This window comes from Notechis scutatus, chromosome 3, assembly GCF_049901735.1.
Source record: "Notechis scutatus isolate UNSWTSFEM ecotype Mainland chromosome 3, rNotScu1.2, whole genome shotgun sequence".
Taxonomy (NCBI): domain Eukaryota; kingdom Metazoa; phylum Chordata; class Lepidosauria; order Squamata; family Elapidae; genus Notechis; species Notechis scutatus.
Window position 1 is genome coordinate 66,043,777 of NC_142011.1, and position 144,179 is coordinate 66,187,955.

General features: G+C 38.8%; 3 protein-coding genes across 16 annotated transcripts in view; 1 reads left to right on the forward strand and 2 right to left on the reverse strand.

Annotated features, from left to right (window-relative positions):
• The first annotated feature begins 9,092 nt into the window (after positions 1–9,092).
• On the forward strand, positions 9,093–52,547 carry C8A (complement C8 alpha chain). The gene is made up of 11 exons (XM_087960332.1): positions 9,093–9,336; positions 14,475–14,568; positions 15,927–16,071; positions 17,295–17,433; positions 19,518–19,707; positions 22,468–22,668; positions 24,091–24,331; positions 34,188–34,319; positions 35,019–35,176; positions 48,973–49,195; positions 51,453–52,547. The coding sequence occupies exons 1-11, from the start codon at positions 9,221–9,223 to the stop codon at positions 51,602–51,604; spliced, it is 1,791 nt and encodes a 596-aa protein (XP_087816458.1). The 5' UTR covers positions 9,093–9,220; the 3' UTR covers positions 51,605–52,547.
• A 15,143-nt stretch (positions 52,548–67,690) lies between these two features.
• Positions 67,691–113,593, reverse strand: C8B (complement C8 beta chain). The gene is made up of 12 exons (XM_026665943.2): positions 113,441–113,593; positions 106,405–106,561; positions 95,922–96,057; positions 92,010–92,151; positions 91,158–91,290; positions 90,011–90,208; positions 88,593–88,833; positions 80,381–80,509; positions 79,157–79,320; positions 74,541–74,694; positions 70,332–70,400; positions 67,691–68,431 (listed from the first exon to the last, which is right to left on the reverse strand). Exons 1-12 carry the CDS (start codon positions 113,512–113,514, stop codon positions 68,286–68,288), a joined length of 1,743 nt encoding a protein of 580 aa, XP_026521728.2. The 5' UTR covers positions 113,515–113,593; the 3' UTR covers positions 67,691–68,285.
• Positions 113,594–121,093: 7,500 nt separating this feature from the next.
• Positions 121,094–144,179, reverse strand: part of DAB1 (DAB adaptor protein 1) — a 754,595-nt gene continuing 731,509 nt past the window's right edge. For 5 of the 14 annotated variants that reach the window (XM_087960346.1, XM_087960338.1, XM_087960343.1 and 2 more), the window contains 3 exons: positions 142,064–142,612; positions 134,700–134,827; positions 121,094–124,438 (listed from right to left, as the gene is read on the reverse strand). In XM_087960346.1, coding sequence (XP_087816472.1) covers positions 124,394–124,438; positions 134,700–134,827; positions 142,064–142,612 — 722 coding nt within the window. In that variant the 3' untranslated portion in view covers positions 121,094–124,393. Of the gene's footprint in view, positions 124,439–126,201; positions 126,253–132,451; positions 132,551–133,218; positions 134,048–134,699; positions 134,828–142,063; positions 142,613–144,179 lie in introns of those variants that run through there. The other 9 variants (XM_087960344.1, XM_087960340.1, XM_087960349.1 and 6 more) reach the window with 4 other exon arrangements.

Genomic DNA, 144,179 nt, shown 5'->3' on the forward strand with positions numbered 1-144,179 from the left:
GACACCTGAGGGATGGGGCTGAGGGAGGCAGGACCAAGGCGCTCCCTGAACTTGGTGGTTTGCTGGCAGACGTTTATTACCCGACTAGGTAACAACATCAGATGTTACCTAGTCAGGTAATGAAACGTCTGCAAGCAAACTACCAAAGTCGGATTCTCCCCCGGTCCTTGAAAAATGTTTCTGCTTGAAACCGGTCCCTGGTACAAAAAGGTTGGGGACCACTGTGTTAGATTATTTGAGCTACCTCAGAAATATGATTAAACTTCTACCTAAGGTAACTGGTAAAATGATGCAGTAGTCAATTTCTTTTTTAACAAAAAGCACATGGGGAACTAAAAAGCCTGGAAAAGAAAAATAGCATTTAAAAATAAATCTATCAGGCTTCAAACCAGGAAACCTCTATTTGCAAGGCAAGAATTAGAGCCATTGCCCTGATAGAGTACTCTTGATAAAAAAAAAAAACATCAATTAGTTGAAAAGAAGCCACTCCCTCTGCAAAGCAGCTAATGAGCTGATATGATTGAATTGCAATAAAATGAAGTGTGCTATTGGTAATAAATGGGAACTTTGAGCTAATAACTTGAACAGCATACTTCAGAGGTAGAGCTGAAAAATTCACCCTAAGCTTATTCCAGCAGTGAGTGGAGGCAACAGAGTCTGCTTTTTCCCTTCAAAAAAATTGTTGCTTAGCTATTCTGATGATACAACCGGGTAATAAGGATAAACCTTTTTTTTTTTTTGCTTCCTTCCTCTCTGACTTGTGCTGTTCAGATATTTATCTGACTTATCCTCTCCCTATAAAGAAAGAGAGAATACTTACGTCCCAAATAAAACTTATCTCTGTTTTTCTTTCATGCAAGTACCAGCCTCAAAAATACTGTTTTTATAGAAGGTGCACTCCTATCTTCAGAGTTTTGTTCCATGCATTCTTTTCATTGTATAAAGCTATCGGTTATCCAACCTGGTACAGCTGTGATATAACTGTAAACTACTTTCCTTTTATCCTTTCCCTGACCTTTGATGGAAGGTTGTCTTTTTAAAGGCCATTCTTTTCCTCTGTACCAGCAAGAAACCTATTCTACCACAGTTGTCATATTTTCTGTTAGAAATCTTCCCAAACAATAGTATCTCCCAAAGCAAATACATGGAAATATGTAAAAGTAAACATTTTCTCTGAGCAAAAGAAATTTGTTTTTATTACTTGATAACAGATACGATCATCTATTTCATAGATTAATAGTGTGAGTGAAATGTAATCTGAATAAGGAAGGGAGTCCCAATTTCAGGTTTTCAATAGGCTAGAAGCTCATTTGAAGGCACAATCTAACATAAGTCAAAGTTTTCATAAAGGTAAATGTTTATAATTATGAATTAGGTCTACATATCACATCTAATTGGCTTAGTTACAGATTTAAGTAACTCCATGAAAGCAATGTATTAAGCTTGGATAGGTTTAACACTGGTTAGAATATTAACTTTTAAAACCATCCCTTTAACCCACCTACCCCCAGTCAATGGAAAAAATGTCTTTTCTGGAAATCAGGCACTGGTGCCAAAATGGTTGGGGATCACTGCTGCACAACATTCTTCAAAGAATGATCCATAGGAGCTAAGCAGTGTGAACCACATCATTTTGACACACTGCTCACCAATTCCACCTTGTCAGGTTGCATGTGGATAACTGTCACGTCTCTTTTTTAAATCTTTAGAGGAAATGGAGTAGAGCAACCTTTGGTCTAGAGCAGGGGTGTCATGGCAGCTTCACGTGACGTAGCGTGACTTTTTCCCCCTTCGCTAAGCTGGGTGTGGGCATGGCCAGCACAGGAAGCATCCGGCTTGCGGGCTGTGAGTTTGACAGCCCTGGTCTAGAGCAAAATTCATACTGAAGATGGTGAGTTAATATCAGTTGCCACCTGTTTTCTCCATGGGTTTTAGGTATTTGCAAGTGTAAGATACCTGCTTTAGTAATTAATCAAGACAAAGAGTTTGCAGGATTGAAACCCTGTGCTTCAAAGTGATACCACTAATTTAAGGTTAACATTGAGTTGCTTCTGAGTTTTTCTAGTCACTTCTTATGCCTCAAGTGGGAAGCTCTGCTCTGTTCTCATGCTCTCAGAGATTTTTCTATACTTTGCTGTTCTTATGACTGGAACATGATGATCTGAATCACTGACTTTTTGACTATTACTTCTGCTTTTGTGTCATGGTACCTATTGTCCTTTCTCTCCAGTGCTGTGCCTATGAGCAATTTATGACCAATGTAGATAATTCTCAGCACCCCTTAGGAGCGTATTCAGAGTACAGTGTAGATTTCCCAGTTTGTGCTAAAATTATCTATCCTGGAAATACTTCAGCCAGGAATGGGGAAGAGAGACAAGCCTTCTTCTACTGAACTGGCTTGAAATGATTTCAGGCCATAGTTTGTTTGGTTAAGTCAGATAAATTCTGTAGCAAAATAAAATCAAATTGCCTTCATGATATAAATCACTTCATTAAAGTGAATTTTAGTTGTTTTCCATACTCTAATATTTTCCATGTGCTAATTCTAGTTAGAGCAGCATCTAATTCACACAATTTTTTGATAGACTGCTATCATCTACCATTTTAACCTTTTCTTCCCCAGGCTAATAATTTCCAGATGTATCACAGACCTTTCACATGGATTCAAACTGTTTCCCATATTAGTTTCTGTTGCAAATATGTGCTAGATACATATATTGTGTTTTCTCTAGAGCACCCAGAGACAAAAGCCTACAAGATCAGTTGGATAGAAAGAGAATGATTGACTCAAAATTACCCAGTAAACTTCTACGATTGAAGGGATCCAGAACTGGGACTTTCCTTGTCACATCTGCTGCAAGCCGGAAGTTGTGGGATATCTTTCAGTTTTTCAGTATCATCTTAAAATGGCTTCAGTACTTCAGATGGTGCTGCAGCATCAGCCCTGTAACTTGAAATTCTTGCTTACATTAATGCACTCTAAAAAAGCCCCCTAGCTCTACAAAACAAATAAAGTTGGTTTTGGAAGACAATGAATTCTTCTCCTTTGTCAAGGCATAGCTGGTCAATTACTCTATATATCTCACAGGCAACATGACCATTAATTTGTGAATGATAAAGAATGGATAATACACGTAATGGCTATTCTTAGGCACAGAGGGGAAGCTAAAGGAATTGTGTGAAAGGTGCCACATTTTTTCTACAGTGATGCCCAAATTTTAAAAAGAGTTCCCCATCATTGCCTGATTACTGTTATGTGAAGAGTCATGCTCCATCTCTGAACATTAAGCCTATTTTTCTCTCAGGAAGCAACATTTGTTTTCTCAGGCCAAAGCTTGTATCTACAGAGAAAATGCCAAGGAGACAAAGCACTGGAGCTTGTTTCAGGCACAGCGTTATCTGACAACTGCCTCTTAACCTGAATAAACTGAGGAATTTATTTTGTCTTTTGCTACCCTTATGACTCCAGCGAAACACTTTTTAATTCTCCTCAAGATTTTGCTTTCAGGAGCAAAACAGAGCCATATTTCCAGACAATAGCTGTCTGAAATCCACCTCAGCCTAATCTTCAAGGGTTAATCTTCTCTTCGGGGGTTTAGAAGCTCAGCTGACAGTGCAGAGTCTAATCAATTCAGTTTGCAATCTGGATAAGTAAGAAAAAAAATGTCTCATTTAGGAGAAAAGGAGTATTTGATGCAAATTCATTAAAACGTTCTGTTCCCCTCCCCCCAATCAAATATTCCTTCCTAAAATGATAGTTTTATCAGAGAGAAACAAACCTGTCACATCTTTGACATGGAGAAGTACATTTGCTTCTTAAATGGATCAAAGGCCTTCTGATTTTGAAACAGTACGGTATTAAAAACTCACCTAGATTTGTGTTTCTTCTAAATTTTGCTTTAATATTTAGATGAGTGTACAATTTATATGAAGTTGACTTAAATATCAATCACATTTTATATGAGTTGAACGGAAATGTGCGAATAGAAATCTAAAGATGATCTATAGTTTTCACCAGTCTTTTGCATTGTAGAAACCATTCTTAGAACTCTAGTTATATAGTCTTTCAAAAGAAAGTCTCCCCAAATTATAAATTGTTACTCCCTATCTATTCAAATTTAGTTTGCAGAACTCTAGCACATTTTGTCTCAATCTTGAAGCTTGAAGATGGGTGGACTTCAACACTTGTTCTGGGAGTTGAAGTCCATCCATCTTTAAGCATCTATGGTTGAGAAACACTGCTCTAGGACAATTGATGATGATTAGACTAAGGAAGCTCCTTTTACTCTAGGAGAAACTTAAATTGCCAAAATCGATTGGGTGACGCACTTGTAATTTATGCTTGAACTTCTCCCATTTTTCTCCCCCTCCCATTTTCCCTTCTTTGAATTTCTCTAATTCCTTTCTTTCAATGTCATAAGGAATGTTGCCTTTATTATTGGCAGGTCTATACTGACAAAACTGTGCAAAATAAAAATAATAAAATCTTATTTGTTATTTATATTTATTTCCTTATAATTTGAATTTCTATGATCGCCCACTCATCAAAGTTTTTTTAGTAACTAGATATTACTATATATACTGTATAGATATGAGTATTAACTCAAGGTTCTTTTTGTTCAGAGAATTATTTTCATGCACTGATTTTACAAAATAAAGATGGTAAAAAAGAACCAGTGCAGAATTTTAAAATTTTCATTTCAGGATCAAAGCCAAAAACAGAAATAGACAAAATTTGGGAGGAAAAAAGGGAGCAACCCAGAACACTTTAATTTTGTAGGCCTAGTTACAGTAACAGGACATAATATTTCAACTTTTTAGAAAACACTATAAAAGAACACCATGTGCACCAATTGTTGGATACTAGAAATAATGTTTTACCCATATATATATATATTAGCTGATTATTGAAATTGACATCAAAGACACATCGTTTATGTTCCAACAGTCCTTAAGATCAAGGAAAGTCTTTCAAGTGTCCAGGGCACTTTCTGGAGTGGTCTTCTGAAGGACACCAATCACCCAGAGGTTCTGACCAGTTCTGGAGAACCAGTAGCGGAAATTTTGAAGAGTTCAGAGAACTGGTAAATGGAGACCTCTGACTGAAGATTTTACAGTATCCTTCCCCTGCCACGCCCACCAAGCCATGCCCACAGAACCGGTAGTAAAAAAAAAAATTGAATCCCACCACTGCAATCACCCCTTCTCCCTAGCAAACTTCTAGAACATCAGGAAAGTCTTCCATTATACAATCCAGATTACTGGTTTATCAATTGCTATTTTTTATTTTTGTTAAAAAAAGTTGGTTTTTTTTCTGTTGGTTTTTTGTAGTTTATATTTACTCATTTGGAATGATTTAGCCTTTACTTCTTGTAAATTATTCACACCATTAGGTGAGATATAAATTCCTGCATACATCATGGCCATGGATGCTGCATCGTGGCTAAAGATGCTGCGTGTTTTCTTTATGGGTCTTAAATGCAATGGGCTCTTTTCATGTTAACATTAGGCTATTCCAAGCATTTAAAAAAAAATCATAATACAGATTATCGATCTAGTCAATACCATTTTACTAGATTCATCCATTACTCAATGCAGGCAAGGAATAGGTTGTGATTTTGAGGTAAGGAAAAAGGTAAGTGCATGATCTGATGCTTTGATCAACATGACAAAAGCACCTTTGCACCATTATGCCCCAAGTCACGACAAAGGGGCAGAATTTACAATAACATGGTATGATGCTGCTTTTATCATTTGTGCATCCTGTCCTGTGGACGTTTCTGTGAAGGAGATCTGTCAAGCCCATGTGTGTATTCATTTGGAGGCAAATTGCATTCAGTATAGTGATAATTGATGATAATTACCACTACGTTTTAACTGAATCCTCTGGCATTCAGCATCCTTTACAGAGTCGACTATAATAATCCTTCAATGTAACGCCTGCAAATTCCACAGTATTGAGTACTGGCAAATTTCTACTGTAAGTCTTAGTAGGCAAGGGCATTTTTATTTTTTGCTACAGTTTTCCACTAGAGGACGAGCTAAGCTAGCTTTAGTTGCATCATGATTTTTTTTCAAGATATTTCATTTCAGCTTTGGGGGAGGGGAAGTGTTCATAGTGCTTATTGATCTTAAGGTTAAAATCAGACAAGGTGAATAATGACAACTTTTACTAAAGCAACTTATTATTAGCCAGACTGATGGAATTTACTGCACATCTAATACTTCTCCCTTCAGTAATTTTTAAGAGAAGTCCTCTCAAACAGGGCAATAAAATGTTGCATTGGAAACGGATTTTACTGTTCTCAACTGCTCCAGTTTCCCACCACCTAACTTGGTGGTTTTAATATGCTACTTGTCTTTAGATTAGGCCAGGGGTTAGGCAACTTTAAAAGATTAAGCCAGCTGAGGAATTCTGGGAGTTGAAGTCCACAAGTCTTAAAGTTGCCAAGTTTGGAGAGCCGTGCTAACGTGAGAGAGTTGTCAAGTTTAGTCTTTGTGTTGGAAATCATTGGATCAGTTTGTTTCTCTTGGCTTTCTTTCATTCATAGCTCATGCGCTCCAGGGTTTGTTTAGTGAGATAGTATTCCACCATGGGGTTAGTTTTGAGACATGTGGCGATGCAAAGCTTGCCTTCGTTTGCCTTTCGGATTTAGTGTTGACAGAATGTGCCAAATAACCCAGATGCTGGAGCAGCTCCAGTGGGTTGCCCTCCAGAATTGCTAGCCAAATTCAGTTTTGGCTAGGAATGCTGGGAGCTGCCATCCAACACATGTGGAGAGCCTGAGGCTAGGAAGAATGGCTGCTCTTTGGGGACATTACCTTGAAGGTCATTGAATTAGCTGAACAGCTTGAGAGTGTAGGACCAAACATTTATTTGCAGCTTTCTATGTTAATGCATATGGGAGTGTAGCTTTTAGCCATCATTTTTAATATGTAACTTCCTGCAACATGAGATGTGTTTTATTCATTTGTGATATGTTTGGTGTCTTTAATATCTCCAACTTTTTTTCTACATTCCTGGCTGACAGCATCACACACTCACTAAAGTGGCACCTTCTCTTTTGGGAACTGGAGATGTGCCTGATTGTTTTATTTCTGGAAGAGCCACAAATAACTTTAATCATATGAAATGTGTTTCCAATGCCACTGTCAGCATAACTAGGATAGATATAATGCTTCAGTAATCTTGCTAGATACTGAGAAGGAAAATATTTGGCCATTTTTATTAGAGAATGGTCAGGCTTTGGGTTGGAGAGATTCCTGGTGGCTGGTTTACATGGCATATTAAATTAAAGGAAGATTTCTTATTGTCAGTTACTTCTCTCTTCTCTCCAATTGCTTTAGAAATCAAAGATTTAGATCCTAGAGATGCAGTGACTGAGTAGGCAAACATGACAGCCAATATGTGCTAAGCAATAACTCACTCTGCTTGGATGCTGGAAACTATTTTATTGAGACAGACAACAGGGAAAAATGAATTGCCATTTTCTTTAGGGCCCTGTGCAGTGTACATTTTGTTTTCCTTAAGTGAATTCATTGGTAGGTTCAGCATATTATTTTTGAAAGCTTTGCCATACAGTGAGATCTGGCTTGCAAACTCAATTTGAACAGATGGTAAGAATGCTGAATTCATATAGCCCAAAGGAAGCCCAAGCTGAGTTTATGTCATCTTCATTACTCATTGAGGTTACTACTATTCAGTTCTATTTCCATATTTTATCCTGTTTTAAGTCTAATCTTAGCAAAGCTAAGGTTCAGTCAAATCAAATCTTTATTACAGTGATAGTCAATATAGGGGATCAATCTGCTTTATGACACCATAGAATATGGTAGAGTAATAATTATTTTAGAAAACTCTTTGCTTATTTATTTTCTCAGTTTATTCTCTAGAAAACTGGCCGAGGCTTCTAGAAGTGATGGAATTAATTCTGGCAACATTAACTATTGGACACATGGACTGATGTGGAATTAGCAACTTTTTAAAAAACAGGCAAAGTTGTCTTGTTATATATTAAGATACTTCTCTGTTTTATTCTGTCAACTGTGTAAGGGTATTTTTGTCATGCATTAGTTCAAATATGTCCTAAAATTATCAAGGGTACCTATTTTCTATAATGCAGTTGCATATTGGACTGTTTGTTTGCAGCATTGCTCAATATATATTGTAGAATGCCAAACCAGGGAAATTCCTACTGGAATCTTACCATCCACTCATTAAAAAATAAAGTTGTAGCTTATAGTAATTTATTCTCAGATTTCTGATTAAGGAAAACTAAACCAAAAAAAAAAAAAAGTGATGAGGCCTTCTGCTTATGACCAAATTAGGTAATCCAAGTTCCGATTCTGAAAAATCTCTCCATAACTGATATTTCTCCAAAATATCATTTCAATAGGCTGGCTAAAGAAATATCAAGAATTCATGGAAAACAAGTCTATTAAGGATAATTTGTTTTGAAGTCCCAATATTATCCCAGGTTGGGTACAGCATGGCTTTAATTAGTCATTGCACAGAATCAATCAGAGGATATATTTTTGTCTCCCATTTGCAAGCACCATGTAGTCATCTGCGTGGTAGGATCCAACATATCATAGGTCTGTCTGACTTGTACATACATATCAGATGAATTCATTGCTACATATGGTTGGGGGTTTTTTTTTCTAGTCAAATTTACACCTGTCAAAATAGTGTTAATATTAGTGAAATCCAGTATCTATATCTGGAGACATCCCATATGTTAAATGTTGCACTTGGAAGAAAAGAGGGGAAACCATTGGGATAAAATTGATGCTCTTGTTTATTTTGACTTTCCCTTCAATAATGCTTTCCTTAACTCCTAAATATCGCAACTACATGTAGACAAAACAAGCAGCAATTAAATTCATGCTCTTATACCTTCAATTTCTAATATATGGGCTTCATAACAAAGAGATCAATTCTAGTAACCAAACTTTGTGGACTTCGGCATGAACACAAAAAGCTTGTTTAAATATGTCCATCTATCTTGAAATGTCTGCTACTGAGAGCACAGTTTGATTGGTCCGTCCCCCCCCCCCGCCATTTTGTTTGTTTTTCTTTTTGTCAATGATTCATAGTACCAAAGAACATTCGAGACACAAGATACACTCTAAAAAAAAAAAATCAGGCCACTCCCAAGTGGGTACTCAAAGGTTTTTTTTTTAAAAAAAAATGAAAATCATTTGGTTTTGCTAAAAGAAAATGAAGATCCATCCAAATAATATACTTTTTCCTATAATTCTCTCAATAGCTTACTTGCTATTATGTCAGAATACAGATGCGGCACAGAGTAAGCTAACCGGATTGCCTTCCCAGAGGTAAGTCTATCTCTATGTAATTTAAGATACTACCTGTCATATAGAAATTGTTATCTGGTCAGTACATCAATTCAAACCCGCATATGAGCCATGTGGGTACCATTATCTTAAAGCAGCTAACAAAAAATGGTTGACACAATTGTCCCATCACTATGGAGCAGTAACACAAATCATTTTTTGAGTCTCATAATTACATCTGTTTAAGACATTTCCTCATGAGCCACAATTTGTTCTTCAGACAATTCTGTTCTTCATTCCATGCATACTAAATCAAAATAAACTTGTAACCATATTGCAAGCTATTCTATATAATTTTCTGGTGATTTTTTTTTTAAAAAGCAGGGACAAATACTATCCTCAAAGTTAAACTCCATTAAATTTTGTGGAACTTAGTTCCAAGTAAAAATATATATAGGACATTTCCCCTAATTTTAAAGCTTGTTCCAGAAATCCTTATTGAAATTAAATGAAGAACAGAATGTTTTTATTCTAGATAAAGTGATCACGTTGAACAAGGGAAAAACATAATGAAGGTGAACTTCAAACATTTTTGGAAAAGAGAAAGCAAGAATACTGTTTGGATTATTAATATATGATTTCTGAATTTTCAGGATTGATTCATTTATTTCTGCAATAAGTACAGATGGCTTATTTTTTTGTCATTGCATTCATCTACTGCACCCCTTCCCAGCCAAATGTGTAGTAATTTCAGCACTTTGTGCTCTCTGCAAGCGACAGCACAGAGCAGAAAGTGGAGAGGGAAGAATAAAAATAAAATAAGCAATTAGATTAATTTTTTTAAAAACGATCCTCTCTAACTTCCTGGTTCTGAAATTGAAACTGACCTATAAAAACAGTGAGGTATGATCAAGTACACCCCATTGGTATCTATACATACATCTCTTGGGCTTTAGAGTAGGGGCTTTCTTTTTCAGATTTGGAAAAATACTGCCATTGTTCTAATTATTACCTCATTATTAGTATTAGTAGTCTTCCTGCTTACAAAAAATAAATCTCCGATATAAAATGTCTGCTTGTCATCTGACATTGTGGATGATAGCCTGTGAAATCTCATGTCATATTAAATTTGCTGGTCTTCAAGGTGCTGAAGCACCTTACATTCTCCTAGTCTGTCAGTCATAATGATAATAGAAGGTAAGTAATAGTGACAGGTTGTGTGTTAGCAATGTGACAACAACAAGCATTGCTCAGAGCTTCTACTTCAATAAATAATCAAATTGGATGTATTTTATTAAGGAATACATTGGATTCAGATCAGAATCCTATCTCACTCTGTGCTCCTTTTAGAGAACATACCCTGAAGAAATTCACACGCTGACCAGGCAATTGTGAATCACTGAAAAAAAGTAGCTATTTTAATTGTCTACAGCGGGACATTTTCTCTGATAATAAAGTAATGTTGCTCCAAAGAACAACATCACTTTATTATCACAATAATCTACTTGTTATCATGTCAAATAACTTGTTCAAAATTTTGTTTACTTTGCCAGGAAAAGAGACTGCCTAGATTCTGAAGTAGAGATCTTTAGCAATATTGTATTAACTTTGGAGTTATAAGTTATTCTGGATCAAACCTGACTATATATTACTAAGGTTGTTTTTTTTCAGAAGGAATGTGATGCACACAATTCTGAATTAGATGAGCATATATTTATGTTTTAATTAATATACAAGGATGTTTATTTAATCAAATATAAATTAATTCATGTGAGTATAATTATATTTAATTAAGTATTCAGAAAAACAAAATTAGGGGTAATAGTATGCATTTTATAGTTTCTCTGTTTTAGCACATCAAAAGTTTTTATTTCGTAGCAACTTTTGGAGGCCTCCGAATTCCACAATATTTTCAAGTGATCACATGCTTCCCTGGGACATTTGGCACTATGCCTTCGATTTAACACAAAATTCTGGGATCTTCTATGCCAGTGGTGGGATTCAATTTTTTTTAGTATCGGTTCTGTGGGTGTGGCTTGGTGGGCGTGGCAGGGGAAGGATACTGTAAAATCTCTGTTCCCATCCCACTCCAGGGGGAAGGTTACTACAAAATCCCATTCCCTCCCCATACCACTAACCTGCTTTCCAGCTCCGTTCTCCTGTGCAGGGCAACAAAAGAAGACCCAGCCAATCAGCTGGGACTCGGGAGGCAGAGAATAGATGGGGGAGGGGCCAGTCAGAGGTGGTATTTGCCGGTTCTGTGAACTACTCAAAATTTCCACTACCGGTTCTCCAGAACTGGTCACAACCTGCTGAATACCATCTCTGTTCTATGTTGATCTTTAGTCCTTCCAATACCAACAGAGTTTTTAATTTTTTGGTCAAAGTATAAAAGTTGTTGCCTGTGCAATATTTCATGTGAGGGGAGGAGAAAGGTAGGGTTGAGACTATAATTGCAGCTTGTCAAGGAACACAATCCTGCAGGTTCACATACATCCACAGTCGTGTGCACATAGTCTTACTGTTAAATAATTAGATCTAATTTTAATTTCAGTCTGATGTTATATAACATTTTTTCTTTGGAGGAAATAATAATGGAAATTGGTTGTCTATCCAGCTTTTCCAAGGTTATGCAGGTCCTAATTGGCCTGGATCTGGAGAATGTTGTAGGCTACCATGGCATTGAAAAGCTTAAGTAATCACTACTGAAGCATTTTTATGTTAGAATTCTATTAATTCTGACTAACCTTGAATATTACTTTAGATGTCATGTCTAATACTGTAAATAAGTGGACAGGAGCAACACTGAGTGAGAAATGGTCCATATTGCAATGGACCAGTGGTGGGATTTAAATTTTTTATTATTATCGGTTCTGTGAGTGTTGCTTGATGGGCATGGCAGGGGAAGGATACTGTAAAATCTCCAGTCAGAGGAGGTATTTGTCGGTTCTCTGAACTACTCAATGTTTCCGCTACCAGTTCTCCAGAACTGGTCAGAACCTGCTGAATACCACCTCTGGAATGGACAATCCAAGGATCACATTTTTAAGTAGCTATTTTTAAGTCTCCAAGAAATACAGAAGCCATGGTGGTGACATAGTTATAAAATCAGAAGAAATGTAATAGTTTTTTTTTAAAAAAAAACCTATCTTAATTATTGTGGTATAGCATTTCTGTTTTGTTTCAATGAAACTGCTATGAGAACTTCTTTTGATTTTAGATAGGTCAAACTATGGACATACATCATTACTTCACATATATCTCATCTGTAGATGAAAATAGACAACAAAGAAGGAAAGGAGGGGAAAGAGAATGGAAAGTTTAAGATTTGGAAAAACAACTTCCCCCCAAAAATAGAGTGAAAAATAAGTATAAAATCAGAAAGCAATAGAAGAGGGAAATGCAGAAGAGAGAATTAGAACTAGAGAGACAAGGGGGTAAAAAGGGGAGGGAGAATATGAGAGGGAAGAAAGAAAGGAAAAGAAGTTATAAAGGACAGAAGCAAAATATAGAGAAACAGGGCCTATTTAGAGATAATGGGTGAAAACTTAATGGAAAAAGGGATTCTGCAAAGGTATATAAGATAGTATGGTTATATTAGAAGCAGAAATAATTTTAGAAAATATGAAACAATATATGATTAAAATGTCTGATAAAATAGCTATCGTAATTCAGTGGAATGCTTGTCAATAAATAAATGTAACAAAAGGTATATTTAATGATTTATAAAACATGTGAAGAGAAATAAGGGAAAAATTAATTATGGAGATTATATGTGTTTTTAAGGAAGTATGATATTTAATTGAAAAGAAGTGTTAAAGATGTTATGGTTTTAATGATTATTAATGATAGAACTGAACTGGAATGGAATGAGGGTTTATAATTACATGTATTTACAATCTTTCTTTTTTTAAAAGAATATAGTGTGTATTATAAGAATGTGCCAGGCAGAATTCGATTGGAAGTTATGTATTATGTATTATATTGAAAGTCATGAACTTAAGGTATATATTGAAGTATAAACAAGAGTTGAATGGATGTAATTAAAAGATATAAAGGTGTCATACTCCAATTAGTAACTACAGGAGAAAATTTGTTTAATGAGAAAAGATAATATGAAATTGAAACAGGACAGACAAAAGTATAAATATAATGATTTGAATTGAGATGAGATAATCAAAATAAAATTGACAAAATTAAAAGAGGGGAAAAACTATATAGAAAATGTAAAATAGTATAAGATATGGAATAGAATACAAAAAGGAGCATGAAATTGAGTTTTGTGTCTGTATAAAGAAGTTCAACCCGGGACCATGCTATTTTCAAAAAAGATGTTTAACTTGTATTTTGTGTGTGAAAGCCCAAATAAAACTTTATTAAAAAAAAAAATAGACAACAAAGTATTTTCCAAAGTGTAAGTTTCTGTTACTAATTCAGTTTTGGAATTATGATGCGGTGAGAAGGTATTTAGAAAAACATTCACTTTATTTAATGTATGTTTATTTATTTGCTATATTTATATCTCACTTTTGCTCCATAACTTCACAGCACAGTACACTGCACACTATCATACAGCTCAACTTAAACCCACAAGTACCACTTTGGAAGGTAGTTTATTGAGAAGATGCTTCCAGGCCATAATCATCTAGTGAATTTCTGTCACTGAATATATCTTTTATACTGTATATTAGCTTCACTCTAGTATTGCCACCCTAATAGGCATTACCAAGATGTGAACTTAGAACTTTCTATAACGTAAAATAAATTTTGCTTGCAATGATGGTAAAATGAATTTTCTTAAATAAATAATGTATATGGCCATTGACTTGTGGTTCAATCAAACACAGCCAACTGGAATTCATTTTATCCTGAACACAACAGAAGAATGTAAAAGGGTAAAAACTAAAAAAAACAACCTAAAAATAGCTCACCACTGTTTTCTGCCAGAGTACAGACAAAACACAACTGTGTAGCAAGCATCTACCCACAAGATTCCTTGAATGTTTGTAACTGTCCTAGAAATTAACTTACCCATGCTTGAGTCTGACATACTTAATAGATATTAAATCCAGCCCCACGTTGCAATCAAGAGTATTCTATTAAAATTGATTTTCACAGAGTATATGTGCAAAATGGACACTATTATTCAGTATTGCTAATTATTTTCATTCTATTACAAGATCACGAAGACAAGCTGGGAGACCTATTCCCATTGACTGTCACCTGAGCACATGGTCACAATGGACAAAATGCTTTCCTTGCCAAGAAAAACGAGTAAGGGGTTCCAATCTTATGCAACTAATGTCTTGCTATATTTTGCTTGCAATGATAGGAAAAGCATAGCTCAGTATAGGGACAATATTCAATTCCATGGCAAAAAGCCCCAAACAAAACAGATTTAGACAACGAAGGAGTTTGAAATCCATGTAATTCTGCTCTGTTTTGGATTGGGTCTAATATGCTGCTCTGTACAGGGAACAAAGATATCAGAAAAGAATGTAGGGAATATTTTGCTGGATTTGTGTGTGTGTGTGTGTATGTATGTGTATGTATGTCTACACACACAAATATATATAATTGCATGTTTTTGAGTCAGTTTTGACTCCTGGCAATTGCCTGGACTAGTCCCTGCAGTTTTCTTAGCAACATTTCAGAAGTGGTTTCCCATTGTCAGTTGCTGAGAGAGTCATCTAGTTGGCTGCATGTCAAGGACAGGATTAAACACATAACTCCTGGTTTCTAGTCTCATGCCTTAATTGCTACATTAAACAGGCTCTCTTTGATTGATGCAGTAAATATCTAGATATTTATTTTTCAGTGATTTCATTTATATTATACCCAATCTGTCTAGTACTTCTGGCAGTTTATAGCCATGGACAACTGTCAAAACATCCAGGTAATGTAATAAATAATTAGATAGTTACAAATCCATAGCAATGCAATGGTAATAATAGTGTAAAGATTATTATCACATAAACAACCATGATAATGATATTGCTGTGGAGCAATCATAACCTTAAATAGTGTATTATGGCGATGTTACTCACTATTAAACGCTATCCAGAAGACCTCTTAACTAACTTCTGAAGCATTGTAATAGGGCAAGCTTTACCTCCAAGTCAAAGCTAAGTCTGCAGAAAAGTGTGGCTTCATTTCACAAAAATGAAGTATAAACAAGATTTTCTCCTGCGATGAACTTGCAGTGTAATGTCACACACACCAGCCTCCACTACTAAACTGATAGCTTTCATATATTCACCAATTGTTTATATAGAATTCCAAATCATGGATTTGTGTTATTTGTGGACTGATACAGAGTTATTTTATCTTCTTGAAACAAGAGAGCAATTGGATTTTATAAAAAGGCCCTGCAATTTATGTTGACTGCAACCAGGCTTTACCTCTGTTTTTGTTTTGTTTTTAAATTATCTCTGAATGTTTCATCACTGCATACTGCAAGCTGTGCTTTAAGTAATTCCCACTGTATTGAGAAACACTCAATTAGTTCTACATTCTCAATGGCGACATAATTAATGCTTCCCCTTCTTGGGTGAGATTATTTTGTGGGATTCTAAATGTTTAATTCCACATTTTTAAGACTTTGTGTATAACTATTTTAATGTACTCTACAGTTCAGATCAAGGCAGCTAGTACAACCAGCCAAATATAAAGGAAGAATGTGCAATGGTAATCTTTGGGACAGAGAAGCTTGTGACCCGAGAGAACCATGTGTGGTGGATCAAAGCTGTGGAAATGACTTTCAGTGTCAGGAGACAGGTGAGTCTGGTTCCGTTTCAGTCTTTCTCATTCTGATGCCCTTTGGATGGCTTCAGTTTCCATAATCCCCATTAAATGAGGCATGAGTGTCTAGAGGTGACCAGTCTTGAAAGATACACTGATGGTGAGATTGCTTTGAAGAAAGATTTTTGCTGTTCATTTTTGTTGTTGTTGTTGAATCAAGAACAAAGAGTAAAACCTTATGTTTCATTTCTGTACACTCCATAGTCTCGTTCAGCGATGATGCACTTTTTAGGCTTGGTATTCAGAATTCAGAAAATGCCTACATTGACTCTGCTGGTGAAAAATACAGTCCAACAGTATTTTTCAGAAAGTGTTGTCTTTTTGTTGATAGGCCTGTACTGCCCACAGAGGCAGCTATAGGTTGCACAAGGCCTTCACTATTGAAGTGGCTTTGGAGAATGTTCTTGCATGGCCTGTGCAGGCTCTGAATACTACACAAAAGCATGTCCCATTCTTGCATGATCTTCAAACCCTCCAAACAAGAGCATACCCCTCTCACATGATTTTTCAGAGGGCCCAGAGGCCATTTTAGAGTGCACGTTTATTTTCATGTCCCAAAGGTGCTTTTTTCAAGAGGCAACTGGACTTTCTGGTTTTTCTTTGAAGACGTTTCACTTCTCATCCAAGAAGCTTCTTCAACTCTGATTATTTTCACATGACTCCTGCAGCCTTAAAAAAGATCAAGACAAAACAGGGTGTGCCAATGAGAACATCGTTGTAGGGTGTTTTAGTCACTCAAAACATTGTGCAGTGTCACTTTTGAAACACATGTCATAGTTATACCATCACTGGTCTAGTTTATTCATAATACTGAGCCATAATATTACTGGTGGCTCAGCATTATATATACTGTGCAGGCCCATTTATATAAGTGCTAATTAGTTATTAGCATGATATATAAGTCAGGAGATTATGATTTGGTCACAGAACACATTTAAACAACCTAGCTTAACATTATCGGCAAAGTCCAATGTTTCTTAGTAACATAAATGTACCTTTTCCGAAGGGAAGCAGCTATTCCACTTATGGTACTTTTCATGAACACCTTTGGCTTAGGTCAAAGGTGTTAAAGTGTAAGGTGAGCAAGAATGTGAAAAAAATCTGTCTCAAATTATTTTTTATATATGTGAGGAAAAGACCTTTAGAGCCAACTTTAGACCAAGCAGAGAAATAGATAAATAATAATATTTGTACTTCAGGGCGTTGCATTAAACGTCACCTAGTTTGCAATGGAGAATTAGACTGCAGGGATGGATCCGATGAAGCTGATTGTGATGATGCTGTAAGTACTTGTGAATATCCAGATCCAGTCCCAGGAATTGAACTAGTTTCAAGAGGGTAAGTAAAATTCCCACCCTTGAGCATTTTTTTTAATCACATAGAAACAAAAATCTTACTTCCAGTTTTGGTAAGTTTGCTTCCAGTGTGCAAATGTTTTCAGTTTTTCTACCTTCTTCTCATGATCCCTGTGAATTTAGAATTTGTTCTGATGCTGTACAAAATAGTTGCAAGGTGGATACCCGGCCTTTCTCTTATAAAAAACCCAATGGAAGGAATTCCCTTCATCAGTTGGGATTTAGGCTGCTGACTATTTAAGATAGGGTTTCTAACCCCCGAACTGTGAACTGTTACCGGGCCGCAGCCCATTGGGAACCAAAGTGGTGGATGAGCATGTAAAGCTTCTTTTGCACATGCACAGGGTTTACGTTGTGCATGTGAAATATTCCCCGCTCCCACATTGCTGAAGCCGCTGCTGCTGTCAATCTGTGAAACCAAAATTTGCTAGACCAATACTCGAATACAGTTCATCAGTCTGGAACCCACATTACGTATCTGATATTAGCACAATTGAGAAAGTCCAGAAATATTTCACAAGAAGAGTTCTCCACTCCTCTACTCGTTGTAGAATACCTTATGCCACCAGACTTGAAATTCTAGAACTAGAAAACCTTGAATTACGCCGTCTTCGGTCTGATTTAAGCATGGTATATAAAATCATACATTGCAATGTCCTACCTGTCAATGAATACTTCAGCTTCAACCATAACAACATAAGAGCACACAATAGATACAAACTCAAAGTTAACCGCACCAAACTTGATTGCAGGAAATACGACTTCAGCAATAGAGTGGTCAATGTCTGGAATACTCTACCCGACTCTGTAGTTTCTTCCCCAAACCCCAAAAACTTTAACCTTAGACTGTCTACTATTGACCTCACCCCTTTCCTAAGAGGTCTGTAGGGGGCGTGCATAAGCGCACCAACGTGCCTACCGTCCCTGTCCTATTGTTTCTCTTATTCTTCTTTTATTTTTCTTATATGTACCCATTTCATGTATTCACAACTATGTATACACTTATACTTATTATCTTGTAAACAATTGGCAAATCAAATAAATAAATAAATAAAATAAATAAAATTGTTGGAGATCCCTGCTTTAAAGAGTTGACTGCATAAGGAAAAAAAATACATTCAAACACGCCCTTTGGCCATTTCACAACTATGCACAAGATCTCTTATTCCATTCATCAATATTTCAGTGGCAAGCCAAAATGTTGTTCCTCATCAAATTAAGAAGTAGTTGAAAAATTTCAGATTTTTAAAAAATAGAACAGCATTAATTTTGTTTCTGCCTCATTTACAGTATATGCCAGAAAAATGTTTATTTTAATTTATCATATTGTGCCATATTCTGAAATGAACATTTTAGAACTCAACCAAGTTAGGATAGAGACTTTATAAATGCCATAGGAATAGATTCTTCATCTAATCTGTTTTATAACAGTCCATTTTGGCAAGAAGCCATTTCATGATCCAATTTCAAGATAGACTAAATTCTCTAGATCAGGGATGTCAACAACACGTCATCATGGTGGCATCATGTGACATATTCAGACTTCCCCCCCTTGCTAAACCGGGAGTGGGCGTGGCCAGCACATGACGCATCCAGCCCATGGGCCGGGAGTTTGATAGCCCTGCTCTAAATAGATAAAAGTTTACGTGTTTTTTTACTGTGTTTTAAATACTGAGAATTATTCAGTGCATCTACAACATTATTTTATCTGGGAGAAAATGTCTCTTAGTTTCTTTAAGAGTAAACACTGGTTTGACAGCTTATCATGCTCACATGCACTCAGTATTAAAACGACCTCCATTCTAATCTGCTTTGGTGCAAACTCAGAACTTTTACAACTTGTACCAATTTATTGTGTTATCATCTGTGTGTCTAGTCTAGAAATAAAAACCAATTAAATGTATTTAGAAGTAAAGAAACAGAGAATCACAGCTTTAATTGGCCTACAGCTGAATCATTCTCCAGATTTTTTTGAGAGTTTCTAGGATGCTTAAGAACTGGAATACTCTTTGCCACAGATCACACCAACACTGCTTACCTATCTGCCTTTCTCCTTCTTTATTAAAGATTCAACATCCTTACACAACAGCCAGCATTGTTAGTCTATGACCCTAAATATTTTGGAGGCCGGTGTGAAACTGTTTATAATGGAGAATGGCGAGAGCTTAAGTATGATTCAACATGTGAACATTTGTATTATGGGGATGATGAGAAATATTTCCGAAAGTCCTACAATGTTCACTTCTATCAATTTGTAGTAAGTATGAATCTGGGTGTATTTGTGTACTTAACATTACGGATTCAATAGCCCCGGACCTATGCAAGGAAAGACCTAATGCAGTAGAGTTATACATTGACTGGTATTAGGCAAGTTCCCTGCTTTGAGTTATATAAAAAAGGCATCATCATTTTCATCGAAGGCACCAAGAAGAAGGCCTACTCTGGACTGATTGATTTTAAATGAGATAATGATCTATTCCTTTGGTGTTCGTTTGCTTCTAATGTGGTAACTGAGGCCAGTATTTGGTCCCCTCCTGCTGAGGCCAGAATAAAAACTCTGAATGATCTATTGCAGGAATCAAATCAATTTTATGCCTTGTGCAATTTCATCTAGCATATTGCAAAGTCTAGCCTATTAGCACTATTATGTACCATATTTTCCACCAAATAAGACCCTGTCTTATTTATTTTTTTTGCCACCAAAAAAGGCACAGGTCTTATTTTGGGGGGATGTCATCCACTGACTAACCTCACTTGTGCGTGTCACCCCTGGCCTCCTTTTCACTGTCAGAGGCCTTCAGGAGCTTCTTCTGTGGCTGGCAAGGCTTCCCTGGAGCCTCTGCAGCTGATAACAGAGGTCCAGATCAATGCTAAGAGGCCTTTAGGAAAACCTTGCTCGTTGCAGAAGAAATGGGCTGGCAAGGCAGGTGTCGGGGATTGCGAGGCCTGGCTACAACTGTCCAAAGGTAAGTAGTAGGGCAGCTCCACCCCTCCCATCTCCACCCCAGCTTAATTTTTACCTGTGCACTCTGGAATGGGCGGAATCTTAATTGGGGCTTATTTTGGTGGTAGGGCTTATATTGGGCTCACATGTAAAAATCAAACTAGGACTTACTTTCAGGTTAGGTCGTATTTTTGGGGAAACGGTACTATTAAATCCAGGTGTGGTATAGTACCGCTTTAGTCTGCACTTGAAATACAGCGCCTGGTTTCGGTCACCACAATACAAAAAAGATGCTGAGAGTATAGAAAGAGTGCAGAGATGAACAACAAAGATGATTTGGGGATTGGAGGCTAAACCATACAATAAACTGTTGTAGGAACTGGGAATATCTAACGAAGAGAAGGCTAGGGGGTGAAACGACAGCCGTCTTCCAATATTTGAGAGGCTGTCACAGAGAGGAGAGGGTCAACATATTCTCAAAAGTACCTCAGGGCAAGATACAAAGTAATGGATGGAAGCTCAGCAGTGAGAGATCCAGCCTAGAACTAAGGATGAATTTCCTGACAGTGATGACAATTAATCAGTGAGACAGCTTGCCTAGATAAGTCCTGGGTGCTGCATCACTGGAGGCTTTTAAGAAAAGATTGGACAACCATGTCCAGAATGGTATAGGGTGGACTAGAAAACCTCCTAGGTCCTTTCCAACTCTGTTACACTGTATTCTCATCAATATATCAGATTTGTAGACATGTGAATACCGCAATGGGCCTTTACTTTCAAGTTCAGTGGAAGATTAGTGGTATATATAAAGACTGAGTGAGGTGGGACAGGAGCATCTCCAATAGGATAAAAAAAATTCAAAATCTTGCTTCTCCCCCCCCTCTCTCATCTATCTATCTATCTATCTATCTATCTATCTATCTATCTATCTATCTATCTATCTATCTATCTATCCATCCATCCATCCATCCATCCATCCATCCATCCATCCATCCATCCATCTATCTATCTATCTATCTATCTAATTTATTTGCCACCCATCTTGTATCCAACAACTCTGGACAGCTTACAATATAAAAACATTGAGAAACATTAAAATAATCCACCACAAAAATGCAGCAGATAAAAACATTAACAGATAAAATCATGGACACAAGACGACAAAGAAGGGAGTCATACACAGAGAGGGGGAGATGGGGTAGAATTTGTATTAGTCAACCACTTCCAGTATGAAGCTCCCCCATTGGGTCCCCAAGCCATCTGGTTCTTATGAAGCATCAGGGTGCTCCACTCCCATTTTTATGGGGTTTTGATCATCTAGCTGCTACCACTATCTTGAGCCCTGATGGTGCAGTGGTTTGAAAGCAGTATTGCAGGCTAACTCTGCCTGCAGTTTGGAGTTTGATCCTAACGGGTCAAGGTTGACTCAGCTTTCTATCCTTCCAAGGTCAATAAAATTAGGACCCAGATTGTTACGGGCAATAAGTTGACATTGTAAACCTTCTAGAGACTGTGTAAAGGACTATGAGGAGGTATATAAATCTTAGTGCTATTGCTATTGCTGTTGCTATTTTATATTACACCCCCCCCCCCAGAAGTCCCAATGAACTTGATCGTAATTTGCACACATGTGTACATTTAGCAAAGACCTCTCTTGCACTCACCAAAGATTAATCCAGAGTCCAACATCATCTGAATAACATTAAGACAATATCACATTGGTAGGCAGAAGCTAAAATAGCAGATGTCTTTTTGTTTATTGTGATGACCAAATAACTTAGGAGAAAGAAAGTGGTCCTGCAAAGGCTCAGATAGGATAAATTGTATGTGCACGTGCTGAAATTTTGAGCTTCTGGAGCGTCTAGGGCAGGGGTGGGAAAACTATGGCCCGTTATGACCTGTGAACTCCAACTCCTAGAATTCCTGAGCCAGCCATGCTAGCTCCGGAATTCTGGGAGTTGAAGTCCAAAAGTCATAAAGGGGCCATAGTTCCCCACCCCCTAACATTTTACCTATTCTAAGGTAAAAGAGAATCCATTGATATTAATCCAACATATTATCTTTTCATTTCAGGCTCAGGCTGACACTGGTGTCTCTTCGGAGTTTTATGATGATTCTGCAGATTTATTGAGGGCCATCAAAAAAGACACCTCTAGAAACGGTGGTTTTACAGTTGGCATAGGACTTTCTAGTATTCCCGTGTCTCTGGAACTGGGCGCTACATTATCAAAGGCTTCAGGGACCCTGAACAATTTTACCCAATACAAAGAAAAGGTAATAGAAGAGCAAAAATCTCCTTTCTCAATCCTTGGGTTTTATTTTTTTTATCAAATCACTCAGCTCACATTTCGCTCTTGAACCAGGAATGGTCATATCTTAATTTATGTGTGCAATTGCACGCGTGAGATTATTAGCGCTGCTGTTGCTATTATTACACTGAAGTAAAAGGAAGCATTATAATGGAGAATAAAATTATGAAAAATGTTGCATACTGTCTCCCTCCCTCCTGCTCCCTTGACATTAAATATATAAATGAGAATGGTTGAAAAATATATAGAATTATTCATCAGGCAGCAGTTGTTGTCAGAGAAATTGTTCCAAGAGCAAATTTATCTTTCCTTCATTAATGTAAGAAAACCAAAAGTTGCAGGAAGTCATTATTTTGCTTATGATTTAGGAAATCTTGGAAACCAAGAGATGTGAACAGCTTGGTGTTGATCAGTTTTTAAAAGGCTTGTATAGGAACTGGTTACAATCCAGGACTTTTGAATAATTTTCTTAGAGAAGCAACTAAAGAGAGTTTTTTGCCTTAGGCCTGGGGATCCCAAAGTGGGATTAACACCAAGACAAATTCCTTGTGTGTCCAATAAAGTATTCTATTCTATTCTATTCTAACCTGTCAAGTGGCTCATTTGATTGTTGACACTAAGGACATGGGTGGTTATGACTTTTTTATTTTATTTGTATTGGGGTTTTTACTTTTGTAAACTGCCTGGAATCACTGAGAGTAAGTTGGGCAGCCATATAAATTTTCATAGATAGATAGATAGATAGATAGATAGATAGATAGATAGATAGATAGATAGATAGATAGATAGATAGATAGATAGATAGATAGATAGATAGATAGATAGATAGATAGATAGATAGATAGATAGATAGATAGATAGATAGATAGATAGATAGATAGATAGACGGATATTTGCATATTATTATAAGACCATGTTTCAAAAACTAAGTTTAACTTGTTTCTGACTGCTAGCTAGCTTTCTACTTACCTCCAAGAGAAAAACTTGTTGCTGTCTGCTAACTAACTAGTTACTTACCTTCCATGCAAAAACTGGGTATACAGGTTGTCCTTGTACAACAGTGACTGTTCAAAGTTACAAAGTGAAAAAAATGAATTGTGACCATTTTTCACACTTACATCTGTTGTAGCAATCCCAAGGTCACCTGAGCAAAATTAAGATGCTTGGGTCCTAACCCTAACCTTAACCCCAACCCATGTTTTTAACTGAACAACTACAGAGATTCACATAACAACTGTGGCAAGGAAAGGCATAAAATGGGGCAAAACTCACTTCACAAGTGTCTCACTTAGCAACAGAAACTTTGGGCTCAATTGTGTTTGCAAGTCGAGGGCTTCTGCCTGTCTGATAACTAGCTATCCACTTACCTCTCATGCTTTATCTACAGAATGTAGGATTTATTCGAGCCAAAACCAAAGTACAAACAGCTCGTTTCAAGATGAGACGTGATAATATATACTTGGATGAAGACATGTTGCAGTCTCTGACAGAGCTCCCAGAGGAATACAATTATGGGATGTACAGCAGATTTATTGATGACTATGGCACCCATTTCATGACATCTGGAACCATTGGAGGCATCTTTGAATACATCCTTGTTGTGAACAAAGACCTAATGAGGAGCTCAGGTTTGCACGTTTATTTTATATTTTGTTCAGGGAGGGAAGTTGATACATCAAAGCACATCTATATGCTTAAAGCCATTGGTCCAGGATTGGTGTCTTATATTTCTATCTGAAAACGCTCCTTGCTCTTCAATTTACTATTAAAAAATGATGCCAAAATGAAGGACAGGGAAAGAAAAAGAAAATACAGATACGAAGCCTTAGTATTTGATGGCCAAGTTGACTAGTAGGGGAGAAGGCATCTGTTCTGCAGATCTATGTATGGAAATGTAATGCACATGGATAGCTGTACTAATGATTTCTATCTTTGCCAAAAGAGAAGCAGTGTTTCCAGGGATCTCACGGGACAAAGTGCTCACCTGTCCTGTTTTATTACGTGTGGGAGAAGAGCACCTTTATTTATTTTATTTGGGCCACTGCATTTGTTTCCCTGAAACTGTCTTGCCTACTTGAACCCAGTTGGCAGTCCAATAATCTTCTGCTTCTCTTTATTCTTGGGATCATTCCGATCAGCTGCAGACCTAAGCAACATTTTTGGGGGACCTAAACCCCCTAGATTCTGCCCGAATGCATTATGCCATGACCATCAATTGCAGATCTGAAGTCAATGCACTGCTATTCTTTTACAAATCAGTTCAAGGCGTTCCAGATTTAAATTTCAGCAGCTTAGTATAGATTATATTTACAAGGCTGCTAACTGCTTCCACAGCTACATTAACAATGAGAAATTGATTGTTGGTTGCTTATTGCACTGGAGGTAAATGACAGTTTGAATTAGTCAAAAACCTGTGAATTATTCCACACAAACAAAGGAAATTTGCCCAGATCCAGGGGAGGCAAACTGTGTCCATAGCAGAAAACATATGCACAATAGAGACAGGCACCAAAATGCCTCAATCCACCACTCAGCCTGTATTTTTTCAAAGGGGCATATATATTCAGCTTGCGTTGCTAGGAATATTTGGACCTCGGCTAAATAGTATAAACAGTTTTGTCAAAATATAAAACCCAGTCTTATCCTTCTATAATAACTTGAGACTGCATATTTGGAGATAAATCTGTTTTGCTCTATGATTTTTGGATAGGTGGGAAAAACTGTTATTGATCATAAAACTTATGTTCTGGATTACCATGCAGGTAGTCCTCGATTTACAATCATTTTGTCAGAGTGTTTGCAGAGTGACTACTATTGTGAGACAACCCAGGAGCAAAACACAGCACTCAGAGGCTTCTTCTTTTAACTGTGGTTTATATACAAGACTGCTATAGACATATATACATGTCAGTGGTGGGATTCAAAATTTTTATTACCGGTTCTGTGGGTGTGGCTTGGTGGGCATGGCAGGGGAAGGATACTGCAAAATCTCCATTCCCACCCCACCCCACTAACCTGCTTTCCAGCTCCAGTGCAGGGCAACAAAAGAAGACCCAGCCAATCACCTGGGACACAGGAGGCAGAGAATAGATGGGGGTGGGAACAGTCAGACGTGGTATTTGCCGGTTCTCTGAACTACTCAAAATTTCTGCTACCAGTTCTCCAGAACTGGTCAGAACCTGCTGAATACCACCTCTGATACATGTGTTAGGCAAATACCTGGCAAGCAAGCAATCTTCAAATTTACATGGAGATCTACAATGGAAATAGAACAAAAGGAGAGAGAGAGATACTCCTTCTCATGGCCTCTCATATGTAGACAGCTTCTTAAAGTGGCAATAACCCTGCTGACCCATCCTCAGTCTTAAAGCGGCAATAACCCTGCTGACTCATCATCATTGCATCAGCAGTTATGGCAGCTTTACAGCAGTTGGTCAGCTATTAAATCCTCAATACCTTAACACATTTGTTTAATGACCTTTTTAAGGTTACACCAGCAGTAAAGAAAGTGACTTATGAATGTTTTTTGATCACATGACCAAAATTTGGACACTTGATAATTGGCATGATCTTATGACGGTGGCAATGTGTCAGGGTCATGTGATAACCTTTTACAACCTTCCAATAAGCAAAGTCAATGGGGATTCACTTAACAACCGTATTACTAACTTAACAATTTCAATCATTCACTTAACAACCATGTCAAGAAAGGTCATAAAATGGAGCAAAACAGACTTAACTATCTTGCCTAGCTCAGAAATGTTGGGCTCAGCTGTGGTTGTAAATCGAGGACTACCTATATTACGAATTAAGAAGTTTTGTGATAGGAAGAAGTGGCTCTGGAGAATTGCAATGTTCAAGTCTCACATTTCCAGGGATGCACTGAAGAGCTGAGCAATCTGGATGATTATGAGATGAAGAGACCTTGTTACCTCACATGGAATAATGCATGGAATAAACTACAGAGAAGAACAATCAGGATGATTAGGGGACTGTAGACTAAAACATACAAAGAATGGTTACAGGAACTGGGCTTGGCTAGTCTAGTGAAGAGAAGGACCAGGGGAGACATGATAGCAGTCTTCCAATATTTGAGGGGCTGCCACAGAGAGGAAGGGATCAAACTATTTTCTAAATCACCTGAAGGCCAGAACAATGGGTGGAAACTGAACAAGGAGAGATTTAACCTGGAAATAAGGAGAAACTTTCTGACAGTGAGAACAATCAACCAATGGAACAGCTTGCCCTCGGAAGTTGAGGGAGCTTGAGACTTTCAAGAAGAGATTGGACTGCCATTTGTCAGAAATGGTGTAGGGTCTCCCATTTGGGCAGAGGATTGGACTAGATGACCTACAAGGTCCTTTCCAACTCTGATTATCTGTTATCTGTTATCTGTTCTCCCTAAAGAACATATTTTTTAAAAGGGAAGGATGATGGGTCTTGGGGAACGAAGATGCAGTAGAGAAAGGAATGACAGTGTGGGATGAAGTTACTGGAGACTTTTCTGCTTAGATTTCAATCTTGAGTAATATTCCTATGAGTTTATACTAGTCCCCCAAACTTATACTTAAGCCTCAGCTTTCTTGCTTAAAACTGAGGTTATCCAGAAACGAAGTCAGCATCTTTTCTACACAAAGCATGTAGAGCACGGGTGTCAAACTCATGGCATCACTTGCTGTCATGTGACGTTTCGCGATGCTTTCCCCATTCGTGGAGCTGGAGTGGGCGTGGCCTGTGCGTGACGCATCCGGCCTATGGGCCCCCAGTTTGACACCCCTGATGTAGAGGCACTCCTTGACTTATGATCCCAATTTTATGACTTTTTTTTGCCACAGTTGTTAAGTGAATCATGCACTCTTTAAGTGAATCTGACTTTTGCTTGTCAGGAGCCAACTGGAAAGGTCGCAAATGGCGATCACATGACCCTGAGATGCTGCTGCAACTGTTGCAAAGACACACAGAGCACCCAGATTTTGATCAAGTGACCATGAAGATGTTACGATGGTCATAAGTGCAAGGACCAGTCATAAATCACACTGTCATGTCTATATACTTTTCTGCAGACTCATGGATGGCTGAAGAGCTTTTCAGAGCAGAAGTGGGGAAAGGCATTTAAATGAGCATTGTACTCTGTGGATTTGTTTGCATTTTGAGCATTTCTTGGCAGCCTCTTCATTACTCCAGCCACCCACATAAATGATATCTTATTAGTGCAAGCTGTCACGCAACATGTACTGTATATCCTTGCACACACACGATACTGAAGAGCTACGGAAAATCTATGGAAAAGGCTATTGTGTTTTTTTCCAGTAGTGCCCAGAGTTACCTTGTGGTAAGATGGGTGGCCTATAAATTTTATAAATAAATAAAAGATAATAAGTGCAGAGCTTGCAATAGTGAATAGTGTCCATCCAGTCAGGCTGTGGATTCAGTGGACTTTAATACTCGCAAGCTTGTGTCTCTCCTAGTCTCAGAGAGTGGCCAACAGAGAGACCAATGTGCCATTCAAGCAGTGGTGGGATTCAATTTTTTTTAATACTGGTTCTTCTGGGCGTGGCTTGGTGGGCGTGGCAGGGGAAGGATACTGTAAAATCTCCAGTCAGAGGTGGTATTTCAGAGGTGGTATTCAGCAGATTCTGACCAGTTCTGGAGAACCGGTAGCGGAAATTTTGAGTAGTTTGGAGAACCGGCCAATACCACGTTTGATTGGCCCTGCCCCCATCTATTCTCTGCCTCCCAGCTGATCGTCTGGGTCTTCTTTGGTTGCCTTGCACAGGAGAACGGAGCTGGAAAGCAGGTTAGTGGGGTGGGGAGGAAATGGGGATTCTGCAGTAACATTCCCCTGCCATGCCCACCAAGCCATGTCACGCTCACCAAGCCCCGCCCACAGAATCGGTAGTAGAAAATTTTGAATCCCACCACTGTGGTATTTGCCGGTTCTCTGAACTGCTCAGAATTTCTGCTACCGGAAATTTCCAGAACTGGTCAGAACCTGCTGAATACCACCTCTGCATTCAAGGCTGCAGAAAGCAAAGCTGTCAAGAGAAGGAGAATACATCAGCCAGCAAAATCTCAACAGAGCCATTCCTTTATTTATTTTACATTTTGCTCCCCGCCTTTCAGAAAGGATGTGATTTATACAAGAAGGTGGGCCCCATGGAAGGAGGAGGGAAAAGTTGGAGTCCTAAAACAGACAACAAAAAAATGCACCCTGGGAGAAAAATATTTTTTGCTTTTATGTAAGATACTTGTATAATTTTCACCCACAGCAGCAGACTATAAAAAGAGAGGCACATTTATCAAACTAGTGCTATAGTTAAGTGCCTTGTTGAGTCAGGAGAAGCAAATCTGTGGTTCAATGAATGTCGGCCTTTTGTTTTAGTGCTGCTCACAGTGTCTGAAAGCAAATGTTTCTCTAGAATTATGGGCTTGTTTCCCTTCTTCTGAAAATGCTGATGATGGATGCAATCACTATCAAGCATGGATGACTCAATGAAGCGAAGGCAGAGATATACTCTGAAGGGATAGTTTGGCAATCTTTGCCTTGGCAGGCATGTTAATTGCCAAATGATGCTTAAAAATAGGGGCATGTTTTAATGAACCTAATATGCAAGTTTAGGCTTCTACTGCTTTACTCCTTCAATGACAAAACAAGCTTTTTCTCTCCAAGTTTAAGTTTCCTGTCAGTAAGACTTATTGTGTGTTGTCTTCGGTGTGCCATACCGGCACCATGAGCCCTGGTGGCACAGTGATTAGAATGCAGTACTGCAGGCAAACTCTGCCCACAGCCAGGAATTCAATCCTGACCAGTTCAAGGTTGACTCAGCCTTCCATTCCTTCCGAGGTTGGTAAAACGAGGAGCCAGATTGTGGAGGGCAATAGGCTGACTCTATAAACCACTTAGAGAGCGCTGCAAAACACTATGGAGAGGTATATAAGCACGGGTGAGCTTCAAAAATTTTAGCAAAGGGTTCTCTGCCCGGTTGCTGGGTGGGCGTTGCCATGGCTGGCGTGGCCTAGTCAGCCTTCTGCACTGTAGCGTTCGCAATGGACTAATCCGAAGTCTTCACTCCGGTCCGTGTTTCTGGCGGGAACATGGACCGTTCCTATTGGCTGATGACGTTTGACAGCCAGCTATAAAAGGAGCTGTCAAACGGCATCAGCTGTTGCCCACCAGCTGGCTGCTTTGTTAGCGCGGCAGCCGCGGCAACCCTTTATTGTGAAAATAAAGTTACAGCTGAAGTTCGCTCCGAGTTTGCCTCAGGTTATTTCAGCTGCTCTACAACATGCACCACCGGGCGGGGGGGCGATTTTGTCTTTCCCCAGGCTCTGGAGGTTTTCCTTGAGCCTCCGGGAGGGCGAAAACAGCCTCCCTGGGCTCCGGAGGCTCTCTGGAAGCCGGAAATGGGCCCATTTCTTCTGGAAGGGTCATTTTTTGCCCTCACCAAGCCTCCGTGTGCACCCTGCACTTACCTGCATCCAAAATGGGCCATGTGGGGACTCTTGGGAGGGGAGGAGAGGGGTGGGCAGTGCCAGCCAGGAGTGGGATTTGGGGGTTCTCCGAACTGCACAAAATCTTAGCTAGGGGCTCTCCTGAACCCCTGCAAACCCCCAGCAGCCCATCCCTGTATATAAGTCTAAGTGCTATTGCTGTTACTATCGTCCTTTGCCTCAGGCAGCAGAATTACTTTAGCATGCCTTTTGAACTCAGGAATAAAGGATTTGTAACATGTTTAGTAGCTACAGTAAGCTAGGAATTGCTGATCGATGGATGTAAGGTAGCTTTCAAAAGCATCATATGGTGATCAGGTAGGTCTGCGTTGGTCTTACTGATCCCTGCTGTGCATGGAGCCCCAATTTCTTACAGTAGGGTATAGACCAAGGGGCTTCAAACTTGGCCAGTTTAAGACTTATGGACTTCAACTCCCAGAATTCCTGAGCTAACGTGACTGGAGGAGGAATTCTGGGAGTTGAAGTCTACAAGTCTTAAAGCTGTCAAAGAAGACTCCTGGTATAGACAGTGAAAAAAAATTCGTGATCTAACTGAGTCACTGGTCTGATCCAGCAACACTTGTTTTTAGTTTTTATGTTATTACAGTATCATACAATCTTCTTTATGGATGTGGTGCAATTAAAATTGGACAGAAAAATTTTCTAGAATGCAACACCAGCAGACATTGTATGGTATTTTATTTATTATTAAATGTATATGCCACCCATCTCTCAAAGCAACTGTTTATATACCAGTTCCTATAGGCATTCATATACAATCAGTATGTGTTTAAGAAACTAAATACGTAAATCAAAATAACTAGAAAAGTAGGGAGGTATATAGATAGAAGGACAGACAGACAGATGGGAATTTCTTTTGGACATATTAAGTTTTTTGACCCTGACTAAGCCTTTATATTTAAAAAAAATATTTGTTTCAATTTATATATATATATCAAGGCATACATAGACAACACTTTATTTTAGCATTAGTGATTTTATTGCTTGTTTTGTTTCATTTATTGAAAATTGTTTTAATTATTTTTGTGGAGGCTTTTTAAGGCTTCTTTGGGGAGAAGAATTTTATGGGAGAAGAAAAAAAGAGAATGAAGCAAAATATGCATGTTTTGTATGTATTAGATTTTGGACTAAGTCCAAAAGTTAGCTATCTACATTTATCTACCTGTCTTCTGATGAAAATTCAATTTCCCTTGATGTTGAGTCAAGTGATCCAAAGCAGATGCTGTGTTTGTATTCATTCCAATCTTCACGTGTGTGTGTATGTGTATGTGTGTGTGTGTGTGTTATGTACACTGCTACATACATACTTACATATATACACTCTTATTTTCTTTAATTTGGCAGTGCTTTCTATGAATTCTGCAAATTTTTTAGCAAAAAGAAAAAAGAAAGATGGAAATTCATTCTGAAGGAAGGTTTCTTCATCTGAAACAATGAAAGAATGGAAACAAATATAGTTACGAATCCTTGGGAGTTGCACAAAGATTATCTTTGATTTTTTTTTCTTTCAGAGCAAATCATTATTCTTCTACGGTTTCACAGAAGAGCAGTGCCATTTGTTTGTGATTTCTAATTATACAACAGAAAGAGACTTGCTCACACTGTGATTAATTCAAAAATTAAAACCAGAAATCCATCTAATTTGTGTACCATATTTAGCCCCCTGGAATTACAATAAGACAATAAGTAATCTTGTTTTCTCTTTTCCTGCACTGCCAATATATTTTGTATGCTCATCATTTTATAAAATCTACTACATACCATTGATCAAAGTAGGAGCAACTCTCTCATGACTACCAATAACAAACTGTATTGACAGGCCTTTGCTGCAACTAATTACTTAAGAGGTACTAGAATATATTGTTGAAACACTGAGAAAAGAACTAATCATTTCTTTTTGTTTAAAGTAAATAGATTTCACCCAGGTGTGTTGTTAAACAGTGGTGGAGTAGTTAAATACAAATAATACTATGGATTTATTAATATTCTGTCAATTGGCAGCAAATGAATATAAATTCAGCAGATGGGCGACTTTGTTCTGTTAGGTATGGCAAAGTACAGTCCAAGACATAGCTTTATTGAGAGTGTCTGCTCATTAGGAAACATTAAACTTTAGTTTCCCAATTACATGAAGCAACAGTGATATGATAATATACTAAACCACAACAGAGCAGGCAGCATAGTGTGCAAGCCCAGCCCAATTAAGAAACACTCTTTTATTTTGCCCACAAAGGCCTAATGTGGTAATTTATTTATGAATCCTGGTTTAATGAGCGTATGGTTTGTTTTAACCTAAATGCCAGAATTCCAGTTTATCCTTTGTTCTTGTGTTCTACTTTGTATCTTCTAGGTACCAGTAGAAGAAATAGAGGAAAATAAATGAGGCATTAATCAAGCAAGCAGTGACTTCAGCTGTTCTTGGTTTGTTCAGCAAACCATGGTTACAATAAAAACTGGCTGACAATTATGTACAAATGCAGACTTACCAAAACACAAATCTTAAAGATACATGGATTTTCCTCACTGAGAAAGATTTTTCTTTAAAAAGAGCTCAATCTGGTGTCTGTTAAATAATGTGATGACCCAGGGTGGGATACAAAATAAACACAGTCACAAAAAACAGGTGAAGCCCCTTTTATTCCTTCACTTTGCTTCCAAGCTCCAAATATCCTTGACTGGAGACAAAAAACTCCCACACAAGCAGTTACAAGAAGGAGGAAATGCCATTTAAATTATAAAGAGTAAAAAACAACATAAATCAGGCAAGATAAGGGCTGGAAGACGTCCACAGATATCAGAGCACACATTGGGAAGGATGCCAAACTCAGAGAGGAACAATAAACTAGAAATATTTCCATGCTTTGTTTCCAGCACTCAACTGGATAATGTCCGTCCTCTTATCCAGTTGTCACAGCTGCAGCCCATGAAGAGGATCAAGGCCCTCTCTCCCTTATCCTCTCCTCCGTGCTTGCCCTACGAGGGAGAGGAGATGGGCCTGGTTCATCCTCTGACTGCCCAGCTGGCCTCTGGCCTTCCCCAGCCTCCTGAGCCATATTTCCACTCCCTGTCGGCTTTCTTCCTCTCCCTCAGAGTCAGTCTCCACAAATAAATTATTAAAATACTGAACAGAATTTCATAAAATTTGACAAACAATATTTTGGATCTAAAAGGATCCAAATTCAGATTCTACAGGAGAAACCTATCCTGGTTTCTGTCTTCCCTAATCTGATGCTATACAAAAATGTTGTATTACAATTTTACCTCTGCAAGTAGCAAGTTAGGAAAAACTGGTTTATTTATAATACCTTTGATATTACTATGTTTCTAGCAAGTTGCACTTGCAATATATATAGAAAGTATGGTGGCTTGCAATTAATTTGCTATGTATTTTATTCACTGTATGAAGCATCAAAGGAAGTAGCATAATTGAATATAGACTGACTTAGATAAATTATCTCAAATTACCTCTTCTTTAAAAAAATGTAATTTCAATTAATTTTGCACATTTCTTACTCAGACATTCTTACTTTTCAAAACTCATATATGACTTACACAGTGGCAACTATGAAAATGCAATTTATATTGGTTTTTTTAAAAAACAAACAAACAGAACTGCATTCTCTTCATCACTGTCAATAGCTTTCCAGATACTAGTTGCCAGGGATGGAGTAAAAAAAAAAATCAGCCACAGCTATGCATTTAAAGTCCCACCTTTTTTTTTGTGTGTGTTGCGACATAAGGGTGAATTCCCACCCTTTTTAATGTTGGGTTGCCTCTGGAAAAGGACAGGGCTTTTATCATCTTGGTTTTTTGATGTATCCTTGGCAAACATTATTTTAGACAATGACCAGTTGAGATGCAAATAAAAATGTTCTTGCTTTGCTTCTGTTGGTAACTAAGATATGAAGGTTCATCAATTATCCATGGGTATAAACATGCTAATGATATTCATCATTTCTTCCTTTACTATAGAAATTAAAAAGGATTATGTAAATAGCTGTTTTGGGGCATCGATTGGCTTAAGCTTTCCATTTCAAGAAACTCTGGACATAAATGCCAAGGTGAACTTCAATAAATGTGGCTCAGAAGGAGGCATGAGCGGAGGTAGGAAATAGACTTCATCACTTGTGTATTTAAAATATCTTTGTTTTTAAATATTTCCTTTTTTTGTTTTGAAACTTTCAATAAACATATTAAAAATAATAAAATATCTTTGTTTCCATAAGAGGATTCAGGCACCAGAAATTATTCTTCACAGAGCAAAATAGACACAACCTGCTGCATTCTCTTGCTGCCGGTCCTTATTCTATTTGACAAAACACAATTTGTTTTAGAAATTAAGGATTATTTCAAAGGAGAAGAAAATCTTGGATAAATGTTTATGAGGGGCACATGGTAGTCTTGGTCATAAAATGACTAGGACATATATAGGAATGTCTTCAAAGTCTGGAATGTCATAGGATTCATCCTATGTTTTGCTAATTTCTTGCCATTAATTGATTTCATTTATAAAGGTGGATGGAAAATTAAAAGGGAAGGAACAATAACTGGAAAAAAAATATTTTGAGCTCACAAGGAGGTCAACGTTAAGATGCAGTTTTGACATCAATGTTGACAAATGCTGTGCATACTATGATGATATATTATAGATGAATAGCACCAATAGGATTTTCTTTTACTGTCTATTCAAAATTCTTGTAAGATTCAAGAATCTCTTTTAAATTACTTCAATTAATGAATGTCTGTAGACTTAGGGAAATCATAGAAGTGAACCCTAATTTTTTCAACTGTTCAACTTTCCAGGTGACTCTGACAAAAAGTCAGTAGTAGAAGATATTATCCCCCGGGTAGAAGGTGGAGATTCCTCATCCATTGCCAGAATCATGGAAAACAGGAGCTCCATAGCATACCGCTACTGGGGGAGGTCATTAAAACTTAATCCCACCATTATTGATTTTGAGGTAAGCCTTTGCTTTCACGTGTAAGAATGCTGCATTTCTAAAGGATTGAAAGTGTACTGGAGCAGATCATTTTATATTTTGATAGTGATTCCATCTTAGATCAGGCTTAAATGTAATGGGCTGTAGGTACGCTGACCTTCTCTCTGTTTCACAAGGATACAAATGTGAGTGTTTTTTTAAAAAGAAGAGGCAAAAAAAAAAAGACTTTCAAAGTAAGGAAGAGGTAAGAAGAGGACTTTAATTCATAATGTTTAAGTTTATGTTTACTGCACTATGGCAATTAGACTGTCAAAAGAAAGGTGGGAATAGAAACATTTATTTTAAGAAATTGAGGGTTGTTGTTTTTCAAGAAGGAAGAATGAATTGTATTTTTTAACATAGGTAGTGATACGATTAATCCTGCTGTGAAGCATTTACAACCAGGCAGTTTAAATATCCTGTCAAAGATGAGAAATAGCTACAGAGATGGAAACAGTCAACTGCCTTTGTAGATCCTTCTAACTGTTTCCCTAGTTCAGGGGTCTCCAAACTTGGCAACATAGCTAGCTGAGGAATTCTGGGAGTTGAAGTCCACAAGTCTTAAAGTTGCCAAGTTTGGGGACCCCTGTCCTAGTTGAAAAGAGACATTTAGAGCAGATGTGGAGCAAGAAGATGCTGAAGAAAGCCGTGGTAGCTAAATCATACATATCATACAGATCGTTTCAAATGAAATCAATTGTGGACATTTTGTCTCAAAAACTAAAAGGAGCCGTTAAAAAAAAATCTTTTCTGGCTTTCTTTTGCATACGTTTTCTGCATGGCAGCATGTTTAGATCTTCAAGAAATATCATAAGACTCTGGTTTTGTCCAGAAGGAGAGAATTCCATGCATTTGGATGCTGAACAATGCAACTAAGACTTCTCTAAGCTAACCAAATGAAATGATTCATTTGTTGTGTTGCTGTATCCTCAGTCATGACTGCAAGTATGACATCAGTTCATTAGATGGCAATAGCACTTAGACATATACAGCTTCACAGTACTTTACAGCCTTCTCTAAGTGGTTTACACAGTTAGCATATTGCCCACAACAATTTGGATCCTCATGTTACCAACTTTGGAAAGATGGAAGGCTGGGTCAGCCTCGAACCGGTGCCCTGGCAGTTAGCAGTATTAGCTTGCAGTACAGCATTCTAATCACTGCGCCACCACAGTGGCGCAGTGGTCTTAAAATAGAAGATAAAGCAATACTAGAATGCTTGTGACTTTCAGATTAGCATTCATCACTCTCTCCCCTTCCTACTTTTTAATGATAGTAGATCAATTGGAAGTGGAAAGTTGAGAAGGATTAGAGCCCAGACATTCTCTAATATGTGATACAATTAAGTGTGGAGCCAGGAATTTTTGCCAATGAAAAAACACTCTTGAATTTATTCAGGAATTTGATCTTTAATTTACACATTATTAATGTGGTGGTGTGAAATATGTCAGGCCCTGATGGATGAATTAGGCATGGTCATACCTGTTGAATTGGTCAATCTCCACTGCATTTATTTTGCTTCCCATCTTCAAATACACTATCATTCAAGAGAGAATAAGGTTACTGTTAGATCTGGAGGACTGGGCGCAAGGAACAGAGACGAGGCATCGAATAGTTCCTCAACTCTTTATTAGTGACTTCAGAAAAGGAACGGGGCGCTTGGGCAGCAGCAGCTCCTTTTATAGAGCTGGCTGCTGTCACAATGTCCAATGATTTAAGTTTGCCGTGCTGGAAGCATCCAATCAGCGGCGACCCGCTGTCAGCCAATCAGATTAGTCAGAGACGGCCAATCACGATCTGCTAACTGTGGGCCAATCAGAAGTGCAGGATTACGAGCCTGCTGTGGAAGTAAAACTGTTAGGATTCAAAACCAATGCGTTTGCATAGTTCGTAATACCCCTCCCCCCTAGGTTCCGTCTGAGGGGTGGGGTGATGTATTCTTCCAAATAGGCAGGCCGTTTCACCTGTCTACTTGATCTGCGCTGCTCCACCGGTCTTTGCTCTGGCTCTGGTTCCGGTGGGCTGCTTGCTGAACTTAATGGCAATGAGAGTCCAACCTCTTCGCTGGGTGACTCGGGGTTGTCATCTCTGCTTCCGTCACGGCTGTCATTCAGATTCCTTGGATTTGCTTCAGTCGCAGTGCTGCTTTGCGGCGAGGCGATCATCTGGCTTGGTTCTCCTTCGGAAGGTGAGTATCCCAGGGTTGGTTGTGCTGATTGCTGGTTTTCGAGTACTGGGTCATGTGCTAATTCTCTTCCGGCCCCCTCGGTTTCCCTCACCCCCCCCCGGTTTGAAATTCTGGGCTTGTGACGGGGGTAGGTGCTAGTCTGGAGCGAAGTTGGTCGATGTGGCGCTTCCACGTTTTCCCATCAGCAGTTTGTAAATGGTAGGATCGAGGGCCCGTAGGTTGAGTTATGGTAGCAGGGACCCACAATGGGTCGCCGGAAAAGTTTTTTGCAAAGACTAGGTCGCCTACCTTGAATGTGCGACACCTACTGCTGGACCCCAGGGGCTTCTCCGGCGTGTAGGCAGGGTGTAGGCGATCAAGATGTGAGCGAAGTTTTCGGCCCATGAGCAGTTCGGCTGGGGTTCTGTTTGTGGTGCTGCTTGGGATGATATGCTGGAGGAGGAGCATCCTGGTTACCTTGTCATCGATGTCCCCATGTTCCATCTTGTGTAGCGTTTTCTTTATGAATTGCACCATTCGCTCAGCCCTGCCATTGGCTGCAGGGTGAGCTGGCGATGTTAAAGCGTGGAGTATTTCCCGGTCTGCTAGGTACTGTTCAAATGCCAGAGCAGTGAATTGGGGGCCATTATCTGAGACCAGGACATCTGGCAACCCGTGCGTAGCGAATAGTCTATTTAGTTTTTTGACGACTGCTTCTGTGGTGGTGCTCTTCATTTTGTGGACCTCCAGCCAGTTGGAATAGGCATCTACTGTTATAATAAATGTGTGTCCCTTGGTGGGTCCCGCAAAATCGATGTGGATACGGGACCAGGGACCTCGAGGTGTTTCCCATTCAGTTGGTGGGGCTTTTGGTGGAGCTGAGCGAGTTTCCTGACATTTGATGCATGTGGCCACCCAGGTCTCTATTTGCTTATCTATACCTGGCCACCACGCGTAGCTCCTTGCCAGTGCCTTCATGCGCACGATGCCTGGGTGTCCATCGTGCAATAGCTTTAGAACTTTATGCTGTAGTCTATCTGGGATTACGACTCTGTCTCCCCACAAGATGCATCCTTTTTGGGAGAAGAGTTCTGTCTGTCGGTTTTTGAAAGGCTTAAGGATGTCGCTGGGTTTGTTGTCAGGCCAACCTCTTTCCACCCAGCTGAGGACTCGTGCCAAACAAGGATCCTTCTTTGTCTCCGAGGCGATGTCTCGTGCAGTCAGTGGTGGTGAAGGAAGAGTTTCTATTTGTAGTGCAGCTAGGGTTGGAGCTGGGTCGCTTATGACTTCCGGTAGCGGAGAACGGCTCAAAGCGTCAGCGTGGGGAATGGCTTTCCCGGGGCGGTGTAGTAGTTGGTAATTGTATGCAGCTAGAAACTCTGACCAGCGGGTCATTCTGGGTGATAAAATGTGGGAAGTTGGTTTGTCTCCCACTAAGATGCCAAGTAATGGCTTGTGATTGGTGATTATGGCAAAGGGTCTTCCGTATACATACTCATGGAATCATTTGATCGCAGACACAATAGTGAGAGCCTCTTTATCGAGTTGGCTATAGTTTCCCTCAGTTTTAGATAAAGTTCTTGAAAAAAACGCAATAGGTGCCTCAGTACCGTTTGGTAGGACGTGGCTCAAGATGGCTCCTACTCCAAACGGTGAGGCGTCGCAGGTGACAGTTAAAGGTAAAGTCTCGTTATATTGCATCAATACAGCATCTGAAGTTAAAAGGTCTTTAACTTGCTGAAAGGCTCGTTCTTCCCGGTGTCCCCAGATCCAGGACGCCTTCTTGTCGAGGAGCCTATGCAGGGGTTCAGCAATGGTTGCTTTCTGGGGCAAGAAGATGTTATAAAAATTAATGAGTCCCAGGAAGGCTTGGAGATCTGTTTTATTCCTAGGTCTTGGGGCGTTTTTTATGGCAGCTAGTTTTTTCTCAGTAGGGTGAATTCCCTGTTTGTCAAGAAGGTACCCAAGGAATTCAACCCTCTCAGTACATAGTTGGCACTTGTCCTTCTTGACCTTCAGGCCAGCGTCTTTGAATTTCTGGAGAACCATTCTGAGTCGTTTTTCTAATAGGCTTCTAGTGGGGGCAGCTACCAAGACATCATCGAAGTAGGGCACGACGCCTTTTATGCCCTGTAACAGTCTCTCCATCAGGCTTTGGAAAATGCCCGGTGCTACACTCACTCCGAATTGGAGTCTATTACACTTAAATGCACCCCTGTGTGTGACTATAGTCTGGGCTTCTGCAGTCTGTGCATCTACGAGCAGCTGCTGGTATGCCTGGGCTAGGTCCAATTTTGCAAATATTTTTCCACCTCCCAAGGAATGAAGAAGGTGTTGGACCACAGGTACGGGATAAGCGCTCTGCTGAAGCGTATGATTTAGGGTGGCTCGGTAATCCCCGCAAATTCTCAATGATCCGTCAGGTTTTATGGGGGTTACAATTGGGGTCTTCCATCGGGCGTGGTCAATCAGTTCCAACACGCCCTGGGCTATTAATTTGTCCAATTGTTCATCAATCTTTGGCTTGAATGCAAATGCACTCGACGAGGCTTAAGGTGAATGGGCGCGACATTGGGGCTGAGATTAAACGATATGGGGGATCCTTTGTACTTGCCTAGTTTCTCGGTGAAAATGTCCTGGAATTCCTGGACGAGGGCCGCTTCCCAGTCATCGCTTCCGGTCTGGTGAATGCCTGCTAGTTCAATTCCTAGTGGCGCGAACCACTGCAAGCCTGTGTGGGGTATACCGGCAACTGGGATTCTGTTTCCTTGGTAGTCTTTTAGTATGATCTTTTGAGTGCGGAGGTCCTGGTGACGGATGTCAGGGATCAGCTGTTTGAGAGTTTTCCAAGAGACCATTGATAAGGACGACCCGGAGTCGACCTCCATAACACATGGTTGATTGGCAATGGTGACCTTCACTCGGATTTTCCTTGCATCCAGGGATGAAGCGTGGCCGATGGTGATGGTTTGATGGGTCTCTTCTCGTCTAGTTGAATTGGCGGGTGCTCTATTTCTGTAGTAGTGGCTCCATTGGTTGTTTAGGCGGTCCCAATTTATTGGTGGGGTGCCTGTTATCTGCCGGAAATTATTTTTTCTTCGGGTTGGGCTGGATCCTCGCTTGCCTCTGCAGACCTTTGCGATGTGGCCCCTCTTTCCACAGGAACGGCAGAGTGCGTCTAGGAATTTACAGTCTGATCACGGGTGATTACCCCCGCATCCAGCGCATTGCCGCGAAGGTTTAGGGTTCCTCTGGTCTCACTGGTCGCGTTCTGACCTGAGGCGGTTGACCTCCTCTTCCTCGCTTTCTGATGAGGATTCGAGGTCTTCATGATGGGTGGTTGTTGTGTGCTTCTCAGAGAAAGGCGTAGTGTCACTGGCGAGTTGGCGGTGCGGTGCGTTCGCTCGGCTCATTCAAGCAGCTGATTTTCTGGTTGCTTCTGCTGCAGTAGCATCGGCGATGACATCTGCGAGGCCGATGTCCCCCTTCACCATAATCTTGCTCTGGGTCATAGGGTCTTCTAGGCCCAGAACAATTCGGCCTCTCATGGCTTCCTCGAGGTTTGCGAAGCCACAAAGTCCTCCCAGGTTCCTTAGATCAGCGATGAAGTCTCCAACACTCTCGCCTTTCTGTTGGTCCCTCTGGTAAAACTCGTGTCTTCTGATGAGTGTTGGCACCACCGGTGCATAATGGGCCCAGAGGATCGGCGCGAGGTTGTCCCAATCCATTGTCTTGACTTCAGCCGGTTTCGCAAGTGCTTTTGCCATTTTAAAAATGGCGGGCCCGCAATGGGTCAGGAATACGGCTCGTTTCTTGCCAGGCGTAGCATCTTTTAGATTGTTGGTCTCCAGGAACATCTGGAACCTGTCCATATACGAGTCCCAGTCTTCGTTAGCCGGGTCAAATGGAGCGGGTGGTATGGCGCTGCTGGTCATTCTGTCGCTAGTTGGTGCGCTCTTAGCCATGTGCTCTGCTTGGTGCTCCGCGAGTGCTCAGTCAGCTCTATCGTCTCCGCATCCCACCTTCGTCGCCAGTGTTAGATCTGGAGGAGTGGGCGCAAGGAACGGAGACGAGGCATCGAATAGTGACTCAACTCTTTATTAGTGACTTCAGAAAAGGAACGGGGCGCTTGGGCAGCAGCAGCTCCTTTTATAGAGCTGGCTGCTGTCACAATGTCCAATGATTTAAGTTTGCCACGCTGGAAGCGTCCAATCGGCGGCGACCCGCTGTCAGCCAATCAGATTAGTCAGAGACGGCCAATCACGATCTGCTAACTGCGGGCTAATCAGAAGTGCAGGATTACGAGCCTGCTGTGGAAGTAAAACTGTTAGGATTCAAAACCAATGCGTTTGCTTAGTTCGTAACAGTTACTAGAATTTCAGTTCACCACCTGAAGTACATAAAACAGTAGAGCATCAGAGGTGGTATTCAGCAGATTCTGACCAGTTCTGGAGAATTGGTAGCGGAAATTTTGAGTAGTTTGGAGAACCGGCAAATACCACCTCTGACTGGAGATTTTACCCCTGCCACACCCACAAAGCCACAGAACCGGTAGTAAAAAAGTTTTTGAATCCCACCACTGTAGAGCATGGTGTGCAAAATGTTTGGAACTTTGCTGTATCTAGAATCATAATGTAATCAGGCTTTAAACCAATAAAAATTCATTTTTCTTTTTTTATGTAATAGTAAGGGTTACCTCCAGTTTTAATCCCCAACTGTCAAATAGATGGTATAAAGTTATAAAACCTAGATATGTATTCCAATAAACTTATTTCCACGGTTTGTACTAACAATATTAGAAATAATAAGTCAAACTTATTATTCACATGCCTGAAGTTGGTGACCCAGTTAGACATCTGCCTTAATATCAGCATCGTTTTCAACCTAATACGTTGGTACTCCTGGCTGCCAATTTATTTTTTGCTGGGGCTTCTGAAGTTATCATTTCTCAGTGTTACTTTCTTTTATGGCACCATTGTATGCTGGATAATTTTTAAGGTGGAATGCCATTTGTGGAAAAAAGATGATACACCTGTACAATTAAATGGCTGCATCTAGATATCCAAGAAATTAAACCTGTCAGACAAAAGTTCCTAGAACGATGTTGTTATGCATCAGTTCAGGGGACAGGCTTGTTGTTACTTTACGCATTTGGAAGAAGACGCCATTTAACAACATTTGAAATGACATACCAGGCTCTTAAGCAATGTTGTTTCTTCCCTTGGAGTTTATCACCCCAAGCTACCGTTCGTTTTAGCTTGAATATAAAGTATTCAGAATTTATGCTCTGAATATATCTTGCTGTCCCCTCTAGCTGCTTTTCTCCCTAGAATTTTATTTTAGGGCATGAATAGCAATATGTGTGCTGTAGCAGAGAGACATTCCTATCCTTCACATTCACTGTTAGAGATTCTATTTATTCAAAAACCCACATAGCCAACTATCTTATACAATAGAATCCTGAGCAGCTCAGAATAATAAGAGAAAGGAAAGGGAATTCAGAAGATCTTCTAATTGTCAGTTCCTTGCGGAAAACCTTTACACAATTCACTTTTCTGGATGACTGCATAATTCAACTCCCCAATTATGGCATGTTCAGATGTTCTGGAACTGCACAACACTCACTGTCCTGTAAATTCTGGAGTTGAGTTGTAATCCCATTACATCTAGAAGCTGCTGGTTTTAGGTAGTGCTAGTACCATATGTTACCCCATTTCCTTTATTTTTCTATTTAATTGAAGCAAGATTTTTCATGCCGGATGAGTAAATTTCCATGGATTCTGAATGAAACTGTTTGCCTGGCACTTAGTCTGTCACCCTTAAAAGACAGCTTCAAGAACATCGCAAGTGCTGATGGTTTTGGAGTAGATTCAAACACCCAATACATTAGTAACGTCCACTTGAATGTCCTGTCCATTTGACTTACTGTTGTTTGCCAAAGTGTTTTCTGTAAATATTGTTTCAAAACACCCTTTTTTTCCCAAGGCCATAGAGGATCTCTTATGCAGCAACCCTCTCAACCTCTTGAATTACAGGAAACCTCTGTAAACATACTGCCCTGCACCTAACTCTGTATTCCTGACAGCTCTGCACACTGTTTGTATTTCTGTCACTTGATCCTTCTTTCCACACTGCGTTGCTCCTGTGCATTGGGCTGCAGAGCTTCAAGCTATCAGTAAAAAGTAGCAAAGAATTAGAGGTTCCTGTATGTTTTTGTTATCACCTGGGGCTCAGCAGGATTTTTGAAGCCCAGATGTGCTAGAGAGATCCACTTGATTTGAATTTCAGAGCCCAGCTCTTTTGCAGTCTCCAACAGCCCATTTGGATCTCGGCCAATGATTGATTGGAAAGGCTCTTGAACTTGCAAACTGTCACTCTGTGGAAATATTTATTCAGCATGTAGCTGCTGTGTAAAAGGCAAATTCCATGTTGGGTAACAATTAGAAAGTCTTGGAAGGTGGCAGACCTGGTCAGAAGCTCAGTAGGGTCAGGCTTAGTTAACAGTTGGAATAGAGCAACAGAAAATTCAAGAACTGTTTTCTGTATTGAGAAACTGGGGTTGGGGACCCCTTTAGATCAGGCATGTCAAACTCAATTTAGTTGAGGGACACATCAGGGTTGTTTGACCTCGGGGCAGGGCAGGCCAACTCAATGTCACTCATGTTGGGGTACTTCTGGTGGCCCAAGTGCTCTGCCAGGTAAAACGGGTTCCCGAGCTCCATTTTTGGCTGCAATGGCCTCCTGCAACCCTCTGCCAGTGAAAAGACAGCTCTGTTTTCTCTGCAGAGGCACAGTGAGCCGATTCTTCGCTGTTTCCAGGGCAGCCTTGTGGGCCAGATCTAAGCACCCTGTGTGCTGGATCTGGCCCCTGGGCCTTAAGTTTGACACACTGCTTTAGATGGTAATGACAAATTGTCCTTATTCAATATTGGTTGAAAAGACAACTTTAAACATTTGGAAAAAGGATTTTATTTTTATTTATTTATTTGATTTGTCAATCGCTTACAAAATAATAGGGATAAGTATAAACATGAGTAAGAATACAGGAAATAGGTACAAATAAATGGGGACAATAGGACAGGGACGGTAGGCACATTGGTGCACTTATGCACGCCCCTTACAGACCTCTTAGGAATGGGGTGAGGTCAATAGTGGTTAGTTTGAGGTTAAAGTTTTGGGGGTTAGAGGATGTAACAACAGAGTCAGGTAGTGCATTCCAGTGCATTCAACACCCTGTTGCTGAAGTCGTACTTTCTGCAATCGAGTTTGAAGCGGTTCACATTGAGTTTGTATCTGTTATGTGCTCTTGTATTGTTGTGGTTGAAGCTGAAGTAGTCATTCACTGGTAGGACATTGTAGCAGATAATTTTTGTGTGCTATGCTTAAGTCTAATCATAGGCGGCATAGTTCAAGGTTGTCCAAGCCCAAAATCTCAAGCCTGATGATATAGAGTATTCTGTTGCAAGCAGAGGAGTGTAGTACTCTTCTAATGAAATACTTCTGGACTCGCTCGATTGTATTAATGTCTTAATGTCCGATTGGACATTATATTAATGTCTGATATGCAGTGCGGATTCCAGACTGATGAGCTGTATTCAAGTATTGTTTTGGCAAAAGTTTTGTATGCTCTAGTTAGCAATTCGATATTCGTAAGGTTAGATTTACAACTCTTAATGCCTTTCTGGCAAAAAAGGATCAATGCGTTTGTTTGTTTATTCATGTCAGAAACTTCGCAATTAAAATTAAGCATACTGTACAACATAAAATATAAAATACAAGATTAAAATATGTACAAGTTTATTCAGTGTATATCTTGTTTTTTTTCCATTTGCACAGAATATTCAAGGCCGATTATAGCAGGGAAAAAGAATGCAAACTGCAAATAATGCAAAATTTTAGAAGTATAAAATTAAAACTGATGGTAGTGCAATACCTAGTATACAGATCAATGAGAGAAGCCAACTTCTTCGGGCATGCTGCATATAGTTCTATATAGGTTGTTGCATTTCCAAAAAAGATATTAGAAAAATGATAAAAAAAACTGTAGAAAAAGATGATCAAAATGATAAAGGGAACTAGAACATACCTTAGGGCAAGCAGTTGCAAGATTAATGCTTTTAGCTCAGAAAAAATGATAGGCCGAGAAAGGAATATAATAAGCATTTTTAAAATAATGCAGAGTGTGGGGAAAATGTCTTGTGAGATATTTCTCTCCTGCTGTCATCAAAATAGTTGGGGAAAGTTCTCCCAGTGAAGATGTTGAGTGAGGAGTAATTTAGTTAGAGAAGAGGCAAGCTTTTGTATGACAGCCAGGTGATTATGGACATTGCTGTCATAGATGTAAATGGCTGTGTATTATAGCTGCTCATTGTGTATAAGATGAGCAATGATTATTGGCCATGAAGACTCTAATGTTGCCTCCAGGCATCAGTGGAAGACATATCTGATCAGGAGAGACTTATTGTCTTCATCTTCAACTTTTGGGTTTCCCAAAGTCGTCTAGGTAGCTACAGTAAAAACAGAGTCTGATCCAACATAACTTTTTATATAATGATTAGATGAATAATTACATTTTAAGATTTTTGGAGGAAGGGGAAATCCATATTTTATACTACTACGTTGCAACAATCCTCTTTTTCTTAGACTTGGTTTTTGCTTTGCTTTGCAGTACGTACTTTAATTTGTTGGAATAACTCCTCTTGGCTATTTGCCCTGTAAGCAGCAAAGAGAGCATATAGTTGAGCAATCTCTCCCTCAGATCTTACAGCCTCGGAAATTAGATTATTCCAAACTCTATATTTGTATAAACTTATTTATACCTACTTTCCCAGAAAATAAGGCAGCAATCTTAGCCAACCTTGTATCAGAAGTCACCAGATTGGGGGAAGCTGCAGAAACAGAATGATTCATTCCTTCTTTCTGAAAGCTTCACTGGGTAGTACACCAGTATAAATAGAGACTTCATATTTTTACAGTTCCAGGAAGTGACTTGACTTGGGAAATCATACTGGGTACAGATGAGAAATCCATTTTTAATGAACTTATGGCTGCTCTCAGGGAGAGACATAGAAGCTAAAAGACCTCATGGCATGTTGCTTGATGCCTTTTCTCCCACACATAGTGACTAGAAGCGCTCTACAAATCCCTGTGGTCGTAATCACTTGAAGTCACTAAAATGTCAGTTCTTAAAGTCACCATAAGGCCTTTGGTGCTACTATTAATGCTGCCCCCAGTGTCCTGCTCAAAATCTTCTAGGTCAGTGAGCAGCTTTATAGAGAAATACAAGATTCAGGATAAGAAATAAACCTACCTGAGGATTAACAGATTGGTCTACAGAATCACCAGAGCTTGAAATCACTAAACAATTCTTCCTTCTCTATCCCCGTTTCTAAATATATGATATCTTTATATAATATAAATATAAGAACAGACATTTTTTAAAAAAACATATTGACAATGAACCCTAGCTACTTGTTTTCACTCTTGTTCCCCAAACAAATTCTTATAGCATTAATCCATGTTGTTCCCAACACAGTCCAACATACACTGCTCAAAAAAATAAAGGGAACACTTAAACAACACAATGTAACTCCAAGTCAATCACACTTCTGTGAAATCAAACTGTCCACTTAGGTAGCAACACTGATTGACAATCAATTTCACATGCTGTTGTGCAAATGGAATAGACAACAGGTAGAAAGCATAGACAGTTAGCAAGACATCCCCAATAAAGGAGTGGTTCTGCAGGTGGGGACCACAGACCACTTCTCAGTTCCTATGCTTTCTGGCTGATGGTTTGGTCACTTTTGAATGCTGGCGGTGCTTTCACTCTAGTGGTAGCATGAGAGGGAGTCTACAACCCACACAAGTGGCTCAGGTAGTGCAGCTCAACCAGGATGGCACATCAATGCAAGCTGTGGCAAGAAGGTTTGCTGTGTCTGTCAGCGTAGTGTCCAGAGCATGGAGACGCTACCAGGAGACAGGCCAGTACATCAGGAGACATGAAGGAGGCCATAGGAGGGCAACAACCCAGCATCCATCTTTGTGCAAGGAGGGACAGGAGGAGCACTGCCAGAGCCCTGCAAAATGACCTCCAGCGGGCCACAAATGTGCATGTGGCTGCTCAAACGGTCAGAAACAGACTCCATGAGGGTGGTATGAGGGCCCGACATCCACAGGTGGGGGTTGTGCTTACAGCCCAACACCGTGCAGGACGTTTGGCATTTGCCAGAGAACACCAAGATTGGCAAATTCACCACTGGAGCCCTGTGCTCTTCACAGATGAAAGCAGGTTCACACTGAGCACATGTGACAGACGTGACAGGGTCTGGAGATGCCGTGGAGAATGTTCTGCTGCCTGCAACATCCTCCAGCATGACTGGTTTGGCAGTGGGTCAGTAATGGTGTGGGGTGGCATTTCTTTAGGGGGCCGCACAACCCTCCATGTACTCGCCAGAGGTAGCCTGACTGCCATTAGGTACCGAAATGAGATCCTCAGACCCCTTTTGAGACCATATGCTGGTGTGGTTGGCCCTGGATTTCTCCTAATGCATGACAATGCTAGACCTCATGTGGCTGGAGTGTGTCAGCAGTTCCTGCAAGACGAAGGCATTGATGCTATGGACTGGCCCGCCCATTCCCCAGACCTGAATCCAATTGAGCACATCTGGGACATTATGTCTCACTCCATCCACCAATGCCACATTGCATCACAGACTGCCCAGGAGTTGGGGGATGCTTTAGTCCAGGTGTGGGAGGAGATCCCTCAGGAGACCATCCGCCACTTCATCAGGAGCATGCCTAGGCGTTGTAGGGAGGTCATACAGGCACGTGGAGGCCACACACACTACTGAGCCTCATTTTGACTTGTTTTAAGGACATTACATCAAAGTTGGATCAGCCTGTAGTGTTTTTTCCACTTTAATTTTGAGTGTAACTCCAAATCTAGACCTCCATGGGTTGCTAAATTTGATTTCCATTGATAATTTTTGTGTGATTTTGTTGTCAGCACACTCAGCTATGTAATGAACAAAGTATTTAATAAGAATATTTCATTCATTCAGATCTTTTTGTGTTCCCTTTATTTTTTTGAGCAGTGTATGTTAAGGGAATTTCAAGTATCTGTCTTACTGTAGACATTGTCCACATTTTCTATGTCTACTTCTGTATTTCATCCAATTGTTTCAGTTATAGGAGCCATTTGCTCACTTGGCTCCTGCACCACGTTGTTTCTCCCATTCTCTATAAGAATCCCACAAATGAGATTTTATGCAGCTTCTATATGCACTTTTAAAAAAAATATTTTTTAAAAAGTGCATATATTTTTTTAAAAGTGCATATAGCAGTTTAAAAGAGGGAGAAGCAAATTGTCAGAAAATCCTTGATAAATCAGAGAGGGCCATCGCATCATCAGGATTATCAAAATAAGTATTTTGTCATTCCATCCATTCTGTACTTGCACCATTCAAATTTAATAGTTTACAAATGCCATCTTCCCAAGATAGCCTGTTACTTTCTGGGCATTGTATTTCAACTTTCCCAATGTTGAGTTACCATAACATCCAAAACAACCACAATATAAAATAGTTTTCCCTTTTCTGTTTTTCCTCAGCTGCAGCCCATATATGAATTATTGTCTAGGACAAGCCTTGGTAATATGGAAACCAAGAGGAGAAACTTGAAAAGGGCTTTAGATCAGTATTTAATGGAATTCAATACCTGCCGTTGTGGTCCCTGTAAGAACAATGGTGAACCAATCCTGCTGGGAGCTACCTGTGTTTGTGAGTGCAAGCAAGGCTACCGAGGCCCTGACTGCGGAGAAACATTGAGATCAGGTAAGACTTCTGAGAAAATATTGTTTTCTGAGACCTCCTGAGATCAGGAGACTGTAAACATCATTTACTGACTTTTGACCATTTTTCACACTTACGACTGTTGCAGCATCCCCATAGTCATGAGAGGCCAGGCAAGGAGATGCGTGCCTCGATGTGAGTGATATAGAGTTGGCCACACCCAGCCAATAACATGACCACCAAGCCATGTCCACCACCTAAGCCATGCCTACAGAACCGGTTGTTAAAAATTTTGAATCCCACCCCTGCTTGTATGCCAGGCTACCAAAGGAGCTTTCTCCAGGAATCAGACTGGCATTTCAAGCCAGTTTGAAGGGTTAACTAAAGACATTGTAGAAGTAGAAGTTACTGCAGTGGCATAAATCATATCAGAGTCTGCAAGGGCAGAGCCAAGGAAAGCCCCCCAATAAATATTAATGGGGATGTCCAAGGCTTGCAGCTTAACCCTATGCAGATTTAACTGTAGTTAAATTGATTTATTCTAGTGGATATGGGTAATACTTAATTCCGTAAGGGATTGTGTCAGGTCAGTTACTTCAACCTCGAGTTCTTCAGGTAATTCTTTGATATAGATGTGGAATCTCTCATATTCCTCTCCACCCCCCTCTCTCTCTTACACACACACACTGTACTCTCAAAGACCCATTATATAGAAATGTAGCAGAACTTGATGTTCCCCGTGATGTCAGTAATTTGCTTGCCTACAATTCTTTCAGTCCATGAAAGGAGATGGGAAAGGTATCTTGCTGCTTCGAATCTAATGCATACATTTATGGTGATTGTGCAAAAATCAGCATTTATTTTGGAACTTTTAGTATAGTACTTACATTCAGCTACAGTCCGCATTAGCTGGGTTGCAGAGAAGGGAGTTAAATTGCATACTTTATGTTTATATATAGAGAGAGAAAACACCAAAATAAAAGGATGTATAACTAGGGTGGTATAGTGCTTAAGACCTTGGATTAAAGACATTGGGTTGAAGATTATTGTGACTCTGAGCCCAGCTCAGCCCAACTTACAGTCCAGGTTTGTTGGTCTGAGGAAAAATTAGAATATTGAGATAGTATGTGAATCAATTTAACAGGTTCAAATTAATAATCTACAAGAAAAGCTTCCACTGAAAATAATGCAGCAGATAGCACTCTAGAACACCTGCCCCATTTAAAATGCTTGGATACAAGATGATATATTTTCTAATGCCTAAGGCAGGATTTCTCAACCTCAACAACTTTAGAATGCGTAGATTTCAACTTCCATTATTCCTCAGCCAGCATGACGGGAGCTGAAGTCCACACATCTTAAAGTTGTTGCAGTTGAGAAACACTGTTCTAGAACAACAGCTGCCGTGCTGTTTGGCTTTGAATTCATTTTCAGTCATGTCGATGCAGTCCTAATGAATTTGTCACTCCAATGAGAACAGGTAAAAATGAAGATTAATAGGTGGATAAAGAACTCCTAAAGCAGTCTATTTTTCTCCACCCATTGCGATTTAAAGCTAAAACTTCAAATAACTTTTCGGTGGGCGGACAGACAAGAGAAAATATTCTATACCTTATGCAACAGTTCTAGGTATCTCTTTTGGATGCTTCTCTGTAACAATCAATACAATGAAATAGAAAGGGAGTTATATTGTTAGTATGCTTTGAATTTCCCTCCTTCCCATTTATTTGACAGGCTGTTATACTGTTGCTTTTTTTTTTTTAGCATGATAAGGCTATCTTGGCTTACGGCCTTGATGGAATATATGTGTGTGATGCTTCAAGTTCTAGAAACAGTATTCTGATCTTTTCCCCATTGATTGAAACCTATGGTCAGAGGAGTTACCATCCTTAGTTCCACCCTCATATCCTACTAATGAATTCCTAGAGGAAGGTGGCAACTGGATTAGGATAAAAAATTTTCTGGTTCAACAGAACTTTCCCTACATACTTACATCAAAAGATAGTTGGTCTTGATTTCCATACAACAGCATTAGTTCCTTTCTAGAATAAGTTTCTTTTAGATCAAGGATGGTCCAACTTTTCAGAACTTAGTAAGTGACAGCTCCAACAATTCCAGAAATATGTGTTGCAATGCTATATAATGTCGCTGGTATTCTTACTTATTAATAATTGCCAGTAATGCCCAGGTTCATCCATAAACTGGAATGGGATTGATTTCTTTGTTTTACTCTAAATCTTGAACAAATCTGAAACTTGCTTTATCTGAAAGTTGCTAATCATGATGTACTGTGTTACAGGTTATCCAGCCCAAGGTAGCTGGAGTTGCTGGACTCCATGGGCAGCTTGTCAAAGGGGAACTAGAAGCCGCACAAGACAGTGTACAAACCCACCTCCTGAAAATGGTGGAACAACATGCCCTGGCAAGAATACCCAGACAGAGGTGTGTTAATAACTAATAATGCTATGAGTGGATTAATGGGTTGTGCTACCAGGCAGGAAAATGTTGGGAGCTCCGATGCAAATAAAGTTAAAACAAATGGGCCATAAATATTGACTTACCTTTAGGAGAGTGGAAAATCCCATTAGCAAGAATATAAAGAAAAATAAATGTTAATGTTTTATACACTTTGTACACCAGAATTGTAACGGTAGTAATTATTTTTGTTGAATGCAGAAGTCCATCATAAGGAAGATATTTTTGCTCTGAACAAAATTTAAAGCAAAAAATTTTTTTGTCATATTGCTGGCCATGAAATATATTACTGACTAACATGTTGGGATTATTCAGAGAATTCATCTTCATGTGGATACCTAGTGTATGATACAAAATAGAATGTACTTCTCTTCCAGAATTGTCTATTTTACTACCATGCAACAAAAATGTTTTTTTCTGCTACTGGACAAATGTGTTCCCAAAGTAAGATGTAACAGTTGGGTCCAAAATTATAAAGATTCTTCTTATCAGATCATACTCAGATATTTTTCTAAAGTTCACTACTATGGCTATAATTCAAGAGTTGATCATTACAATACAGGCTTTTTCTTCAGATAAACCAATTTCTAAATAAAGCAGTCCTTTTGGTATAACTAAGATAATAAATTGCCTCTGGATATAAATCCTCTATATATTATGTCACTTAGGTAGTCTTAGCTTTTTAAACAACAGCAATAGTAATAATAATTTGGTGTAACACTTTTCAAACTTCAGGAGTTGCAAAAACCATACCTGTGGGTCAGAACTCAAACACCTGTTACAGCTGTCAAATCAAACCACAGATATTAATTCAGAGATCCAGCTCTGAAATATTAAGGGAAGCTAGGCATTTCTTTAACCATAGTATATCTACTCATATTGTTACAAACTAAATCTAATAAAAGCATTTTGGAAAACATGTGAACTGGCTGCCTTTTACTTGGAACATCCAATAACAAAAGATATTCTGTTTAATCTGTTTAATGATGTAATGGCGGATAGCATAAGGATAACAATGTTTCTGGGAACACTTTATACTGGGAGGGGGGAAGTTCTCATGGTGATTTCTGTAGGGTAAACAACTTGTGCTTTTTGTGAGAATGGCTCCTAGGCTGGAAAAGAAGCTATTATTATCGTAATGTGTAGTATAGCTCTAAGTGAAGGTATTTAAGGTTTCTAAATGAATCTTTTGTACAATTCATAGTTCCCTTTCTCACGCTACCAAAACCTTTATCCAATGGAACAGGTAACGTCAGAAGAAGGTTTTATAGATGGGAGAGCTAGCTATCAGCCTCAACCAGAAAATGACCCTTTTCATTGTGATCAAGTATACCATTTCCTATACTTGATCACAATGAAAAAGATCAAGTATACAATTTTCTGAAGGGACGCGGTGGCTCAGTGGCTACGACGTTGATCTTGTCGATCAGAAGGGTCGGCAGTTTGGCGGTTCAAATTCCTAGCACCGCGTAATGGAGTGAGGTCCCATTGCTTGTCCCAGCTTCTGCCAACTTAGCAGTTCGAAAGCATGTAAAAATGCAAGTAGAAAAATAGGGATCGCTTTGGTGGGAAGGTAACAGCGCTCTGTGCTCCTTCGGCATTTAGTCATCTGGCCACATGACCACAGAGACGTCTTAGGATAGCGCTGGCTCTTCGGCTTTGTAACGGAGATGAGCACTGCCCTCTAGAGCCAGAAACAACCAGCACATATGTACAAGGGGAACCTTTACCTTTATACCATTTCCTGCTGGGAGGAAGGGTTTGTCAGTTTCTCATTAGAAATAAACCTCATGGCACAGTCAGAAATGTTGTTTATGGGTGTTCTAGTGAATTATTTCAAGTTAAAGCATGAGTATCTGCCTATTAAACTATTTCAATCATTACACAGTCCCTCTCCTAATGCAGAAATAGAGAAATTTTGTTTTCATTAGGAGGGAGATAGGCAGAGGAGGGCTGGTTGATCAATTGAAGTGTTGAACAAAATTAATGTAAGCATTTATTGACAGGCAAGTATGGTGATTAATGGAATCCAGTTTGAATTAGAATGGTCTCAAAGGTTTCTCAGAGATAGATCTGAAATGGGATATGCCTTTTTTTATGGGAGTGGTTCTAATTTCAAGCCCCACTAGCTACCGTTCATGTTTCATATCAGCTTTGCTATAGATCATTCCACGAAGCTCTAAAGGCCAAAATTCAATATAGAATAACAATAGCATATAATGTAGCACACTGAGCATGATCCATACTTAAAGCTGGTGGGTAGAAAGGTCTTCCACAGGCAACCTATGAGAACTGAGCTCCATAAATTAAACAGAGAATCAATTATAAAAATGAGCTTGCATGCTTATCCACAGAATAGAGAATAACAGAGTTGGAAGGGACCTTGGGGGTTTTATGGTCCAATCCCCTGCTCAGTCAGGAAGCCCTACATCATTTCAGACAGATGACTGTCCAATCTCTTCTTAAAAACTTCCAGGGTTGGAGTATCCACAACTTCTGGAGGCAAGTTGTTCCACTGAGAAATTGTTCTGTCAGGACATTTCTCCTTAGTTCTTGGTTGTTTCTCTCCTTGATTATTTTCCCTCCATTGCTACTTGTCCTGCTTGACTCCCTCTTCTTTGTGGCAACCCGTACTGGAATACTGCTATCATGTCACCCCTAGTCCTTCTTTCATTAGACAAGACATTTCCAGTTCCAGCAACCATTCTCCATATGGTTTAGCCTCCAGTCCCCTAATTATCTTTTTCACTCTTCTCTTCATGTAATATGTAGTCTTTTAGAGATTTTTTTTTCAAGCATCTTTTTTAAGTCATAGAGCAAATAGTAGGGGGAAAAGAGTGGATGCAAGGAAGCTAAATAGTATTTTATTTGTTTTGATGAATTTTGTTTAGTTGTAAACTTCAAAGTTTCTAAATTCCAGCTTGGTATAATCTTTGTACAACCTGATGATGGATAAAGGACTCATAGCCACACACACAGCCCTTCCCGCAGAGGACAGAGCTGCACAAATGAGGCTATTTTCTGTTTAAGACTAGCTATGAATCATCTATTAGTACACCAACATTTTATCTCTAAGGATCCCAGAACTGGAGATGTTAACAGTCTGGTTGATTTAAGACCTCTTTTGTGGATGCAGAACATAAATCTCAGGGTAAGAATATGCACAGGACCGAGCTAAGTTGAAAGACTGTGTTGGAGAGTCCAACAATAACACATTCCTAATGAACTGTGGTGAAAATGGGCCTAGGTGAACATAGGCAGATCTAGTAAATATCAACCAAGATGCATCTGAGTGAGCCAGCTTTAACAGGCAAAGTATTACAGTACTAATAACTTGGGTGGCAAGGATGAGTTAAAGGACAAGGTGAAGGGCAAAAATCAATCTCGGATTTGCCATGCATGAAACTTTCAGACACGCCTCTTCTTTTCCCGCCTCTGTCTCCAAAAAGTCAAGGGAAGGAGTTTGTGACACTGCAACGCAAATGGAGGACATAGACAGGGCTTCATTACCGAGGCACACACCGTCTTTTGGGTGGGGGTTATTTGGGCAAACCAAGTGTTGGTACAAAATAAATACATTGCCTGCAGAGGTTGGGCCCTCAGATAATTACATTCCTCTAGAAATCATGATTGAAGCACAATGATTCAATCTCGCCCTGAGCAATAAAGTAAAATAATCCTTTAGTGGCAACAGTGCTGCTTCCATATTTGATTAAGCTGGCTGGAGAGAACAAAAGCAGGACATGAGAAGGTTGCCTTCACTTGAACAAATGAAATGCTTTTTAATAGCAGCAGGTTGGAGATACACGCTTTACAGCACTACATTTCAAGTTTCTTGTGGCTCCACTAACCTGATTTAATACTGCTTTACACCCTGGAGGATTAAAACAATGCCTCATGTGACCTTTCTGTAAATATTACCCCTTCCCCCATGTTTTTTCAACTGTTGTAGTTTGTGAAAGCAATTTTCTTCAGTTTGAACCAACTACAATATTTGATCTGTCTGCAGAGACAGAAAACTGCATTAACGCTTTGATAATGATAACAATGGGTAAATGATTTGCTATTTTTGATTTTAAAAAGTATGTATGCTTTCACAAAAAATATGAAACAATCCATCTTAACTCCAGCTATGTTTATTTGATTGTTTAATTCCCTCCCCCACCAGCTTACACGTTGTTTTAGTCGTAACCAATTCTAAGTGGCTTACAAGGCCAGTTTACGGAAAAAAGGATTAAAACAATAAAAGCAGCAAACACAGCATTCTGGCTTGGAAAGGATCATAGAGCAGTTTACAGATGAGAGGGGGAAAAAACAACCAAAGAGGTTCTTTATGTATGCCATGTTTGCCCTACTCCTAGATCAGCTCCCAACCTCAAAATATTGTCTTCTTTCAAGCCTGATTTTTTTGTAATTGTTTCAAAATTCTGATTTTAAACAAGTGTCTATATTTAAGCCTCCCAAATAAATTCCACAGCTATTTTGTTCTTGGTAAAATTCTGAGCCAAATATTTCCAAGGAGGCTTGGTTATTCCCTTGGTTTACAATTAGGTGCAATATTATGATACAATATTCAAGTCATAGAAATGGGAGATAATGCATTTCTTTATTCTTAAGTCTGTATATCCTAACAATATGGTGTTTATAGTCACTATCTAATGTAGTGTAGTATTCTTAAGTGCCTCTTGGTTTACCTTACACAATAAGATGGTGATCTGCACTGGCTACCAGTTTCTTTTGGGTACAATTTAAGGATGACTGCCTTGGAAGCTTCACATGGTGCAGAACCAGGTTATTGAGTCCTTTAGTCCTTTATTACAGGTCCTTTAGATCAGTGGTTGCCAACCAGTGGGCCAGGGACCACTTATGGTCCATGAGAAAATTTTGGTGGTCCGCAGAGAAATGTCACCCCCAAAGCACCTCCCCCAAGCAATTAATCCAGGCTGTGTGGGAACACAAGGCTTGTGTAGCTTGCGAAAACATGAAGTAGTGAGGGAAGGGGGAGGGGGGAACTTGCCCCACTGACGCCACGCACCTCGCCTGGCACTGGGCTGCTTCTTTCTGCTTCTTTCTTCTTCTTCTTTTGGCTGCATGCAAGGAAAGCAGCAAAAGTCTTTCTTTTTCTCCCCCAAACTCTGCCAGAAATGAGTCTTTGGGACCCTGCAAGGCATCCTGCTGCACCAGCAAAGACTCATTTCTGGTGGAGTTTGTGGGAGAGAAAGAAAGACTTCTGCAGCTTCTGCTGCTTTCCTTGCATGAAGCTAAAAGTCTCTCTCTTTCGCTCTCTCTCTCTCCCTGATAACAGAGCTGGAGATGATGTCCTGTGATCCCAAATAAAGAATGATCGATTGGTAAGAAAACTGGGTGGGGAATTTTCCTGCAGACTTTTTTTCCTGCAGCCACTGTCAGTCAAAATTCATATTAGTGGTCCACGGGATTTAAAGCTATGAGTTTGGTGGTCCCTGAGGTCCAAAAAGTTGGCGACCCCTGCTTTAGATGTTGCCATCTATTGGCACTTAGGAGGTATGCTTTTTCTGGAACAGTCCCTGCCCTGTACCAAGGTATCCAGTAGCCAAGCCACTGAGATAGAGTGAAATGGCAGCCTGGGAATGGCTGTATTAGAGGCATCCAAGGATGATGCAGTGATGGTTGAGGCACTGGGTTTCTGCTTTTGGAGTTATGGTTTTTATTGTTTCTTGGCTTTAGTGTTGTTGTGAGCCACCCAGAGTTGTATTCTAAAGATGGGCAGCCATACAAATCGTTTTACATAAATATAGCGAAAAATTTTCAAAATTCTGAAGAAGTAAATTTTATATATCGCTGTATGAGGATAAGGTAAAGGGACAAAGCAGGAACCCAAGCAAAATTACACACAGACCTTGGGGCTGCAATTATTAAAATAATTGTTTTTGTTTTTTAAAGTCAATTTTAATTAAACTTGCACAACTGTGCAGCTTTTATCAGGTAAATATTCATTTGCATGTTGAACCTGTTACTGCAAGGTTTAGGATTGCTTCTGTGAACTTTAGCTCAACCACAATCCACAATCCATGAAGTAGGAGAAATGAGAGAAAAGGATTTTTCTGGAACTATCTTTAGACCAAGAAGGAAATGGAAAGTGAATCTTGCCTCATTTCCAAGGCCAGAGTATAGGTACAGATTGAAAATGTTGGCCCTGATGTTCAATGATCTTATGACATCAATGGGCAATGGTCATGAAATATTAAAAAAAGGTTAAATAAGGTGAGTCCCAATTGGAATATTGCTTCCAGTTTTGGTTGCTGTATCAGATTAACACAGTTGGAAGGCATCTTGGAGGTCTTTTAGTTCAAACTCCTGGTCAATCAGGAAACGCTATACTATTTTAGATAAATACTGTAGTTATCCAATCCCTTCTTAAAAACTTCCAGTGATGGAGGAGCACCCTCAACTTCTAGAGGCAAAATGTTCCACTGATTAATTGTCCTGTTAGGAAATTTCTTCTTAGTTCTAGATTGATTGATTAGTTTCCATCCATTGCTGCCTTCACATACTTTGGAGAGTAGGTTGACCCCCTTTTCTTTATGGCAGTCCCTTAGATATTGGAACATTGCTATCATATCCCACCTAGTCCTTCTTTTCATTAGTTTAGACATACCCAATTCCTGAAACCATTCTTCATATGTTTTAGCCTTCAGGCCCCCCAATCACCTTTGTTGCTCTTCTCTATGCTCTTTCTAGAGTCTCAACATCATATTAAACTGTTTTTTTTTATATTTTATACTATATTTTATTATATTTTAATATCATATTGGTAGCAACAATTTTTTTAAAAATGTTGAGATTCAAAAAAGAGTGCAGAGAAGAGCAACAAAGATGATTAGGGGCCCAAAGGCTGAAACATATGGAGAATGGTTGCAGGAATTTATAAATTAGTGGGTCAATTATTGCTATATCTATTCTTGAGGGGAGATTGTTAATCTGAGTCCTCTGTCAAGTTCAGGGCCCTCGGTTTTAACCCAGAGCTCTTGCTGTATTTGCACTTTTGGGATTTGTGGTCAAGCATGAAAAATAACTAATTCATGAACTGAGTTTTATTTCATGATGTGTGGCTTGAGAGAAAAGAGAAATGTGCATTTTGTGTGTTCTAAGAGGATATAACTTTCAAAAAAATGTACCAAGTGCAAAATACAAAATTAGAGTTTTAATAGAAATGCCGAAACTGTTCACCCATAGATATTTATTCAGCCATTTCTCTAAGTGCAGTAGAATTTGACAAAATAAAAAATAAAAATGAAGTAATCGGTAAGGATTGAAAAAAACGAAGAGAGATACAGTGATGACATTGCCGTGGCCTGCAAAACCAGACAACCAAAAATCAGCCTGACAAGGATGTTAAATTCATTCAGTGGAATTTAGTTCCTTTATTTTCCTGAAAAGAGGGCAATGCCTTACGCCCATATAAAGGCAAGGAAACATTCAGTCAATCTGTCTACGTTGACTGAATGTATCACGTGGCAGGAAAATACCGCTTTTGAGGCACTCTTCAAATGTCACAGAGAAACCACCACCAGCCCTGGGCTCCCCCACTTCATCCTCAACAATGAAAAACGAGAGTTTGTGCAAGGAAGCTGAAGTGAAAAGGAAAAAGAAGAAGAAAAAGGAAAAAAAAGAAGCTGGACGGAGAGGAGGAGGAGAAGAGGGGAATCTTGCCTGCCAGGCCTGTAAAAGATTATGAGCAATTACACAGTTACTGTCATAGTCAAAGAAAGTAATATAAGCAGCGCTGAAGGGCTCAGCGTGTAAGCTATACCCAGTGAGATAAAGCTCCAGTCATTTACTGGTCTAAATTAAAAGCTCATAATAGGGATACACAAGCACACAAACAGAGGGTGGGGGTGTGTGGGGAGAGACAGTACACCCTACTAGACTGTCTCTTTGTCATAAAGGAACTTTATCCCCCCGTGAAAAGATGCCTATTGTGTGTGCATGTGTGTGTACATTCTCTCTGTACTATATAGTGTGTACAGTATTATGTACGCTTTATGCTGCACAGTACTATATAATATATAGTACTATACACACTGCATACTATACAGTACTATATGCATATGTGTATGTGTGTGTGTGTGTGTGTACAAGCGTGCGCACATACACACAGAACATATGCGTGTCTACTGTACTCTATTGCTTTCTTGGCAATGAATATGACCTGCAGGGCATTTAGTACTTTCCTGGTTCATTTAATTGGTAGGTGGTGCCTTGGTTCAAATGCAATGCTGGAAAAGTATCAGAATCAGAAGTGTGTAGGGATAGGAAGAAACAGCTTGCTTTGCAAAAGCAGGAGATCTGGATAATGGAAACCAGCCCAGCATCTTCGATTTTCAAGGTGCAGACGCACGATAACGGTACAAAAGGGATTCTGCAAAATGGTTGACATGAAAAAAAAAAGAAAATCCTCCTTGCTTTTTCCCACCCTGGGTACTTTGTTGGCTTAGTTTTTGTGATCTCCTTGAGTTAGGCAACAGCGTGCACGTAAATAAATCAATTAGTCACATTTCACTGAAAAAAATTGGTACAGATCCCCAGGAGGTTGCGCTGTGCATTAGAAATAGGTCTGGGCATTGGATCTCTGCTTATCTATGCTCCGAGCAGGAGTGCTGGAACATTTAGCTGATTGGCAAAAACAGTCATGCTGTTTTCAATTCCAGCTGCCACACAGACTAGTCCAGCGATGATGAACCTACGACACGTGTGTCAAAGGGGACACACCATGATGTTCTGAGTGACATGCCAGGGTTCACCAACGCCCTGACAGCAACTGTTCTCAAAAGCACACTCCATTCTCGTATGATTTGGGGAGGCTGCAGTGACTATGTGAGAATGGGACCTCTTGTGTGGCTTTTGGGACTCTCAAAAAATCACATAAGTACGAGGTATGCTTTCTCATGAAGTCTACAGAAGCTGTAGGAAAGCATCTTGCATACTTCTTGGAGAATGGCACAAGATGGCCCTGAGTGACAATGAGGGCAGTAGGGGCAGGGGTGGGATTCTACCTGTTCGGACCGAATATTAAATTTGCATCTGGTTCGCCGAACCAGTATTTGAACCCACCGGCTGGCCCTGCCCACCCCTCCCCTCCTCTCCCAGGAGTCTCCTGGTGGCCCATTTTTGATGCAGGTAAATGCAGGGTCCATGTGGAAGCTCTGAGAGGGGGTGGAAATGGGCCTTCTGGAAGTACCGGAAGTCTGGAAACAGGCCTGTTTCTGGCTTTCGGAGGGCCTCCAGAGCCCGGGGGAGGCCATTTTTGCCCTCCCAGAGGTCCAAGGGAAGCCTCTGGACCCTTGGGAAGGCAAAAAAATGGCAGGATTGTCTTCACTTCTGCAAATGTTAAATTCTGAAAACGGAGGTGGGGGATGGAGGAGGGTGGGAGCCCTGAGCTTCTGAAGTTTCTACTCCAACAGCTCATCATTTTTAAAAATCTTTCTCGCTTTCTTCCTCCCAGCATTTCAGAGAAAATGAAAGAAAAAACAAAGGGGGAAAACGTTTTCTGGGGCTTTAGAAGCTTTCTCAACAGAAAATAAGGGAAAAAATCTGTCAGTTTCAAGATTTTAATTTTTGACCGGGCATCTGCAGAGAAGTTACAAGCTTGACCTTACCTTTAAAGCAGAGGTCTCCAACCTTGGCAACTTTAAGACTTGTGGACTTCAACTCCCAGAATTCCTCAGCCAGTTGGCTGAGGAATTCTGGGAGTTGAAGTCCACAAGTCTTAAAGTTGCCAAGGTTGGAGACCTCTGCTTTAAAGGATCTGAATTTCAGAAGCTGGGAGGAGGACTATGACAAAATAGCACCACAAGGTCCTCCCAAATCCTAATTTTGCAGCTTACCAACCATGCCGAAAAAGGGTCATAAAATGGGGCATGGCTCACTTAACAATTGTCTTGTTTAGCCAGGTAAATCTGGGGCTAAATCGAGGACTTACTCTACTAATACCAAATAAATATGTGCTGATCTGCTCAGTGGAAGAAACAAACAAGCATACATTGGACAGAATACTTGCTATTTTGATTGCTATTTGCCAGACTGACATGGGAGTAAACTAAGGCAATTTGTGGACAATTTAAAATGGATTTCCTCTGACCAATTAATCTGCAGAATATTGTGGCTCTAGAAAGACTGTCACATGTTAAAGAAGACCCTGAAAAACATTTTGGTTATCCTTGTCCTTTGGGCTCTTCCCCCCTGCCTCTCACCCCCACAGTACATGTCTAATGAGATAAATGCTTTACTGATCCTTGAAAAGTTTCTTCGCTGTATTTCTGCCCTCCCACCCAGCTCCCCAGGGCTGCCCTGCTGTCAAAAATCCTGATTTATTTTAGCTCAGTGAGCCATTCAGCATTATGATGTGGTGTGTGTTTCAAACATTGGATGCAACTGATAGGTACTTAATGAACCCCAGAGTTCCTAGCAGGCCTGCTTCATATTTATGCTAGAAAAGACGGGGAAATTTACATAAGAGACTTTACTCTTGTCCAACTGGGCAGTTTCGAGTTTCTGCTTGAAAAGTGATGAGCATGGTCTCTGAAATGGAGGGAGGCTAATCAGAAAGCAGAGAATTTATTTGCTAAAATAAATCCATCGGAAATGGAAGCTGAGAAACGGATTCTGCATTTCGATATCTTGATGCATCTTGAAAAGAAAGAAAATATATCAGAGGTGGTATTCAGCAGGTTCTGACCAGTTCTGGAGAACCGGTAGTGGAAATTTTGAGTAGTTCGGAGAACCGGCAAATACTACCTCTTACTGCCCCACCCCCATCTATTCTCTGCCTCCTGAATCCCAGCTGTTAGGTTGGGTCTTCTTTTGGTTGTCCTGCACAGGAGAACGGAGCTGGAAAACAGTTTAGTGGGATGGGGAGGGAATGGAAATTTTACAGTATCCTTCCTCTGCCACACCCACTAAGCCACGCCCACAGAACTGGTAGTAAAAAAAATTGAATCCCATCACTGAAGTATATTGACATTTTGCTTCAGATATGGAGGCATGTGGGATTGGCAGTAAAAAAAAGGTTTCTTTGAGTACCTGTATTTCATAAAGTAAGTTTCAGCATCTTCCTAACCTCCTTAGGTTCAGAAATTAAGTAAGGTCAGATCTGGTCAATAATCAAGTGGGAAACTTTAGGCCAGACCCTGAATTTAAAAGACAAACCAAACAGTAAAAGCAGTGACAAGTCACTGCATGTCTCCATGTCATCAACAGGAGGTGAGCTTAACTTGAGGAAATGTTTACTTTTTCATTTCATAACTTGATTTATTTACATTCATGTGTTATTCATTAACTTTCTATTCTGCTTTTTGACCAAACTTTGTTCCCAGTGGCTAACTTATGCAAAACATATTCAAAACAACAACAATAAATGTATTTTATAATACCAATTAAAAAAGCAGTCATTAATGCAGTGTTTTTCAAATTTGGAAAGTTTTAAGATGTGTGGACTTCAACTCCCAGAATTCTCCAGATAGCATGCTGGCTTTTAAAGTATTTTAAAGTTTTGAAAGAAAAACACTGCAATCGAAAGCAATGGCATTCTAAGCTATATTTCTGTAAAAACTAACAGGTCAGTGTTGATGAACACAATGCATTCCCATAATTTGAACAGCTGGGAGATTAAATCCAGAAATGCCTTCCTCTGCTTCTCACCAAACATATTTTGAATATAGGAAGCAGTTACTGTCTGTTGTCAAAAGCTGATGATTTTTTTCCTGGCGCTCTAAGGAGTATAACAGAAACATTCAACAAAGAAGACGAGTTAACGCTTCTCATCCATAGTCCTCTGGAAATCACACAGAGGAAAGTGCTCTAGGAAAGCACTTGAGAACAGGTAGTATGCAGATGTGGGGTGCTGCCAGTTTGGATTGGTTCGCCCGTACCGGTAGTTCCAACCACCAGCTGGGCCCACCCACCCTGGTGCTATAGGACCCTAACTGTCCTATATATCTCACCCTCTTGCCCCACCCATGCAGCCCAACTAATTTTTGCGCCTCGCCCACTCTACTCACTGAGGCTGCCCAAGAAGGTGTGCAGGAAGCCGCTTGCATGAAATTGCTGTGTGTTTGCAGCCACATGCAAGTGTGGAAGATGCATGCTTACATTTTTGGTTCTGCACTAGGCAAACTGGTTGTTAAATTCTGTGAATCCCATCTCTGGACTGTAATGGTATTTGGGATGTGGGAATGACCTTGTGGGATAGGGGTGGGAGTCACAGCCTTTGGAAAACAGTCCAATTAGAGGCAGCATAGCCCACAGAAGGAATGGAGATGTGGCAAACATCTCAGAAGGGGACCCTCCCTAGTTTATTGAGTTGTAAATGGGGGAGCAATGTACCTTCAGATTCTGTCAATGTAAACTTGCAAAAAGAAGAATTAGTTCATCTGGGTATGCTTCCTGTCTGAACTACCTCACAAGGTTGACAACAATCTGGAAGTACATTTCTCCACCGTCACATTTACAGTCTGAGAAACTAGGGCGGGTCTCTTTCAAGATGTTTTGCTATACTCATTCCTTGTGCAAGCTAAGCTGCCTCTTATCCATGTTTCCCCTGACTGGGGCTCTTTCATCTGTCTCCAAAGAATATTCCCGCATACCATTAAAGGGACCAAATGTGCATGTATATATAAGAGAAAGAAAGAGACAGAAAGAGAGAGAGAGAGAGAAAGGAAGGAAGGAAAGGAAGGACGGAAGGAAAATAATAGTATATTTTATTGTTTATAGGAAGGGAGGGAGGGATAGTCCACCAATTGATATTGTCACAAAATAACAAAATAATGATTCCAACCAATGGTGGGATTCAACCGGTGTTACTATCGGTTCGGTGACTATGCTGCACACGCGTGTAAAAATCCTTAAGCTATGCTGCCTGGACAGCTGAAAAGCGCTGCACATGGTTGTGCAGCATTTGAAAAGCCTCTTTTTTCCTGCTTTTTCAATCTCAGCTGTGTTGCTCAAAACAGCTGAAGTTGAAAAAGCAGGAAATAAAGGACAGGTAAGAGCCCAGGTGGGCGGGTGGGCCAAACAGCAGCAAACACAGAACTGGTTCCATGTCTGCTACTCTTGAGCTACTGGTTTTTTAGAACCAGGCAGAACCGCTAGCATCCCACCCCTGATCCCAACCCAGGATCTCATCCCTTATTGCAATCCCTTATTGCAATAAGGTTATTCTAACATTTACTATTCTGTCCCTCGCTTGTGATGGATCCGATTTGTGCTACATAATGAACCTACATTCTCCTCTGAACCTATAAAACAGATGAAATGAGCAATTCCATTTTAAAAGAAAATTTCAAATGGACACACCGAAATAAAATGCAGGGCAACGGATGATGACAGATGGAGCCTGGTGCTGATTTTAATCAGTGACCCAAATGAATGTTAAGAATGGTTAAAACATGCTATTCATTAAGCTCTCAAATGAGGGTTTTGCAGATGGATGGAACTGTACTGCAATAAAAACTATACTGATGGAAGCTGGTGCAATTGTATTGCATGCATATAAGCCACTGTGGTCTAAAAAAGTGAGGAGTTAGCATACATCCCACCTAACTACAAACATGCCTTCTAAGCATTTAACTCCATGCTTTGATCTCACTGATTTTGATGGGGCTAAACCAGATGGCTGTCCTTTAGCAGCAGAAATCGATTCCTCTAAAACAGCGGTTGCCAACTGGTGGGCCATGAGAAAATTTTGGTGGGCCGCAGAGAAATCTCACCCCCAGAGCACCCCCAAAGCAATTAATCCAGGCTGCACAGAAACACAAGGCTGCGTTGCCCACATGGCCTGCGGGAACCCTCCCCGCCCACTCACTCCTTACCTGGCAAACTTGCCTGCTAAAGTGCTATTTTTCCTTTTTCTGACCATCAGCTGTTCTGCTGTGCCAGGAGATTTAGATTAGCTAGGAAGCAGGACATTCTTGCTTTCTAGCTAGTCTTTAGATCTTCAGCTCTGCTTTTAAGCATAGCCAAACCTCCCTTAGGACTGAAGGTTCTATTATTCCATACGGACTCACAGCAAGCAAATTTTATGTGACAGACTCAGGTAGCCGATGGCAGATAGATAGATCACTGAATGAGTCTGTGAGCAACTCAATCTGCCTGCCTGCTTTGCCTGATTTTGGGTAAAAGTTGCTCTTTTTTTAATAAAAAATTCAATATTTATATAAATATTTATAATATTTACATATAAGCCATGCCCAGCCAGTCACATGATCACCAAGCCACACCCACAAATTAGGCCATGCCCAAGAACCAACACCCTTCATCTGTGTGTTTGTGTGTGTGTGTGTGTGTGTAAGAGAGAGAGGGAGGGAGGGAGAGAGAGAGAGGTTAGATCAGATCTCTCTCTCTCTCTCTGTCTCTCTCCCACCAACGTCAGCACAGCAAGCAAATTTTGACTCACAGCAAGCAAATTTTATGTGACAGACTCAGGTAGCCGATGGCAGATAGATAGATCACTGAATGAGTCTGTGAGCAACTCAATCTGCCTGCCTGCTTTGCCTGATTTTGGGTAAAAGTTGCTCTTTTTTAATAAAAATTCAATATTTATATAAATATTTATAATATTTACATATAAGCCATGCCCAGCCAGTCACATGATCACCAAGCCACACCCACAAATTAGGCCATGCCCAAGAACCACACCCTTCATCTGTGTGTTTGTGTGTGTGTGTGTGTGTGTGTGTGTGTGTGTATGAGAGAGAGAGAGGGAGGGAGGGAGAGAGAGAGAGGTTAGATCAGATCTCTCTCTCTCTGTCTGTCTCTCTCCCACCAACGTCAGCAACCCACCATCAGTCAAAATTCATATTAGTGGTCCCCGGGATTTAAATTTATGAGTTAGATGATCCCTGAGGTCCAAAAGGTTGGCGACCCCTGCTCTAAAAAGAAAATAGTTTGGATGATAAGGAATCATAGCATTGGCCTTACAGATCCACACAAAGATTACATGCACTGAAATAGGCAGGCAGATTTCCTATGCAAAGGAGGTGATGAGATTATATGACTGCAGTGCAACGTAACCCCTAACTCCCCATTCGTATCTCTACCTCCATATATATTTGGTTATTTCTCTATATATTTTGAATGCTGGCATACAAATACCTAAAATATGTTGGCGAGATCAACAGCTGAATTGACCCCAAATACAGTATATAGAAATAGCATCTGGAAAGACATTGTCTGAAAATACAGAGCCCCTTCCCAGCCCATTAACCAGGAGAAAACAGCCCTAGAATTGTTCTTATTAGAACCAGAGATAATTTTTATTAGAGAGAGAGAGTTCTGTAAGTTAAAACCTCACCTGGTTCTAAAAATGCAACCTGAAGATTCAGAGCCCAAGATAAACATGAAGTCCTTTTACGGAGTAAATCCTGAATTCTGAATGATCTCCCCTTCCCTGCCTGCAGTAGTTTATTCTTAATGAAAACTGGCCAAAATAAGTGGACATTTTTAAAATGGTGCATAAAAGCCTTTACATAAAAGCACTTGCTCAAACCTTTCAGTAATGGAGTAAATTTGGATTAACTCCTTACTCCATGGCCTTGCCCTCCTGCTGTTTTTGATCTCTTCTGCTTGTTGACGCAGGCATTGTTGTTTCAGACTCAAATCTGCTGTGCTTCTGCAAGTGCCATACAGCAGGGCAGCCTGAGGAGAGGACGATTGTGATTTCTCTCTTCTGGCTGGGCAGCAAACAAGTAAATCTTGATAACTGTGCCATTCAAAGTACTTATCAGGTTCCCTACTTTCCTTTGACAATGATCACCAGATGCAAGTTTACTTAATGCACAAGGCAACGATTAATCTATTTTATTGTGCAGAAATTCAAAGTATTTCCCTATGATCTTTATGAATTTCATTAATTTTATTTGGTGTTTATGTGGAGCTCCAAAATGCTTGTGAATATATACTTCTGAAAAGTAATTTGCTGGGAGAATTCATGCGATGAATAAACATATCATTATTACACAGCTAAGAAACTAGAGGGTCATGGAGGTATTTGAAAGGAGTTCACAATCCATATTTTATTTCTTAAAAAAACAAACCCTACCTAATTGGCTAAATCAGTTACATTTGAGGCAATAAATGGGAAATGGGATATATTGTCACATTGCTTTCAGTTTCACATTTGATGAGGTTGCTTTGATTGAAATTTAAGCTTTCATTTATCCTAGGTATCTTAGCAGCTAGAAATACCCTCCAGTGACTATTAGAAAAGCTGTATTGTTACATTGATAGAAAAATAAGTAATATGCTCTTTCTAGAGGTTGCTTTACTTAACTATCTGAAAAAAGGTCAATATTTCTTAATGCTGGAAGGGCAAATCATGACCTTTAATATTACAAGGTACCTCTGCACCCTTAAGCTCTCTCATGACTGGCATAATAAACATTCATCAAACAGATTTTAAAACTGTATGCATTTTTTAATCCAAAAGGTAATATGTGGTACCTCATCTGCAGGCTCCAAAGTTTATTGTATTTCATTCATACATTTCCACATCTGAAAAAGGGTTTCTAAATGAGACTGAGCTATTAATCATTTAACTTCCATCATCCAACTATTTGGATTTATGAACAAAACTCAGCATAACCTGCACATTATTTTTCCAAACAGCTTTCTAACACAATCATTAAGTAGTTTCCTGACTAGGCCCTGGACAAGGACTGCCGCCATTTTGAGGAGGTGGGTTGTTACATTCCCGGCTTCTTGATTTTTGTCTTCCACCACTTGTGGTCCAGCTGGACCAGCAACTCCAGTTTCCATCTATTGGAACATCTGGGGGAGAAAAGGAGAAATAAAATTATAGTGATGTTATGAGGTCAAACAAATAAGGTAATGTCCATCCTAATTTCACAATTCTGGTTTGGTCTATGCAGATTAATAAATGAAATGATAATAATAATATTTATGCTTTCTGATACAAACTACAGCAGAATAATTTCTAAATTGAGAAAAAAGCATGCTCAGAAATGTAATATTGCTATCTATGTTATTAACTGTGTCTTGCCTTGATTGAGATAAATTATTGTGGAACTAGTGGAAAGAATTTAAGCAGTGGCATCCACACATCAAAATTGGCAAGATGGTAGATAGAGTGTCTCAGTACAAGGAAATACAGGTAGTCCTCAATTTACGTTCAGTGACCAATCAAAGTTACAGCAGCATTTTTCACACTTATTAGCAGTGTAGCATCCCCATGTTCACATGATTTACATTCAGATGTTTGACAACTGGTTCATATTTATGAGAGTTGTGCTATCCCGGGGTCATGTGATCCCCTTTTGCAAATGATGGAAGCTAGACTCACTTAACTAATTTAACAACTGCAGTGATTCACTGAACAAATGTGGCAGGAAAAGTTGTACAATGGAGCAAAACTCACTCAACAAATTTCTCACTTAGCAACATAACTTTTGGGCTCAATTGCAATTGTGAGTTGAGGATCACCAGTAGTAGACCATTAGACGACATGTTGTGACTTCGTATTTTCAATGCTGGGACAAACAGGAAGGCCAAACATTCAGTGGGAGCCATTCGCCCATTGGTCGTGCATACACATTTATGCGCAGAAATAGAGGAAAACATTAGAAATTGTAGAGAATATTTGTCTATTCTCTACAATATATCCATCTGTTCTCTCTCTACTTGTGATGACCCAGAGTATAACACAAAATGTAACAAAATCCAAAACATAAATAAATGTCCTTTAATGCCTCCAACTTGGCCCCACTGTTCAATAATTCTCAGTTGGAGATAAAACATACTCAAAAATAGTCTTTAGAGATAGAGATGAAATAAAAAACCAAACAAACTATAATGATGAAATTTCCACAATGGACTAGGATAAGTAATTACCAAATTCAAGAAGATAACAAGGCACAGTCTGTTGGAGGGCCAACCAAGATAACTTCAGCCCAAAATAATACACGCTTTGCTTCTGGCAACGCTGTGTTGGAATCATCTCTCTTATATACTAGTCTCCCCAGCTGCAACCAATGAGGAGGATCATGGCCACTTCCTCTCTCATAAGCCAAGTTGTTTCCTTCTCCGTTCCTCCCTGCATGTCCTAGGATGCAGAGGGAATGGGCCTGGTTCTTCCTCTAAATGCCCAGCCAGCCTCTGCCCTTCCCCAGCCTCCTCCACAACCTTCGGAGCCACGCCTCCACTCCCTGTTTGCTGTTCCTCCTCTTCCTCAGAGTCCGACTTTACCAAGGGCATGACACTACCAGAGGAAAACATCTAAGTCACTTTGTCTCAAAGTTTGGGGAAGGCACACTTTACTTGTGATACCAAACAAGCTGGAAAACAGCACCTGAAGTGATGTACATAGTACAGGCCAATGAATGATGCTCAGTATGAAAAGGAAAGGACACAGGTACAGATTCCAATCTTATAGCCCCATATACATATCCAGAATAAAGATTTGCTCTGGCAAACATTTAACATTTTAATACATTGTCCTAATGTTCATGTGTTAATGTTTTTCACATTAGAACCTATTTGATACTAATCTGGGGATTATATGGTTATAATGAAATTATACATGCAACACCAAAAAATGATCAGTGCAACACAACTAGGCTGGGTATCATTGCAACATTACAGTCAATGGCTACTTTGCTTTGGAAAAAATAAGGGTAAAGATGGGGGGGAGTGTCACCCCGTTGTCCCTTACTTGTTCTTTGTGTTCTTTCACAGGCAGTACCCTCATGTCCTAGAGGGCAAATACATTCACAGCGAGTCCCTAAAAGGAAAAAAAAATGGAATTAGAGGTATTTCCCAGGCAATTTTCAGACACTTGCAAAGACCACTGAGATATAATTGAAAGAATTAATCATGCAGATGGGAAGGGAAACCATTCCAGTCCTGCCCAAAGATATGGTTATCACAAAGACGACAGATGACATGGTACTGAATTGCATTGAATTGAATACTTCATTTGGCCAAGTGTGATTAGACACACAAGGAATTTCTTCCCTTGTGCATCTAATCACACTTGAGCAATGGAACCCAGGGAATGTGTCTCTCCTACCTGCAACTCAGTACAAGAAATTACACACATTGTTTATTTGTCACAGAGCCACATATCCAATGATCCAGAAACCACACACAGGGTAAGCAAGAATTTAGGGGTTAAGGGCTGCACTTGGTTTTTGAGTGTCATTCTGGGGTAGAGGAGAGAGCTTACTTCAAGAAGGGGTTGGAGCCAGGAAAACAAAATCCTTCAATCAGATTTCAATTTAAAATATAATTACATCTGAATTAATTGAAGATGAACACATCATTGTATATGATTTCTTCATCTGCTACGTTAAATATTTTCAAAGTTTTGTGGGAAGCAGAAAGGCAGCCGAACTTTATGTACCTCAAACGATGTTGGCTAACCTACTTATGAAGGTATTTTTTTAGACATAGTTTTTAACATTGCTGCTTGCTCAGAGTTATAATAAAGAGTTATAAAAATGGTTGAGATTATCAAACCTTCTGGGGGAAACAGCATAGATCTAAGAGAATGATATTGGTTTGATTTGTAAAACCTTCAACCTCTTCAACTTCTCAACTGCACATTTAAGAATAATTAAATTAGATAAAACATAACAATAATATTAGGGCAGATATAATTTCATTAATATGACTGGCATAAAACCCAACAGCAGAGACGGGAAATGCATCAGCTCTAATTATGTAATAAATATCAGTTCATATGTAACATGTCACCAATCACTTTGAGCTGAGATAGTCAATCTACGGATACATGTATCCCAAACGTGATTTGAATCTCCTTCAATTCCACAAGAGTGTACACTCTTCACACACCAGTTTTCACTAATATTACATCATCATCAAAGCTTTTCATGCCCTACAAAAGCTAAAAATGTTAACCCTGCTGATCCAACATTCTCAGAGGCAGGCACCCAAAAGTGTAATAAAAAAAATTAAGTGGGGTGCCCTGCCCATAAGAAAATTGTCCAACCTATTTATAGAGTGGGCTACAAAGATCAAGAGAAAAGAGGATTTGGCTTGTCAAAGATCCATATAGAAAAGAATAGAATACACATAGATTCACATAGAAAATGCACACATAGAAAAAACACAGCAAAAAGGATGTAGGACAGCCAGAGATGGCTGGAAGCTGCTTCACATCTCCAGCCTGCTAAGGAAGTGCTGTGAATTATTAATATTAATTCTTTTGCTGAATAACACAACAGAAATAAGAAGCACTGAAAGGGAGCAGTGGTCCACACATGCTGATTTAGTATCTAGTTTTAAACAGTTGTATTTCCATGGTTAAAAGTTGTGCATGGAAGCAACCCTATGGGGAAAGTCATTTAATTCAGCCTTCAGCCAACTGAGCAGTTTTTGCAAAGGCAATTCAGAAAAAAATGGTCTTAGTAGGTATGTAAGTAGGTAGGATGGTGACTGTAACTTAGAGAGGGTGAGACTGAAGACTCACAGCTGCTCAGCTTAGGGGGACAAAAAAGCCAAGCTGGCTAAAGGTAGTATTCTATGTCTCCATTCCTTTGTCCTAGAATAAAAATTGGCTTGAGATATCGAGGTGTTCCACAAGGCATCATTGGGAAATTTTTTTCCCCTGTGTTGTAGTTATGAGTGGAAGGGGATGATTAAATTTAGATACCATTTTTCCTTATCTGTGCTTAGCAAAGTTTGCCCCTTCCATGTTCTCCCAGTTACCCTTGAAGAGTATTCAGAAGCCACAGCTCCACAAAATGTATCAGGGCAAATAGTTTTAGTATTCCCAAGGGGGGCTACGAAACATGACTGTTGTATGAACTACATTGGTTGCAGGGGTGGGATTCCAACTTCTTAACAACTGGTTCTGTGGGCATGGCCTAATTTGTGGGTGTGGCTTGGTGGTCATGTGACTGGCTGGGCGTGGCTTGTATGTAAATATTATAAATATTTATGTAAATATTGAATTTTTTTTATTAAAAAAGAGCAACTTTTACCCAAAATCAGGCAAAGCAGGCAGGAAGATTGCATTGCTCCCAGAATCACAAATTTACTCAGAGATCTACCTTTCTGCAATCTGCTGCCTGAGTCTGCACTGAAAAATAGAAGCTCCAGTCCTAAGGAAGGTTCAGCTCTGCTTTTAGATTAGCTAGAAAGCAAGAAATCCAATGATTTTCTGCTTTCTAGCTAATCTAGATCTCCCAGCACAGCAGAACAGCTGATGGTCGGGAAAAAGAAAAAGAAAAATAGCAACTTATGCAGGCAAGTTTGATGGCTCGTATGCCAATTAAGGAGTGAATGGGTGGGGAGGGGAGGGGCCAGCCAGTGGCACGAATTGCCAATTCTTTGAACTGCGCAGAGTCGTAACAACCGGTTCTATAGAACTGGTCTGACCAGGTAGAATCCCACCCATGGACCACCTGCACAAAGCACCAGCTTGTCTCTTCCACCAAACTGGTACCGTATTTGCGGCGTATAAGACGCACCCGGCATAAGAGCGACCCACCACCACCACCAGAAACGCCCTCCAGAAATCCCGGGGCTGCAGCGGCAGGGGCGGAGTGCCAGGGGCCGTGGGAAGAGCAGGAAGGCTGCAGCCTCGGGCGGAGCGAGGCGGCGGGATGAAGCGGAGCGGCGCAGGGGATCCGGGAAGCCAGAGGCGCCTTCGCTGCGTCCAACAAGCATCCGAAAGCCGGCAGTGGATATACCGGCGTATAAGACGACCCCCCACTTGAGGCATGTTTTTCGGGGCAAAAAGTCGTCTTATACGCCGGCAAACTGGTACTTATTTATCTACTTGCATGATGCATGCTTTTGAAAACACAGGTGAGCAGAGGTTGAAATAAGTGACAGGAGCTCACCCCACCATGCAGTGATAGAGCTCGAAACACTGGACCAGAGACTATCTCCAGCATCACTAAACCACTGAGCCACTGCACCTACTCCAATGGGATTGACCTGCCAACTTGCACCAGCAGAAGGGGCATGCTGCAGATCTCAGTGGCCAGGGAATTGTGGCTAGTGGGGTCCAGGAGAAGAGCCTTTTCTGCCATGGCTTCCCCACTCTGGAATATCGTGCCCCTCAAGGAGATATCTTTCCCCACCATTTTGGCCTTCCGAATGGGCCTGAAAACCTGGCTCTGGCAATTGGCCTGGGACTCTGACAGGGGCATTCCGTTTTGGAAGTGGCTAATAGAATACTCTCCACTCGGTTTACTCATTGGCCTTTTGTATCTGCATTGTCCTTCTAAAGTTGTTAATTTTGAATGTTTTAACTTCTAATGTCTAATGTTTTTAATATTTTAATTGTCTAATTCTGCCATTTTTGACATTGTAAATCACCCAAAGTCGCTTGGTAGTGAGATGGGCAGCTTATAAATTTAATAAACCACCAAACAAATAAATAAAATAATAAATCAATCAAATCCATACAACATGTTTACAAAACACCTGTCTGCCCCTTAACCCAGCTTTGTCTTTCCTAGCCACAATTCAGAAGTGATTTCTTCCCTCTGGAAACAGGGGAGAGCACCCAGTGCAGAATCTCCTGCAATGATCACGATAACCGTTTTTAGCAAGTTGCAGATGGCGTTTCCTCTTCCAAGAGATGGGAGAAACACTAATTAATGGCCAGAGAGCTAGTGCGCTTGTCAATGTAGCAAAGTTATTTCCGAAAGAGATTTGAAGCAGATTGCGATGCTGTGTTTAATGCCTAATTGGGTTGGAAGAGACATTCTTAAATGCAAATGATTAAGATTCCATTATACTTGCCAAAGTGGTAAAGTTTCTTATCTTGCTAGGCTGCCAGTGAAACAATTGTGACATTTAGAGAAATATCTTACTTTCTTATAGCCGAAGGGAACAAGGAGAAAGTTGAAGGAAACTAAAACAAGCTGCATTTTCATCGCATTACCTTTCAGAAATGGGGTTCCGTTGCCCTGGCACTGAGCGCATCCACAGTTACTTGTTTCCTGATGGAATTCCTCGAGAGCAAGCTTCATGTTTTGCTTCAGCGTAGCAGCATTGGCAAAAGTATTTGCAGTAATTAAATTGTAAAGAGGCTCCACCTATCAAGAGCAGAGAGAGGGCCTGTTCATCTCTTCTGTCTATGCACAAATTTTTATTTATTTGATTTGTCAATCACTTACAAGATAATAGGTATAAGTATAAACATGAGTAAGAATACAGGAAATGGGTACGAATAAATGGGGACAATAGGACAGGGACGGTAGGCACGATGGTGCACTTATGCACACCCCTTACAGACCTCTTAGGAATGGGGTGAGGTCAATAGTGGTTAGTTTGAGGTTAAAGTTTTGGGGGTTAGAGGATGTAACAACAGAGTCAGGTAGTGCATTCCATGCATCAACCACTCTGTTGCTGAAGTCATACTTTCTGCAATCAAGTTTGAAGTGGTTTACATTGAGTTTGTATCTGTTGTGTGCTCTTGTATTGTTGTGTTTGAAGCTGAAGTAGTCATTGACTGGTAGGATATTGTAGCAGATAATTTTGTGTCTCTCCAGCCAAAAGATATGGACCACAAAGCTCAATATAGTTTATTGTAAGCAACCCAGAATCGCCTGGTGGTGAAATGGACAGCAAACAAATGTAGTACTAAATAAATAGTTTGTGATAAGAGATGGAGGTTTCCACAGGTTTCAGATACAGGCTTTTTCCAACCCCACTGAGAAATACAAGACTTCCCTCTATGCAATGGAGATGAAGACAACTTCATCCTTTGTGGATGGATTGAGACTTGATCCGATGGCAGCATATTAGAACTAACATGCAGAAGTGATTCATTTCACTAATGGTCTATGTTAAACTTTCATGGGAGCGTTAAGTGCCAGAAAGTACCAGACATCATTAGAACTCAAAACATCTAAAGGGACTGAAGCAATAAATCCACCAAGGTGATCTCTTTTGGAGTGTAGCAGTTACTCATCCCTGTGAAGCCATGCAAACACAATTGACCATCTCCTATCATTAATATAAAATAGATGGTGAGAGAGAAACGTGGAGCTATGGACATATAAAAAGTCATGAATGTCAGATGGATGACAGTATAAATTGAATGAATGAATGAATCAATCAATCAATCAAATAAATAAATAAAAAATTAAAAAATATTGTGCTCTTAAGGTAGCTTGATCACCTCCCTTTATTCTGCAAGGAGTGTCATGAATTGACAACATCCTTGGCAGGCATATATTGTTGGTAAAGTCACAAACTGGAGAATAAGGTGGAAGGTTGTGTGATAGATAACAGCAGCTACTGAGATCGTGCCTGACAATGCAGTAATACAGAGAAGACAGTGTGCTGTAGTATCAGTGACTAGAACCTTTTTTTGCAGTAATGAAATAATTGTCTATAATTGTCATGTGATGCCCCAGCAAAACTCAAAAGCATTGAGAACAGGATATTTGCAGCTGCAAATAAGCATTAGAATTTTTCTTCCCCAATAATCTTCTGTGATCTTAGGGCACATTGACTAATTGTACATTTCTTTTAAAAAAAATAATGCTGCAGCATTTGAATCAATCAGAATTAATTATACATCACTTCCCTCCATCCACTTGTAATCTTCCAAGAAGAGTGTCTGTGTTGCTAGTCTGTACTGTACTGACAGTAGCTATCACAAATCGCAGCCAAGTTTGATTCAGAAGTGCAAAATAAACTGGATCAATTCAAATATCCAATTTGGGAAAAGTTTCTTCTGAACACCCAAGCAAAAGTGTCTGATCTTTTTTTGTCTGGAAATTCAGAGGTTCCCAATTTGATCCCCTAATTCAGGGATCCCCAACCTTTTCGACCGCGCCCGGTTCCGACATCAGCTGGGCGCCGCGCCGGTACCGGCGTCAACTGGGCGCCGCCATCTTTTATGCGAAAAGGCGCTTCGGTGGCGTCACGGAAGCGCTGTTCGTCATAAAAAGATGGCGGCGCAGCTTCTGGTGAGCTTTTTCGGGTAGAAATGGCTTTCTACCCGAAAAGCTCACCAGCGCTGGCGCCCGCCATCTTTTATGACGAAACAGCGCTTCCGGTGAGCTTTCTACCCGGAAAAGCTCACCAGAAGCGCTTTTTACCAAAAAGATGGCGGCGCCCAGCAACCAGCGGCCCGGTAAGGCTTGTTCCGTGCCGGTGCCGGTCCGCGGACCGCGGTGTTGGGGACCCCTGCCCTAATTGTTTGATTCAGTATTAGGTTTCATTTCACAGTGTTGGTTGAATCATCCGTGATTCAAGTCTTTAAACCAAAATGGACAATCCAATGGAGCAACAGTCTTCTTGAAAGGAGAACAACCCTGACTTTGTGCTAAATATTCAGTGATGTGACTTCCTGAAAATAATTTCCTTTTCTAACAGTCTTGTCTAATTCTTTTCCCTGAATCGGAATATTCCCAGGTTGGGAACATTTCCTATTGCATTTAATTGTAATTGCCTCTGCCTCCTTTTTCTGATTATGTGTAGGCTAGGCAAATGAAATTACAAACTCTCAGTAGACAAAAATTGGTTAATGCAATAGGTAACAACCCAGGAGTGTATTTTAGTCATACGGCACAATGCATTTGAGACAGAGCTTGTTCATTGGGCTGGTGTTTCAAATACTGTGAAATCGATGCATTTACCCTCATTGGATTAAAATGCTTTCTGTATTGCTTCTTCAAGAGTTGAGTACAATTTCTGGCTGCCTTTTATTCCCTCCCAACTAAAAAGCGTACATAATTTTTTTTTTTCTTTTCCAAAGGACATCAGCTGATTTTCTTATTTGTTCAACAGGGTCAACAGGTTTGGAAATCAGGCAAATTCATCATGTTCAAATTTGGACTGATTACAGATTTCGTATTTGATTTCCATCCTACTACAGGGAGCGGATTCATTGGCTTAGATTCTGAAAGGCTTTGGCAAAAGCATTCAACCACAAAAGGACTTATCCAGGGGTGGGATTCTACCAGTTCGGACTGGTTCGGGAAAACCAGATCTTAAATTTGTATCTGGTTCACCGAATCAGTATTTGAACCAACTGACTGTCCCCGCCTACCCCACCCTGCGCCTCCTAGGAGTCTCCACACAGCCCATTTTCGATGCAGGTAAGTCCAGGGTCTGCGCGGAGGCTCTGGGAGGGGGGGAAAATGGTCCTACCGAAAGTCTTGAAACAGGCCTGTTTCCAGCTTCCAGAGGGCCTCCAGAGCCCAGGGAAGCCTGTTTTTGCCCTCCCAGAGGGCAGAGGGAAGCTTCTGGACCCTTGGGAAGGTGAAAAACAGCCCTCCCAGAAGTTCTGGTAGGCCATGCCTTCCACGGCCACGCCCACCCAGCAACTGGGCAGTGAACTGGTTTTTGGGATTTTTGAATCCCTCCCCTGGACTTATCCACACCAATGCTTCAGCAGCCACTGTGAATCAAAACGGAGCCACCTGTGTGGAGTGAAAAGATTGTTAAAAATGATACAGTCCTGCTATCTGTGGCTTTATTCAGTTTTCAGCAGTTCATCTTTTATCTACAACACCTGCTCCCCATCCCGGTCCATTCACATAGAATCCTCTGGTTTTTCCAGGAGTTTTCTTTTGGTTTCACTAGCAATAAGTGGAGTCCAAACTTTTAAAGCTGTCACTGTTTTCTATCGGGTAATAAAAACAGCAATAGCACTTAGACCAGTGGTGGCTAACCTTTTTGGGTTCCCGTGCCGAAAAGTGTGCAGCTGCTCGTGAGCACGTGCTCATGTGCCAGCACCCAGAAGGCAATGCGTGTGTCCCCTCCACACCCCCTGCACATGAGCATGCGACACCCCTGCACATGCTGCACATCTCTACGCATGCACGCAAATCTCTCGCGCATCCCCACCTCCCCACGCATGTGTGCCAGATACCCGACAATCAGCTGTCGGGTGGGCAGCACGCACGCATGTGCAGTGGGGCTCTTCCAGGCGACCTCTCATGTGCTGGCAGAAGTGGCTCTGTGTGCCATTTCCGGCACGCGTGCCATAGGTTCGCCATCACGGACTTAGACTTATATACCTCCCCATAATGATTCAGAACAGAGTTCCCAAATCTTTTCATCTTTGCAGACTGTCGGGGGCAAAGGGAAAGATTCCACGTGAGTGGTGGGCAAACTTGCACCCACCGTTTGTGCAAATGGAGCATGTGCTCATGCACTTGCCCATTGTTCATGCAAGTGGGGATGTGCATGTACTCTCTCACCCCATCACTTCCCCAGCCTGGTTCTGAATGCTTCAAGATGTGCCCTGGCCTGGAGGTTCAGGACCCCAGCTTTACAGCCCTCTCTGAGCAGCTTACAATCTCAAGGATATTTGCTCCCAACAATCTGAGTCCTCATTTTACTGACCTCCAACGATAGAAGGTTAAGTCAACCTTGAGTCCATCAGGATTGAACTCCAGGCTGTGGGAAGAGTTTGCCTGCAATACTGCATTCTAACCACTGCGCCATCAGGAATCTCCACCCGCCTATTTCCCCCCCCCCCCCATCCTGAATATTCTGAGGCGGGTTAATGGTACGGGCATGAATGTTTTACGAAACCTTCATTCGGATGATCTCTGGGTTGTATTGAACAGCATCCCCCCACTCTTGCATCAGTTCTGCATTGGGCAAGTCTTTGTTTGCAAGTGTTGTAATGTGTTCGCTGGCCCCTCCACGGACAAGAGCAATAAAGTCTTCCACAAATTTCTTTTCTGATGTGGCATCTGTGGAAAAAGAAAGGAGGCATCTGTTTAGAGATTTCTATGTGTCTACAATAGTTTTTCTAGTCAACAACTGAACTGCCGTGGTGGTGCAGGGGTTAGAATGCAGTACTGCAGGTCTAAATTACTGCTCACTCTAGGAGTTCAATTCTGAATGGTTCAAGGTTAACTCAGCCTTCTATTCTTCTGAGGGCTGACTCTGTTATCCACTTAGAAAGGGCTGTAAAGCACTGTGAAGTGGCATATAAGTGCTATTGCTATTGCCTGACAATGATGCAGTTCATTCTGTGGTTATCCTCCAAATAGCAGGCTGATACTGTTAACAGACATATGTAGAGCTATAGTACAGCTAGTCCTTGAGTTACAATCACTTGTTTAGTGACCATTCAAAGTTACCATGGCACTGAAAAAAGTGACTTATGATTGGTTTTCAGACTTATGACTATTACATCATCCCCCAGTCACATGATCAAAATATGGGCACTTAAACAACTGGGCATGTATTGATGACAATTGCACTGTGATCACCATTTGTAATCTTCCTAGCCATTTTCTGGCAAACAAAGTCAATGAGAGAAGCCAGATTCACTTAACAACTGCAGTGATTCACTTAACAACTATGGTAAGAAAGGCTATAAAACGGGGCAGAACTTACTTGAATTTACTTAACAACTGTCTTGTTTAGCAACAGTGATTTTGGGCTCGATTATGTAGTAAATCAGGGATTACCTGCACTCTGGTTTGGAACTATTTGGTTTCCAAATGGCAGAGATCTAGAACTATCCTATGCAGGAAGGTAAAATCATGCAACTGTTGATGAGAGAGAGAGAGATAGAAGAGAGAGAGAGAGAGAGAGAGAGAGAGAGAGAGAGAGAGAGAGAGAGAGATAGATGATAGATGATAGATGATAGATAGATGATAGATAGATAGATAGATAGATAGATAGATAGATAGATAGATAGATAGATAGATAGATGATAGACAGACAGACAGACAGACAGACAGACAGACAGACAGACAGAGAGGCGGGAATGGGACATTTACTTGATGGTTACAGCCTCACCTCCAATTTCTTCTAAAATGGCATTACACCCTCCAGCAGTTATTCCTGCTGATACACTAACTTGTTTAACAGTTACGCCAACTTTAACTCCGTGTTGTGTACAAGATTGGACATCTCTAAAGTTGTATCCTTTGAAAACAGAATAAACATGTATTAAAAACACCAGCTTGCATTCAGAATCTAAGCAGTTGAAGGATTCAACTTCCCTTAATTTTCAACCTCATATCCACATACTTGCTTTGAGGTTACCTTAATGTTCTGCTTTCAATCTAGGAGTTCAGGGCAGCAACGCAGAAATGGCCCTTTTTATCCCCACAGTTGCAACCTGTGAGGTAGGCTAGAAGAGAGTGAACTGGCCCCAAATCACCAAATGTGTTTCCATGGCTGATCTTGTGGGCCTGAATCTGGATTCCAACAAGCCTCATTCTTAAACCTCAGTTTTCAGGATTGATAATAGAATACTAGTTCCAGTCCTCCAGAATGGAAGAGCCTTCTCAGTTCAAGCATAATATATGAAGATTCATTCATTTATCACTCTTGTGAAAAGCTATCACATAAGGAATGACCAGTTGTGCTTCACTGTTCGGATTTAAATACTACAGTAGAAGAATACAGTACTCCCTCACCATTTACTAATTACTAATTGAAACACTTAGGGCAGTGGTGTGTTTCAATTTTTTTTTTACCACCGGTTCGGTGGGTGTGTGGCTTGGTGGGCGTGCTTTGCATGCACGCAAATACTTTGCACATGCGTGCGCACCAAACACGCACTTTGCGCAAGCGCAGAGGCTTTCTGACTCACCTCCTGCAAGCTTGCGCTCTCCCTGTTGCTTCAGCAGCTGCCACGTGGCAATATGCTGTGCCACACAAAAGCAGGTGCACTTCAAAAGCAAGACATAAAGATTAGTATGGGAGCCCGGGCAGGTGGGTGGTCCCAACAGTAGAGAGTCTGAGGGAACTGGTTCATTCTCCACTGCTCATCGGCGCTACCGGCTCAGGAGAACCAGGCTGAACCGGTAGAATACCATCACTGACTTAGGGTTCCAATGGGGGAGTATTGATTGGTTGACCGATGGTTGATAAAATGGTTGATCAATTAACAAGGGATCCTACCTGCCCCTCACCCCATTCCTTCCCTTCTCATCTTTTAATTGGACCATAATGTTTTGGATTTTGGATTACCTTATTTATGTTTTTTAATTTATATAGTTTTAATATTATGTCATCATCAAGGCTTTTCATGCCCGACAAAAGCCAAAAAAAATTAACTCAGCTAATCCAACCATCTCAGAGGCAGGCACCCAAAGTAACAATAAAAAAAATAAGTGGCGTGCCCTCCCCAAAGAGAAATTGTCCTACCTATTTACAGAGTGGGCTACAAAGATAAAGAGAAAACAGGATTTGGCTTGTCAAAGATACATAGAGAAAAGAATAGACTATACATAGATTCAAATAGAAAACACTTTTCAAAGTTTTTTTTTTAATTGTAAGCTGCCCAGAGTTACCTTGTGGTAAGATGAGCAGTCTATAAATTTTATAAATAAATAAAATAAATAAGTAAAGGAAGTCCATAACCTAACATCCATTCCAGCTCACTGTTTTTTCCCCCCCTAAGAGGCAAAATCTCCAGGGGTAATAAAATGTAGCATCTATATCTCGGCCCTCAGGGAAATGCCGCTTGCTCAGAAGCATGGTTTACAGAGGAGGGCTTGTACAGATGGTTTGTCAACTTCCCTTTGCCAATGGGTAAACAAGGGACTGAAGCTATTGATTAACAGCCCAGAATTCTGTTTGTTCTGTCCAGAGAACTGTAGCCTTGTAAAAGCAGCATCCATCACCCTGTAAGAGTAACGTCAGATAGGGGACTCATCCTAGTCAATTATTTACTGTTTCCGAGATGTGGACAATCTGGATGCTTTCAGAAAAGAAAAGAAAAAGTAGGAGTCTTGGAATGTTTGGAAAAGGTGTTGAACTTTCAGGCTTTCTCACTTAATCACATAATTGTCCCAAAGGGATGTTCTCAACTCATATACATGTTTGTAAAAGAATTTCTAAATAATAATCTCCAGTGGTATGCACAGGTGCATCCCAAACATCCTGAATGAGATAAGATCCAGCTTTTAGGTAACTTCTCACTCAGCCAACTAACTGCCTGATGTCTGTGGAGACTCTCAGTCATCCAAATCATGTTGTCCCAAAGGTGCCTTTTCAAAGGCAACTGGACTTTCCTCTTTTTTCCTTGAAGAAGTTTTGCTTCTCATCCAAGATGTTTCTTCAGTTCTGACTGGATGGTGAAGAACGGAAGCTGACATCTGAACATTGTAACTGCCAGGTTTTCAATCAGTTGCCTATTGCTTCCTGGATAGGAAGCTGTCTAAAATTGATTTCTACAACTCAGTTGTGCTTGAGATGGCTAAAATAGCTCACCCCAATATCCTATGATTCAATCACATTTTTTTTTTAAAAAAAGGGGCTTCATAAAAGCCAAAAGCCAAAATCAGTTCAATAATTTGAGAGAATTAAAACCTGTTATTTTTTTTTTCTCCAGTGACATGCACCTGGCCAGTCTTTCTTGGAAAAGAAATCCACAAAAGTAAAATGAGGGCACTTCTGTGATTGTTGGCAGAAAAGTGGCTAACTGGGAGGAATAATGGATGGAAACTGAACAGGAGAGATTTAACCTGGAAATAAGGAGAAACTTTCTGACAGTGAGAACAATCAACCAATGGAACAGCTTGCCCTCAGAAGTTGTGGGAGCGTCATCACTTGAGACTTTCAAGAAGAGATTGGACGGCCATTTGTCAGAAATGGTGTAGGGTCTCCCGCTTGGGTGGGGGGGTGGGTTGAGGGTAGGACTCTTTTCATGTGGAGTTCATTTCTGATTAGGGCTAATTCCGTTCCCTAATCAGAAATGACCTCCACAGGAAAAGATTCCTGCTAGACCAAACCAACAGGGACCTACTTACTCTCCACCTCAAACTCAGCAATAAAATCCACCCAACAGGGACAAATCCAAACAACTAGCCCTCTGGAGAGCCAAAACAGAAACCTCCCACAAGACAGGCACACACACCAGCAAATCTACAGAATAGAGAAACACCAGAAGCCCAACCCCACCCCACAACAACGCATGAAACAAACAGTACACAACATATCAGACAGAACCCTCACCAGAGCAGAAACCAATGTCCTTTCCAAGGGATTCAACTTTGCAGTCGCCCCCAAATGCATCCCCACCTAAAACATTATACGCAGAAGCTAGCCTAACCAAAATTAACCCAGATGTAGCCAATAAAATCAGACTTGAAGTCACCAACGTCCTCTGCTCCAGCAGTCCATCCAGAAGCAACTTACACAGAGAAGAACAAAAGTACTCAACAACTTGAGGAAAGACAACAACATAATCATTCTCCCAGCAGACAAAGGCAACGCCATGGTCGTGGTGAACACATCAGACTACCAATCCAAACTATCCAACCTCCTCCAACTTGGTGTCTTATTCTATCAGCTTCATCTGTATTTAGCTAACCAAATTAAATACAGATGAAGCTGATAGAATAAGACACAAAGTTACCAATATCCTATGCACAAGCAAACCACCCAAAGGCAACTTGCAGAAAGAAGAAATTAAAGCGCTACAAACCCTGAAAAGAGATAGCAGCATAATCATACTTCCAGCAGACAAAGGGAATGCCACAGTAGTAATGGACAGAAAAGACTATGAAACAAAATTGACAGACCTACTCCAAGACCCCACATACAAACCCATAAACACGGACCCAACCACATATCTGGAAAAATTAACCAAGAAGAAAATTATAACCAGCCACATGAGCAAAGACATCCAACAGATGATCATCCCAAGAGAAAAATCTTCCAGATGCCCCAAACTATACGGCCTCCCAAAAATACACAAAGAAGGCATACCTCTCAGACCCATAGTCAGCTCCAGAGGAGCACCACTACAAAACCTAGCTAAACACTTAGCACAACAGCTACAGCCCCATGCTGAAACAGCAGCTTCACATGTACAAAACTCATACCACTTCTTGGAAATGATCAAAGATCTATGTTAGGGATACACCCTAGCAGAATGTGCACGGCAGGTCAGGCAGGCAGGCAAATATGTGAGATAAACGTTTTTGTAGCTTACACTCAGTAAAACAGATACACTGTGCTAATTAAATAGTTTATTCCAGTAAGAGTTTTAGCATAGTCAAACAGTCCATACATCATTCACTAGTTCAGTCCGTTCGGGGATTATTCAGTTGCAAAGTCCAGTGTTGAAAAAGAGGTCAGTAAACTTACAAATATCAGTCCAGTAATATATCTTCTCACAGTAGAGATATAAAGAAGTCAAACCTCCTTTCTTCCTTCGACGTTCAAAAACTCAGCAGCAGGGAACACGCAGTTAGCAAACCATCAATCCAGCATAGTCAGCAAGCCAGCAGGTTCTCTTGCTCCCTCTTATGGCGGTTTTACAACCGCACTCAAAATTACTTGCTTTGCAGTTTAAAGTGACACACACTTAAACTTACTATCATAGTTTATATATATTATTTTACCCAAACTACGTTAGGTAACCTTGTTATTCCTAACAATCTACATGTGGAGTAAGAAGATCTGCTTGTAAGTTTCGATGTGGTTTCACTATTCACTCAAGTCCCGAAAAAAGAGACCCCTGAAATCATCAAAAATAAATACCAACCAGCTAAACACCTCATGGAACTAACAGAACACTGCTTAACCAACACATATTTCATATACAAAGGACAAAGATACAAACAAATTGAAGGAGCCCCTATGGGATCACCACTGTCACCCGTCATTGCAAACCTGTTCATGGAAGAATTCGAATCCAGAGCCCTGGCCAATGCCATCCACAAACCCAAACTATGGTTAAGATACATCGATGACACATTTGTGATTTGGCCCCATGGAAAAGAAAACCTAAACAATTTCCTAACACACCTAAACAGCACACACCCCAAAATCAAGTTCACCATGGAAACGGAAACAAACAAACAACTACCATTCCTAGATGTACTAATCTACAAAAAAATAGATGGCACACTAGGACACACCGTATACCAGAAGAAAACACACACTAACCGCTACCTCAATGCCCAATCCCACCACCACCCAGCACAGCTAAACTCCGTGGCTAAAACACTAATTACTAGAACCAAACGCCTGGCAGACAAGACACACATTAAGACTGAACTATGCACCCTGACTAAAGTACTGACAGCCAACGGCTTCCACAAAAGCAAAATCACCGGCTTGATCCACAAAAACACACTGAGACATTATGGAGACCTAGAAGATGAACAGATCTATGGAACAGCTGTCCTGCCCTACATAAGAGGCACTACAGACAAAATTAGTAAGATACTACACAGACACCACATCAAGACTGCCTTCAAAACAGACAGAAAAATAGCAGCCATCCTCAGAAACCCCAAAGATAAAATTGACCTGGAAAACCAAGGCATATACGAAGTCCCCTGTGCATCATGCCCGGCCACATACATTGGACAGACCAACAATAGAAGAATAAGTACCCGCCTGGATGAACACAGAAATGCAGTCAAAAAGCTGGAACACACTTCCTCACTAGTCCAACACATGGAAGCCACAGGTCATAGCATCAACTTCAATGGCACCAAAACCCTAGCCACTATAGAAAACCCCAGCCACAGAATCATCAGAGAAGCCATAGAGATTGAAAAAAGACCAGAAAGCATGAATAGAAGAGATTATTCCACCAGACTGTCAATCATTTGGAAGCCTGTACTCACAAACAAAAAAATCTCCACACCACAAGCCAGACAAACACGTGGGCACAAACAGATCCCCCCTGATACCTCCAGCTCAAACATACCCCAACCAGGCACCCAGATGAAACCTAGCTTCCTAACTAATGATAGCTGTCCATTTACCCGGAGCCAAGCTGCACTAAAGGCCTCCAATAAAGTAACACAATGTTGCCAGCCAATCAAGATACAAAAAAAGCCAAAAAACAGACAGAAGATATTAGAAACACCAATCAAGCAGAACACAGCAAACTCCAAGACCAATAAACACAGACCAAGACTCCCAACCAATCAGGATGAAGAAAAAACCATTCTGGCACAGCAATAGGCTGCCCCAAATTTAAATCTGAAGCCACTGTAAAAGTCTGACTCACAGATGAACACTACACAGAAGCCTGATGATGGTAGATGAGATTCTGCCGAAACGTTGCTACAACTTTAAAAGCACAACTACAATGACGTGGGAATATATATATATAAGTGTTGTGACTGGAAGGATCGATCCTGCTGGGAGTTTTGACTCTGATGACTCTGAAGATGGAAGGTTGGAGCCTGCTGTGAATGTGGAGTCTGAATTATCAGAGGACACAGATGTGAGCCAGGAGGATGAGAGATTGTCAGAGAGACAATCCTCCCCAGAACCTTCGACTTCGCTCATGCCAGCAACCGATCCACAAAATGAGCCGGAGGCTTCTGGTGAGGAAACTGATAGATCTTGGCTTGACGCTAGAACTAGGAGAAGATTGAAACGTCAATCTGAAGGGAGGCGTCAAGCCAGACATTGATTAGAGAGACTGACACGCCCATCCAGGTGATTTAAGGAGGCGTGTTGACTCTAAAACTTTGCTTGGAAGCAAAGTGTTTTATGAGTCGAAAGGATACGTTTGGAGCGGCCTTTGTAATTTATGGACAATTCTGAATTGCCAGACAGATTCCGGGAAGTCTGCCAAGGACTGGAAAACAGTACTGTTAACCCTTTTAAGTCTGGTTTTGTTCTTCTGTGAATATTCTGAACTGTGGAACTTTGTGTTCTCACCTATGAATATAGGTGAGACATAACATATATATATATATATATATATATATATATATATATATATATATATATATATATATATATATATATATATATATATGGCCTTCAGCTTTGTTCGGGTATTTTCCCACGTCATAGTAGTGGTGCTTTTAAAGTTGTAGCAACGTTTCAGCAGAATCTCATCTGCCATCATCAGGCTTCTGGCAGATGAGATGCTAGAGCCCACTGCAACTACATAGCCAAAAAGGCATTAAGAGTTGTTAACCTAATCCTACGTAGTTTTTTCTCTGGTAATATCACACTACTAACCAGAGCATACAAAACATTTGCTAGACCAATACTCGAATACAGTTCATCAGTCTGGAACCCTCATTACGTATCTGATATTAGCACAATTGAGAAAGTCCAGAAATATTTCACAAGAAGAGTTCTCCACTCTTCTACTCGTTGTAGAATACCTTATGCCACCAGACTTGAAATTCTAAAACTAGAAAACCTTGAATTACGCCGTCTTCGGTCTGACTTAAGCATGGTATATAAAATCATACATTGCAATGTCCTACCTGTCAATGAATACTTCAGCTTCAACCATAACAACACAAGAGCACACAATAGATACAAACTCAAAGTAAACCGCACCAAACTTGATTGCAGGAAATACGACTTCAGCAATAGAGTGGTCAATGTCTGGAATACTCTACCTGACTCTGTAGTTTCTTCTCCAAACCCCAAAAACTTTAACCTTAGACTGTCTACTATTGACCTCACCCCTTTCCTAAGAGGTCTGTAGGGGGCGTGCATAAGCGCACCATCGTGCCTACCGTCCCTGTCCTATTGTTTCTCTTATTCTTTTATTTTTCTTATATGTACCCATTTCATGTATTCACAACTATGTATACACTTATACTTATTATCTTGTAAACAATTGGCAAATATATATATAAATTTTATATATATTCTTAAGTTATATATTAAGTTATATATATACACAATGAGAGGTAGTTTGTTACGCAGTATTCTTTTAGGTGTCCATTTCACAGGATTTACATGATATACAATTATCATATCAAAAGAGACAGATGATATCAATGTGTTAGATTTTTAAAAAATGGATACATTTTAAGTGGTCCCATTTTTGCAAGAATCCAGCAATCAGTCTCTAGAATGGTCAAACTAACCAAACCTCATAGAACAATGGAAAATTAATTAACACAAATCCATCATTTCTTTCAATGCATTCATTTTGAACCACGTTGAGCCATGTTAAATTTGAACGTGCATTTTCTAGACAAGATAAAACCTTTCAAAAACTCAGCATAAACCATTTAGTTAATGGACAATCCGCTCTCCTCAATCCTACCTTCCTTCTGCAGCTCATTACTGTTCATGATCAAAGTATATTCATAAGTGCCACCAAGAATTGCTTCGGTGATGTAATGCGTCCCGTAGTCTCTGAAGAGTTCTCGATATTCTCCATAGCTATACACCAGAGGCAAACGAAGGACTTTTTGGAAGAAGTCGGGGTGAAGCATTAAGTCCTGTCTCTTCAATTTATATTGAGCAACTTCCAGCTCTGCATATGCGTGGACAAACCTGCTAGACTAAAGGAAAGCATCAGAAGAGATTTACATTAACTACCATTCAAAGATATAACAGCCCTGAAAAATGTGACTTATGACCATTTTCCACAGATACCACCTTTGCAGCATCATGTGATCAAAATTCAGATGCTGGGCAACTGGTTCATAATTATGACTGTTGCTGTGTCCCAAGGTGATGTGATCCCCCTTTGTGACCTTCTGTCGAGCAAATTCAATGGGGAAACTTAACAACCAGGTTACTAACTTATCAACTGCAGTGATTCCCTTAAGAACTGTGGCTAGAAAGGTTGTAAAACTCACTTAACAAATGTCTCACATCACAACACAAAATTTTGGGCTCAATTGTGGACGTAAGTCGAGGACTACTTGTATATGTTGGAAATACATTGTTAAATATATGTTGCAAAAATGTCTTAAATGGTTGAAAGAACCCAATATGTAACGTGAAACGGAGTTTGATTCTAGATATTGGCTCATTCATTTTTAAATTACAAAGTGATCGTTCCACAATAATGCTGTACTACATTCAATCTTTTACAGACCCATTTGGGTGTGAATTTGCTTTTGACAGATTTTTTTTTTCCAGAAAGCTCTCATAGGGCATAACATAGTTATTTTATTTATTGAAATCCCTAGGCTTTAAAAGAGGGTGCTGGAATTAGTCCCTATCTGGCCCCCACCCTTTCAAAGATATCTTCATATCACTTGCCTACTTTGTCAAATGAATATTTGGGGGGCGGGGGAGCCAGTAATTCTTTTGCAAAAAATGTTATCCGTACAAATATGTCCATGTACAGTAAATGCTACATTTAATGACATCCAAACATTATTAAAACATTTTTGTGATTTATTTATTAGATTATATCCTGCCTTTTTTCCTAGAATAAAAAATAATTTATCTGAGTACCTCCATTTACAGGAAGTAAACTAAACATTGTTATCAATGCAGAAAGAGATGACACACTATACGTTAGCTACAGATGGAGATTGTCTGGCAATGCTCGCTATAAGCAAAATATATGAATCCCGGAAGAAAAAAAAACATCTTGTTTTTCATAATTTCAAAAAAATGTTACATGGTTTTCTACTGCTCATATTTTAATTCTAATGTATTTTAATTCTAGTGTGTGTTGAACAAACTAAAGTAAGCCTTAGAAGAAGCACAAGAAAAGTTTACCGTTGAAGAAAATCTTTTCGTCCTGCTAGCAAATTTTTGATATCGCTTGTCAGCCTTACTGTAACTAAATTTAAATAAACTGGGTATAATTAGTCCAAAGCCAAAACTTTCTTCTTTTGATTTTTCCCTGGAGACGCTGTGTTCAAAACTTGAATATGATTCGTGTGCAGTCATTGAAAATTCATATTTGCCTTTGGTCTAAACACAAAGCAAGGGAAAAAATAACATCTCAAGTGTCATGTTTGAAACATAGGAAGGAACGAACGAAAAATTGAGAATGAAAAGTAGTCCACAATAGGTTACATGCTGTAATTAGGATCAGAACATTCCGCGGTGAAGATAGATAAACAATGAAACTACAGCAACACATTTTAATAATATATTTAGATACAGGCAAAATCTGCTGAAATTCTACTCCTAACTGAATTTTAATGGATTACTGCACACCAACTTACTCAATGTTATAATTTATTGTTTAAGATAAATATAATTTGTGCATGTATATATACCATATTGTGCTTTTAGTCATTTTAATTTTACATAAATAATTGTCCTCAAACAGGTTGTATGTGGTTTAGTGCAATAAGTAATGCAAATATTGTAGCAATATCGTTTGTTTGTAGAAGTTGTTAAAGAAGTTGTTAAAATTAGAAGTAAACCTATTCAAAATCTAGATTTGCTGTATATTTTCACATAGCAGATGTTTACTGAGTCTTAGTTCCACCTGAAACATTGTGAAAATCTGTTCCAGGTGTTTAAGAATTGTGAAGTTTGTTGCCCTATCTATATTCTATTCCAAATATTTTACCTGATCCCAATTCCCTATAGGAAGGATATACAGAAGGGCATGCTTAGTTCCAACAAAGCATCTATAAGGTGGCCTTCTGGGTGATAGTTAGATTGACAGATAATATTTGGAAAGGCTCAAATCATTTGAAATCCAACTAAAACAACTAAATGTAAAACAAAATATAGGAGTGAGCAATGATTTTTTTAAAAATAGACCATATCAAATATATTATATATAGTAAATCAATCTCAGGAATTAGTATTAAAATAATTTAAATAAATCAATGATTTAAAATTTCATTGAATCTTAGTGAAGATTATTGAATCTTTTTAAAATAATGTAAGAATTCTTACTCACCTGAGCCAAATAACTTTCTACATTGTATGGTTTTCTAAAACCAACAGTACCAATATGTTGTGGCCGACATGCTCCTGCATAATATTTATAATCAAGAATCACTCCTTCTAGATTATTTGTGAAAGCATTAAAGCTGAGAATAAAAAATACAGGTGGAGTCAATAGATTTGCACATTAGTTATAATTCTGGAGAAAGTGCATTTTTTACTTCTGCAGTTAGGACCTAGTAACCTAGCATTAGATTCTAACTAATGTGGATCCTGCCATAGCGCAGGAATAACACTAGGAAGAACTCATTCTTTGATACAGAAAACTGAAACACGGTATATTGCTTTATGTTCTCAATATATACACTTAATAAAACGACCTTTCAATTTAAAGTAAAAATAAACATTAATATGAACCAAAACAAAAGGAAAGGAAATACATTAGGGGGAAAAATTCCCAAACTAAACAAGAAAAAATGTGGGAAGCAGCTAAAATACTCTGCAAAACCCTCTGTGGTGCAGACCAGAGTATGTGGAAGGCACATACCACCCTTAGGAGTGAGAAGTGATTAAACATATAATCAGTTCAGTAAATATAAAATGAGCAAAACAATATATTTTATGTATTTTTTATATCTTTAAAATATTGCAATATTTTATCACTTGGTGAAATATGTATAAAACATGCATAAATTTAATACATTTCAAAACAGATTGTGATAATGGAATAATTTTATGAATGATCCATGGAAAGTTGGTATGCAATGGCTATGGAGTCGTATGTCATCAATATTTCTTGGCTTCAATCTTCTCTAACTCAATCCAATGAATCAGTTATTAAATTTGGGGTTAATTCTGCACTTACCCACTTGACAGCATCTGTATCCCCCAAAATTGCTCCAAAACCTGATTGCACCTCTGATATACCTTCTTACAATCAGCTTCATCTGATTGATCTCCACAGTCATCATCTCCATTGCAAAGCAGCCTACGATTGATGCATCGGCCTAAAACACAGAACAAAACTTGTTTATCATTCATTGGATGGACTTTGCAAATTAACAAATGCAATTGGTTTAGTGCCATTGAAAACTCTTGTTTATCTCCCCATGCTTAATTGACTAAGTGTTCTTTAGGGAGGCACACATTTTTCAGGATCATTTCTATGGTTAGAAGCAGATTATGTTGCATTAAAAAAGACCAGCTGGAACTTGCCCACAACATGGATTATGTCAACTCATAAAATATTTCTATGGTCTTTTTAGAATTGCCAACAGAAAGGGAGGAGGGAAAGGGGTTTGAAAGTGTAGTGCGGCAGCTTGGAAATCGAAAGTGTATTCCATAAATAGTTTTCAAAGATAGTAACTAGGTGAATGAAGCTTGTGCCACACAAAATTCTAACTGGAGAACCAGATTGATGACTCTTGGCTATGGATGCGACTCATTGGAGAATAGGAATTATGATACACCCAGGGGGTGGAGGAAAACCAGGGTCAAGGGTGACAATGAATTATGTGTCTCAGAGTTGGCTACACCCAAGCAGTGCCAGACATGTTAACTCCCAATAAATCCTTTTGAAGTTTTGGAAGTTTGGCTCAATAAATCCTTTTGAAGTTTTGGAGGTTTGGCTCAAGACTGATAATTTAATTGGGGTAACTGCTGGAATCCTGACAGACTTCATATTTAACAGAATCTACATTTAATGGACAAGATTTTCTGTACCTATAAGAAGAGTGTAGTTGCCTAATGTTGATGGAGCTTCTCGGTCATTGCCTAGTGTGCTGCTTGCCTTTGAAAGCCCCTTAGTTTGTTCTGGCTCTCATCTTCACAGGTGCTGGTTCAGATAATCCACATGAGCTCACTGTTCTGGCCTTGGCGCATCAGTATACCATATCTCCAGTTGGCAGAATCGTTTGGGCCCCATCTTGCTCCTTAACTACAATCATTTTTTTTACATATTCATGTGTTTGCAGGCTCAAAAAATACTATTCAGCTTTTAACACTGCCCAGAGTTGCTGTTTGTGAGATGGAAATTGGTTTCATAAATAAATAATCATAAATAACAAACATTTGGTTTTAATGGACCCACTTTCACCAAATAATCCATTAAATTGAGTGTTTACTGATACATAAGAATCTGCATTGGCAGCATTCAATCCTCTAGCCAAAAGCTGTTCTGAATACTGCCATTTTTATTTGAAAAGATGTTTCCATATTTCAGTGTTGCAAAAAATAGGAGGGCAATTGACATCTGGGAATTTTTATCATAATGGACTAGCCTAATCTCAAATCCTTTGCTTCTGCTTTTGCCAGAGCTAACCCTTCTATTATCTTCCTTCTTATCATCTCTACTCTGAGCAAAAGTGCCTCCAGTTCTGGAGCTAAAATACAGTCACCAAGAATGAGCAGAACTAAAGATAGCCAAAGTTGATAGCTCTTATAACTTGGTCCCTGGAGCAGCAGAGCCCACAGATTAACTATGTAATGTGTTGAAGAAACACATTGTGGTTTTTCATCTGTCCTGAATTATGATTATGCTGGTATGATGTATGACACTATATTTCAATATTACAACTGAAAAGGGCCACTGTTTAAAAGATGCTTAAATCTGAAGTGTCTATGTCTAACTTCTAGATCTATGGAAATGTAGTCCATTTGACTGCTTTTGGTCCATTTGCTAGTATATTTTTAAATCACAAAAATACGATTGACTTTCTATTGCCAAACCCGATAGAAGAAAACGTTTTCTTCATCTCTGAATATTAGATATAACTTGACAGCAGAACAGTCTACAGTAACTAATGCATTCAGTCTCCAAAGTTTATATGAAAACTGTTTTGAAATTACAGACTTCCTGGTCGAAACTTCTGGCCTACCTTTTACAGTAGAAGGTTCCCCCCTTTTACTTATCTATTTTTAGAACACTTTGCCTGATGATGAGCCTCAATAACTCAAGCGTTTTCATGGTATTCGGTAACATACCGTGTTTCTCATATAATAAGGCCAGGTCTTTTTTTTTTTTTTTTTTGAGCCCCAAAAAAATGGCTAGGCCGTCTTTTCGGGGGTGAATTAATTCCCCCCCCTTGCATCTTCGGGTGGGCGGGCAGTGATGACTTGGATGTTAACCTCGGCGTTGGTGGGGCACTTCATATCAGGGTCAACGCAGGCAGCACCATATCCGGGTGTGCAACAAAAGTACTTCCTAACCGCAAGCCCCCCCACCATTCCCCCCCATTTCGCATGTTTTAATATAGGCCTTAATTTGGGGGGGAGGGGCTTAATTTCAGTTCATGCCTATAAAACATGCTGGGACTTCCTATTGGGGGAGGCCATATTGTTGGAGAAACAGGGTATGTATGGGGACTAATAAATATATTACCTAATTGTGGATTTTGGAGAAACCATCTTTGTAAATATTTTATTTATTTATCAAATTTAAGCACTGCTCATCTCACTAAGTGACTCTAGGCAATTTACAGATAAAAATAATACAACCATATAAAAAGACACAATTAGAATTAAAGCAAGATGAAAAACTAGTACTGTACAAACAAAAATAAAAAATACAATAAAAGGCAGAGGAAGCACCTCAAGTTACCAACCACTGCCAAGCTTCCATGGTATTTTTTGATTCATCCTCACATGAGTTAGCAGAGCCAAGTCTTCGAGCTCTTCTTGATAAGTAGTTCTTAATTCTGAAAACTTTCTTTCTGACATTCATTTTACAATTTTGCACTTCAACATCTGCTGTATGTGTTCCTTTTCCATGTTTGTAGATCTTTCAAGCCAATCTGATTTAGCCCTACATAATCCATATCTCTGCTTCATTATATTCCTTGGGGCTTGAGCCATTTAAGTAGATCATGTGACAAACTTATGTACACCTCGTAATCTCCACACAGACCTTAACAACTTAACGTTTCATGCATTCTTTCATCAACCACAGCAAATTCCAGACCAAAGCTTTTTTGGTAAACTCTAAAAAAAGTTGCTATTGTTGCACTATTGAGGAAAAGCAGAATGTTAAATTTTTAAGTGACAAAGCCAGAGAAAGCTCAACAGTAATGCTTTATAAATCCACCCTGTCGTTTTGCAGTGGAGGTTGATGACACAAGGTGGTTCAGAGAAAATTAACATGCAAGTAATGCTGATGATTGTACTTAAAGTCTTTCTTGAAAAAAAAGTTTTCATTTTGCTTCTAATTAGCAGTATATAGCCAGTCGGCAATCACTTGGGAAGGCAGTTTTCTGCTTTTTCTTGCTGCATTTTATAATCCATCAGATCAGAAATTAAGCCTTCAAAATTCTGTCATGTAGGCTGTTTGAAAATGTTAATGTACAATCAAATTTGATTTAATTTAACTCAAAATGTTCATCAGGGATGTGACAGAAATTATGTGATCCTTTTTCTCATTTAGTTGTGCCTTTTCAAAAGAACATGCGAGGGGAATTAATAACAGGCATACTTCTTTACAAAATAATTGAATAGCTTAGATAACAAATATGGTTCCATAAATACGGCCTCTCTCTGGCTATTTACGTATTGGTCCTGCCTGCTTGTGTGATCCATTCTTGTTACAGATTCTGTTGTGATGTTTTTATACGATGTCCGTCAAGCGAACAAGGTCAACATTTGTTTGTGACATACAAGGTAATAAAAAAAAACCTTCAGCCTCCATATTCCATTCAATCTATTTGAGGGAAATCTAACTCAACAGATATGCAGTTAACCACTAGTTTTTAATTAAGGAATGTTACCCTCCCCCCAATTCTCTTACCTGTGGCACAGAGAAAGCCTTCACACCGAGGAGTACTACACTGTCTGTTTATAACACAGTCTTCACTTTCATTGTCAGTGTAATCACACGGGTCACCGCCGAACTGAGAAGGCTGTTCCACATGGGCAAATCTGTACTGTGGTAGAATAGATATTATGAATTCCAGCCCTCCTAAATTAAAAGCCAAGTATCACAGATGGGTGTAGATCTTTGCTAGTTGGAACATCAACACGTACACTGGAAATGTAAAGGCACTCTCTCTTTTCACTCTGGTATACGAGATGTAATTTGATTGCAGATTTCTGAATGTAACACAGAATGATTACAAATAATTCTGAATGAATATAAAATTACTTGTCTACACATATAAAGTGAGGGTTATTTTGAGAACAAGTGTAAGCTTAGCAAGTTGCATCTTAGATGGGAATGGAATCCTTGATTATTTAATCCTAAGAAGGTTCCAGAGTGAATTAAAAATCCAATGTATTTTTGATCTTCTCATGATTGTGGAAATGCTGGTGTTTAATGTCTGTGTCTCTATGTGTGTGAGAGGAAATTTAGCTTTCAACTTCTGTGCCTCAGTTCATAGCTAGCTAAATATAAGATACATCAAGAATTTTACTCTGCTAAGATGTCTTCTAAGTATAATAGATGGTTGTCTAGGAAAGAACCCTTGAATTTTGAATCACAGCAAGACAGTACTACATGCTTCTTACATACTTTAGGTGCATAATCTACTCCAAAAGTAAGAAATGCAAAAAAAATAAATAAAAAAATCAGAAAACAAGAGGAATATATTGTGCAAATACAAGAATTTGCACTTTCATCATATACCAGCATTTTGGATAGCATTGTCTCGTAACAAAGTGATGAAAAGCCAGTTATACTTGGCTTCTAGATACAAAAATTATATGCTCAGCAGTTAAGATTTCTTAGAGAGCTGGTCTGATAATAACAGCAGGATGGAGAGCTCATCCATTTAAGTGGCATGCTAACAAGACCAATTGTTGCAAACACTTTCACAATTCTCTTTTTCCCCATGGTCTAAAAAGGAATACAACTTTCAGGACAGCCTATTTGGCTGTATGACTCCAGATACACCCCCTTTATGCTAGTTTGCAGCAATTGTTTGAGCAACTTGATTTAATGGCGTAGACCTCCTCTCTTCTTATTGAATGACAGATAACAGATAATCAGAGTTGGAAGGGACCTTGTAGGTCATATAGTCCAACCCCTCACCCAAGCGGGAGACCCTACACCATTTCTGACAAATGGCAGTCCAATCTCTTCTTGAAAATCTCAAGTGATGGCGCTCCCACAACTTCCGAGGGCAAGCTGTTCCATTGGTTGATTGTTCTCACTGTCAGAAAGTTTCTCCTTATTTCCAGGTTAAATCTCTCCTTGTTCAGTTTCCATCCATTATTCCTTGTCTGGCCTACAGGCGCTTTAGAAAATAGCTTGACCCTTCCCTCCCTGTGGCAGCCCCTCAAATATTGGAAGACCGCTATCATGTCTCCCCTGGTCCTTCTCTTTACTAGACTAGCCAAGCCCAGTTCCTGCAACCGTTCGTTGTATGTTTTAGCCTCCTGTCCCCTAATCATCCTGGTTGCTCTTCTCTGTACTTTTTCTAGAGTCTCAACATCTTTTTTTAATGTGGTGAACAAAACTGGATGCAGTACTCTAGGTGTGGTCTTACTAAGGCTTTATAGAGTGGTATTAGTACTTCCCTTGATCTTGATTGTATCCCTCTGTTAATACAATTTAGGATTGCATTAGCTTTTTTGGCTGCTGCTGCACACTGCTGGCTCATATTTAGCTGGTTGTCCACTAAGACTCCAAGATCCCTCTCACAGTTACTGCTATTGAGCCTGGTTTCACCCAGTCTATATGGGTACTTTTGGTTTTTCTTGCCTAAGTGTAGGACTTTACTTTTCTCTACATTGAATTTCATTTTGTTAGATACGACCCACTGTTCTAGTCCGTCAAAATCCATCTGGATCTTGAGCCTATCTTCTTGGGTGTTAGCTATTCCTGCCAGCTTAGTACCATCTGCAAATTTGGTAAGTTCCCCTTCTATTGCCTCATCTAAGTTGTTAATGAAGATATTGAAGAGTACTGGGCCTAAGACGGAACATCTGCCTTTCATCACAAGCTTTGCTCTTTTCGATGATACTACAGGGAGCCCTCCCTTATTGATCACAATTGGGACTGCCAACTTGGTTGCTAAGAGACATGATTGTTAAGTAAAACATCATGTGACCACACTGGACTCATAATGCCAGTTCTGCTGTGCTTATTAAGCAAATCATTATGCGTCATTAAGTGCGAGATCACATGACTGCAATTTGTGACTTCCTTCTGGCACATCCTGAATTGCTTTTGGTGAGATCATCAGTTACAGTATATAAATCTGATAAATAAATCAAATACATCCATGGAAATTTTTTTTTTTACTTTCACATCTGCTATGAATTTAGCCTTACACCGATCCACCTTGTTGACAGAGTGACTATAATATGTGAATGTAATCAATTATTTGCACTGACACCTTCACTGTAATTCCTTCACTATAATTCCATGGAGGATATCTGGAAGAATGGAGAAAACCTATTTTTTTATGTTAGATCCCATAATTCTAGCCGCTTGCTAAACAGCTTCTGAAAAGGTACTGGAAACTGTGTAACCTTTAAATGCAAATGCTTGCAAATAATAGATCCATCTCAGTTACTTGTTCAGTATTAGCTTTGCTTTCCTCAGCGTGCTCTATTTATGTTTCTGAGGTTATTCTTGTAACAAAGAGGAGGAATCAAATCTAGTGGCCCTAAAGAGTTGAGCTGCTATTCCAATCGCAGGAATAATGATGATAAGTAATGATATGTAAGCTTTGGCTTTGAGCAAAGCCGAGGAAAGGGTATTGTAAAAATGATTGTCTTAGTGTGGTGACAGAACAAGATTATCCCGCACTTTTGAAGATAATGGGAATTTTGCCACTAATGTTCTAACAATCAAAAGCCTTCGTCGGAAGGCACTTGCGAGGTGGGGGGGGAACCCTCAATGATGAAAAATGAGCAGCTGCATGTCATCATCTCTTAGTCAAAAACTGGAAATTGAGGTCACTTAACACAAATGGGATCTACATCAGGAGTGCTTCAGCGTAAGTGAAGGAAATACAATGGCTCTCCAACCTCATTCCGGATAAGGCAGGAAAGCAGTACAGCTCCTTCCAAAGGCTCTGTGCCTTATGAAACATAGCCTGAAGAGTTCAAACAGGACCATAAATCAGTGTTCCTTAAGACTTCTGTCCCATTTACAAATTGTTACTTTTGCCTTTTAAAGCAGTTTGCTTTAAAGCTGAGAGTGCGGTTACTCTGCATGTTTAAGAGAGCAAGGGAGGCTAATAAAGTTTTGCAATTTACTGTGATGGTATTCAGATGGAATGCCAAAGAATTATTTTACTATTAAAATAACAAGGTTTATACTGTATCATGTCTGTGGCAAGGAAGTCTGTAAGACCAATGGTTTGAGAAGGTGTGTTTGTATGGAAATGTTTGAAGTTTCTTATGTTTAGGAGACAAAACTGGCAAAATGCTTGGAGACTAACTTTCTGAAGGAAGGAAAAGTTCTCAAATATATGAAAATTAGACTATCAAAAATTTTGAGGTATTGGAATTTTTTTGTTAGAAAAGCAAAAATCTCCTAAAAGGGATGACACATGCAGGTGCTAAACAGCCCAAAGGTTACAGAGCTGCTTTGAGGATGTTACAGAGAAAGCAAGGAACTGAGAAAGAATAATCCTGAAGAATAGATGTGACAGGTTTAGTGAATTTACCAAAAGGAACCAAGGTTCCTATTTCTGGACAATATTTGTTTTAACTTTATTTTATTTCTTTTAAGAAGAAGGATATTACAATAAATAGAGTACCTAGATTGTATATAGGTACTCCATGACTTACAAACATACATCTAGTCACTATTCTAAGTTACAAAAGCACTGAAAAAACTTTTTTCACTCTTATGCCCATTTCAGCATTTCCATGGTCATGTGATCAAAATTTGGAGACTTGGCAACTAGCATGGATTTATGATACTTGCAGTGGCCCAGGTCCTATGATCACAATTTGGGATCTTCTGACAACGGGGAAACTAGATTCACTTAACAGCCATGTTACTAACTTATTTATTTATTTATTTGATTTGCCAATTGTTTACAAGATAATAAGTATAAGTGTATACATAGTTGTGAATATATGAAATGGGTACATATAAGAAAAATAAAAGAATAAGAGAAACAATAGGACAGGGACGGTAGGCACGATGGTGCGCTTATGCACGCCCCCTACAGACCTCTTAGGAAAGGGGTGAGGTCAATAGTAGACAGTCTAAGGTTAAAGTTTTGGGGTTTGGGGAAGAGACTATAGAGTCGGGTAGAGTATTCCAGACATTGACCACTCTATTGCTGAAGTCATATTTCCTGCAATCAAGTTTGGTGCGGTTTACTTTGAGTTTGTATCTATTGTGTGCTCTTGTGTTGTTATGGTTGAAGCTGAAGTATTCATTGACAGGTAGGACATTGCAATGTATGATTTTATATACCATGCTTAGGTCAGACCGAAGACGGCATAATTCAAGGTTTTCTAGTTTTAGAATTTCAAGTCTGGTGGCATAAGGTATTCTACAACGAGTAGAAGAGTGGAGAACTCTTCTTGTGAAATATTTCTGGACTTTCTCAATTGTGCTAATATCAGATACGTAATGAGGGTTCCAGACTGATGAACTGTATTCGAGTATTGGTCTAGCAAATGTTTTGTATGCTCTGGTTAGTAGTGTGATATTACCAGAGAAAAAACTACGTAGGATTAGGTTAACAACTCTTAATGCCTTTTTGGCTATGTAGTTGCAGTGGGCTCTAGCACTTAGATCATTAGAGGTGAGTATTCCAAGGTCCTTTACAGAGCTTGGGTCATCAACAAGATCTTGATTATTCAGCTTGTATTTTATTTTCTGATTTTTTTTGCCAATATGTAAGACAGAGCATTTATTTGTTGAGATTTGGAGTTGCCATTTGTTTGACCATTCAGATACATAGTCAAGGTCTTTTTGTAAGGTAGCAGTATTGTCTGTGGTATTGAACAGCTTTACATCATCAGCGAAGAGAACGCAATTGCTCTTAATATGATCACAGAGGTCGTTTATGTAGAGTATGAAGAGAGTTGGTCCTAGAACACTGCCCTGGGGACACCACTATTGACAGGTACTGGATTTGATAGAACGCTCCCGATTTTGACCATTTGTTGTCTGTTTGACAGGAATGCTTCTATCCAGTTATTCAGTTGTCCAGAGATACCATAGGATTTTATTTTTAGGAGTAGTTTGTCGTGTACCACTGAATCAAAGGCTTTACAGAAGTCTATGTAGATTGCGTCAATTGCTTTGCCCTGGTCGAGTTGTGTCGTCCATATGTTTTTGCAGTGTAAGAGTTGCAGATTACAGGATAGTTTTTTTTCTGAAACCAAATTGTTTATTGGAGAGTAGGTTGTTTGACTCTAAGTGGAGGATGATGGATTGGTTAATAATTGATTCCATGACTTTACAGGTGACGCAGCATAAGGAGATTGGCCTGTAATTTTCAACTAGGCTTGGGTCTCCCTTTTTGAAGATGGGGATGACTGTGGCTTGTGACCATAGGTTAGGCAAGGAGCTGGTCCTGAAAGATTTTTCAAAGATTATGCTTAGAGGTTTGGCTATGGCAGTGGATAGCTTTCTTAAGAAGTAGGCACATATTCCATCCGGTCCAATAGATAGAGATGGTTTTAGATTGTGTAGTGATTTTTCGACATTGTCTTCTGTGAAATCGATATGTATTAGATCATTGTTGTTATCTGTGGTACGGCTAGGAAATACTGGGCATGATCCATTGCTGTTTACAAATACTGAGCCGAAGAATGTGTTAAAGATGTTGGCTTTAATGGTGTCGTCGTTACAGTCTTTACCATCAGGTCCTATCAAGGGAGGGATGGACCTTGAGTCTTTTAGTTTGTTGTTTACAAAATTGTAAAAAGCTCAGGTGGAATTGGTGCTTAGAAGGTTTTCCTCTTGTTTAATGTGATAATTGGTGCATTCAGTCTTTATCTGGTGGCATAAATTTTGTATCGGTTTTTGAAATTGGCAACGTGACCAGATTTGTTTTTCCGCCAGAGTGATCTCTTTTTGGATTGAAGTTTCCTTATTGATATGGGTAATCTGCTTTTTTGTTTTGTTTTGGGAGTTGTTGTTGGAACATATAGTTTGATGACTCTTTTGACTTCAAGTAAAAATATGTTATAATGGTCTTCAACGGTATTGCATCCAGTGAATAGAGATTGCCAATCAAGGGATGAGAGATCGTTGTCTATAAGATCATAGTTGCCTTTTTGAAGTTACAATAGGGATTACATCATTGTGGTGATTTTTGTGTGGATGTATGTTGAGACAAAAGTCGATCATATTGTGGTCACTACTGGAAAAGGGTTCTTTAGTTTGTATTCCGTAAATTAGGTTCAAACTGTTGCAGAAGATGAGATCGAGGCAGTTGTTTAGTCTAGTGTTGTTGATTACTAGTTGTTCCAGTCCCAGATTTGTAATAGCATTGTAGAAGGTTGTGTGTATGATTTCAGTTGTACAATCATTTAGGGTCCAGTTAATATGAGGTAGATTGAAATCACCAAGAAGGATAAAAGGGTATGGGCAGGATGCAGCCCATGTTAGTAATGTATTTAGCTTGTTTACATGTTCGATGTCATAATCAGGTGCTCTGTAACATAGTAAGAATCGAATTGTGATATTTGAGGATAGTTCACAGATGATGGTTTCAGGAAGGGCAAGCTCCTGGGTAACTTGGATATTTTTAGATGTAAGGATTTTTATAGAATATAGCAACACCACCTCCTCGGCGATTTTCACGATCTGATCTGTAAACATGATAGTCTCTTACTGTGGTAATGGAGTCGGGAGAGATGCATTGAGCCATGTTTCACAGACAAATATAATGTCGAAGTTAGCCATATTTAGGAGGAAGAGAAATTCAGGTATTTTATTCACGAGGCTTCTTGCATTGAGTAGTTTGCATTTAAGGCCGGCAGTAGTTGGAATTGAGGTAGTTGGGGCGTGCGTGCCTAGTCTTGGGTGATGGTGGATGGGTTGAGGTAGGGTTGTGGTTGAGGGTAAAAGTTGAGTATTGGGTTGCGTGGCTTACTTTTGATACAGTCAGCATGGTAGTCAATGTACAGGTCCTTCTCTCCATTGTCTAGACGGTTTTGAGTTCGATGCGGAGTACACGGGAGCGGGCACGTTGCTGTATGGTTAGGTCAGGGCGGCAACGGAGGTTCTTATGGTTGGTGTTGGTTTTGGCGAGTGAGTTTATAGTATAAATGAATTTACGTTTGCTTGATTCATTTTTGCAAATGACCCTGCACAAGCGTGGGGCCACAGAGCCGTCTCTATTTTTGAGCTCTCGGTCAATGCGGGAAATGTCAAGTATTTCATCAGCGGAGATGGTTGATGCTTGATAATTTCTGATGATGTTTCGGACAGTTGTGATGTCATCATTGACATTGGTGTCTTCTAGACCAAATAAGATGGCGTTTGGACGTTTCCGTTCACGCTCAACGGCTTCTCTGATGAGGATTGGGATATCAATATTTGTCTGGGTTGTGTTTATTTGTGGATTGGGTTTTGGATTGGATTGTGGTTGATTGGTAGAGATGTGGTTTGTAGCTATTGGATGTTCAGGTTTTTGCGTTGTGTCTTTTTTTTCAAGGTTGGATATTCTTTCTTTTACGGCGTCCAGGGATGCTACTATGATGTTGAGGATGTTTTAATGGTTTCGATGGTAGGGGATGTTTCAATGGTTTCGATGGTATCAACTCTTTCAGACAGATCCAGTTTGGGTCTGCATGATTTGCAGAAATATGGAAACTCATTGGATGATTTTAGGTATTGAATCATCTGCTCAGGTAATCCCAAGCAGTCATGATGAGTGTATTTTTTACACAGAGAACATTTGGTGGAGTTTTCATTATCCTTTAGATTTTTGTAGCATTTAAGGCATGTGCAGGAGTCTTGTGGTTCATTGGTGGGGATCATCTTCTCTTTAGGTTGTGGTTTGACGTAGGATTTTCTTTTTGGCATGGTAGGATTGTTAAAATAGTACGTTGATTGAATTAATTAAAGGAACAATTTTGGGTAATCTATATAGCCAATATTACATCAAACAATCAATTGCAGTAGTCTCTCAAGTCAGATAATATTCCTGAGCAACAATCAGCCTGAACAATTAATTACTCTAATCACTAATCAATTAATTACCCTAATCATTAATCACACTGTTCATTTAAATTCACTAGATCAATGATTTTGCTATTCAATTAAATTACATGAATTTTGATCTTTTAAACTAGTCAGTAATCACACTATTTGCACTAAACACTCTAATCACACTAATCAATTAAAAACAATAAATCAGTTAAACCATTAATAAAATATTTTATAGAAATTGATTATCTAATCGTTGATATAGGTGATGAGGTAGAAAAGTTGTAAGATTTGAGGTAATGAGGTAGTATTAAGAGTCTGCAAGGAACGGGTTAATTGTTTAACTGGCAGCTGAATGGGAGGAATTTATCGCTAGCAGATCGCTATTACTCTGTAAACAGGAAGTTGTAACACAATGATCCAAGGGTTTTTATCTGAGTGAAGGAAAGATTGAACAGCTAACAGGAAACTATTTGTTTTTGTTTTCCCTTGATGAATGAGATGGCCCTCGCCCGCTTGCCTTTGCGCCTCCGGGCTGTCTGTTTGCGCTCTTTCGCGGGGCGTGAGAACGCTCGCTCCGTGCCCCGAACGAATCTTAGTATCTTTGTCTTCTCTTACTTTTCCCTTCTTTTCCGTTTCCCTCACTTTTCCGTTTCCCTCACCGTCTTGTTGCCCCGCCGATCACGGGCGCCGCCATCCGAGGCAGATTCTTGGGGCGCTGATAAGATCGCACCTGCAGTCCCCACTTTCTCTTGGGGGAGATGATTCTGCCGGCCCTTCCCGATCGTTTCCCGGCACTTTCTCTTTCCCCTCTGGGGCTGTTTCCTTTCCCCTCTGGGGCTGTTTCCCCAAACTCCACTCGGGAAATCCGCTGCTCGAAACGCCGCTGGGATTCCGAGCTCGATTCCTCCGCGGGCTCCTTTCTCTTCGGGCCGAACCCGGGACCTTCTCGAGACTCGGCGCCCGCCTGCGGTCCGATTGAAAGCGTGGTCTCGGCGGCCCGCATTTCTCCTGGACCCTGACTGGGTATTCAGGACTTACCGAGCTTCTCCGCCGAGCTCCCGGACAACGATATCCCTCAGGAGAACGTTAGGATGAGTTCTTCTCTAACAATCCTCAAAGATAGGGAATTTGATAGACAACCAGTTTCAGTCACTGAAGATTCAAATATACCACCAGGAGATGCAAATTCAGTCCTATATATTACAGAGATTGCAGAACAGCATTTACTGGACTCTTAGTTCTATTAAAGGACACTTGGATATCTGATGTTGGCTGTTCCAGTGCCACAGCTGACCTATAGTCTGACCTATAGCTGACCTATAAGTGACTTATAGCACTGCAGTGATATACTTAACAACTGTGGAAAGAAAGATTGTAAAATGGGTCATAATAACTGTCTTTCTTAGCAATGGAAATTTTGGGTTCTGTTGAGGTAATTCCCTGTTAGGAGAATGAGCGCATACAGGGAGACGTATTTGAGAGTAGTGTTGGAATAATACACACAGAGCACACAGATACACTGTGCAGTAAATGTAGTTTTTTACTTCCAGAAAGGTTTAAGCAAAGTCCAAAATAGGCAGTCCAAAGTCATTCACAGGTTAAATCAGTCAGTTTTCAATCCAGGGATAATCCAAATATCAAAGTCCAGTGTCAAAAACAGTTCAGTATCAGACTTACATTAAATCTAGTAATATCAGTCAATTAGAAGAAATGGAGCAACGGCAATACTTTCCAACAGAAGGAAACAGAGATACACTCAGACACACTCTCTTCTGAGACTAAGACTAAACAACCCAGGTTTCTGGCTCCATCTTATGGCCGTTTGAAAAACCACACCCAATTGCAGTTTTTGCAATCTCTTCAAGACATAGTACTAAAATGTTTATCCTGGTTTATATATTTCTAACCCAAATAGCCGTTAGGTGACTCATATTCCTAACAGGTTCAATTATGGTCATGAGCCAAGGATTGCTTGTATTTTGTTGCTGGGAAGCATCTGCCCAGGGTGTTGGTCAGCTGAATGAAAAAGGATGAAGAAATGGGATACTAAAAGCAGAGGTGTTGGTGGGTGAGATGAAAAGGAAGTCCTAGGGACACAACAGTTTTATAGTGCCAAGCTCCACACTTTGGTATACTGGAACTAACTGTGTATTAAACAGTTAACTCATTTTAGACTTCAAAGCAGACTTACTCTTTTTTTCTGGCAAGCATCACAAGCAGTCCATGATGACCAACTGGAAAGAAGACAGTCAATAGGCTGCACCACCTGGCTTGAAGAACGACGCCATCTGCCTTTGGTCACATTGATGTCAGCTCTATTGAGTTGAAGAGAATCATCCTGTTTGCCACTACATCAATTGGGAGAAAGCATATATAAAGTATGTCCATTTATATACTTCACGTTCTTTCCATCATTCAAGAACAAGCACTCTGAAGTACCTTCCAATGATAGGGATATATATATATTGCAATTCTCCCTGCAATGAAGGTCAAGCTGCACAACCACACTGAGTACAACAAATGCTGTGTATCACAGCTCCACCCCATGAATGCCAATTATGCTTGCTGATATGATGGAGAAGAATTGACCGACAATGGGTTGTCAATTAGATTTCCATTTCTGTGGTCACTTATTACTATACTCAAGCTGTTACACCAGAAGTGAAGATGTGTGAACTATTGGACAAAGTGCCATTTGTATGCAACAAAAAAGTAAATGAAACTCAAACAAGAACAACAAGAACTACAAAAGGAAAATTAGATAAAACCAGTCTCTATATTTTCTGTTTATTGCTTTAAATTCATAATCAGCCACTGGCCAAACAATTGTAACATCACTTAAGCATAGCTCAACTGCGGTTTATTAACTGTTTAACCCATCCTCTGCATGTTACACATAGTAGGAACTTTTCCTGAATATGCAATATAGAGATGCAGAATTGCTGTCTCAAAACCCATTTCCACATATGTGGAAGAATACAAAGATGGCCTTGAAGAATTATGCAGTAGTTGTTCACCTTAGACCTAGAAGGAAGAGGGGATGATGAAGAAAGTAAAGATTACCCCACCTTGATTTTCTTGGTATAAAAGAGGGGAGAGGGAATCTCTGTCAGGCATTGAGGATTCTGTTATTATAACCTGCCTTGAACAGGTAATAGCATCATTTTCTGAAGGTACAGAAAAGCTTTATCACCACAAAATGGATATAGGTTTTTCAAACAGAGCCACAGGCTCTTAAATATAAGCAACATTTTTCCCTCCAAGAACTCAGACAATATAGAGTTTCTCCCTGTTTTCTATAGAACAACCCTGTGAAATAGGTTGGGCTGGGAGAGTGACTAGCATCTAACAAGCTTTTGTGGCCCAAAGTCGAAGTAAATTTAGGTTTTTCTAATCCTGGTCCAACACCTTGATTGTAATATTGATCATCATGATCATCTTCCTGCCTTGATACTATTCTTATCCTTTTGACTAATTTTTACCTATACACAGAGAAAACTGTTCATTCAGAATAGAAGGACAATGAGGCAAGGATTTCTTTTGGAACAGAAACAAAATCAGGATCTTGGATTAAAGTGATGAACCTGTTTTGTAGCTCAATAAGATTTGATGGTTAAGAAAACTAGATCTTTGCCCGATTCTGCTCTTGGTCTTTTTTATAGTATGGGCTCCCTGATGCACTCTAAATTTAGTTGTTTTCTTGCAGATGTTACATTACCAAACTAGGTAATATCATCAGTGCTAGAAGGAAAGGGCTTGGCTTTGTCAGACTTAGTGCGAGTGTTCTTGGTGGTTCCTTGATTAGGCTGTTTACTATTGGCTTGTTGGTTTGCATTGACAGTTCCTTGATTGGCATATTGTTTATTTCTTGATTAGAAGTAGTGTTAATCTTGTTAATTTCTGCTCATCTGGCTGTTGATTGCTGGTGAAGAAATGTTTTAGTCTTTTTTTTCCTTTTGGTTTTTTTATTGTCTTTGAGTAGTGTATAGATGTTGTTTATGTAAAGCACCAAGGAATTCAGGATATCAGGCAGGTCAAATGAATATGTATATAAATGTATATAAATGCATATCACACAACCCGCAACTCAGCTTTAACCTTCAAACACAACCCTACCTCAACCAATCCACCATCACCCAAGACTAGGCACACATGCCCCTAACTACCTCAATTCTAACAACTGCTGGCCTTAAATGCAAGCTACTCAATGCAAGAAGCCTTGTCAATAAAATACCTGAATATGGCTAAATTCAACATCATATTTGTCTGTGAAACATGGCTCAGCGCATCTCTCCCTGACTCCATCACCACAGTAAAAGACTATCATGTTTACCGATCAGATTGTGAAATCCGTAGAGGAGGTGGTGTTGCTATCTTCTATAAAAAGCCCCTACATCTAAAAAACCTCCAAGTTACCCAGGAGCTTGCTATTCCTGAGACCATCGTCTCTGAACTGTCCTTAAATATCACATTTCTGTTCTTACTATGTTACAGAGCCCCTGATTATGATATCGAACATGCAAACAAGCTAAATACACCACTAACATGGGCAGCATCCTGCCCACACGCTTTTATCTTTCTTGGTGACTTCAATCTACCTCACATTAACTGGATCCTTAATGAATGTGCAACTGAACCCACACATGCAACCTTCTTCAGTGCTGTTACAAATCTGGACTGGAACAAGTAGTAATGAACAATACTAGACTTAACAACTGCCTCGATCTCATATTCTGCAATAGTTTGAATTTAATTTACAGAAACAAACTAAAGAACCCTTTGCCAGAAGTGACCACAATATGATTGACTTTTGTCTCAACATACGCCCACACAAAAATCATCACAATGATGTAATCCCCAATTATAACTTCAAAAAAGGCAACTATGATCTTACAGACAATGATCTCTCATCCCTTGATTGACAATCTCTATTCTCTGGATGCAATACTGTTGAAGACCATTACAACATATTTTTACTTGAAGTCAAAAGAGTCATCAAACTATATGTACCAACAACAACTCCCAAAACAAAAAAAAACACACAAAAAAAACAGATTACCCATAACAATAAGGAAACTTCAATCCAAAAAGAAATCACTCTGGCGGAAAAACAAATCTAGTCACATTGCCAATTTCAAAGGCTGATACAAAAATTTATGCCATCAGATAAAGACTGAATGCACCAATTATCACATTAAACAAGAGGAAAACCTTCTACGCATCAATTCCACCCGCACTTTTTACAATTTTGTAAACAACAAACTAAAAGACTCAAGGTCCATCCCACCCCTGATAGGACCTAATGGTAAAGACTGCAACGACGACACCATTAAAGCCAACATCTTTAACACATTCTTTGGCTCAGTATTTGTAAACAGCAATGGATCATGCCCAGTATTTCCTAGCCGAACCACAGAAAACTACAATGATCTAATACATATTGATTTTACAGAAGACAATGTTGAAAAAGCACTACGCAATCTAAAACCATCTCTATCTATTGGACCGGACGGAATATGTGCCTACTTCTTAAAAAAGCTATCCACTGCCATAGCAGAACCTCGAAGCATAATATTTGAAAAATCTTTCAGGACCAGCTCCTTGCCTAACCTATGGTCACAAGCCACGGTCATCCCCATCTTCAAAAAGGGAGACCCCAGCCTAGTTGAAAATTACAGACCAATCTCCTTATGTTGCGTCACCTGTAAAGTCATGGAATCAATTATTAACTAATCCATTATCCTCCACTTAGAAACAGATAACCTACTCTCTAATAAACAATTTGGTTTCAGAAAAAAACTATCCTGTAATCTGCAACTCTTACACTGCAAAAACATATGGACTACACAACTCGATCAGGGCAAAACAATAGACGCAATCTGCATAGACTTCTGTAAAGCCTTTGATTCAGTGGTACATGAAAAACTACTCCTAAAACTAAAATCTTATGGTATCTCTAGACACCTGCATAACTGGAAAGAAGCATTCCTGTCAAACAGACAACAAATGGTCAAAAATGGGAGTGTCCTATCAAATTCTGTACCTGTCAATAGTCGTCCCCCAGGGCAGTGTTCTAGGACCAACTCTCTTCATATTCTACATAAATGATCTCTGTGATCATATTAAGAGCAACTGCATTCTCTTCGCTGATGATGTAAAGCTATTCAACACCACAGACAATACTGCTACCCTTCAAAAAGACGATGTATCAGAATGGTCAAAGAAATGGCAACTTCAAATCTCAACAAATAAATGCTTTGTCCTACATATTGGCAAAAAAATCAGAAAATAAAATACAAGCTGAATAGTCAAGACCTTGTTGATGATCCAAACTCTGTCAAGGATCTTGGATCATCTCAAATGACCTAAGTGCTAGAGCCCACTGTAACTACATAGCCAAAAAGGCATTAAGAGTTGTTAACCTAATCCAACATAGCTTTTTCTCTGGTAATATCACACTACTAACTAGAGCAAACAAAACATTTGCTAGACCAATACTCAAATACAGCTCATCAGTCTGGAACCCACATTACGTATCTGATATTAATACAGTTGAGAAAGTCCAGAAATATTTCACAAGAAGAGTTCTCCACTCCTCTACTCGTAGAATACCTTATGCCACCAGACTTGAAATTCTACACCTAGAAAACCTTGAATTACGCTGTCTTCGGTCTGATCTAAGTATGGTATATAAAATCATACATTGCAATGACTTACCTGTCAATGAATACTTCAGCTTCAACCATAACAACACAAGAGCACACAATAGATACAAACTCAAGGTTAACCGAACCAAACTTGATTGCAGGAAATACGACTTCAGCAACAGAGTGGTCAATGTCTGGAATACTCTACCTGACTCTGTGGTTTCTTCCCCAAATGCCAAAAACTTTTACCTTAGACTGTCTACTATTGACCTCACCCCTTTCCTAAGAGGTCTCTAGGGGTGTGTGCATAAGCGCACCAACGTGCCTACTGTCTCTGTCCTATTGTTTCTTTTTATTTTTCTTATACATATCCATTTCATGTATTCATAATTATGTATATACTTATACCTATTATCTTGTAAGCAATTGACAAATCAAATAAAATCAAATCAAATAAATAAATAAATAAAATATGGAGATTTATTCCAAGCTTAAAATCTCTACAAGAACCTGAGCTACTAATGGTCAAGGGAAATTGAGCTACTAATGGTAGCGGGAATTAAGAATAGAAAGAATTCAAAGTGGGCTGAACTTAGATCTCTTGTGAAGAGATTCATGACTGATGCTGCATTTGGTCTCTCCCTTGGGCTCATCCTGGTTCTCTCCTACAGTTTATTTCTATGTGCCTGTTGATGGCCAACTTGTCTGAGTGCCAGATCTCTAGGAATTCTCTGGCATTTTTGGACTTGACTAGGATGGTCTAGGATGCTCAGTTTCCCAGTTGAAAGGATGGTTGAGCCTGGCCCTGTGTTATGAAATTAAGGAATTTGTCTACTGACTTCTAATTGGTGTTTATGGTGTTTGGTTGGTGTTTTCTAACATCTATGCTCAATTCTTGTCTCACATTCCCTTTTTACGTATTGCTGCAGGCTTTTTCTAAGCAAGTACTAGGATCTTTTTTGATCTGGAAGAACCTGGGGGAAAATTGTCATTGTAGCAAAGAAAAATAGTTGTGTTAAGCATACTAGAAACTCAACACCATTATTTTCATTGCCATTTTAACAACAAAAAAAGAGGATGTCACAAAAGATTAGCATTTCCCCCCTATAATATATTAATAGTGTGAGCTGGGCTGAGAGAGGTGGCACTCAAATGGACCTAAGAAGCATATGTGACTTATGGGTTGGCCATTCCTGTTCTTGAGGATTTATGGTGAATTGTGAGGAAATGTCACAAGTTTTCTTTTGCTTGGACTCTGATTTGTGTTCTTTGGAATAAAATGGCAATTTTCTGATGGTTCCGTTGAAGAGATACAGCATCCATTCTGGAAGAACTAGGAGAACATGTCTCTTTGGAGATTGTAATATTGTTGGACTTTGATTTCTCAGTTCTTCTGAGGCCATTATACATGCCAAGTGTTGATTCAAGCCCTCCATAAATCAACATACCAACATGGTTTTTGTTTTGCATGGCTGAGGAAATGGCAGCTGCCGTTATTCACAATAGGCCTTTTTTTTGGCAGCAGCAGAAAGTCAGTGGTCTAACAGTTTATCATTTTCCTATCTATGCTTATAACAGCCAAATGACAATACATATGCCTCCATCTTCGCATAGCTGACTCTTCTATCCATTGTTCTAAGTTATATCCACATTTGCAGCTTGACTGGAATCATGAATGCAGCTCTGGATGGGACCTATTATTATAAGAGGGCTATAGAACCACAAAGAAGACCCAAGATTACTTGAAAGAAAACCAGAGTTTATAGAAGTTGAAGAAAAATTTAGAGAAAAGCAAAACAAAACGGAAAGCTAAACCTCAGAGGACAGAGAATATTCAGTACATAACAGAAAGTTAAGTATCTATTTTGGGGAGAGAAAAATGGAAGCAGGGAGATACAGAAACGAATAGCGTCCCTTAAATGAAATCATGGCTCATCTGCCTAAAATATTGACCAAGATGCTATTTATGGCTCTATTAATTTATTATATTAAAATAATCAAATTTCTCGAGTTCTGGCTTTATAAGCAAGCTATTTAAAAAAGTTACGTATGCTTTAATACATATATGTATATTAAATGCCTTAACCTGCTATGGTAATTTGGTAGGAATTTTAGTTTCCAAGAAAAAAGGCACTTTCATTTGGAATGATAATTGTTTGAAAACCAAGAAACAACAAATATAAATAAATTCTGGCACATATTAGAAGTATCCATTTGACAAGACAGAATAAAAGCATGCCAAGTACAAGATCCAATTTTTTATTGGTGTTTGTGTGTGTGTCTTGAAATCAAACTTGTTCATGCACTACAGGAATCCATTTTGTTATAGCATTTTACTGACAAATGATTTCACAGATTTTGCTGTCCCTAAGGTAACACATTGGTTAAGATCCATGCCACTTTGTAGCCCAATAATTTCAATATAACGGGCTTATTTTGTTAAGCCGTAAGTAACTCCAAAACCTATGCCTCAACTACTAGGGAAAAAAAACCATTTAAAACCCAAGAAAGCCACCACTAAATACCATTATCTATCATGTCTATGTTCTCATAGTTGTCTGAAAAACAATATTGACTTACCTGGAGCAGTGGAAATTTAAGAAGCTTACGATTGCACAGATTAGAAAAATTCTTGCCGGGCAAAGAAACATCATAGATGTTGTACTCTTAGCTTTACAGAAATATAGTTAATTTATAGCAGCATCCTTTTCTAATCACTTTGCTATTGTGTCTGAAGGCAGTTGTGTAGGTAGATTAATAGCCAGGTTTTTCATCGGACAAACAGAAGATAAATCAGTTGATAATGGACTTTTTTTTGCTGGTAGGATGGAGCCTTCTACTGGCCTACTATGACATTGTCTGAACTAGTCAGAGAAATAAAAGGCTTCTATTGGTTTTGCCTTAAACTATGTGGAGTCCTAAGCTTCCATAAGGGTACAGAGATCTTAAGAGTGGAATTCTGTAAAAACATTGTATTTTTGCAATAGAATATCTGTAGTGAGAGTGTAGGGTGAGGGTGAAGGTTCGTCCTCTGAGCTTGTGGATTTCTCTCTCTCCCTCCCTCCCTCCCCTCCGTCCCTCCCTCTCTCTTTCTCTCTCCCCCTTCCCCCCTGTGTGTGTGTGTGTGTGTGTGTGTTTGTATGTGTGTGTGTGTGATTTTGCTTCTTCCTGGCAGCCTCCTAGAGAGACAAAGAGAATACATACTAGCACTAAAGACATCCACCATGAATGCATAGGAGTAAGATTGTCAGGAGGGTCTCATTGAAATTTCTGCAGTTGGAAGAAGCTAAACTATCTGGAAGACAGGTGAAGAAGGCCTTCTTATGCATAGAATACAAGCTATGGATGGTCTTCCCTGGTGTCTTTGCTTCAGTTATCTTAGTTTTTTAAAAAATACATTTCTTTCACCAAGTCTTTAACTATTAAATGATGTGAATGATTCTAATTTTAATAACTGGATATTACATATTGTGTTTTGCTTCTTTGTTGTAAGCAGAAGGGCAGGGTACAAATGTAATTGTTGACATCATCATCCAAGAATGATTTTTTTTTATTTTTAAAAAAAGATATTCAGCAGCATGGTGCCCATAACACAAAATAAATACATAAAAATAAACATTTTTGCACAGGAAACCAGAAACTAGTTTGGGCTGCTGGAAGACAAGAGAATTCAAGGCTTGATGGAAAATAAATAGAAAGATTAGAGAATGGATTATTTGCATCTATCTTCACTTCAAAAAAAATATAGCACAGATATCAGTACTACAGCTGGTATCTCAGGAGTTGATGGAAATAGTAGTGCCATTGTTATTGACAAAGTGAGAACAAACAAACCACCAGATCCAGATTGTACCCTTCGGAGAGTTCTAAATAACTGAAATGTGAAACTGCTTATCTTCTAACAAATAGCATGTCTGTAAGATTGGCCATGATTGGAAAATGGACAATATAAGAGTTTCTTTAAAATGTGCTTTACAGAGGAACTAAAGAGCTGCAATCTTTTAATCCATGTGAATTCACAATTAATCAATATTAATCCTTGTACATTATTTAATACAAGATTATGAAGTATAAAGGGCTAACCATGCTAAAGAAAAATCAATAGACTTTTGTAACGATAAGCCCTGTCTGATTAGCCTTCTAGAGTTCTGTGAGAAAGTTCAGATATGTGGACCAGATGATCTTGTAGATATCATTCACTTCAACTTTAAAAGCTGTTTAACAGTGGGTCTTCACCAAAGCAGTTGTGCAATTAAAAGAAGAAAACACTTTATTAATGCTCCAAGAACATGGTTACTAGAAGGCTTGATTATTTACAAAATGCTTACCACATCTGAAGACATATAGGAAAACCATCATATAGAAAACAATTGGCTTTTTGGAGGAAGTTCACTTCTATAGACATATCTTATCTGAGCTGATGGATGCATTTCCAAACAATGCATTGGACAGAAGGTCTTCCCTCCCTCCCTCCCTCCCTCCCTTCCTTCCTGCAGAATGTTATAATCTTAGCTCTTTTAATGAATCTGAATTGTGAGAAAACCCATAAAGTCCAGTTAATTGATGAAATCCACCCAGGTGGTTATCTTTAACATTTATAGTGATAAAGGCATTATTTTTGATGGATTTTATGTACGCCTATCTATCTCTATGTATCTGATCTCCAGAAACAGCAACAGCAGTATATCTGATGGTATTACTTACTAGGAAACATGACTGGAAGAATGCTTATTGCACTCATGTGTTGCTTATGGATTGCCCCCAAGTATCTTGCTAATCATTGTGGAAGCAAAATGCTGCCTATGATATGACTTAACACAACTTCTTTCATCTGAATTTTCTTTTGAATAGATATAGCAGGCTCCCCTGACTGAGGACTTCCCATAAATGCAGTAAATTCAGAAGAAACAGAATTTCAAAATTCCCCAATTTTGGTCAATGGAGAAATCAGTTGGATATTCAGCAAGGAAGGGATTCTTGACTTTTTTGTTCCATGGACCCTTTTGAGAAATCAATGAAACCTATGGGTACTAAACACATCAGAAAAATGTATTTTTGCCTAACATAAAAGATATAGATTTAAATAGGGTGTCTTTAGATTAAGAATGAATAGTATTGCACTAGGACACCAACATCTAGGGGTACCAGCACTGATTTTATATATATAATAAGCAAAACACTGCTTTTTTTTTTTTTTACTTCTATGGAGAATTTTGAAATCTTTGTACAAAACTTGAAATAATTGCCTTCGTCATTTTTTTCCTCTAGATCGGGGGTCCCCAAACTTGGCAACTTTAAGACTTGTGGACTTCAACTCCCTGAGAATTTGGAGAGTTGAAGTCCACAAGTCTTAAAGTTGCCAAGTTTGGAGACCTCTGCTGTAGATTGTTTTATTTGGCTCGGACTACAGTGTATTGGAAAGTATGTCTAAACCATATGAAAGGGAACACCCAGTAATTGCTCTGAGCTCTAGAACATCATGCACCATTGTTTTGAATATTTGGAATAATTTGAGTTTGGAGTATATTGAACATTCCTGTTTTTAATGTGTGAATGGTCCAACTATTGATTCCATTAAGATGTAAAACTACTTGATGATGAAAGAGCAAAGTGGTTTATTTAAAATAAAAATAATACAATCACTATTTTTCACAATATACAGGAAAGTATTGCCTCTCTGCCCCTTCCTCCATCAATACTATGTGCTCGTATGTATACTACTGAATTGCAACCAACTTAAATTGTTTCACACAGGTACAAAGTTGAAAAATAAATCACTGCCTTTTGCTCCTCTACAAAAATAAGTAGCTTGTCAACCAATTAAGCTAGAACATGTGTCACATCTGCCAGTCCAATATGAGAAGCCTTCAAGAAAACCTGTCAACTGGTATATCACCTGATGGCCTCATGCTAACCTTTCCCCTTCATTTCTGTTCAAGGAAGACTAATAATTAAACAAGTTATTTTGGACTATGTAAGAGCTTGTCTTTCTCCACTCCCACGTTCTAGAAGCTAACAAAGATTTTTCTGATTATGGCTTTACTTCTGATGTGAATACTTTCACTATTAATCATTACCGCAAGGATAAATATTTAATGAAACGTCTCTGGATCTCCCTGTCAAATGCACATGCTAGTAGTTGAAAACATAGATACAGGTAACAACAAAGAAACTCAGGACTGAGTTTAACAGCAGGATGAGTGTAGTGGAGGAGCAAATCAACTCCTTATATTTAAAATATACATTTTTTTGATGTATATAGAATATTTTACTGTCCTGAATGTATATTAAGTGTAAACTAATACTGAATTGCTACAACAGCCAAAATGCCAAATTTTATTTTTCATGTTTACATGCAATATACCTATTTAATATAATAAAAATATTTCCCCCCCAAACAAACAAACAAAACAAAAAATCTCATAGATACAGAGCAACTTAACGAAATGTAATGACATTTGGTTAAGGGATCTGAGGGACCTATGAAATGGAATTTCAGGCTTGTCAACTAATGGAAATTATTTAAAAAGAGGTTGTGCAAATATATTGGTGGGAAACTACTACAGTTCTGCCTTCAACTACTGCATTTAAATGCCAAAACAAAACACCAGGAGGAAAGAAATACCCTTTTTGCATCAGAAGGCATAGGCACCCAGGGACACTTATGGTGAGATGTATAGTACAAAACTGTAATATCCATCCTTTTGGAACCATAAGCTCAGAGAAAAGAATCTCTAAACAATTCCAAAAATGAGATAGAAATTCCAAAGCCTATTTCAAGAGCAGATTTTTCCAGACACTGGGTGTCAGTATTTGATATGTTCTAGTGCAGGGCTGTCAAACGTGCAGCCTCTGGGCCGGATGAGTCACGTGCCAGCCACAACCACACCCGGTTTAGTGAAGGGACAAAAAGTCCCGATATGTTACATGACGCAGCCATGATGATGTGAGTTAGACACCCCTGTTCTAGTGCAACAATATCACAAAAGAGTAACGAGCGGTTGTATTATTACTGAGTCACATCAATGATTTAAGCATAAGATAGTGATGACTGAATTGAACAGATCACACATATAGACTTAAGATAGGGATGAGCAAAACATGAGTCTCTGTTGTACTATGTTTCCTACCAACCCTGATTATGGGCCATGGCATGGAAGTCACCTGTAAGGGCATACAGTAACTGAAAGTATGTTTCATGCATGGTTGGTAATCCAATGAGACCATTTTGGGTGGATCGTGGTCCACTGAACTGAATTAAAACCATCAACACTTAATTGTTCCATCTTTCATCTGAGGAAAATCCAGTGAGGCTCTATGGGCAAAGAAGGCCTTGCTACTCATCTTACCACTTTTTCCTTCTCTTCCACATGGTCTCTATACCAGAGGTCTCCAAACTTGGCAACTTTAAGACTTGTGGACTTCAACTCCCAGAATTCCTCAGCCAGCTGAGTCTACAAGTCTTAAGAGTTGGCAGGTTTGGGGATCCCTGTTCTATACCAACCCCTCTAGTACAACTCACCCTCTAGTTAATTTTCCCAATACTTTTGCTGTAGTAATTGCAATCTTTGATCAGCAGGTTGCAGGGATGCCATGAAGACTGCCATCTTTCCTGCTCCTCCGCTTCAGCTAGGACATCCCAGGGAATGTTTTCCTTCTACTTTCTTCTGCACTAATTGGCTGACTTGGTCATGTCCTGGGATGCAAGCTGATGATGCTATTTCACCCATTCCTTCAGCGTTGGCTGACCAAAACTTCTTCTCCCCCTCAAGTTTTAATAGATTTTTATTTTTAATCAATATCAATACATGAACAGTGTGGCCCCTGGATATAATTCATTTTGATACAAATATCAATAATGATAAACATGATGGTTGTTATATTAATCAAATGATAGGTTAATATATAATTCTAGTATTAATATACATGGTTTTTAGAGTAGTTATTTAATATTTTAATGTTCCATTTTAATGCCAATGATATTATAAGCATACATGGTAATACCATCTTTCAACCTCTGATCTTTTCCATCAAATTATTACTTATATTCTGTTATATAAAAATCTGCTAATATTTCCCCTATTTCTTATTTCTTATCTCTATTCTAGCTTCTAATCAGCATGTCTGAGGGAACCTGTGGCCCATGGCTTCCAAGCAGGGGTGGGATTCAAATTTTTTAACAACCAGTTCTGTGAGTGTGGCTTAGTTGGTGGGCATGGCTTGGTGGTCATGTGACTGGCTGGGCGTGGCCAACTCAATATCACTCACATCAAGGCACGCATCTCCTTGCCTGGCCTCTCATGACTATGGGGATGCTGCAACAATCTTAAGTGTGAAAAATGGTCATAAGTCACTTTTTTCAGTGCCATTGTAACTTTGAATGGTCACTCCACACAACCAAAGTACCAGCAAAGGAGGAAAAAAAACTCCAGAGAAGTTCCAGAGACAGGAAGTCTAGTGTAATAAGAGTTAATGGAGAGGCAGTTTCTGTAAGCAACACCAGAATGTTTCCTTCCTGCCTTCCTTACAGGATTAGGCCAGTAATTTCTTCTAACTGCTCAGAATGTTAAGAACCGGTTCTAGCGAATAGGTGTGAACCTGTAGAATCCCATCCCTGTTTCCAAGCTGCATTCTGCCTGAGGACCCCTGAAGGTTCAAGGTCATTCAAATAGCTTCAAATTGGATGACATTCTTGCTTTGGTGAATTACATGGGATCCAGTGGTCTTAATTACTATTACTTTTTCTCTCTATAACATAAGAATTAGAATTGTTCTTTTTAACTGTCTACAAATTCTATGCTCCCTTTGCCCTTTAACCAAATCTGCACTCATTTTTTAGATCACAAGGTGATCTGTTAATGGCTCAATTTAAGTTACAGAGAGAGGTTCCACTGCTAATGCTTCCAAAAGACATACCTTTTGAACCTACCATTTGTTTCAGTTTCCGATAAAACTATTTTGCACTTGATAGATGGACCACAAGGCAAACATTACCATGGAGATAAGACTATTTGGAACTGGATGAAACCTAATTGCCAGATATGTGTTTCATTAATGAGTCTGATAACCTTTTGTCCAGCAGATTTTCACAAGAACACAGATAAAGTCTCCACTAATCAATGAATCACTATAGGATATCTTGCCTTATTTCTCACTGTCTCATAGAAAGATAGAAACGTCATATGATGTATATAATCTCGTTTTCACACAATTCATCTTGCAAACAAAGGGAACAAAACTACACTTCCACTGAAGATATAGATTTACAGAAACAAAAAATTGGTACTGCAGTTACTGATCTCACTCAGCACTAATTAAAAGGACCATAATTTCTATCCACCATATTCAAATCATGTCATTATTCTTAGAATAACTCTGTAGAGTCCCTGTTTTTATTTCAATCCATGGATTGCATAGAAAGTAACAGTAATCCATTGCAGTAATTGAAGTTTTATGAAGTATATGAAAACCATTGTGGTTGTTTTTTATTAGTAACTGATACATAAGTATCACTTAATATGGTCCAACTCAAGCATCTGATGGTTTCCTTAATACCTTTGAGATATTAAGGTTGTCTGTCAGTGAACTGTTAAAATGGAAACCGTTTAGGTGGTTAAATACTATTACTTCTAAATGTTCTTTACTTCAAAGGTAAAGTTTCCCATGCCTTACTAAGATCTGGGAACGATCAAGAAGACAAGACTGGACAATAGTTATCCAGGACTATTGCGTCTAACTGTGGTTTCTTGAGAGAGGATATACCAAACTTTCTTCCTGGGTCTAAAAGGACTACTCCTCCACTCTAAAAATTGACCCAACTGCATCAACCCAATTTCAAGTCATCTTTCTGGCACTATCCAAGAAGGACCTGGAACTAACAACAGATGGCTGAGCTAATAAAGAAGAGAATTTTGTTACAACATCAAACTCAAGTTGACTCGTGATGAATATTTGCCTTATCAAAATATTCAATCTTTCTCTCTCCATCTATACCATCTATGGTATTTATGTCTCTCTCACACATGTGCTCTTTCTCTATCATCTTCTGAAAGAAAATGCAAGATAAAAATGGTCGTCTGGACACAAGGAATTGGTTATAAACTTCAAATGAAAGCTTTCCAAGAAAGCACATTGTCATGCAGCATTGTATTTGAAGAGAAGAAACAGAGACACCCAGCTTTGCGTTCTTCTATTATATTCAACTTTGATAAGAATAAGAGAAAGGAATAAACATGATTTTAAACATTTTTATTTGCAACAGTACTACATGGTGTCTTACAGAAATCAATGGAAAATCTCTAAAAATTTCTTTTGATGAATGCATTATACATAAGGGGAAAGAAGATGTTCAACAGATGTTAACAAATGGTTTTCCTCTGAGGTAAAGTTAAAGTAGATCTAGAAATGTACTGTAAAACAGTCATTTTTATCTTTCTATTAAAAATAAACATGTAAAAACACAAAAATCAAACAAATCAAAGTAGAAAGTAAACATCTTTGCAAAGAAGGTGCCCAGTACATTATTCAATCAGAGATTTCATCAGACAATTAATGACAACAATGATCCAAAGTACATTAATAATGTAAGACTCAAGAAACGATTTGAAACAGGACAGGATGGGATGGTATTCCCTGGTTTAAAGTTTAAAGTGACAAGCTTAGTGCTAGTGATGAATGGATTCCTGTAGATATATTTCCTATCTACAATACTTATGTAGTGCAGACTTCTGTATTGTTTTTCTTCTAGATTATGGTAGAAAGGAACAACCTAATGATGAATAAGTTAATCATGGGTTGTCTTATTTCAAGAAAAGACTTGCAGTTTGTATAGACCAAATTTCCTTATGATCTCTAAATACCAGTTGTAATATATATAGTATTTTGGAACCTAATAACAACCATCATTAATGAACTTACTGTTAGTCCGCACCATGCTAAAATATCTGTGAATATTTCAAATTCTGTATGTTTGTGTTCAATAAAAACTTAGTTTAGCAAGATTTCACTATTGACTATACAGTACATCAATATTTCAGGGTTGAAATGTCCTTTTGAATGATGTCATCTTTTTGTGTAGGTAAAAAACAAACAAAGCTAACATTCATATGTTACAAAAGAGATAGCTTTTTGTATTTTTCTTTTGATGCACACTTGTGACAGAGATGCTGACAACAACATGGATGAATATTTTGAGCTGGGAAAAGGCTTGTGCAGGCCCAGGCCATCTTCACCTTTCACAGATATATATATATAGTGAGCAAGTTGAAGTTAAAATAAATTGATTTGTGGGTTGGATAAAAACAGGCTGGGGAAAGGGGAAATGAAGAAAAACAAATTGATTTTTTAAAAAATGTTATTTTTTATTTTGGGCACAACTACTTTCTTCTTTAATTGGACTTAATTTCTCTTTTGTTCCTCTTTTACATCGCCAGTCATGTTCTGTAAAATCATGGAGTCTTTTATTGAAACAAGGTTGCACAACAAAAAAGTACAGAGAGGAAATGACTGGAAAAGTACATTAGATCTGCACTGGTATTAAAGCCTATAGTTCAACTGACTGTTTAACACACATTTTGTTTCAGTACCTACGTTGAAAAAAACCAACTGGAAATATCAAGTTCAGTTTCAATATCACCAAATCACCAGTTTTCATCTATTCTTGTAAAATGCTTTAATAATTCAAATGCATGAAATATAACTCCAGGCCTATATAATCAAAGGAAAAACACAAGTATATTGGTATTTTGATTTTAAAAAAAATCTGCATAATCCTTGAAACAAGTCATCATTTGAATTATTTAACTCTTCTTTTTTAGTGCTAAACCACTAAAGTTCAATATATTGTAATCTGCATAGGAACATCAGGAAAACATATTTGACCTGTATAACAATTCTCTGTAGGGCAAAAATATATAGATTCTTTATGCAAATCATGTGCGAAGAATAGAAACCAAACACTGCACTTTTCTTACATAAATATATTAAAAAAAAACAGTTTTAAAAAACTTGCTTCTGTGGTGTGTAAACAGCTTTTATTAAATTAGGAAATGGGTATGAAATGTGATTTTTCTCCAAAAAGGTAAAGTATGTGATAACAGTTGCATTATAAAAGCAAGATTGTATGATTATGGGTTTTCCATCAACCTAGCTAGTTTCAGGCAACAAAATTGCAGTTGGGAAACGCTCTTCAGCTTTATCCCACTAACTAAGCATGTGAAAACAAAACCAAACAAACGTGATACAAGAACCACAAAATGGGGGTTTCCACGCTTCTGAAACACCATCATTGACTACCTTCCCTACAGTGTGATGTCATGGTGAAAAAAGAAAACTCCTAACATTTATATTTACAAAACAAAAGAAAACCTGGCAATTTTCATTCGGACTCTTTAAAGCCATTTCCCCTTAAACACCGAAAGAGTTTTAACAGTTAAGATTTTTATTGTTAAATTTCAAGTTATAAAATAAAAATCCCATTTGAATTTTTCCGATGTACAAAAAGTGATAAAGATGAACCATTTAATCGCAGAATAAGTTCATTATTTCAAAATTCATGCCATCTCCATCCTGTTATTATTAAAGTCCAACCCAATCAAATCCAAATGTAGAAGTATTTGGCAAACAGTTTTTTTTTCTCTTCAAAAATGGCACAGAGAGAAGAAAAAAAACACTTGTCTGCATAGCATCACAGCAGCAAGATATCAAAGAAATAAAAAATATCCTTTACTGATCTTTGTTTTAAGAGTTCCCTAGGAAATAACGCACAGTTTGTTTTTCCATCAAAAGATCTTATGTCCTTCTCTACTCATAGCAGTAGCATTCAAAACAGAAAAAGCAGCATTTCATCTCTTCTTTGTTGTATTGAAAATTAAAAGGTCCATTTGGCAACATTTTCAATCAAAACTGATGATTGGTGGAATGGGATTCCATGACTTCAAGTTAAGAATTATTTTCACAGGAGGCATTCTGCTGCTAGTGTCTGTCACCAGTTTTTTAAGTAATGGGGGAAAATGAAATTATTGAATACTTCCTTCATATATGCTGTTGTAGGCTGGTATACTAGGTGAAAATACAGAAGGGTCAGTTTGTGATGGCCATAAAAAGTTACCATAACTTCAAATGTGCAGGTGTGTTGCTCAATAACTGGTGACTGTTTGCTTTCTCTGTGTTTCTGTATTATAAAACAATGAGTTGTCATCTAATAGATTTGCATTACCTACTTTCATTGTATGAAGTCCTAGAAACAACAAAAGGTAACAAGAAAAGGTGTTTGGATAGTTCAAGGCAGATGACATTTTCCCCCCTCCTAGGAAAGTAGGATTTTGAAAAATAAGAAAAAAAGAAAAAGCAATGTTCTGCCAAACAGAGTTGCCAAAACATCTTGTTTGTTGAATTAATCCAGTGATGTGATTATCCTTGATTAGCTGAGATAACTAAATAATATTAGTAAGAGTAATAGGAGCCAAAGGCCTGCCAAGACTGGAGTTTTCATTTGAGACTTGAAGTGCCATGAGTGTGGGTCAATGCTATTTCTTAGGTCTTAGGTCTGTTGATCTGGGCATAGAGTGGTTCTCTTTCCTAAAAACAATAGAAAGAAAAAAATGAATACAGATATTTCTAGTCATTTGAATGTGAACAGTAGATTCACAGAACACAACCAGAGTGGGATATAAACACATAAACACACACACACACACACACACACACACACACACAATTTGAATTATGAAAAAGAAAAATTTAAGAAAAAGAAAACAATAACTCTACAATACTGATATTTGTTGAGAAGTCAGTTACATATGTATAAGAAATTACACACTTTGGCAACAAAAAAAGGTGATTTGAATGCACAGGAATAAATTGTTGTTCTGCTCTCAGTGTAATAAATTATTCCATTACAATTTTTCCCAGGTTTGCATGATTCATTTACTGAGTTCAGAATGATGTCTAAAACAAGGATGACACATTAAATATTTATTTATTTAATTAATATATAGTTGGCCCATCTTATATACATAACTTTGGGCAGCTAATAATTAAAACAGACTAAAAACAATAAAAACAATAAATATCTCCTTAGAATTCCAAAATATAATATAAATTCAAAACTTTAATAATTTTAATTCTGATGTTTCCAAACTATGATAGACGAAATGCATTACAAATGTTGGCAAATACTGATTATGCAATGTGAAAACAGTTTAACGAACATGAAAAGCAGCAATTTGCAATTTGATAAATTGTTACAATAAACTAAAATCAGTTTTAGTGCAGTGCAGAGAACATACTCTAAAGCTAAGCTTCTTGATGTATTAGATTTGAGCTTCCATAATTGCTAGAGCTATGTTCAGCTTGGAATTATGGAAAAGTCCAATGCATTTAGAAAAGGTATCAAGCTTTCTAATAAATAACAGTTAAATTTTGGATTCCATCTGGTTTTAGTAATTTGTTCATAGAAGCAATGATGATTCTGGAAAACTGGAAAGTTACTCACATTTTTTTTAGATTATATCTAGCATTTGATTTTTTTTCTGATGCAATGCAAATACTTTTTTATATATAGTTGGACAAATCCCATTTGCTTACTCTTTAAAAATCTCTTATAATGGCAAAATACTACTTCTCATCTTGAGTAGACATGTACTTTGATTTTTAGACTATAATCTAAGCAACCTGTGAGTAGGCAAAAGGGCAGCAAATTTTGCATTTCACACACTTTTTAAAATAAGGGACAAGATACTCTTATTAATCAGATTTTGCCTCATTAAGTAGTCTTCTACTCTTTTCTGGGATAGACTCAATTTTATCCCCTAGAACAAGATTTTAGACAATCATCTGCGGAACATGAGAGCTCTAGGACAACTTTATTGTGTTCCGTGGTAAGACTAAAACACAATCAATCTTCTTTTACTAAAATTTTGTCTCTTGATGAGGGATCCAGAAAGTTTTCTTTTTAACTAGCAGATTCAATAACCTGAAAATAATTGGAAATCCCTGCCCTGCTATAAAGATTTTGCCGTTTTCCTCCTCCAATAAAAGAACCAATTAATTATTCTCCATGCAAACTGTTCTTGATACGCAAGTGTTAAAATCAAGTAGGAACTGTCAAATGTTATTGTTCAGAATGTTGATGAAGAATGTTAATACATAGATGGAAATAATATGTTGTAACAGAAGATGCTTCCAATAAATCAGCATTTTGGAAAATGTTTTAAAATCAATATTAAAAAAAGACAATGTAATTATGTTTGACATTTTTACCAATGTGTAAAATTAAAGTTTTCCATAAGTAAAAAATGGTAAAAAACTCCATAAAATAGAAAAACCATATTAATACTAACCAATTTGTTCAGTAGATCTGTGTTACAGTAAATGCAGATTCAGATAAGACACTGGAGGAAAATATTAAACAAAATTGAGTATGGAAAATTATTCCAGAATATCAGTTGATTTTTATGTTCAAAGTTTAATATTCTTCCTACTTTTGTATTAAAAAAATTTCCTAATGAATCTCTGGTGTTATGATCCTTGCTATTTTCCATTGTCATGTCTAATTGGTGGAAATAAGAAGCATGTCTTATTTTTTCAAATTTTCTGTGTCCCTCAATGTTTTCCTAAGATTAAGAGCCTCCAAAGGACAATTAAAAACTTTTATATAGGTTGGCTTTCAAATTAGTGAACATATTGCATTCAACATTATTCTTTTAAGGAAATTTTACTTAAGCAACTTAAAATGATTAATGGATGTAATGTAACTGATCTGCTTATACCACTACTCTATTAAGATAAAGGAGAATAGATGGATTTTTCTTCCTAATGTAACAGAAAAAAAATTGTATCATGAAATTTTCCAAAGGATTGTTTGTCCATGTTTATGCCGCTTATTTAGCGGAATATTTTCCTTCTGCCTGGCTGATCAAAATGCTGAAAATAAGCAGAGAAAATAAGTCTTCTATTTCCTGATCATCCAGTCAGAAGGAAAGCCCTGTATAAATATTTAATAGCAGATAAGGAAGCTCAAGGGAATAAGCACTTTTGTCCCAAAGAAAAAAGAATGTTTTTACACTCTGTATTTTTATAAAGAGCTTGATGCAAGAGGAACTGACAGGTGTGGCAGCCCTTTTCTATCTTTTGATGGTTAAGAGGTCTTCTATAAAAATACATAATTAATCACTATATAAAGGGGGTCTTCCTTTATGTAGTGATTAATTATGTATTTTTATAGATGCAGAAGATGGAGAGGTTGCAGATACAGAATTAGGGAAAAATGTATTAGAACCATTAAAAAATTAAAGCTTCTTTTTGAAAGGAAGAAAGATTAGAGAATTTTGAAACTTCGGAACAGTATTACTTTTATGATTAACTATATTTGGCCAGTACAACTCCTTTAACAAGTTGTTTACAAGACTGAGTAAAGTGAAAGACTAGGATCGATCCTACAGGTGAAATGTCTCCTTTTAGTAAGAAAAAAAGCAGGTATAAAACTGTAATAACATCATAGGTTTTATTTTTTTTCTCTGCCCAGTAGCAGTTTTAGCAGTAGCCAATGGGAAAATTTTGAGGAGAGAGGCTAACTGTGGCCTTACGTTGAAAATCCTGACAGGATCTGACACACAAAATGTGAAAATGTCCCATATTATGAAACTCTCATTTGACTTGATGGACAAAAGAAAAAAAATATGGCATATTTTTATGGTGGCTACAAATATGCAGAAAGATTTTTAGAAGAAACAGAAACATATTAAAAATTAAGAAAAGCATAGAATTATTGTATGGTGTCCCATAATATCTCAATTTGAATTAGAAACTGATCATGTTATCCAAGAAGAAGTTATTGTAATTTCAATGCATGTACTCAGATAACAGTTCCCAGCTTTTGCTTTTAAAGATAAATCAAGAGAAAAATTTCATTTATGTGCAGATTCCAGATTTATCTGTGAGAAGGCCTTAAAAAACATAGCTGTGGATTTCAAGTTGGAAAACTTTTCTTTAAGACTGTTAAGTAGAGAACAGTAAAATAATGTAGGAACTGAAAAGTGATAAGACACTCAATTACTAAAAAAAAATTCTAAAGTAAAAAAAATTACTAAAGAAAACAGAATTTAAAAGAAAGAAAGAAAAAGAAATGCTTATAACATTGAAAGTTAATGAAATCAAGGATTATCAGGTAAAATTAGAAAGGGTCTAAATAACATCACAAACAACAATATGGAGCAAATCTAAAGCCAAATGGTGAATGACAGTTCAATCTGGAATATAAATTATCATAGACTTGCTAGGATAGTTTGATCTAGAGTGCCCTTTCCATGAAGAGACAGTCCTTTCCTATACAGAAGGAATCAGGATCCAATAGATGTGAAGAAGTATTTCTTCCTATATTCCTTCCTTTATTAAGGAAGAAACACTTCCCTGGTATCTCTTATTATCTCTCTTATTATCTCTCTTATTATCCATAAAAATCCAAACTTCCAAGCAAGATCTTTATTGGAGGCTGTAAGGAGAAGGCAACATATTGCTTTCATAATTTCACCAGTAGAACAATACTGAGAGTGGGAATCCACTCACAAGTATATAAAGCATCTTTTTCCTCCAAACTCACAGATTTAATATATAAAAAAAGAAAAAAAAACTTTCAAAATATATTTCTCCATTGAGGTTATTTCAACAAGGAAAGACTAATGATTTGTCTTCCACATTCAGAGGCCAGAATTAAAACCAGCAAATGAATGCTTTGCTCATGGTTTTTAAGGGTATTTTTTTGTCTATGAATGTTATTACAATGTTTAGCTACAGAGACAAAACAGATAATTCAATAGTGGGCAAATGTAAAATCAGTCATACCATAATTTACTAAAGTAAGTTAGTTCACCTACTTGATCTCTTTGAAAATTTATAGCAATATAAAGCTAGTGATCATTGGCATTGGCACCGTACTATTTAAAAATAGAGAAAAGTGATCAGTTGGTGAGATTAACAATGGCTGGGCAAAGCAACAAAAATGGGATAAAAATATTTCAGATGTGGTTGCATTTTCATCAATTTCATCAGAACAATGAAATATAAGCTGACGTTGTTATTTGTCCTTTTTTTTTTTTTGTTCTGCCCATCCAGTATGGCCGTATGGCCTTAATAAATAAAGCCTAAAATTTAAGGATATGGTGGTCAGGAAAGTCTGGTTCATTCACCTATTGTGACTGGTGAAACAGATTAGCAATAACCCCATTCCACATTCTTAAGTCTGGAAACATATACTTTAGGCACTAAAAATATTTCCTTCATTTTTATGGATTTGCTTTAGATGTTTTATACAGAGAGAAGAATAGTAAATCACACCACGTTTAATCTTGTTCAGTTCACCAGGAATATATATATATTCATATTCTTAAGTTTTCGCGGGTATTTATATGTATTGGTATTCAGCTTTGTTCGGGTATTTTCCCACGTCATTACAGTTGTGCTTTTAAAGTTGTAGCAACGTTTCGGCAGAATCTCATCTGCCATCATCAGGTGTCTGTATTGAGTTCGTCTGTGAGTCAGACTTTTACAGTTGTTTCAGTTTTAAATTTGGGGCTAGTCTACTGCTGTGCCAGAATGGTTTTTTCTTCATCCTGACTGGTTGGGAGTCTTGGTCTGTGTTTATTGGTCTTGGAGTTTGCTGTGTTCTGCTTGATTGGTGTTTCTAATATCTTCTGTCTGTTTTGTGGCTTTTTTTGTCTTGATTGTCTTGATTTTTTTGTCTTTGCTTGATGCACAAGCAAAACACCCAAAAGCAACCTGCACAAAGAGGAACTAAAAGCCCCGAAAGCCCTAAAAAACAACAGCAGCATAATCATACTTCCAGCAGACAAAGGTAATGCCACAGTAGTAATGGATAGAAAAGACTACAAAACAAAATTGACAGACCTACTCCAAGACTCCACATACAAACCCATAAACACGGACCCAACCACATATCTGAAAAAATCAACCAAGAAGAAAATTATCACCAGCCACATGAGCAAAGAGATCCAACAGACGATCATCCCAAGAGAAAAATCTTCCAGATGCCCCAAACTATACGGCCTCCCAAAAATACACAAAGAAGGCATACCTCTCAGACCCATAGTCAGCTCCATAGAAGCACCACTACAAAACCTAGCTAAACACTTAGCAAAACAGCTACAGCCCATGCTGAAACAGCAGCTTCACATGTACAAAACTCATACCACTTCTTGGAAATGATCAAAGATATACACGTGGAACAAGTGGTTTCATTATTCACTCAAGCCCCGATAAAAGAAACTCTTGAAATCATCAAAAATAAATACCAACCAGCTAAACACCTCATGGAACTAGCAGAACACTGCTTAACCAACACATATTTCATATACAAAGGACAAAGATACAAACAAATTGAAGGAGCCCCTATGGGATCACCACTGTCACCCGTCATTGCAAACCTGTTCATGGAAGAATTCGAATCCAGAGCCCTGGCTAATGCCACCCACAAACCCAAACTATGGTTAAGATACATCGATGACACATTTGTGATTTGGCCCCATGGAAAAGAAAACCTAAACAACTTCCTAACACAACTAAACAGCACACACCCCAAAATCAAGTTCACCATGGAAACGGAAACAAACAAACAACTACCATTCCTAGATGTACTAATCTACAAAAAAATAGATGGCACACTAGGACACACTGTATACCAGAAGAAAACACACACCAACCGCTACCTCAGCGCCCAATCCCACCACCACCCAGCACAGATAAACTCCGTGGCCAAAACACTAATCGCCAGAACCAAACACCTGGCAGACAAGACACACATAAAGACTGAACTATGCACCCTGACTAAAGTACTGACAGCCAACGGCTTCCACAAAAGCAAAATCACTGGCTTGATCCACAAAAACACACTGAGACATTATGGAGACCTAGAAGATGAACAGACCTATGGAACAGCTGTCCTGCCCTACATAAGAGGTACTACAGACAAAATCAGTAAGATACTACACAGGCATCACATCAAGACTGCCTTCAAAACAGACAGAAAAATGGCAGCCATCCTTAGAAACCCCAAAGATAAAATTGACCTGGAAAACCAAGGCATATATATGAAGCATCATGCCTTGCCACATACATTGGACAGACCAATAGAAGAATAAGTACCCGCCTGGATGAACACAAAAATGCAGTAAAAAAGCTGGAACACACTTCCTCACTAGTCCAACACATGAAAGCCACAGGTCATAGCATCGACTTCAATGACACCAAAACCCTAGCCACTATAGAAAACCCCAGCCACAGAATTATCAGAGAAGCCATAAAGATTGAAAAAAGACCTGAAAGCATGAATAGAAGAGATGATTCCACCAGACTGTCAATTATTTGGAAGCCTGCACTCACAAACAAAAAAATCTCCACACCACAAGCCAGGCAAACACCTGGGCACAAACAGATCCCCCCTGATACCTCCAGCTCAAACACACCCCAACCAGGCACCCAGATGAAACCTAGCTTCCTAATAAATGATAGCCGTCCATTTACCCGTAGCCAAGCTGCACTAAAAGCCTCCAATACAGGAACACAATGTTGCCAGCCAATCAAGACAAAAAAAGCCACAAAACAGACAGAAGATATTAGGAACACCAATCAAGCAGAACACAGCAAACTCCAAGACCAATAATAAAGACCAAGACTCCCAACCAATCAGGATGAAGAAAAAACCATTCTGGCACAGCAGTAGGCTAGCCCCAAATTTAAAACTGAAACAACTGTAAAAGTCTGACTCACAGACGAACTCAGTACAGAAGCCTGATGATGGCAAATGAGATTCTGCCGAAACGTTGCTACAACTTTAAAAGCACAACTATAATGACGTGGGAAAATACCCGAACAAAGCTGAATACCATACATGTAAGTACCTGCGAAAACTTAAGAGAATATATATATATCATACATGGTGAATATATTTAATATAGCAATAGTAGAACTGAAATTATATGGGTATGTTTAGCACTCACAAGCACTGCACCTTTACAGTCATTCAAACAAAACACATGCAAGTATAAAATTAGCCACAATCAGCTTAAAAAGGTCTATCAGCATGCAAAGTGAGCTATTAATGATTACAACAACACATCACCTTAAATTTGATAATGGAAAATGTATAACTAAACAATAGTTGGGAATGATAGCATGACTCTGCATCAATTAACAAACTGTATATCAATAACAATTTGAATCAAACTGTTAGTAAATTTTTCAAGAGACTATTGATAATCGTATAGAACATTTATAACTCATCATGAATACCAGAAATTGGAGATTGACAATAACAAATGCATGATTTCTTCCCTGGTTAATGGTCACAATCTCCAGTTTCACTTTAATACATGTTTCCCTTTCTATTATGCTGTAATTTCAAAAGCCAATATTTTGACATTACCTGCAAATGGAATTATGGTGTGAAAAGTAGTGAGGTGGGAAAAAAAATGAAATTCTGCACATACAGCATCCAAGAAAATGAAGACAGGCAATAGTGAAAGGGAATGGTTGAAAAGTAAGCGAATGAAAGAGACAGAGAGAAGGACAGATACCTACCCCAACCTGCGCTATCTAGCTATCGCCCTGTGGACTTACAGTATCACCAATAGGTTCACCAAATGGATCACTGTTGGATGAGGCCTGAGATCCATCAGGCTAGAATATAAGAACATAACACCTTTTTTTTTCAACAGCAGAAAGGAAAACAACATCAGAGGTTATTTTCATGCCACCAATGCATTTCGTCAAAGTTACCCACTGTGGATGAAAAGCCGAAATGAATTGAATACCCATGACCCTGATTTTATGGGATTATTCAGTCCTCATGATCATATTGCTAGGAAAATGTGCACTATTTTTCAGGAATGCACAGGAGAAACCTATCACAGCCCCCGAGAATCAAAATCATGATCAAAAGTTCCCCAGGGAAACCCTCCCCCCCACTCTGAAACGTAGAAAGTCTGTGGGAATTTTAAAAAAAAGTTGTTTAAAAATAAGATACTTCAAAAAAAGAAAAAAAGAGAAAGAAAAGAAACTGTCATCCTGAATATAAAATTAATTTGCAAGTAATGTTTTAGTTCAGTCCTTGTTTGTGGATAATACAAGCATTGTAAATATTGTGAAGTAAAACAATTCAAGGCAGATGGCTTTTAGTGGAAATTTAATTTGTGGACATAAAAACATTTATTTAAAGAAGTAGATTTTTGAACAGAGTCACTTTGTTGCTTTGTTATTCTGGTTTATTACATTATTTTATATAAACATTATATATATATATATACACACACACACATATTCAAATCATCTTCCAATTTTTTGAACCATTTTATGATGTACAATTAAGTTGGTCTGTAATTATATGTACCCCCTTTTCCTAAGCATTATCCTTTTCAACTTTTAATACATTCTTATTGAATGCAAATTACGTATGACTTCCAAATAATCCCTTTACTTGTTCAAGCACAGAAGAAGGAGTATTAAGAGATGTATTAAGAGAATATTAAGCCGTACACAGGTCACCCAAAACTTTCTCTGTGCAATTGAAATACTTCATTTTGCATTCAAATCCTACTTATTTTTCTATTTATAAGAAAAATGTGATAAGGTCTAGGTACTGGTGCAGATTTTCAGTTTAGCTCAATAGATAGAGCTGACAGATAATTCGGATTGCAGAACAAAGGAAGACACAAAAAAATGACAACCATTTGATAATAGAAAAGATATTTGATTTTTGCTGCCAACCAGTGGCCTTCCAGATTTGGTCACCCAGATTTATGCAAGCCAGATCTCATAGCCCAACTTAGACAAGAATGAACTTAAAATGTTGCTATACTTTTAAGTGGAAGGGTACAATGTTTTGCATGCTTCTAAAGTTGCCTATGCCTATTTTGTCCTTACAGTGGTATCTTAGTACTAGACTGCTTCAAAACTGATTGAATTTGATACTGCATTTTGATGTAAAAATGTTGTCCCAGTATTCATCGTTTGTTTGGTACAATATGATAGGAAGAGGCAGATGGCCACGGACAATGGATAAGAAGTCAGCTATGCTAGGAAGGTTGTTGATAAAGAAAGCATGCAGGGGATGGCCGCAGAGGATGGATATGCTGGAAGGTCACTGACATAGGAAAAGGGACAGACAGGAATTCCTTCCTGGTTGGAAAAAAAGGACATGTGGTAAGTCACATGATTTGTTTGGTACTTGTTTTTAATACTCGGCATGCCTCCTAGAACCAATTAATGATGAGTACTAAGGTAGCACTATATATCTTTTTGTCTTAACCAGCTAGGAACCATAAATTTAAAGGGACTCTATATCCTTTCATGTTACCCTCTTTCTATACTTCTTGAACCTTATCTCTTTTAAGAGGTAGCAAGAGAACTGAACCAAGAAGGTCCAGTTTAGTAGAAACTAATAAAAAGAAGAAACACCCCAATAAACTGTATACATTGAAATTTTGTAAATTTGTAAATGTAAATGTCAAGCTATGGTGAATTGCCTTCAGGTTTAACTCTTCTGTAGTATGCACACCACTGTCCTTATTAGTAAACATCAGGGCTGATCAGAAAGCTGTACATCATACTCCACAAGTGTTATTAGTGGTGAATAACCAAGAGAAGCGTAAAAGAACTTTAAGTGGCAGTTGGAGAAGGGGGAAAGGAAGTGGGAAGGTTAAACAATTTCTCTAAATTTAAACATGCATATTTCTCTTAAAATTTAAAGGTAAAAATCTATGGATTATGTTAACGGTTCAGCCAAAATAAATGAGTGAATATATTAATAAATGAGAACTGGGTTACTTACTGCTTCTTGCTCTTCACTTTTGCTTGGGCTTTCGAAGCCCTCTTCAAAGAGGTCATCTGCAGCAGCGTCACTGGTATGAGATGCCGAGGATTTAGATGGAGAACTCTGTCTAGGAGCAGGAGTTGGGGCTAACAAAACCAATCAATCAAACAAATAAATAACAAAAATTAGTGCTGTGGATTCTAAATGTCATTTGGTAACCTTTTGAACTGTTGTGAGAAAAATAGGGTGATCTATGAACTTGGTGATATGGTGTGATGAAACATATGTGGCTATGACAAGTTGGCTTAATTAAAGGTTAAGATTCTCCTTAATAAAGTGCTTAGAGACCACTCCTTTAAAACAAATAGGATTTAAAATGTGACTTTAATTTTATTGCTTCAACAAAAATCATACATGTTTCACCTGTCATTTGACAAGTCCATGGATAAAGAACTGGCAATATATAACTGGGGGGGAGGGGGGGGGGAGGGAAGCATACCAGGTTTCTGCACACCCAGTTTGATTCTAACATGTTTAAAAAGTACAATATATATTATTTTAGCACTTACAATCTTCTACACGTCTTCAAAATTACTGCTGTTGTTGCTAATACCAACACTGATTGAGATACCTCTATAATTAAGGTAATAATATGCAATTATATATCTCTATCTCTAGTCAGACAGATGACACAGTGCTGGCTGAGTGCCTGGAGGCTGTAAGGGTCTACATGGAGAAGGAACTAGTGTTAGGGTTTTGGGGATTTAAACCCCTTGAAGAGTATTGCAGCAGTAGTCAAGCCAGGCAACCAAAGGAGAGCGGAAGGACCCCAGAGTATACACACACTGAACACAAACACTGTTTGTAGTTTAAATAGTTTTTAATCCAGTTAGAGTTTAAGCATTGTCATTCAGTCCATTAAGTCATTCACAGTATTTCCATCCAGTAAGACTCACTAGTATAATCCAAGTTAAGAGTCCTTGCAATATCTTTATCAGCCGATAAAGATATCTTCTCCCTCCTCCGGTTTCACTCTCCAGAGAAACAAACGCTGGATATTCAGTAGAATTACGCAGTAAATCAGCAAACAGTAGCAAACAATAACAGTTCAGTCTCAGGCACTCACAGTCAGTAATCACAGTTAGTCGCAGCAACACACAGTTACAGACGTAGTAGCACACAGTTACAGACAGACAGTAAGCTTTCCAGCTTCTAATGCTTCCTTATATTGTAACTTCTAGCCGCACCCTTAATCGGCTAATTTCTGCTGCATTGTGCTTAAAGTGATAAGCACTTAAACCATGATATCTAAGTTTTATATATTTATTCACCCAAACCATATTTGGTATCAATGTTATACCTAACATACTCCCTTTGGGTGAAATAAATATATAATACCTTTACAATCTTATCCCATATTTTTCACAACACTCCTGGTGCTTACTGGCACCTTGGGCTTTAGTAAAATTATCAGCTAAATTGTCCTCCGACATACAGTACTCTAGCTGAATCATCTTACTTCTTACAGATTGTCTCACGTTTAGGTATCTTAGATCTGTATGCTTGCTCCTTGTTTTTACTCCAATATTTGTGGCCATTTGAATTGCTGCCTGATTATCTTCATGTATAATTATAGGATAATCTACAGTTATACCTATATCAATTAACATTTGTTTATACATTATTAATTCTGTACATAACAATGATAAACAGGAGAATTCTGCCTCCATAGTAGACAAACTTATATGCTGTTGTCTTATTGACTTCCAGCCTATTAATGTATTACCCAGCATTATGGCTGTTCCTGAAGTCGACTTTCTAGTGTCTCTTTCTGATGCAAAGCTAGCATCTGCATAAGCACTCAAAATTAAATCACCCTTTGGTTCTAAATACAATGAATAATTCATTGTCTTTTAAGATATCTTAATATCCTCTTAGCTGCATTCCAGTGTCTTTCACATGGTGCAGAATTGAATCTAGCCAACTGATTCACGCAGTACGAAATATCTGGTCTAGACCAATTACTAATATAACTCAAACTACCAATTAAAGATTGATAAATCACCTTATCAAACTCAGGGCTTTGTACATCAGTGTTGCAAAACTCCTGACTCATTGGAGTCTTAGCTGGCTTACAAAGCTCCATCTTGTAATCTTTATCAATTTGCTTATCTTATCTTCCTGAGATATCTTAAAACCTTTCCGTGTTTTCTTTATATTCAAACCGAGATACTTCTTTATCTCCCCTAATTGCTTGATCTTTATTCTCTTTCCTAATGATGTTATTATTTTATTTGCTTCATCATTAGTTTCAGTTATCAAAGCAATATCATCTGTGAATAGTAATAATAATGATACTTTCCCATTTGTCTCCCTCTTAAACAGACATGGATCGGCTAAACCAGCTTTAAATCCCATATTGTCTAGTTCCTTTACAATATACTGGTTCCATTCATAGCCTGATTGTTTAAGACCATAGAGACTTTTCTTTAACAACCAACAATCATTATTATCCTTATTTTCACTTTTAATACCAACAGGTTTTTTCATATAAATAATATGTTTTAATGGGGCGTGCAAGTAAGCAGTTTCCACATCTAGATGGTTAACTATATAGTTTTTACTAGCTGCCCACACTAAAGCTGCTCTCAAGGTTGCTGCCTTAAGACTAGGTGCAAACACCTCATCATAGTCATTAGCATTCTGCCTAAAACCTTGGGCTACTAACCTTGCCTTATGGATTAAATTACCATCTTATCTGTTTTTACCTTAAATATCCATTTGCAGCCAATGGATTTCTTTCCTACAGGTAATTTGGCATTTTCATACACCTTCATATCTCTTAATGAATTCAGTTCTTATTCATTGCTGCATACCATTTTCTTTTTCCTTATTAGGATACTTTTTAATTTCTTCTACAGAATTAGGAACTTGATTAATCTGGCACACTGTGTTAGCCTGGTACCTATCAGGCGGTCTAGATATACGTGTAGTTCTTCTGGGAATTACAGGGCTTACAGGAGGACTTTGTTGAACTACTACCTGTTCATCTTCCTCATCCTGTTCAGCTATTGAATCTGTTCCTTCCTTTATGGGCACTATTTCATCCTGTATTTGTCTCTTTAATTTATTTTTAAAGTTACAGGGATAACTAATGGGATTTCTATAGGATTCAATAATTACATCTTTATTGGCATCCTGTTCTAATTTCTCCCATCCTTCATGTTCTAGAAATTGGGCACTAGCACTACATAACACTTTAGATGTGCCTTTCTCCCAAAATCTATATGCCCTATGGTTTGCCTGATAACCAACGAAGAAAATCTTTTAGCTCTATGTTGCCCTTTTTTTCTGAGTTGTGCAGGAATATGCACCCATGCTGGTGCACCAAATGTGTGCAGGTAACTTAGGTCAGGTTTCCTGCCATGCCATCTGGTGAATGGAATTTCACCTGTTGTTGTATTAACAACGTTGTTCAATATGTTATTAGCACACATTGTAGCCTCCCCCACAAAGAATCAGGTAACCCAGAATCATTTAACATTGTTCTAACCATTGCCTGTAGTGTTTGGCCTCTTCTTTCAATAAAAGCGTTATGTTCTGGCCTGTATGGAGCAGACTTCTTATGCTCTATTCCAGCTACCTTAAGTCTGTTCTGGAATTTGTTATTAATAAATTCCGTACCATTATCTGTCACCAGGGTTATCAGTTGTCGTTTAGACTTTCTTTCAGCAAACCTAAGCCAATTGAAAAAATGTTGATATGTTTCAGTTTTGCTTTTCATTAAATAGCAAAACCCATATCTAGAATAATGGTCCATAATGCTCAGTATATATCTAGCACCCCCATACTGGGTTTCTTTGGACCTATTATGTCTGCAAATACTACTTCTAAAGGTTCTTTTGTTTTGAAACCATTTAGCCTATTTGCAGGCAATACTTTGCTCTTATCTTCACAGCAAACATTACAACGCAAATATTTATCACAAGATTTTAACCTTATTCCTTCAGATAACTCAACTGTACGTTTTAGCATTTTAAAATTTACATGCCCCAAACGCCTATGCAATAAATGGATACATTCATCATGAGGCTTTATATTATTAAATACAGTATGTGCCTCCTTTTTCTTACTATTATCTAATACATATAATGTTCCATTTAAAGCTGCAGTTACCCTTTTGTTATCTTTTTCAATTATGCAATTATTATCTTTAAAAGTAATTACATAACCTAATTTATCTAATACCCTTACTGAAAGCAAATTAAACTTTAGTTGCGGTACATACAACATTTTTATATCCTGGTTTATGTAATCGGACAACGTGCAAAACCTTGACCTTTCGCTTTCAGGTTCCAGCCATTGGCAAGTGATATATGTTGAGAACTTGTAGACATTTTTATAAATTTTGTCTTATCTCTTGTGATGCAGTAGGATGCGCCACTGTCAACCACCCATAAATTATTCTTCACATCAGAGTTGCTAAACGTGGCTAGTTCAAATGCTTTCTTTGGCTTTTTTACATTCTGGCTTTTTCTCTTTTGCAGAATCTTGCCAAATGTCCTCTGCCTCCACAATTAAAACACTTTTAATTGTGTATGCCGTTGAAGATAAATTCTCTTCTTCCGGGTGCTTTACTTTGCTAATCTGGTTTCTTTCAAGCTTTGAAGATAATTTCTCTTCTTTCTTATCTTCTCTCAGCTCGTCACGCTCACGCCTTCTTCTGGCTTCTTCTAGTAGCCTGCCTGTTATGTCGGTTAATGAGAGGCTTTCTTTTGGCAATACTTCCAACGAAGTCACATAGTCATCATAGCTTTGATCTAATGAAGATATTATTATGTAGACTTGTTGCAGTTCATTAAATATAAGCTCTTTTTCTTGCAAATCTTGAAAAATGCTCTTCATACAGTTTAAATGAACTAACATATCTCCATTCCTCTGAAGATGCGTTCGAAAAAGCTTCGTGTAAGATTTATATGTGCTCCTACACTGTCCCGAACATAAATCTTCCTGAGGTTCTCCCAGCAGTTTGCAGCATTTTCTTCTCCACGAATATGGACAAGCTGCTGATCACAGAGAGTCAGTGCTATGATGCATAAAGCCTGCTCATTCTTCAGTTTAAAATCTTGTAACTTTTCGTTATCATCATCATTAGCAGGATCCCAGCTACTCACATCTGGTGGGTTTGCTATAATGTCCCACAAACCTTCTCTGCGTAGAAGTAAACTACATTTCATTGACCATGAAACATAGTTTGTTCCATCCAGCCTGGATATCATGGACAGTTGTGACAAATTTACTTGTGCCATTACTCTTCAGATATTTTGACTATTTTAAACTAATTAAAATAGTTTGTTTTTACAGTAATGTGCAACTCACACCAACTCTCTCTGCTATATCCTGGTTAGTTAGACTATGCTGCTGGGCCCATAACCAATGTTAGGGTTTTGGGGATTTAAACCCCTTGAAGAGTATTGCAGCAGTAGTCAAGCCAGGCAACCAAAGGAGAGCGGAAGGACCCCAGAGTATACACACACTGAACACAAACACTGTTTGTAGTTTAAATAGTTTTTAATCCAGTTAGAGTTTAAGCATTGTCATTCAGTCCATTAAGTCATTCACAGTATTTCCATCCAGTAAGACTCACTAGTATAATCCAAGTTAAGAGTCCTTGCAATATCTTTATCAGCCGATAAAGATATCTTCTCCTCCTCCGGTTTCACTCTCCAGAGAAACAAACGCTGGATATTCAGTAGAATTACGCAGTAAATCAGCAAACAGTAGCAAACAATAACAGTTCAGTCTCAGGCACTCACAGTCAGTAATCACAGTTAGTCGCAGCAACACACAGTTACAGACGTAGTAGCACACAGTTACAGACAGACAGTAAGCTTTCCAGCTTCTAATGCTTCCTTATATTGTAACTTCTAGCCGCACCCTTAATCGGCTAATTTCCTGCTGCATTGTGCTTAAAGTGATAAGCACTTAAACCATGATATCTAAGTTTTATATATTTATTCACCCAAACCATATTTGGTATCAATGTTATACCTAACAACTAGTTTCAATGAATCCTGGCAAGATGGAGTAGCTCTGGGTTTATGTACCCCAGGCCCAGTTCATATTTCATCTTCAACACTGGATGGAATGGCATTTTCTTGGACTGAGTTGATGTGCAATTTGGAGGCCCTCCTAGATTCATGATTCCTGCTTATGCAGATGTGTCTAGGGGAATCTTTGCATAGATTTGTCTGGTGTTCTAATTACACCCTTTCCTAGACTTTGAGTCTTTGCTCATGGTCTTTCCTGCCTTACTCAATTTCCATTTAGATTATTTCAATGCACTCTACATGTGGCTATCTTTGAAGGCCACTTGGAAGCTACAACCAGTCCGGAATGGAGCAGCAGACACAGTGATGGGTTACTCTAGATTTACCCACGTAACACCATTGTTGTGCGAACTGCACTGGCTATCAGTCTTCTTCTGGGGAAAAAACTGTTCATCTTTAAAGTCCAAGGTCAGATTTTTTGCTGGATCACCTCTCCCTAAGGACATCTACCCATCGTATCATATCAGATAGTATGGGCACACTCCTAGTCCCTTCCCTTAAACATTGCCCTCTTATGAGAGCTAGGAAGCATGCTTTTCCATACCTGCACTATGGAACATTGTTTACCCTGGGGTATCCTCCCAAGCTTTCAAAAAGCATTGGAAACCCAGATTTTCACCCAGCACTGAGGTACTTTGAGATAGGTGAGAGGACTGTGGGTCAGAAACTTAACTTTGGCCTAGGTGTTTAATATTTATGGTTTTAATATTGATATTGTTTTAATTAGTGATTGGAAGCCACACAGTTATAATGGACAGCCATATGAGTATTTGAAATAACTAAATAATATTGTGAAAGAAATCAAATCTAAAATCAACAATATTGCTTTTGACTATTTTCATAGGCAACTGTTGCATGAGAAGTTCAAAGTACACATACCATAGTATGGATATCATTTTTTTCACCTGCAATTCATTGTACATGGATTGATTCACATAAAATGTTTTTACAATAATGTTATCACATTAATCAAGTAAGGCTGGAGATTCCGAATTCAAAACTGGCAAGTTATCACTACATCAAGGATAGCTACTATTGGAAGAAAAAAAAAGTATTGAATTGCTACTGAATACAAATCTAGTTCTGGTTCTTAGCCTCTTTATGATAGCATTACATTGTTATTCAAAGTGAACTTCATGAAAGCAGAATGTACATATTTCCATAAATCTGATGTGATTATTTGAAGTTCATGTTTTCCCACTTTCAAACAGAATGCATATGGCTCAGAAAAAAAGAGAAACAAGGCTAGAGCACAAACACTGAGATACTCACGTGAATTTGTTGATGGTGTTGTAGACGTCACAGGAGTCAGATTTAACTGAGAAATATCAAAGTCATCACAATCATCTGCTTCCTGTGCCATTCCAACTTTGTTAAAGTAACTGGAGAAGGCCTCTGAGGTACAACTGAGGGAAGGCTGATCTGGTTTTCGTGATGGTACTGGAGGTGCCTGAGCCATCTGGAAATCTTTAAACATTTCTTTTCCAGCTTGCTGCCTTGGGCTATCTGTCTGTGGACTTGATCTAGTGGAATCACTGGTAGGTGGAACAGTAGCAGTGGGAACAATGGTACCTTGAAACATGGCTGCTTGTAAAGGCAAAACAGTTTGTGTTGGCATGAAGGCAGCAGGCTGAAACTGACCAGCTACAGATGGCCATGGTTGCTGGGTGGGAGGAAACATCCCAGGTTGTCCCCATGCAATTGACTGTCCTCCTTGCATCACCTGAGCAACTGGAGGCTGAGCACCCATGGCCAGTTGTTGTTGAACAAGTGGTTGCTGTCCCCAGAAGGAAGGCAGGACAGCTCCCATTGCAACATAACCTTTGGAAAGAAAAGAGAATGGACAGTGAGGACAATGCAAGAATGGCAAAAACAGAGCAATTGAAACAAAACACAAATGCTTCTAACCTAGGAGAAAAAGCATTTTTCCAAGTTGTTCCCAAACTCTTTTTTAAAATAAGCAAACTTATTTATTTCTTCTTTTATTTTTGACACTATTCCATCATCCAACGAGTATTTTTGACCCTGAAAAGACTACCCAAAAAGACTTAAGCAATTGGTGCTGATTTATGCAAGAAACTAGTTCCTTATCCTTGTTTGGAAAAATGACAACTATACATCCAAGTATGTATTCATATAAGCTGCAAAAAAGCAATATTTTTAGAGAGAGGGAGAGAGTCAGAGATAATGGATATAGCAGAATTATAATTTTCCAAATTGTGTGTACAGTGCACATACACCAGTTTCCATACTATGTGAATTGCATTCCTTACCCACCAACTTGCTTTGGACTTGATGGGACTTGGCATTTGCAAGCAAGATGCAACAAAATGTTTTCAATCATATTTATTTTAATGCCCATGAGATCATGAGTTCAGATTGAAAAGAACAAAAGTTTGTTAAAATATAAAATATTTCTGAAAATAGGTATAGGCTATAGGCTTGAATCTTAATGCTTTTTTTGTCTTTATCCTATAATGGACAGAAAAGAGCTTAGTTAACTAGTCAGTAGAATAAATGTAGATGAAATGTTATTTACAGAAAAAAGGGGACAATTTGGTAAGTTTGTTGAAGGTAAGAAGACTTCCTTAGACCCAACTGCTGCATCTGTGAAGCTAGAAGAGTTCAATTGGAACAACATAAAAATCTTTGGCCATGCTACCGCCTGCCACGCTTGTGAGTCAAAGCCTAGCCTACAAACCCCTCAGAATCCAAATCAAATATTTTTACAAAGGAGTGTTTCAGAATTTTGCTTTTAGATTATGAACTATTACAGCCTAAGGTATGCATACCTTATGCATAAATGTGAAATTATACCTTGACCTAGCAGTGGGTCAGTGGCAACTGTTTCAGAATTCAAAAATAGCAGGAACAAGTAAATTTAACATCTGAAAAACTTTTTGAGCTTCAAAAGTGGGGCACAATATTAACTAGATTTGCATTTTGGTCTCTGAAGAATATTGAACAATAGTTTTCATCCTTTAGCGCTACTGATGCTTCAAAAGAAAAATAAATAATCTTAAGATCAAAGAGTCCTTTAATAAGTAAGAGTGATTTATTACTTTGATTATGAAATCAAATTCCCAAGGGTTCCGCCAAATTTTCAAAATAAGAATGATTGAAAAAAAATTGGCTGAGATGAGGTAAACATTCTGTCTGTGATGTTAAGTTTACAATGGCTCAGATGTTACAGATAATGATATGTGAGCAAAGAGGTATGAATCAGTACCCAATAACTAAAATTATAAATCATACAAGATCTGTCTAGGGCAGAGGTCTCCAAACTTGGCAACTTTAAGACTTGTGGACTTCAACTCCCAAAATTCTTGAAGTCCACAAGTCTTAAAGTTGCCAAGTTTGGGGACCCCTTGTTTAGGGCTTCAAATGT

Bases quoted from the DNA above. Each gene is read 5' to 3' on its own strand.
- C8A (XM_087960332.1), top strand. From the start codon at position 9,221: ATGAAGATCCATCCAAATAATATACTTTTTCCTATAATTCTCTCAATA. The intron at 9,337-14,474 runs GTAAGTCTATCT...TTCTATTACAAG, and splicing joins ACCGGATTGCCTTCCCAGAG to ATCACGAAGACAAGCTGGGA. The intron at 49,196-51,452 runs GTAAGACTTCTG...ACTGTGTTACAG, and splicing joins CGGAGAAACATTGAGATCAG to GTTATCCAGCCCAAGGTAGC.
- C8B (XM_026665943.2), bottom strand. From the start codon at position 113,514: ATGATGTTTCTTTGCCCGGCAAGAATTTTTCTAATCTGTGCAATCGTA. The intron at 88,834-90,010 runs GTAAACTTTTCT...GCTTTCCTTTAG, and splicing joins CGAAAAGATTTTCTTCAACG to TCTAGCAGGTTTGTCCACGC. The intron at 70,401-74,540 runs GTAATGCGATGA...TTTTCCTTTTAG, and splicing joins CGGAACCCCATTTCTGAAAG to GGACTCGCTGTGAATGTATT.